Consider the following 128,338-nt stretch of genomic DNA (forward strand, 5'->3'; position numbering starts at 1 on the left):
TGTGTAACGGTCAAATCTCCGAATCCAGTTGGGAAATACTACATTTCAGGGAACCAACAAGACTCGCTCGATTCCAGTAAAGTGTGGAATCTCTGGTTGCCAGGAGTCCCCATTCAGCCAATCACAGCTGAGTGTTTCGGGCATGTGTATAGCTGGCCAATCAAAAGCCACCTTCGTCCCTCCATTCCTGTGGCAGTTTTTTTTATAATAACTTGTGAGGGGTAGATGGAACAGCCGTGGGAGCAGTAGCCAATCGAACAGAGCGATTGAAGGGGCGCAGGATGATCCCACCCTCCGAAAGCTGGGATCAAGCTGGTTGCAGTGGGAACAACAATGGCCCGACCTAGGTCAGTACCCTTCTCAGGGAACTGAGTCGAACCTTTTTACTCATGTCTTGGAATCGCCCTCTGAGAGTGTGTGTGTGAGGGAACAGAACACTACCAGCAATTCTGTCACCTTTAGAATGTTCAGACAGCTTCCCAGAATTCCATTCTGCTCTTGCTGCTTCATGCAAAGCAAGGCTGGAAATCCCATAACCGACACAGAGATCAGTTCCCTGGGAGAAAATGGCGCTTTGAAGTTGGCCTTTAATCTAGCCTCTGTCATTATAATTACTGAAGTCTCTCCTGCAAGCCCCACTCCTCAGGCTCCACCCCAAAGAACCCCAGGTATTTGCCAACCCTAGAGCTAGCAACCCTAACGCAATAGCGTTTCAGTATGAATCCTTTGCAATAAAGAAAGCAATCCATATCCCGGTAGGGCAGAGGTTCTGTGGCAGTCACGTAGGTTGCCAGTCTCCAGATGGAGGCTGGAGATCTACTGGAATTACAGCTGATCTCTACTCCAGAGGTGGGTCCCCTGGAAAAAATGGCTACTTTGGAGAGTGGGCTCTGCAGCATCCCTGCTGGGCACCCTTCCCAAATTCCACCTTCCCCAACCTCCCCCCCCCCCACACACACACACACACATTTCCAGGCATTTCCCAACTCATCAGAACGTAATAATATTGGAAGATCTGTGCTGGATCAGACTAGTGAGGGTCCATCTAGTCCAGCATCCTCTCTCATAGTGGCCAGCCAGTTCTCTGGAGCAGGGGTCTGCAACCTGTGTCCAGATATTCATGGACTACAAATCCCATCAGCTCCTGCCAGCAAGGCCGCTGGCAGGGGCTGATGGGAATTGTAGTCCATGAATATCTGGAGAGCCACCAGGTTGCAGGCCCCTGGGAGGGCAGAAAACAGGGCATAGGAACCGAGACCTTCCTCTGATGTTGCCCCTGGAACTGGGACTCTGTATGCTGTCACCCAGAGAGATTTTCCAAACCTTAAAAGCAGACTTTTAGAACAGGAATACCATACTTTGTTGGGGCAAGCAAATAAATCATGCTTGCCTCTCTGTTGGAATAATACCGGAAAGAAGAGGGGCATAGCCAAATATCTTGAATTATTAACTGAACCCCAACAGAGATGGATTATCACAAGGGCCAGATCCAATACTTTCCCATCAACCATTACAAAGGGTCGTTACTTATCCATCCCTCTCCAGGATCAGGTTTGTCCACACTGTAAAACCAAGTGGAGACTCTTGCTCACATTTGACTTGACTGTCCGAGATATGTGGGCATTAGGAATTTCTCTCCCAGGATGGCCCTAGACAAATCTGAAGGAGACTCTGTTGTGCAGCTTTGTTAAATAATGCAGATAATGGGTAGCTCTTGGAAAAAGTAGCAAAATTTCTTTTACAAGTGACAGAACTCTCTAAATAATGTATACTGCTATATACAGTCTTCCTGTCTGCATTTTGAATGTACTCTTGATTTGTACTTTATAAATGTCTGGTAACTCTCTAGAGCCTATTCCAATTCCAAAGCCTTTATTGGCATTATAAATTACAAAATTAGTAAAAGGGCTTTGTTGACTAAAACATTAAAACATTAAAATAAATTAAAATCTACATTAAACATTCGCAACCAAGCCTTGTAAACCGCACACATAGAAAAAAATTAGCCATTACTACTTTGTAGGCAATGATTGCGCCTGACCAGATAGTGCCTCAAAAAACATACAAAATCACAGGAACTGTTGAGTAGAAAGTTCATAACAGATGGTAGCCGGACAGCGTTTGAGCTCTCTATCAATGGATAAATGTACATAGAGCGTAATGATTTGTATGTAGGGCATTCCAAGAGTACATGTTGAACAGTCTCAACAACGGCCATATTACATTGACATAACCAGTGGTGGCGAACCTTTGGCACTCCAGATGTTATGGACTACAATCCCCATCAGCCCCTGCCAGTATGGCCAATTGACCATGCTGGCAAGGGTTGATGGTAATTGTAGTCCATAACATCTGGAGTGCCAAAGGTTCGCCACCACGGACATAACCTGATCTCGTATGGAGTGTTATTATACCTGCCAACAGTCATAGCATTAGGCAGAGCGTTAAAACGAGCCAAAGTGTACGCTCTAGAGCCGTGGTGGCGAACCTTTGGCACTCCAGATGTTATGGACTACAATTCCCATCAGCCCTGCCAGCATGGCCATGCTGGCAGGGCTGATGGGAATTGTAGTCCATAACATCTGGAGTGCCAAAGGTTCGCCACCACTGCTCTAGAGCCTATTTTAAATGCCTAATAAAGGTTGTTGTGTTGAGAACTGGGATTCAGAGGCTGACTCTAAATGTGGAGGCTCCCTTTAGTCCCCATGGCTAGTAGCCACGGGCAGGCCTGCTCTCCATCGACCTTTCTAATTCTCTGTGAAAACTGCTATCTGGGGCTCCCATCCCGGCTCTCTCACCTGCCACTCGAAGTTCCGTAGCTGGAGGATGAAAGAGCGACTCCTCTCATACAGCTTCTGCAGAGGTCCCGCGGCGCATCCCTGCCGCAGCTCCTCTTGGGCTGCTGCGGTGCCATCTACCAATTTTTCCACGTCAAGGAGGACTTCCTGTCCTTTGGCCCGATTCTGGGAGGAAAAGAAAGACAGTGAACGGAAGAAGAGGAGGAAGAGGAGGAGGAGGAGGAGGAGGAGGAGGAGTTTGGATTTGTATCCCCCTTTCTCTCCAGTAGGAGACTCAAAGGGGCTTACAACCTCCTTGCCCTTCCCCCCTCACAACAAACACCCTGTGATGTGGGTGGGGCTGAGAGCGCTCCAAAAACCTGTGACTAGTCCAAGGTCACCCAGCTGGCGTGTGTGGGAGTGCACAGGCTAATCTGAATTGCCCAGATAAGCCTCCACAGCTCAGGCGGCAAAGCGGGGAATCAAATCCGGTTCCTCCAGATTAGAATGCACCTGCTCTTAACCACTAGGCCCAGAGATGGGATCCAACAGGTTCTCACAGGTTCCCGAGAGTACGTTGTGTGTGCCAAGGGGGGGGTTACTAATTGGTGATTTTGCCTTCGTTACGCCCCTCCTCTCAGCAGTAGAGCGCAGAACTTGAAGCAGTCTAGCAGGAGGTGCACCGCCATGCGTGGCAGCCTGCGCCTGTGTGCATTTGTTTCCTGCCCAAGAACCAGCGCAGCGGCTGCGTCCTTGCCACAGCCCCGCCCAGGAATGCCCCGCCCCTGGAATGCCCGGCCACGCCCCCGTCGTGCCCCGCCCAGCCCCATTGGCGCCACGCCACAGTTTGAATCCCACCACCATGGGAACCTGTTACTAAAATGTTTGGATCACACCACTGACTACGCCACTTTCTTGCCAATTTCTAATCGGTGCCAATTCCTAATCAAACTTGCCCATTCCTAATCAATTTGGGAGGGCCAACGACTGCGCACTCTAGCTGGAAATGACGTCCTCAATACCCTTCTTTCTCCAGATGTTTTGGTGATAGCAATGGCTACAACACATGTGCTTTTAGGTCATTGGCCCGCAAATAATGAACATACAGCCCGAATCCTTACTCACGGTCTTCCTTGTCCAGTCTCTGAGAGCAAAGCCCACCAAGGGAAGGTGTACGGGTGTCGTGAGCCAAGGAAGCCTTTCGCATTGTCTCTGTGGAGGTAGAAGGCCAAAAGGACAGAGAGAAAAGACCTGCATGAATGACTTGACACCCCAACCCAGGGGTGGGCAATTATTTTTTCCATGGGGCCGCATAAGAAACAGAAAATATTGTGGAGGGCCGGGCCAAAAGGCAGGAGGGCGAGGAGCTTTTGAAAGCCCCACAGAAGCCGGCAGCCAAGGCAACCGGCTTCTGCGGGGTTTTCAAAGACGCCTCGCTCCCCAGCACAGCAGGGGGGCCAGTCAGGGTCATCCGGTGGCCCGGATGTGGCCCGCGGGCCGTATAATGCCCAGGTCTGCCCCAACCCATTGATATACTATATAAAACCAAGACTTAAGTCCAGTAAAGCCGTCGAGACCGACAAGATTTTGGGGGAGTCTCGGAACCTGCCGCCTCAAAAACCTTGCTGCTCTCCAAAATGTTCTACTCCAGACGCCCACGGCGACCCTCCTAGAAATGTATCAAGTGTGAATGCAGCTCAGAAGCCACTAATGCAAGACCAGAGGTGCGCAAAATTCCTGGAGGTTTCGAGAGGAGCCTGGGTAAAGCAGGGTTCAGAGAGAGGAGAGAGCTCAGCGGAGTACGGTGCCGTCGGATCCGCCCTCTGGAGCAGCCGTGTTCTGCAGACGAACTGATCTTATGGAATCATGGAATCATAGAGTTGGACGAGACCCCGAGGGCCATCAAGTCCAACCCACTGCCATGCAGGAACACCCCGGCGCAGTTCCCCCTCGCTCCACCCCTGCTTCTGTGTGTGGTTGACTTGGAAGACAGGAAGGGGAATACATTATCTGCGGCAGGGGCGTAATGCCCATTGGGCAAGGTGGGCAGCTGCCCGGGGCATCACCTTGTGGGGGGCACCAAAAATGCAGGGTTCGTTTTTGGGTATTTTTAGTGGTTTTCCGTTTTTGGCCTGCAGGGGGGCGCAGTTTTTAGGCTAGCGGCACCAAAATTTCAGCGTATCATCAGGAGACTGTCCTTATGCTACCCTCCAAGTTTGGTGAGGTTTGGTTGAGGGAGTCCAAAGTTATGGACTCTCAAAGGGGGTGCCCCCATCCCCCATTGTTTCCAATGGGAGCTAATAGGAGATGGGGACTATTTATTTATTTATTTATTTATTTATTTATTTATTTATTTTTATTTAATTAGACTTTTATACCGCCCCATCCCCGAAGGGCTCTGGGCGGTGTGCAGCCTATAAAAATAGTAATAAAAAACAAACAACATGTAGGCAGCGATAAAAGCTAAAAATTTCGATTCTATAATACGTCACAGTGAAGGCGTAGTTGGCGTCCAATATTCCAAATTCCAAACTACACCTTTGAGGGTCCATAACTTTGTCCCCCCTGAACCAAACTGCACCAAACTTGGGGGGTAGCATGAGGACAGTCTCCTGATGATACGCTGAAATGTTGGTGGCAATATGTCTAAAAATGCACCCCCTGCAGGCACCAATGTCCTGGTGCAAAAAAAATTGGTTGTGGTAGGGTGCGGGGGCATCCAACTCAGGTTTTGCCCAGGGCTCCAGTTTGCCTTGTTACCCCCCTGACCTGCGGTGCATGCCTAGGCACATTTATCTGGGAGTAAGTCCCCAAGACATGTAGTAGAATTTACACACTGAAATTGGGCACAGGAAAGTCAGGGCTGGCAACCCTCCCACGGCGGCCCCTTCCGCACATGCAGAATAATGCACTTTCAATCCACTTGCAAGCTGGATTTTACTGTGCAGATTAGCAAAATCCACTTTCAAACAATTGTGAAAGCGGATCGAATGTGCTTTCTTCTGCATGTGCGGAAGGGGCCAAAGAAAAGAATAACAGACTTTCTTGGCAGCAGGAAGGACTATCTGAATGCTACCTGATACCTGAATGAAGTGAGTGGATGTTCCTTACTAAGTCCCAGACTTACCAGTTGCTCCTCCATGTCCGCGGCTTCGGTGACGTATTTCTGGATTAGCCGCCTGTCGCATATCAGCCGTGCGGGACTCATCTTAGACAATCTGACGTGGAGGAAGAATGAGGTGAAGAGCAGCAGCCCTGAGGCAGAGGAAGAAGGGAGATGGCTCACTTTCCGGCCCCCACCAGAACAACTGTGAAGTCTGGCTTATTTAGTGCCCACTTCCCCAGGGTACGCTGAGTAGGAAGGGGCCCGAGCCCAAGAGAGATAATCCTGAGGTTCAGATCTTGAGATGTAAAAGGGGGTGGGGTCTAGGATCTGAAGGGCGGTGCCTAGCAAAATAAGGGGTGGGCTAGAGGGAAGGCAGGGTGCCCTCTGGTAGGGGGAACACACAGCTGACCATTTGGGTCCAAGAATATTTTGCTCCTTGAAACTGTAAGATCCAAGAAGGCCAGGGCGCTGAAGCTTTCGTTTGGACCCTGAGACTTGACAAGATTCTCATGAATCCCGAATCCACTCATCTGGGCTTGGGTGGGAAAGAAATAGGGCCAGAAAAAAAGTTAAATACTTGGGGGGGGGGGTGAATGTCCAGCTTTATCGTTGCTTTTCTGGATTCTCTCCAGGCATCATCTAAATATGTTTTCCAAGCTTCTTCCTGTCGCTCGATTGCGCTGTTAAATGCATGACTTTTAATTGCTCAATCGCTTGTGTGAATCTGCAGATGAATAAAAATAGTTCTGAAGAGACTGGCTGAGTTTGGTTCTCGGACAGTGTTACCAATTCTGGGTTGGGAATTTCCGAGATATTTGGGGGCGGGGCCTGGAAGGGGGTGGGGCCTTAGCAACGTGTCACGCCACGGAGTCCACCCTCCAAAGCAGCCCTACCCCGGTCATGAGATAGTTTAACTCTCAGAGACTTCCAGGCCCCGCCTGGAGGTTGGTGACCCTGTTCTCAGATAATGGCACACAAAGTCTCATCCTAAAAAGCAACATCCCTTCCTCTCTGGGCAACCTGGGAAATGCCAACCTCCAGGTGGGGACCAAGTGATTCAAGCAAGTGATCAAATCAGTGGTGGTGAACCTGTGGCACGGATGCCAGAGGTGGCACTCAGAGCCCTCTCTGTGGGCACGTGCAAACAGAGTCCCCCCCCACACACACACACACATACACATCTAGGCTGGCCTGGGCCACTGGGCTCGATTATTAGCATTAAACCTAAGACCTAGTTTTGGGGAAGCAGTGGAGGTAACCCTGTTAAGCGCTGTTAAACCCCACTGATTTTCATGCGAAGAACTAAAGCGCGATCCTTTACCTGGGAGTAAGCTCGGTTGCTGGCAAGGGGGTTTGCTTCTGAGTAAACCCTCCTAGGGTCGTGATTCACCCGTTGGAAGAGTTGCACGGTTGCTTCAAAGCAAAGCCAACAACTACCACCAAGCTTACTCCCGAGTAACCCACGCCTTGGAGCCAACCGTTTTTTCTAAACGAAAACCTCAGTATTCAGATTAAATTGCCGTGTTGACACTTTGCGATAAATAAGTGGGTTTGGGGTTGCAATTTGGGCACTCGGTCTTGAAAAAGGTTCGCCATCACTGGATTAAATGATCAAGTGTCATACATTTAATAGCTTAATTGGGTGACAACAAGGCACATGGAAAAGAAGATTTAGATGATGCCTGAATGGAATCCAGTTTGGAGCATCAGGGACATTCCAGAGAAGCAATGATAAAGCGGACATTTTTTTTCTAGAATTTAACTCCTTTGCTAGCCTCCGAAAGGACAAGCTCTGGTCACTCAGTGGGGCAGGAAATACACTTTGTACATGCTCAGAGGCCGTTTTAATGTACCCTGCTGAGGTGCCTAACCTGGATGTCCAATAATTTTTCTAGCTAGAGTTGGCAAGGCTAACATGAAGAAGAAGAGTTGGATTGATATCCCCCTGTTCTCTCCTGTAAGGAGACTCAAAGGGGCTTACATTCTCCTTTCCCTTCCCCCCTCACAACAAACACCCTGTGAGGGGGGTGGGGCTGAGAGAGCTCCGAAGAACTGTGACTACCCCAAAGTCACCCAGCTGGCATGTGTTGGAGTGCACAAGCTAATCTGGTTCGCCAGATAAGCCTCCACAGCTCAAGTGGCAGAGCGGGGAATCAAACCTGGTTCTCCAGATTAGAGTGCACCTGCTCTTAACCACTACACCACGCTGGCTCTCAATTAGGTCCTTCACTGGTCCCAGATGGCCATTTTTCCCTCTGTCCCCAGTCAGCCATCTGATTTTGGGGACCAGGGGGTGGAGGAGCTGCCGGGAAGGGCGGGGGGGTTCCAGGCAGTGCTCATTTGAGCCCCCAAGAAGCCCTACCTCCCTTTCCCCAAATTAGAAAAAGAAGAAGAGTTTGGATTTATGTCCCCCCCCCTTTCTCTCCTGCAGGAGACTCAAAGGGGCTGACAATCTCCTTGCCCTTCCCCCCCTCACAACAAACACCCTGTGAGGTAGGTGGGGCTGAGAGAGCTCCAAGAAGCTGTGACTAGCCCAAGGTCACCCAGCTGGCGTGTGTGGGAGTGCCCAGGCTAATCTGAATTCCCCAGATAAGCCTCCACAGCTCAGGCGGCAGAGCTGGGAATCAAACCCAATTCCTTCAGATTAGATACACGAGCTCTGAACCTCCTACGCCACAGTTGCCAACCTCCCGCTGGAAGCTAGAGATCTGGTATTAGACCTCCAGACAACAGAGATCCGTTCCCCGGAGAAAATAGTGGTTTTAGAAGGTGGGTTCTATAACATTATAACTCTCTGAGTTCCTCCCTTCCCCGGCTTCACCTCCCACTCCCAATATCCAGGTATTTCCCAACCCAGACCTGATACCCTTGCCCAGACCCCCTGGGCCTTTGGGGGCACCTCCTGCCACCCAGCACTCACGGTTCAACTCCATGCCAAGTGGGCTGTCTGCTCACACCATCTTTCCGCCCAGGGAAGGCCGCTGCTCCCCAGCTCCCGTCCGGCTTCCATTGACGGCGTCTTGACCACTGGCCCGGCCAGGAGGACCAGTGAGGGGAGCGAAAGGCTGCGGTGTTCCCAGCAGGGCCGTCTGCGCAGTTCCCGGCCGTGGCAGCGAAGCAACAGCGCTCGGCTTCCTGTTGTGCTGCCGCTGCTGCTGACCTCCGGGCCACGACACTGAAGGAGCGTGGAGCAGGATGAACTTTTCAGGAAGGCTTCCGACTTCCAGAGTTTCCTCCTCGGCTGACAGCTGAGGGATGATTCAGGCAACAGATTTGCCGTGGCCTGATTGGTGGAGGGTCGGTCCAACACCACCAGGCCACCGTCTCTTGGCACCCTGGGCACGGTGCCACGCTCCTGTCCCTTGGCCTTAGGGTTGCTGGGTTCTACTTGGCAACCAGGAGGGGGTGGGGGTAGGGGGGCCAATTGGCCATGCTGGCAGGGGCTGATGGGAATTGGAGTCTATGGACATCTGGAGCACCATAGGTTGGCCCCCCCTGGCTTAGAAGGACTGGAATTCAGCCATGAAGCTCCCCAGGCCAGTCACGTGACTCCCAGGGATGCCAACCTCCAGGTAGGACCTGGGGAATCCTCCAGAATTACAGCTCATCTCCAGACTACGGAGGCCAATTCCCCTGGAGAATGTGGATGCTTTGCGGGGCAGACATTGTGACCCAGTGAGGTTCTTGTCCCCACAGGCACCCCCCCCCCCCAAATCTCCAGGAATTTCCCAGCCACCAATCTTGAAGGTGCCCAGAGCGTCTGACCTGAGATCCAGAAGAAGAAGAGTTTGGATTTATATCCCCCCTTTCTCTCCTGCAGGAGACTCAAAGGGGCTTACAATCTCCTTGCCCTTCCCCCCTCACAACAAACACCCTGTGAGGTGGGTGGGGCTGAGAGAGCTCCAAGAAGCTGTGACTAGCCCAAGGTCACCCAGCTGGCATGTGTGGGAGGTGAGTAGTCAGGCCATAGGCTAGCAGGAATCCCAGACTCCAGATGTTAGGTCTACTCCCCATCAGCCCCTGCCAATTGGCCATGCTGGCAGGGGCTGATGGGAATTGTAGTCCATAACATCTGGAGTGCCAAAGGTTCGCCACCACGGGCATAGGCTAATCTGAATTCCCCAGATAAGCCTCCACAACTCAAGCGGCAGAGCTGGGAATCAAACCCGGTTCCTCCAGATCAGAGTGCACCTGCTCTTAACCACTACGCCACTGCTGCTCCCTAGCTTGGTTAGGCCAGCTTTCATGGAGACCTTTAAGATCCCTGTTTGAATTCAGAGGTTCCTACGATAGGGTTTTCAGCTCTGGTTTGGAAAATACCTGGCGATTTGGTAGATCTTGTCCCTAACATTTCGCCTGCATCTGTGGCCGGCCACAGATACACCTCTGAAGATGCTGGCCACACATGCAGGTGAAACGTTAGGAACAAGATCTACACAAAAACCCAGGACATCCAACAAACGGTAATTGTTGAAGCGCTCCAGGCCCCACCTGGAAATTGGCAACCTACCCTGTGACCATCTGCTGTGTCCCTCGGCCTGTGTCACCTGGTCCCGAGCACAGCTGCTGTTTCCCGGCAGAATCCCTCCCCTTCCAGCAGCCGGCTGTTTGCCAGAGTAAGCAAATAAAAGCTTCCGTCTATCTCTGCCCTTCGGCGTATCCCGATGTGCCGCCCTCCACGTTTCTTCCCGCCTTACCTCTGAGCCTAAGCAAAGCACCTACCTGGGGAGTCGAAGGAGGCCCACCTGTCCCCGTGTCTCCCACAAATGGCTCGGGGACCGGGAGAGAAAGCCGGGCCGGTGCCTGCATCAAGCCAGTAATGGGTGGAGAGAGATAACAGAGGTCAGCCACCTCAGCCCGCCGGGTCCACATGGTGCGGCTCTGCCTTCTGCGGAACGTGACTGTTTGCACATCTCCCAGAGGTCGGAGTGGCATCGAACCAATGGCGGGGCCTTGCGCAGCACATGAGGGGGGCCTGTGGTGGCCAACCTCCAGGTAGGGCCTGGAGTTCCAGAACTGCAAACTCTATGCTGATAATAAAACTGCAAGGATTGTCATGCCCTTGTATAAAGCCGTGGTGCGACCACACTTGGAGTACTGTGTTCAGTTCTGGTCGCCCCATCTCAAAAAGGATAAAACTGCAAAGATTGTCATGCCCTTATATAAAGCCGTGGTGCGACCGCGCTTGGAGTACTGTGTTCATTTCTGGTTGCCCCATCTCAAAAAGGATAAAACTGCAAAGATTGTCATGCCCTTATATAAAACCGTGGTGCAACCGCGCTTGGAGTACTGTGTTCAGTTCTGGTTGCCACATCTCAAAAAGGATATCGTAAAGATGGAAAAAGTGCAGAGAAGGGCAACAAGGATGATTGAGGGACTGGAGCACCTTCCCTATGAGGAGAGGCTGCAGCGTTTGGGGCTCTTTAGTTTGGAGAGGAGACGTCTGAGGGGGGATATGATTGCAGTCTATACAATTATGCATGGGGTAGAAAATGTTGACAGAGAGAAATTTTTCTCTCTTTCTCACAATACTAGAACCAGGGGGCATTCATTGAAAATGCTGGGGGGAGGAATTAGGACTAATAAAAGAAAACACCTCTTCACACAGTGTAAGTGATTGGTGCTTTGGAATATGCCACACAGGAGGTGGCTATGGCCACTTAACCCGGATAGCTTCTAAAAGGGCTTGGACAGATTTCATGGAGGAGAAGTTGATCTATGGCTACCAATCTTGATCCTCCTTGATCTAAGGTTGCAAATGCCTTAGCAGACCAGGTGCTCAGGAGCAGCAGCCGCAGAAGGCCATTGCTTTCACCTCCTGCATGTGAGCTCCCAAAGGCTGGACTAGATGGACTCTGATCTGATCCAGCAGGCTCATTCTTATGTTCTTAATCAGCTGTGTCTCCTTTTAATTATTAGACTGGATTATATTTCTGATGCCAATAAAGGTCTAGGTATGTATGCACATATGTATGCATGCATGAAATGACAAATAATAATTATAAAAATGACTCAAATGTAGGGAGAGTAGTTGTTGGGTGTTGGTGTACGCTGACGTGTCCCCCAAAGCATCGTGGTGAGCCACCACGGACAAACTGTGTCACAGGTTCGCCATTCCTGATCTACACAAATGTATGTATTACCTTTCCATCCATGCTTAGTTTGGAGGTGGTTTCACTGCACAAGACGGCCACCAGATGGCAGCAGATGGCGGTCCCTGAAACTTTGGAAAGGGACGATGCTTTGATAAGCATAAGCATTTTTATTGTCATTTTGCACGCACAACGAAATTTACAGCAGCATCCTTCGATGCACACAATTTCAGATTCATGACCCATCCTCACTTTCCCCTTCCTCCACCCATCCCTACACAGCCCCAAACACATCAACACGAAGCCGCGGAGTTCAGCATCGCCACAGCTCTAGAGTAGAAGCTGTCTCTAAGACTCTTTGTCCTAGTTTTGATAGACCTGTATCGTCTGCCGGATGGTAACAGTTCAAAAAGAGAGTGTGCTGGATGAGACGGGTCTCTCAGAATATTTTGGGCTTTCTTTAGGCTTTGGGAATTATAGAGTTCTTCCAAGGAGGGAGAGGGTGTTTCGATAACTCCCTCTGTGCAGTAGTGATCACCCTTTGAGCCGCAGCTTCCTTCCATTCGCCATACTGTGCAACTGGAGAACCATGCACAGATGCAGTAGGTTAAGACACTCTCTATAGCACAGCGGTAAAAGGACACCAGGAGTTTTCCATTCAGTTGTTGTTTCCTTAAAAGTCTCAGATAGTACAGTCTTTGCTGGGCCTTCTTAACCACCGCGGCAGTCTGTACGCCCCAGGTCAAGTCCTCTTTAATCATGACGCCCAGAAATTTAAATTGATGCAGGGAACGAGAAGATTATACATGATATTTGACCGATATCTAAATTCCTGGCATTTGGAAGCGAGAACTGAAACACGATCCTTTGAACGTTTCGCTCCGTCATTTCAGATCGCCGCACAAGACCCGTTTAAGAATGGATAATATACAGGCGGCCAAGACCTGAGCACGTTTCAGTTCCAGCTGGGTCTTGAACATTTGCCAGGAAGACTCCCTTGGTATTTCGATTGCCAAATGATGGGGGGGGGGGGTTTGCAGATAGTCTTGGGTCATCAACAGCCGCTGCAAAACTTTTTTCAGGGACAAAGGTAGCCGTGATCACCCTCTAAACGTTTACGCACCAGGTTGCTGATGTGGCGAAAATGTGGGCGACACGAATGGGTATTATTCAAAGCCCTTAGGCCTGGTGGAAAAGAGAAAGGCACCTGCAAACGATTTGGGTGGGGTTTTCTAGCTCTGATTTGCCAAAATGCAAAGGGGAGGTTATTGGCTGATCGGAATTCTCATTCATAAGCCTAAGCATTTTTATTGTCATTGTGCACGCACAACAAAATTTACAGCAGCATTCCTCGATGCACACAATTTCAGACTCATACCCCATCCTCACTTTCCCCTTCCTCCACCCATCCCTACACAGCCCCAAACACATCAACACGAAGCCGCGGAGTTCAGCATCGCCACAGCTCTAGAGTAGAAGCTGTCTCTAAGCCTCTTTGTCCTAGTTTTGATAGACCTGTATCGTCTGCCGGATGGTAACAGTTCAAAAAGAGAGTGTGCCGGATGAGACGGGTCTCTCGGAATATTTTGGGCTTTCTTTAGGCTTTGGGAATTGTAGAGTTCTTCCAGGGAGGGGAGAGGGCAGCCGATAATCCTCTGTGCAGTAGTGATCACCCTTTCATTTATGGTTCTTAGATTGCTGGTTAGATATTTCCAAAAAAAAAAACCACCAACCCTGCAGGAATACCTACTGATCAAGTTACCCAATCAACATTTATTGAATATCGAGCTTTGTGATGGAGAGTTGGCCTAAAATGGAGCGTAGCTGTTCATGTCTCCTTCTGCCTGTCTTTGGACACGGCCTTAAGCCAAAAATACTTACAGCCTGCAAGCTGGTTGGATTTACATTTCAGTAAAAGCCCTGTACGAGCTCAGTGACGCCGAGTAGTAGGCTACGGCGCCGCAGTTAAAGTTCTACTGCTCACAACCTGAGTTCGATCCTTAGGGAGATCAGTATCAAGTCCCAAGCTCATGGCTGACTCAGCCTTCCATCCTTCCGAGGTCAGTGAAATGAGTGCCCAGCTTGCTGGGGGTAAAAGGGAAGGAAAAGGCAAACCATCCCATAAACGAAGTCTGCACAGTAAATGTTGTGATGTAACGTCACCCCATGGGTCAGTAATGGTCGGGTGCTTGCAGAGGTGGAATCCAGCAGGTTCTCACCAGTTCCCGAGAGTGGGTTACTAATTATTTGTGTGTGCCGAGAGGGGGTTACTAATTGGGTCCGCTTTTCCGTTAGAAATTCCATTAGGTCCAAAAATCATAAAGTCCTGTTGTTTCCTATGTGGCTGGTTAGCGAAGGTGGAAAACGGGATAATTCTCCCTGTTGGGCTGTTTTAAAACATGTTTTAGAAATACAGTAAAGTTCCTTGTTTAAGGAAAGTATCCTTCTTTTGATTTCTAGAAACAAAATTAACTATTTGAAAGTATTAAATTTGCAGCTTAGAAGAAGAAGACTTTATTTACAGTCAATGACCAGATGTATTACAAAGACTCCAAAATATCTACAAACAAACAAAACAAGAATACAGAACAAAACAAGAATACAGATGAAAGTATTAAGTATTTGACAGGCAGTCAATTAGAGGAGAAGTAGTTGTTTCTGTTGGCAGTAGACAATAAGACTTGCTGTAATGAGTTTAAATTATGGACACAGGGGCGTAACGAGGCAGCCCTGGGCAAACTGCAGCCCTGGGCAAAACCTGAGTTGGATGCCCCCCCCCCCCCCCATGGGCAGCCACTCCACCACGACCAATTTTTTTGCACCAGGACATTGGTGCCCACAGGGTGTGCATTTTTAGACATATCAGCACCAAAATTTCAGTATATCACCAGGAGACTGTCCCAGTTATAAGCACCCCTCAGCAGGTTTGAGTTTCAGGGAGTCTCAGGTTATGGATTCCTTGGGCAGCAGCTCTCTGTCTCTCATTGTTTCAATGGAAGTTACATTGAGGAGATGGGGCTATTGCACTGGAGGGTCTGATAATCTTGCCCCCCCCTGAACCAAACTGCACCAAACCTGGGGTATCATCAGGGACAGTCTTCTCTGATGAGAGCCCCGAAAGTTTTGAGACTGTGCCTTCAGAAATGTGTTTTCTCAGCCTTCGCAACCCCCATGGACAGCAATACAGAAAACTCAGTGCAGAACACTAAGATTTTCAATTTTCGAGGCTCTGGGGCGCATTTTGCTTCATCGTCACCAAAATTTTAGGGTATTATCTGGAAACTGTCCTTATGGTACCCTTCGAAAGTTTGGTGCAGTTTGTTTAGGGAGTCCAAAGTTATGGACCCTCAAAGCTGGGGTGCCCCATCCCCCATTCCTTTGCTAAGGAGATGGGGCTACCCTTTGAGGGGTCCATAACTCTTTGGCCCCCCCCGAACCAAACTGCACCAAACTTGGGGTGCCATCATCTCCAGATGATACCTCTGGAAATTTTGCAGTGCTGATACATCCAAAAAAATGCACCCCCTGCAAGGGAACATCCTAGAAATTCTGCCTCAAGAATCTTTTGTTCTGCATACTGAGTTTTCTTGCATTTCGGTCAATGGGGGTTGCAGGCTGTGGGGGGCACTATTCCCTCGAAGGCACAGTCTCAAACTTTCAGTGGTCTCATCAGGAGACTGCCCTAATGATACCCCCCAGGTTTGGTGCAGTTTGGTTCAGGGGGGGTGCAAAGTTATGGACCCTTAAAACTGTAGCCCCCCATCTCCTATTAGCTCCTAATTGGAAACAATGGGGATAGGGCATCCCCTTTGGGAGTCCATAACTTTGGACTCCCCTGAACCAAACCCTCACCAAACCTGGGGTAGTATAAGGACACTCCCCTGAGGATTACGCTTGAAATTTTGGTGCCGCTAGCAATTAAAACACTGCGCCCCCTGCAGGCCAAAAATGGAAAACCACTAAAATACCCAAAAACGAACCCAGTATTTTGATGCCCCCCACAAGGTGATGCCCTGGGCAGCTGCCCACCTTGCCCAATGGGCATTACGCCAGTGTATGGACAGAAAGATACCAGCTGGAAATTAGGAACTTTTTTTCACAGTAAGAGTTTTTTACAGTAACAGAGAAATTATTAATGCCCCGACCCCGGAATGCCCGGCCACGCCCCCGTCATGCCCCACCCAGTCCCATTGGCGCTACGCCACTGTTTGAATCCCACCACTATGGGAACCTGTAACTAAAATTTTTGGATCCCACCACTGGACTTGAGACTCCTTACAGTTGAGAAAAGCAAGGTATAAATCCAAATTCTTCTTAAAGGACTCTCAACTCTCGGAGGAGGAGAGGAGGAGAAGGAGAAGGAGGAGGAGAAGTTTGGATATTCAGCCCACCTTACTCTCCTGTAAGGAGACTCAAGGCGGCTTACAAACTCCGTTCCCTTCCTCTTCCCGCAACAGTCACCTTGTGAGGCAGGTGGGGCTGAGAGAGTTCCAAAGAACTGTGACTAGCCCAAGGTCCCCCAACAGGCTTTATGTGGAGGAGCCTTCCTCCACATCCACTTCACCAGATAAAAGTCCCCTGCTCATGTGGAGGAGTGAGGAATCAAACCCGGCTCCCCAGGTTAGAGTCCACCTGCTCTTAACCACTATAGCACAAAAGCCACTGCTAGGCAGCAGAGTGGACAATTGCAGGCCCCGCCCTGGCAGTGAGGTTGCTTAGCCTGTTTGCCCTCAATCCTCTCTCCCTCAGCGGCCATTTGCACCTGGTGATGGCTGTTGATTGGTTCTTGCACCCAGCTGGAAGCTGTTCGCACTCCATTTCCATGGAGCTAAATGATCCTGACCAGGTGCAAAGAGGGCGAGACAGAAGGTGGGAAGGGATGGAGGAGGGGAAGGAAACTGGTCCCTCTAGACCTGCCAGACTCAAAGCGGGCAATCTACAAACGAGGGTCAAAACTTTGGAGGGGGAAACGAGGAATTGGAGGTGGGGGAGGATTATTTATTTGGATTAGCCCTCAAGTCACAACCACTCTCCATTAAATCAGCTGATAGTTGAAGGTAAAGGATGCGTGTCTCAATACCTTCGATATTTGATTGTCCCTAGATTGAGACGTGCCCTTACCATGGCAAAGTTTAATGTCCCTCCTCCTCCTTCTCCTGTCTTCTTCTTCTCCTGTCTTCTTCTTCTTCTTCTTCTTCTTCTTCTTCTTCTTCTTCTTCTTCTTCTTCTCCTTCTCCTTCTCCTTCTCCTTCTCCTTCTGCTCCTTTTCCTCCTCCTCCTCCTCCTCCTCCTCCTTCTCCTCCTTCTTCTCCTTCTTCTTCCCTGTTTGCCACAACTTCTTTCAATTGGTTGATGTTCATGCCCATGTCCCTCTTAATGGTTTCCAACCAACAAGTCATTGGCTTACCCCGTTTCCATTTACCACTGACCATCCTGAGTAGCATCTCTTTTTCCAGTGAATTTGCCCTCATCACATGTCTGAAGTAGGTCAGAGATGCCCTCCAGGGACTCCACCTGTCCACGGGATTCATAAAAGTCTTCTCCAACACCACAGCTCAAACACCACATCCACTTTTCTTCTATCTGTTTTTGTTAAGTTACCTAATGCCTTGTTAGTTGGCAGATACCAAAGAGTTCCCAAATCTGAAAGGTTCTGTCCTTGTAAAACTGGGCAAATAGAAACGGTAGTACATGTGTTGTTCTACTGCGCAAGGAAGGAGCACATAAAGGCAAAATATTGGGCACACCTCCTTGAGCAATGCCCCTGCCATGCCCCGCCCAGTCCCATTGGTGCTACGCCACTGTTTGAATCCCACCACCATGGGAACCTGTTACTAAAATTTTTGGATCCCACCACTGCCAAGTACTAACCAAGTTGGCCTTGCTTAGCTTACAAGCTCTGGCAAGATCAGACTAGCCTAGGGGAAGGAACTTGGCCAGGATGTGACATCACCGAGTCCATCCACCAGTGCTGTCATTTCCTCCAGGGGAACCGAGCTCTGGAAACCAGCTCTCATTCCAGCAGATCTCCAGGCCCCGCCTGGAGGTTGGCAACACCGCAGGGGGCAAATCTGCTGTACACGCCAAGCGATGCAAAACGTAGCAAGAAGAAGAAGAAGAAGAAGAGTTTGGATTTATATCCCCCCTTTCTCTCCTGCAGGAGACTCAAAGGGGCTGACAATCTCCTTGTCCTTCCCCCCTCACAACAAACACCCTGTGAGGTAGGTGGGGCTGAGAGAGCTCCAAAGAACTGTGTCTAGCCCAAGGTCACCCAGCTGGCGTGTGTGGGAGTGTACAGGCTAATCTGAATTCCCCAGATAAGCCTCCACAGCTCAGGCTGCAGAGCTGGGGTTCAAACCCGGTTCCTCCAATTAGATACACGAGCTCTTAACCTCCTACGCCACTGCTGCTCTAACCAGCAAGCGCTTGGGCCTTCTTTGCATTTCCCGCTAGGCGAGACTCCTGCGGATCCACACTCCGGCTTGGCTCCTCGGCAACCAAGAAACGCCCCAGCCCAGCCCTGCCCACCCGCTGTTCCTGCTCGGACCTTCTCATATTGGCATTAAAACTGTCTTGTTGGCTTTATCCGCAGGGGAGCAGGATGCAGGAGAACGAAAGGCGGTGTCCGGGGGCGGGGAGATCTTTGAAGCCCCTTTGAGTGATATAAAGCCCCCGTGAAAGCCGGACAAAGTGGGGCAAACAAAAGGAAGCCGGGGGTGGGGTGGGGTGGGGGGGCTAATCTTTCAACTGAGCAAATAGCCTGTCCTGCAGAGCGCCCGTTATGGGGAGGGGGTTGAGACCCTGACGGTGTGTCCAGAACAGTTGTCACGGACATGCTCCCGGACAGTCGCTCTCTGTCACAGTTATGGCTCTAACCAGCAAGCGCTCGGGGCTTCTTTGCATTTCCCGCTAACTTGATTTAGCAACCTGAATAACCCATTTCGGCATGAACTGGTCGGGCTCTGGGATGCCAGCATTTGAGTGGGGCCTGGGAAATCCCCCAGAATTACAGCTCCAGGTCTCAATTCCCCTGAAGAAAACAATACGAAGAATAAGGAGGAGAAGGAGAAGAAGGAGGAGTTGGATTTATATCTTCTCTTTCTTTCCTGGAGGGAGACAACAAACAGCCTGTGAGGTGGGTGGGGCTGGAGAGCTCCGAAGAACTGTGACTAGCCCAAGGTCACCCAGCTGGCATGTGCTGGAGTCAGTGGTGGGATCCAAAAATTTTAGAAACAGGTTCCCATGGGGGTGGGATTCAAACTGTGGCGTAGCGCCAATGGGGCTGGGCAGGGCACGACCGGGGCATGGCCAGGCATTCCGGGGGTGGGGCATTCCTGAGCTGGGCTGTGGCAAGGACGCAGCTGCTGCTGCCCCGGTCCTTGGGCGGGAAACGAATGCACGCAGGCGCAGGCTGCCACGCACGCCGGTGCACCTCCTGCTAGACTGCTTCAAGTTATACGTGCTACTGCGGAGAGGAGGGCGTAACTAAAGCAAAAATCACGTGGCCAAATCACCCATTAGTAACCCCCTCTCGGCACACACAAATAATTAGTAACCTACCTGTGAGAACCTGCTGGATCCCACCTCTGTTTGGAGTGCACAAGCTAATCTAGTTCACCAGATAAGCCTCCACAACTCAAGTGGCAGAGCGGGGAATCAAACCCGGTTCTTAACCACTTACACCACGCTGGCTCCGGTCACTTTGGAGGGTGGACTCAGTAGCAGTGTACCCTGCAGAGGTACATTTGCATGGTTCGAATTATAATGAAAGGCCAACGATTAGCTAAAGAACTGGCAAATGTGATATCGAACAAAATGTAATAACAATGAAAGGGATTTCATCCTCCAGGTGGGATCTGGCCATCCCCTGGAATCTCAACTCCAGACTACAGAGACCAGTTCTTCTGGAGAAAACAGATGTTTTTGGAGGGTGGACATTATGACATCATACCTCAACGAGGTCCCTGTCTTCACCAGTCTGCACCCCCAAATCCCCTGGAGTTTTCCAACCTGGATCTGGCCCGCTTGCCCCCCACCCCCTGCTGGTGACTGGGAGTTGGTGTAAGGTTGTAGTTCGACCTTGGAGAGGTTCTCGCCGGAGGTTTTGGCTTCACGCCCAGAAAGGGGAATTTTACTGTTTTGGTTGTCTTTCACTTGATTGCTTGCTTGCCTGATGTGAAACTCTGTGTGAAAATCTGTCCTATTTATGCTCTTTTGGCGGGAACCTATCCGATGCCCTGTATAAGTGGTGGCTTGAGATCTGGGTGTCAGTTCTCGCATTGCCTGTCACAGACTAAGAACGCCAGCTCAATAAAGAACTTAACACGGTTGCTTTTGACTGGACTTTACTGGTTCGTTACATTTGGGGGCTGGCAAGTTTAATTAGGAGCCATCCGCTGTGCTCCCTCCCCCCACGGCTCTCGTTCTCGCCTGGCCAGAAGCAAAATGCTGCTTTTGACCCCCTCGGCAACCGTTTCCAGATGGGGCACAAACCGAAAGCGGCCACCTGCTTATCTTGAACCATCTCCCAGACCAACTGCGGTGTTGATTCCCATAATGACTAATCGTTTGCTTGCAAATGCCAAAGCAGAATGGGTGTTGGGAGCTACCAGAAGCTTGTATTCTATGCCTACGTTTGCCAGCACCCTGGAGACAGATACATCTTGCACAGACGCATAAGGCGTGGTAGATTTTCAGAACGGGCAGGGAGAGCGCAACTCCTGAGCACTTTTTGAAAAAGACAAGACATGTTTCCTCCCGGTTGTTGGCAACTCCGCCTGATCAACTGATGAGCCGAGAGTCGGCGTAGTGTAGTGGTTAAGAGCAGGTAGACTCTAATCAGTGACTAGCCCAAGGTCACCCGGCTGGCATGTGTTGGAGTGCACAAGCTAATCTGGTTCACCAGAGAAGCCTCCACCGCTCAAGTGGCAGAGCGGGGAATTAAACCCGGTTCTCCAGATTAGAGTGCACCTGCTCTTAACCACTATGCCATGCTTAGACCAAGAGGACTCCTTTCTTTCCTATCCCCTGACATGCTGTGTGCTATTGTAACCCCCATGCTCAGAATGGGTTGACCCAGTAAGGGGTGGAGACTCAAAGCAGCAAGAGGCTGCAGACCTCATGTAGTTTGGAGGAGACAAGGCTACCAGACTTGGACCTTGATTTGGATAAGCCCTTAACACCTTGTTAAGGGTTTCTTTTTTATGTTTGTAATGGGTGAGAGTTCTCCTGGAAACCTTCATCGGGTTGAATCCTGTTCACCAAGCCCTTGGAGTCTTCAGGAGCCAACCCACTTGCAAAGAAGAATTGGACTTGGCAGTATCAGTAGACTGTAAATATAAGGACTTGAAAATGCAACCTGAACAGGACCTTGAAGTGTGATGTTAAATGTTGATGTTATATGTTAAGAAAGTAAACCATTTTGTTTTTTAAATTTATTGTTGCAAACTCATTCCAAGTTTTGCCCCACAGAACCCACAATCTGATGTTACACTCTGTCCACAGCTGCGCATGAAAAAACAACACAGAACATCCTCCATAGGGTTTATTTTATTTATTTTATCGCATTCCTTTGTACCTGCTTTTATCCCGATCAAGGACCCGAAACCGCTCACGCCATTCTCCTCTTCTCGACTGTTTCCTCACAACAACCCTGTACAAACAAAACTCCTTTCCTCCCACTACAGGCTAATGGGGTTGAGAAAGTTCCCAGAGAACTGTCATTTGTTCAAGGTCACCAGTAGGTTTCATGCAGAGGAGTGCGGAATCAAACCTGGTTCTCCAGTGTAAAGTCTGCCACTATATACTAGTAACCACTATACCCACTGACTGTGGAACAGATGGGTGGAAATGATAAATAACATCCGCTGGTAAATAGCATCCCATAAAATTGCTATCAAAGCAGCATTGCATCTCTCTACCCGCTGCTGCCCTGGTTATGTGGCAACCAAGTACTGAATGAAGAACTTAGATTCTTGAAGAAGAAGAAGAAGAAGAAGAAGAAGAAGAAGAAGAAGAAGAAGAAGAAGAAGAAGAAGAAGAAGAAGAAGAAGAAGAAGAAGAAGAAGAGAAAAGAAAAGAAAAGAAAAAAGAAAAAGAAAGAAAAAGAAAGAAAAAGACAAGACAAGAAAAGAAAAGAAAAAAAAGGAAAAAGAAGAAAAAGAAAAAGAAAAAAGAACAAGAAAAGAACAAGAAAAAAGAAGAAGAAGAAGAGGAGGAGGAGGAGGAGGAGGAGGAGTTTGGATTTATATCCCCCCTTTCTCTCCTGCAGGAGACTCAAAGGGGCTGACAATCTCCTTGCCCTTCCCCCCTCACAACAAACACCCTGTGAGGTAGGTGGGGCTGAGAGAGCTCCAAAGAAGCTGTGACTAGCCCAAGGTCACCCAGCTGGCGTGTGTGGCAGTGCCCAGGCTAATCTGAATTCCCCAGAGAAGCCTCCACAGCTCAGGCGGCAGAGCCGGGAATCAAACCCGGTTCCTCCAGATTAGATACACGAGCTCTTCACCTCCTACGCCACTGCTGCTCCTTTACTTTAAGGCTTGCAGCTTTTTGCCAAAAAAAAGAAGCAAGCTTCTAGTCCTCGGAAGGGTAAAGTCCTCCTTCACAGCGTGTGGGCAGAGATCTGAGAAGCCAGAAAGGTGGCTGGACCAAATTTCCAGTTTCTGGGAACATGGCTCCAGCCAACCTCTTGCTGTTCCTTGCAATAAGCGGAACGAAATTAGGCAAAAGAAAATATAATTTATACCAGCTGCCGAACGCAGCCTCTTTCCTTTGGCACGGTTATTGAAGCGCAGTGTTTTGTGCTTGTTTTATGAGCGCAGAGCATACACGGAGCTTGGATCGTGTCCTGTGACCTTCTGTAGAGAAAACCAATGGGCTTGTTTGGTGTCAAGAGTGCGGGGCGCTTGTTGAAAGGTAGCCAGCCAGCCACATGACGAGGGTCTGGTCTTGTGATCATTTATTCTGAGTAAGACTGTGTGACTTTTGAGTAAAAGGAAGCACAAGATTCCAGAGAGTGTCATAAAAGCTCTGTTTATTTAAACATGGGATTGTAGCCGCTGAGCTGTCCTTGACAAAGATTTTGGAAATGCAAACTTTCAAACGAGACATTTCCCTTAAAGTCCCAGCAACCTAGTTTGATGATAGGGTCATTTAAAGAACTGTTTACTTCTCTCTTGAGCGCCTTCAACCCACGCAAGAGAGGTCGCTATCTATAAAGAAGAGTGGGACCTTTTTGGTGATGGCTCCTCATTTATAGAACTGTCTTCCTTTGTCAGTTGACGGCGTGGTGCCATCAGCACAGGGTCAGATTCAGACCTTTAGAAGCCCTAAGCATTGAAAAGATTATGGTAACACCCCCCCCCCCCATAGACTGTATATGTAATTCAAAATAAAAACAATAGTCAACCATAGAAAATATATATTCTAATCAGTGGTGGGATCCAAAAATTTTAGTAACAGGTTCCCATGGTGGTGGGATTCAAACTGTGGCGTAGCGCCAATGGGGCTGGGCAGGGCACAATGGGGGCATGGCCGGGCATTCCAGGGGCAGGGCATTCCTGGGCGGGGCTGTGGCAAGGACGCAGTCGCTGCGCCGGTCCTTGGGCGGGAAACGAATGCACGCAGGCGCAGGCTGCCATGCACGCCGGTGCACCTCCTGCTAGACTGCTTCAAGTTTTGCGCGCTACTGCTGAGAGGAGGGGCGTAACCAAGGCAAAAATCACGGGGCAAAATCACCAATTAGTAACCCCTCTCGGCACACACAAAACCTACTCTCGGGAACCTGTGAGAGAACCTGCTAGATCCCACCTCTGATTCTAATGAATAAATATAATTATTTGTATAAAACAGAACTGCTTCAAAACTGAGCAGAGATAAGGAGAGAAAAAACCTCTATGGGGCCCTCTTTACTTGAGGCCCTGAGCACGTGTTTCTTTTGCTGACCGGGCCCTGCGGGACCTTGGTGAATTCCCCAGGGCCTGTAAGACGGAGCTATTCCACCGGGCTTTTGGAGGGGCTGGCCGCGGCTCTATTGCCCCCGATTGAAACCGGAACTAAGCTGCCTTTTCCATCCTGGTAGGGCCCTGATTCCATCCTGGGCCCTGCCTCTCCTCCCTTCTCCTTTGGCCCTTTAGACCGGGCGCCTGTGTGTGTGTTTTTACACAACCTTGTTGTTTAATCTGTATTTATTGTTTTAATTGCTGCTGAATTTTAATGAGTTAGATTTTATGTTATATTGATTTCTACTCAGTTCTGGGAAACAGTTATAGGTTGTGAGTCGCTTCGTGCCCTCTCGGGATGAGGCGGCCTATAAATTTAATAAATAAATAAAAATAAATAAATAAATAAATCCAGGGCTGCATTAGTAGCTTTCAGCCACCAGGAAAAAATGCCATTTTTTTCCTGGCCCTTATAGACATTGATGGTTCCCACCGATTGATATGGTTTTAAACGCACCAGGTCTTTGCAAAAATTTAACATTTCTTTTTGGCCCGATGCAGCCACGAGAGCTGCGATAGAAAGGTAGGGCAACTCTTAACAGAGAGCCAGCGAGTAATGGGAGTCATGTAAATAAAAGATTAATTGAGAAATGGACTGGTGCAAAAAAGAGAGATGAATAGGCATAATTCTGATTTTAGCACATATGTATCTGTGTAACTTTAATTTCAGATATACCCATTAGAAGCCTCAAAGACCTGTTGAAAGTTGATTGAACATACTGACATACTGAGGAAGACGCACGAAAGACGTTCTATACGTGCGAGACGTTTTTATGTAGAACCTACAGAATTGGAATGTGGACTATATGGAACTGAAGCTTTGTTTCTGAACAAAGAATTGAACGGACTAAGTGATTATTTATGTTTAGTTATAAGAGTTGGAAGACTTATGTTGTATCTTTAAGAACTTTGTCAGAGAAATAAAGAAATGTAAATACAAATAGAAGTGTTAAGTTGTTTAATTATATGTAAGATCAGTATATAGGATTGGACACAGCCAGAGTGCAACGTGTGTATTTTTGAGTTTATTTAGGCTAACGTTGACATTGCACTCTTAAAGATAGTGGTGATAGAAAGGTAGGGTAGCAATGTTTAAATGAATGGCATTCATCCCAGCGTTGGATTGCCTTGCAGATGGATAGTTCAGTCAGATTGGAATTTGTTTATATATATGGTGCTATATTTTATATTCTGCTTGTCTTGTGGAACTAAATGTATTGTTGTAACGTATTGCACTGCTGTTTATGAGCAGCTTATCTACATTTTTCTGCGTGAGGTGGGGTGGTGGTGGCTGTTACAGCCCTTGAAAAGTCCAATGCCAGGATGAGAGACTTTCACCCGCTATTGTGAGACTTTTGTCCAGGAGCCCAGCCGTAGCAGCAGAGGTGGGATCCAGCAGGTTCCTCGCTATGTTCCCTTTAGTAAGCCACCACCATTAAAGCCGAGAGGGGGGCATTACTCATTGGTGATTTTAAGCCAAGTGATTTTTGCTCTTTAGTGACGCCTCCTTCCTGTCAGCAGTAGCGCGCAGGAACTTTGAAGTAGTCTAGCAGGAGGTAACTGGCGTCCGTGGCAGCGTTCGGGCGCTCAGCGTGCAATTCGCTTCCCTACCGCGATTCCGGCGCAGCGGCAGCGCCCTTTGCCATTGCAGCCCCGCCTCTTAGGACGCCCTGCTCCCCGAATGCTCCAAGCACGCCTCCATCGCGCCCCGCCCAGCCCCATTGGCTTACGCCACAGTTTGAATCCCACCACCATGGGAACCTGTTACTAAAATTTTTGGATCCCACCACTGCGTAGCAGCATTTTTAAATGGCTTCAAAATGGCAGCCGGGTCCACAAGTTGGATCCACAGCCGCTGCCGTGTCTAGTTTGGTCCGAGGAGCATCAAAACAAATGGAGACTTGATGCCCTTTGAATGCATTTGTTTTCAAAGCAAACGCAAACCAATCGAATAAAAAGAAATCGCGCGCGTTACAAGAATCCGTCGTGGACGTCTGGATGTCGAGCAAACTTCCACTCGTGGAAAACATTGGACAAGTTTGGGATTTCCAAAACCGCTAGAAAACATGGGAGATCTGGTTTCTAAGTCAAAGTGTCTGTTTTCAGAGCGGGGTGGGGGGAGCTGAAAGGGATGGTATTTGTTTAGCTGGAAGAGAGGAGAGAATGGAAGGTCTTTTGCACCCTTTTAACAGCTCTGATGGTCTTCTGTTAGCAGCCCCTCCCAATCTATCAAGTCCCGCTCACCCCCTGCAATCCACTCCTACCCATAACCAAGGGCAACTCCGGAGATTAGTTTGCTTATGATGATCTCAGTAAACAGGAAATGTATTTTTAATTAGCCTTAGAGAAGAGAATCTGGATAGTATAACAAAAGTTTGTCATTGTCAGGAAGGGGGAAGGAGAGAGAGGGGGAGGGAGGGAACGAAGGAAAGAAGGAATTCAACTGTTCCTAAACCAGCAAACTGCAGAGGCTTTGGAGGATAGAACGCTGGGATTGTAGTAAATCCTACCTGCCTTACATCTTTCCCCCAAGGGCTGTGCAGCTCTCCCTTCCTAACGGCCACAGATCCATTTCCCTGACCTGTGAGAAATTATCCTCCGACAAACATAAGAAAAGCCACACTGGGTCAGACCAAAGACACATCATATTGATGCCAGTGTTGCGCTAGAAGTGTTTTAAGTAATCCTCACACGACAGCTGCTTCAGTCCCGGATCTTTTTGTTTGCTCTCCAGCGTCTTTTCGAACTCTACGATATCCTTTTCTTTTTAGGTCCGGGGATCCTCGTAAACGTCACTGCTTTAAAAGCATTTTTGGAACATCTGGGGAGTTTTGCAACTTGCGTCTGTCATCCCAGCCGTTCTTACATCAACCCTGTAAGGATGGACGGCATTACTCTCTCTGCTTTGCAGTTTAGCACAAGAAAGCACTTTCACAATTGTTTGCAAGTGGATTTTGCTATCCCGCCCAGTAAAAATCCAGCTGCAAAGTGCATTGAAAGTGGATTGAAAGTGCATTATTCTGCATGTGCGGAAGGGGATTCAAATAATTTAACAATTGCTTGATTACAAGCACCATTTTAACAACCGGTTCTGCCGAAGTGGTGCGAACCTGCTGAATCCCACCACTGGGCCTAAGATACAACACTGGAAGGCAGTTTCTGACCTGATGGCTCAGAGCAGCTTAAAACTTAGCAATCACCACTCTATGGGATGGTGTGCATTCATCACTTGGTGGCACCAGCGTCCCAGGAAGCGTGGATGGGCTCTCGGAGATTTCAAACTGATAGCTGAACTCTTCTATCGCTCTTCTGTGACCTGAAGTTACACACTTTTCCATGGAATCCACTCGCATGTCCAAGTTATTTGTCTTCAGGTGCAGAGATGTTGGTGGAATAGCCAGCCTCCAGGTGGTCGCTGGAGATCTCCTGTTATTACAAATGATCTCCCAGTGACAGAGGCCCCTTCCGCACACGCAGAATAATGCACTTTCAATCCACTTCCAATGCACTTTGCAGCTGTGCGGAAGAGCAAAATCCACTTGCAAACAATTGTGAAAGTGGATTGAAAGTCATTTCAAGTGGATTGAAAGTCATCTGGAGAGCCGCAGGTTGCAGAGCCCTGCTCTAGCCAGTCAGTCAGAGCAAGGTACCAAGGGTAGCTGGAGACTGTAATATTAGTGGCGTATATGGTGGTCCATAGTAGTTTATGGTGATATATAGAGAACCAGTCGAGGTTAACAGCAATTAGAACCAGACAAAGACTAAAAGAACTAAAAGGAAGCAAGACACAGTGGACTTTCTTGTGAAAGTGGATTGAAAGTGGATTGAAAGTCATAATGACTTTTAATCCACTTTCACAATTGTTTGCAATTATCTGCACGTGCAGAAGGGGCCAGAGATTGAAAGGGGATTGAAAGGGGCCAGAGATCAGTTCACCTGGAGAAAATGGTTGCTTTTGAAGGTGGATTCTATGGCACTCTACGCCATTGAAGTCCCACCCCTCCTCAAACCTCGCCGTTCTTATGCTCCACCCCAAAAATCTCCAGGTATTTCCAAACCAAGAGCTGGTAAATTGATATCATATCGGGTTGGAGCCAGGCTAAATTTTCCATCAACAAAAAGCAAGCTCCCTGCCTCCCCATCCCATTGATCTCCATGAAATGCTTTTTTTGCAAGTTAGGAGTGCCAGAGCTCAGATATTCCCAATCTGGAGGAACTGGCTTTGATTCCCAGCCCCACGGCTGAGCTGTGGAGGCTTTCCGGGGGAATTCAGATCAGCCTGTGCACTCTAACACATGCTAGCTGGGTGACCTTTATTAGTCACAGTTCTTCTGAGCTCTCTCAGCCCCACCCACCTCACAGGGTGTTTGTTGTGATGGGGGAAGGGCAAGGAGATTGTAAGCCCCTTTGAGTCTCCTGCAGGAGAGAAAGGAGGGATATAAATCCAAACTCCTCCTCCTCCTCCTCCTCCTCCTCCTCTTCTTCTTCTTCTTCTTCTTCTTCTCCTTCTTCTACATGGCTACAGAAAGCAGCCATTTTTTCCAGGGAAACTATCTTTGTTGTCCAGGGATCAATTGTCATTCTGGAAGATCTCCAGGTTCTGCCTGGAAGTTGGTAAGCATTGGTGGGCAGCTCCATTTTGGCAGCTTCCTGGGGATTTGGGTGTGGAGCATGGGGAGGGCGGGGTTTGGGGACGGGGGGGATCCCTGTGGGGTACGACACCATAGAGTCCTCCCTCCAAAGCAGCCCTTTTCGCAACTGATTCCTGTAGTCTGGAGATCCATTATAATTCCAGGTGATCTCCAGGTCTCACCTGGAATTGTTTGCCCCTGAATCTTTAATCTTTGTGCAATTGGGGGACAGAATCAAAACTGGAATGGTGGCTGCCTTTCCCAGTTTGGAGAACAGATAGATGAGGCCTCTCGTCCAATTCATGTGTCTCTGGCAAAAGGGACCCTCCCCGATCCGTAGCCCTCTGGAGAGATCAAAGGAAACCAGCTGTCCCCCTTTTCCTGTGTCTTTTCAGCCGCCTATGGGGTTCCCCTGCACCCGTAGCCAGGGAGGGGAGGAGGGGGCTTGTTTGGCATGAGGATTATGGGATGCATTAGAAAGGGAAGATTTAATGACACAGGGGATGCCGAGGGAATTGTGTTTGCCAGGCGATAGATCTCAGCCCTCGCCTCCCCGGGAGGCAGCCTTGCCACACAAGGAGGCCCGGGAGATGCAGGCAAATATTTGTGCCCGGGTTTCACAAGACAGTGAGAAGGAATTCCATTTCTGTGCCCAGCTACTTCCCCCACCCCACCCCACGACCCTACACACACACAGCCAAGGGATTAACTCTTCCTTGCCCTGAAGTACACGGGCCCCCAAAATGGCCAAACTGTTGGCAGGGTGAAAAGAAACGTAGGAACCAAGACGATGCCCTGTGTATATAACACCCTCACTGTCCAGGGATGGCGAACCTTTCGAGCTTGGCATGTCGAAAATTCGGGAAATGCCTAACTTTTCGGGAAATGCCTAACTGGCGAACCTTTTCGAGGCCGAGTGCCCAAACTGCAACCCAAAACCCACTTATTTCTCGCAAAGTGCCAACACGGCAATTTAACCTGAATACTGAGGTTTTAGTTTAGAAAAAATGGTTGACTTCAAGGCGCGCATTACTCGGGAGTAAGTTTGGTGGTAGTCAGTGGCTTTGCTTTGAAGCAACCATGCAACTCTTCGAATGGGTGAATCACGACCCTAGGAGGGTTTCCTCAGAAGCAAGCCCCATTGCCAGCAACCGAGCTTACTCTCAGGTAAAGGATTGCGCTTTAGTCTCCGCCTCTATGAAAATCTGTGGGGCTAGTAATGTTGCACTTCTAACAGGGCTACGGCAGATCGTCCCCAGCTGCCCAGGCTAGCCCGGGATGTGTGTGTGGCCGATTTTCTCCCCATAATGAACTCTGTGCATGAGTGCCCACAGAGAGGGCTCTGAGTGCCACCTCTGGCACCCGTGCCATAGGTTCGCCACCACTGGCCTAACTTGACTCTGCCAGCATGTCACACACGTATCCACGCAACGAAAGAGACACAATTCTTTACATATGAGTTTATTTTTTAAAAATACATTCCAATTGTGTGGGGAGCTATATATTATTTGGCCCTCGCTCCAGCCTGGTGGAACTCTCTATCAGCTGACAGCATGCTGTTCAGGATTCCGGTCACTTCCGCACGGCGTCAAGATGGAGACGTTCCACTGGGTCTTTGGCTGAGGCAGCTATAGTTCTCTTTCCTGTTCGGTGGCCTCCCAATCTGCTCCTCTTGTCCTCCCCAAGTTAGAATCATAGAATCACAGAGTTGGAGGAGACCCCAAGGGCCATCCAGTCCAACCCCCTGCCATGCAGGAACACACAATCAAAGCAGTCCTGACAGATGGCCGTCCAGCCTCTCTTTAGAAACCTCCAAAGAAGGAGACTCCACCACCCTCTGAGGCAGCGTATTCCACTATTGAACAGCCCTGACCATCAAAAAGTTCTTCCTAATGTCTAGGAGCAGCAGTGGCGTAGGAGCAGCAGTGGCATAGGAGGTTAAGAGCTCGTGTATCTAATCTGGAGGAACCGGGTTTGATTCCCAGCTCTGCTGCCTGAGCTGTGGAGGCTTATCTGGGGAATTCAGATTAGTCTGTGCACTCCTACACACATCAGCTGGGTGACCTTGGGCTAGTCACAGCTTCTCGGAGCTCTCTCAGCCCCACCCACCTCACAGGGTGTTTGTTGTGAGGGGGGAAGGGCAAGGAGATTGTAAGTCCCTTTGAGTCTCCTGCAGGAGAGAAAGGGGGGATATAAATCCAAACTCCTCCTCCTCCTCCTCTTCTTCTTCTTCTTCTTCATCATCATCATCATCATTATCTTCTTCTTCTAGGTGGAAGCTCTTTCCCTGCCGTTGTTTAAATTGTATTGTGATATGGTGGGAGAAGACATTTTCAGGCTCTATTGGGGCCTTGAACAGTACCCTGAAAATGAGTTAATTTGTTAACTGCCATCTTCAGAAATTGTATCGATTGTGTTGTTGCGATATTTATGAGCTTTTAGTATTTATGCTTCTTATCTTGGAATGTGTGTATTGTATGATTATGTGTGTTAGCCACCCTGAGCTCGGCTCGTGTGTATGTGTTTCACTTCCACTCGAGTTACTGCCTATGTACTGGGGAAGGGCGGGATCGCAAATCCAATAAAATAAAAAAATAAACATAAAATAAAGAACCATCAAATAATTACAGTAATGTCTCAAATAGGGAGAATAATTGTTGGGCACTGGTGATCACTGGTGTGTTACCCAAAGCATCTTGGTAGGTCACCTTTGACATGCAGATTATAGGTTCGCCGTCTGTAGAGGACTTTGAAGAAGAAGAGTTTTGGATTTATAACCCAACTTTCTCTCCCGTAAGGAGACTCAAGGTGGCTTACAATCTCCTTTCCCTTCCTCCCCCCAAAACAAACACCCTGTGAAGTGGGTGGGGCTGAGAGCGCTACAAAGAGCTGTGACAAGCCCAAGGTCACCCAGCTGGCATGTGTTGGAGTGCACAAGCTAATCTAGTTCCCTAGATAAGCCTCCACAGCTCAAGTGGCAGAGCGGGGAATCAAAGCCAGTTCCTCCAGATTACAGTGCACCTGCTCTTAACCACTACACCACTGCTGCTCCTACAACAGCCAGTTGATTCCGACCATGAAAGACTTTGACAATACACTGGAGGACCATGTTCTCCCCACTTGCTGGCAATCTTACTGGGATTTGTGGGCCCTACACCCCTTTTTCTCTTTAAACTCTGATTCTCACTCAGCCTAGCCTACCTCACAGGGCTGGTGAAATGGCACAGAGGAGTGCTCTTCCCCGGAGCTCCTTGGGGAAAGGGTGGGATAAAAATGAAATAATAGGTGCCAGAACTGGAAACAACGAACAGCAATGGGAAAGAAGCACAATCCAATCTGGAGGACGAGTGCAGTACAGTGGCTAGTACAAGAGCCAGCGTGGCGTAGTGTTTAAGAGCAGGTGCATTCTAATCTGGAGAGCTGGGTTTGATTCCCTGCTCTGCCACTTGAGCTGTGGAGGCTTATCTGGGGAACCAGATGAGTTAGTGCACTCCAACACATGCCAGCTGGATGACCTTGGGCTAGTCACAGTTCTTCGGAGCTCTCTCAGCCCCACCCGCCTCACAGGGTGTTTGTTGGGAGGGGGGAAGGGAAAGGTTCCCCTTTGTGTCTCCTTACAGGAGATAAAGTGGGGATATAAATCCAAACTACTACTCTTACCCATGGTGGCGAACCTTTGGCACTCCAGATGTTATGGACTACAATTCCCATCATGGGGGGGGGGTGGGGGGGGGGGGGGGTGGGGGGGGGGGGGGGTGGGGGGGGGGGGGGGTGGGGGGGGGGGGGGGTGGGGGGGGGGGGGGGTGGGGGGGGGGGGGGGTGGGGGGGGGGGGGGGTGGGGGGGGGGGGGGGTGGGGGGGGGGGGGGGTGGGGGGGGGGGGGGGTGGGGGGGGGGGGGGGTGGGGGGGGGGGGGGGTGGGGGGGGGGGGGGGTGGGGGGGGGGGGGGGTGGGGGGGGGGGGGGGTGGGGGGGGGGGGGGGTGGGGGGGGGGGGGGGTGGGGGGGGGGGGGGGTGGGGGGGGGGGGGGGTGGGGGGGGGGGGGGGTGGGGGGGGGGGGGGGTGGGGGGGGGGGGGGGTGGGGGGGGGGGGGGGTGGGGGGGGGGGGGGGTGGGGGGGGGGGGGGGTGGGGGGGGGGGGGGGTGGGGGGGGGGGGGGGTGGGGGGGGGGGGGGGTGGGGGGGGGGGGGGGTGGGGGGGGGGGGGGGTGGGGGGGGGGGGGGGTGGGGGGGGGGGGGGGTGGGGGGGGGGGGGGGTGGGGGGGGGGGGGGGTGGGGGGGGGGGGGGGTGGGGGGGGGGGGGGGTGGGGGGGGGGGGGGGTGGGGGGGGGGGGGGGTGGGGGGGGGGGGGGGTGGGGGGGGGGGGGGGTGGGGGGGGGGGGGGGTGGGGGGGGGGGGGGGTGGGGGGGGGGGGGGGTGGGGGGGGGGGGGGGTGGGGGGGGGGGGGGGTGGGGGGGGGGGGGGGTGGGGGGGGGGGGGGGTGGGGGGGGGGGGGGGTGGGGGGGGGGGGGGGTGGGGGGGGGGGGGGGTGGGGGGGGGGGGGGGTGGGGGGGGGGGGGGGTGGGGGGGGGGGGGGGTGGGGGGGGGGGGGGGTGGGGGGGGGGGGGGGTGGGGGGGGGGGGGGGTGGGGGGGGGGGGGGGTGGGGGGGGGGGGGGGTGGGGGGGGGGGGGGGTGGGGGGGGGGGGGGGTGGGGGGGGGGGGGGGTGGGGGGGGGGGGGGGTGGGGGGGGGGGGGGGTGGGGGGGGGGGGGGGTGGGGGGGGGGGGGGGTGGGGGGGGGGGGGGGTGGGGGGGGGGGGGGGTGGGGGGGGGGGGGGGTGGGGGGGGGGGGGGGTGGGGGGGGGGGGGGGTGGGGGGGGGGGGGGGTGGGGGGGGGGGGGGGTGGGGGGGGGGGGGGGTGGGGGGGGGGGGGGGTGGGGGGGGGGGGGGGTGGGGGGGGGGGGGGGTGGGGGGGGGGGGGGGTGGGGGGGGGGGGGGGTGGGGGGGGGGGGGGGTGGGGGGGGGGGGGGGTGGGGGGGGGGGGGGGTGGGGGGGGGGGGGGGTGGGGGGGGGGGGGGGTGGGGGGGGGGGGGGGTGGGGGGGGGGGGGGGTGGGGGGGGGGGGGGGTGGGGGGGGGGGGGGGTGGGGGGGGGGGGGGGTGGGGGGGGGGGGGGGTGGGGGGGGGGGGGGGTGGGGGGGGGGGGGGGTGGGGGGGGGGGGGGGTGGGGGGGGGGGGGGGTGGGGGGGGGGGGGGGTGGGGGGGGGGGGGGGTGGGGGGGGGGGGGGGTGGGGGGGGGGGGGGGTGGGGGGGGGGGGGGGTGGGGGGGGGGGGGGGTGGGGGGGGGGGGGGGTGGGGGGGGGGGGGGGTGGGGGGGGGGGGGGGTGGGGGGGGGGGGGGGTGGGGGGGGGGGGGGGTGGGGGGGGGGGGGGGTGGGGGGGGGGGGGGGTGGGGGGGGGGGGGGGTGGGGGGGGGGGGGGGTGGGGGGGGGGGGGGGTGGGGGGGGGGGGGGGTGGGGGGGGGGGGGGGTGGGGGGGGGGGGGGGTGGGGGGGGGGGGGGGTGGGGGGGGGGGGGGGTGGGGGGGGGGGGGGGTGGGGGGGGGGGGGGGTGGGGGGGGGGGGGGGTGGGGGGGGGGGGGGGTGGGGGGGGGGGGGGGTGGGGGGGGGGGGGGGTGGGGGGGGGGGGGGGTGGGGGGGGGGGGGGGTGGGGGGGGGGGGGGGTGGGGGGGGGGGGGGGTGGGGGGGGGGGGGGGTGGGGGGGGGGGGGGGTGGGGGGGGGGGGGGGTGGGGGGGGGGGGGGGTGGGGGGGGGGGGGGGTGGGGGGGGGGGGGGGTGGGGGGGGGGGGGGGTGGGGGGGGGGGGGGGTGGGGGGGGGGGGGGGTGGGGGGGGGGGGGGGTGGGGGGGGGGGGGGGTGGGGGGGGGGGGGGGTGGGGGGGGGGGGGGGTGGGGGGGGGGGGGGGTGGGGGGGGGGGGGGGTGGGGGGGGGGGGGGGTGGGGGGGGGGGGGGGTGGGGGGGGGGGGGGGTGGGGGGGGGGGGGGGTGGGGGGGGGGGGGGGTGGGGGGGGGGGGGGGTGGGGGGGGGGGGGGGTGGGGGGGGGGGGGGGTGGGGGGGGGGGGGGGTGGGGGGGGGGGGGGGTGGGGGGGGGGGGGGGTGGGGGGGGGGGGGGGTGGGGGGGGGGGGGGGTGGGGGGGGGGGGGGGTGGGGGGGGGGGGGGGTGGGGGGGGGGGGGGGTGGGGGGGGGGGGGGGTGGGGGGGGGGGGGGGTGGGGGGGGGGGGGGGTGGGGGGGGGGGGGGGTGGGGGGGGGGGGGGGTGGGGGGGGGGGGGGGTGGGGGGGGGGGGGGGTGGGGGGGGGGGGGGGTGGGGGGGGGGGGGGGTGGGGGGGGGGGGGGGTGGGGGGGGGGGGGGGTGGGGGGGGGGGGGGGTGGGGGGGGGGGGGGGTGGGGGGGGGGGGGGGTGGGGGGGGGGGGGGGTGGGGGGGGGGGGGGGTGGGGGGGGGGGGGGGTGGGGGGGGGGGGGGGTGGGGGGGGGGGGGGGTGGGGGGGGGGGGGGGTGGGGGGGGGGGGGGGTGGGGGGGGGGGGGGGTGGGGGGGGGGGGGGGTGGGGGGGGGGGGGGGTGGGGGGGGGGGGGGGTGGGGGGGGGGGGGGGTGGGGGGGGGGGGGGGTGGGGGGGGGGGGGGGTGGGGGGGGGGGGGGGTGGGGGGGGGGGGGGGTGGGGGGGGGGGGGGGTGGGGGGGGGGGGGGGTGGGGGGGGGGGGGGGTGGGGGGGGGGGGGGGTGGGGGGGGGGGGGGGTGGGGGGGGGGGGGGGTGGGGGGGGGGGGGGGTGGGGGGGGGGGGGGGTGGGGGGGGGGGGGGGTGGGGGGGGGGGGGGGTGGGGGGGGGGGGGGGTGGGGGGGGGGGGGGGTGGGGGGGGGGGGGGGTGGGGGGGGGGGGGGGTGGGGGGGGGGGGGGGTGGGGGGGGGGGGGGGTGGGGGGGGGGGGGGGTGGGGGGGGGGGGGGGTGGGGGGGGGGGGGGGTGGGGGGGGGGGGGGGTGGGGGGGGGGGGGGGTGGGGGGGGGGGGGGGTGGGGGGGGGGGGGGGTGGGGGGGGGGGGGGGTGGGGGGGGGGGGGGGTGGGGGGGGGGGGGGGTGGGGGGGGGGGGGGGTGGGGGGGGGGGGGGGTGGGGGGGGGGGGGGGTGGGGGGGGGGGGGGGTGGGGGGGGGGGGGGGTGGGGGGGGGGGGGGGTGGGGGGGGGGGGGGGTGGGGGGGGGGGGGGGTGGGGGGGGGGGGGGGTGGGGGGGGGGGGGGGTGGGGGGGGGGGGGGGTGGGGGGGGGGGGGGGTGGGGGGGGGGGGGGGTGGGGGGGGGGGGGGGTGGGGGGGGGGGGGGGTGGGGGGGGGGGGGGGTGGGGGGGGGGGGGGGTGGGGGGGGGGGGGGGTGGGGGGGGGGGGGGGTGGGGGGGGGGGGGGGTGGGGGGGGGGGGGGGTGGGGGGGGGGGGGGGTGGGGGGGGGGGGGGGTGGGGGGGGGGGGGGGTGGGGGGGGGGGGGGGTGGGGGGGGGGGGGGGTGGGGGGGGGGGGGGGTGGGGGGGGGGGGGGGTGGGGGGGGGGGGGGGTGGGGGGGGGGGGGGGTGGGGGGGGGGGGGGGTGGGGGGGGGGGGGGGTGGGGGGGGGGGGGGGTGGGGGGGGGGGGGGGTGGGGGGGGGGGGGGGTGGGGGGGGGGGGGGGTGGGGGGGGGGGGGGGTGGGGGGGGGGGGGGGTGGGGGGGGGGGGGGGTGGGGGGGGGGGGGGGTGGGGGGGGGGGGGGGTGGGGGGGGGGGGGGGTGGGGGGGGGGGGGGGTGGGGGGGGGGGGGGGTGGGGGGGGGGGGGGGTGGGGGGGGGGGGGGGTGGGGGGGGGGGGGGGTGGGGGGGGGGGGGGGTGGGGGGGGGGGGGGGTGGGGGGGGGGGGGGGTGGGGGGGGGGGGGGGTGGGGGGGGGGGGGGGTGGGGGGGGGGGGGGGTGGGGGGGGGGGGGGGTGGGGGGGGGGGGGGGTGGGGGGGGGGGGGGGTGGGGGGGGGGGGGGGTGGGGGGGGGGGGGGGTGGGGGGGGGGGGGGGTGGGGGGGGGGGGGGGTGGGGGGGGGGGGGGGTGGGGGGGGGGGGGGGTGGGGGGGGGGGGGGGTGGGGGGGGGGGGGGGTGGGGGGGGGGGGGGGTGGGGGGGGGGGGGGGTGGGGGGGGGGGGGGGTGGGGGGGGGGGGGGGTGGGGGGGGGGGGGGGTGGGGGGGGGGGGGGGTGGGGGGGGGGGGGGGTGGGGGGGGGGGGGGGTGGGGGGGGGGGGGGGTGGGGGGGGGGGGGGGTGGGGGGGGGGGGGGGTGGGGGGGGGGGGGGGTGGGGGGGGGGGGGGGTGGGGGGGGGGGGGGGTGGGGGGGGGGGGGGGTGGGGGGGGGGGGGGGTGGGGGGGGGGGGGGGTGGGGGGGGGGGGGGGTGGGGGGGGGGGGGGGTGGGGGGGGGGGGGGGTGGGGGGGGGGGGGGGTGGGGGGGGTCGGGGACTGGGTGGGGGGGGGGGGGGGTGGGGGGGGGGGGGGGGGGAGGGGGGGGGGGGTGGGGCGGGGGGGGGGGGTGGTAGGTGGCAGGGGAGGGGGGGGGGGGGGGAGGGGGGGGGGGGCGGGTGGGGGGCGGGGGGAGCGGGGGGGGCTGGGGGGGTGGGGGCGGGGGGGGGGTGGGGCTTGGGGGGGGGGGTGGGGGGGGGGGGGGGTGGGGGGGGGGGGGGGTGGGGGGGGGGGGGGGTGGGGGGGGGGGGGCTTTGTTCTGCATTGAGTTTTCTGTATTGCTGTCCATGGGGGTTGCTGGCTGGGGGGGGACATTTCTGAAGGCACAGTCTCAAAACTGGTGCAGTTTGGTTCAGGGTCTCATCAGGAGACTGCCCTAATGATACTCCCCAGGTTTGGTGCAGTTTGGTTCAGGGGGGCCAAAGTTATGGACCCTCAAAACTGTAGCCCCCATCTCCTATTAGCTCCCATTGGAAACAATGGGGGATGGGGCACCCCCTTTGGGAGTCCATAACTTTGGACTCCCTGAACCAAACCACACCAAACATGGGGAGTAGCATAAGGACAGTCTCCTGATTATATGCGACCCTGAAATTTTGGTGCCGCTAGCCTAAAAACTGTGCCCCCTGCAGGCCAAAAATGGAAAACCACTAAAATACCCAAAAATGAACCCAGCATTTTGATGCCCCCCCACAAGGTGATGCCCTGGGCAGCTGCCCACCTTGCCCAATGGGCATTACGCCAGTGGGTTTTGGGCTGCAATTTGGGCACTCGGTCTCGAAAAGGTTTGCTATCACTGTCCTACTCAATGGAAGCAAAAGATAAGCCTAGATTTCTACTTTGGGGAAGAGGGAGTAGGTGTCAAGAAATGCCTTCGGCCCCGCGCCCTGCCACAGTGCCGCCCCTCCCCACCCGGAACGCCTCGCCCCTCCGTGGCCTGGCCACACATGCGCTGCTTCTCCACTCAGGGTGTCGCGCTCCACCCGGCCCTGTTGGCGCTACGCCACCAGCGCCACCTGCATGGTGATTTACAATAGCATTTTCCATCTTGTGGATCCCGTTCGCAAGGTTGGGAAATAGGTGGTTTTGGGCATTAACAAATAAATGGATTTGTGGTGGGGTGCGGCGGACCTTCTGCCAACTATTCACTGGTGAAACCACAAGAGTGCCTTTCAAATGAAGGCTACCATATCTGGATAAGTGTGGCCTTGGTGTGTATTTTGCTCAAAGTCTTCTGTCCTGATATTTAAGAAGCTCCGTCATGTTTTAAGTGACCTTTAATTGCCACAGTGCCGCTTTATACGGGGCAAGCAAACCTACTTTTGGATTTATACCCTGCTTTTCTCAACCACGAAAAGTCTCCAAGCAGCTTACAAGGTCCTTCCTCTTACTGTCATCACAACAAACATCTTGTGACACAGGTGGGACTGCGAGAGTCCAGAGAGAACTGTGACTAGCCCAGAGTCACCCAGCAGGCTTCATGTGGAGAAGTGGGGAACCGAACCCGGGTCACCAGATTAGAGCCCACTGCTCTTAATCAGTACATGCTGGCATGCAGACGGGGTTTCAGATGGCTGAAACGAACGGGTAGTTACTGCTGCTTCTACGAACAGCCCCGATTATCTTTCCCCTGCTTTGCTCATGGCTTAGGAGCCCCTAGTGCCGCTTTGAGGGCTTGGTCCGCCCTGCATTTCTGCTCCTGGCCAGCAGGAGGTGTGCTGGAGCTCTTGCGTCTCCCTTGGGGTATTTCAGTGCCCTTGAAAGTGCTCCAATGGGCCGGCTGCTAGGCAGCCCCAGGAGCTGATTCGCTGCAAGATTCTCGCCACAAGTCCTGGAAAAGGAAGCGCAGCTTTCCACGCAAGAGCTGGGCGTACGTCTGGAAGATCTTCCTCGGGTTTCTTTCAAGAGTGACGGGGGAAGCTCCTTCGGGTTGTTCGCTGCCAGCTTGTTCCTGGAGAGAAGAAAAGGAGCCCGCTTAGGTGTCAATCAAGACCCACAGCAAATCTCAAACCCAAGATCAGAGGGAGATTTGTAGGATTGCCAAACTCCAGGTGCTGACTGGAGATCACCTAGGATCACAACAGGTATATTTGGTATATATAATCCTGTCAAGCAAAGTTCCGAGTGGAAACGTGGATTGTGCGGCACATCAAATTAGAATAGTTATCTGTCAAAAGACCAGCCGTTTTTACCTCAGAAGTTCATAAAAACATAAGCAGAACTTTACTTGAGCTGAGAGAAAACACACAGTATATACATTAACAAAGTATCACAAATACTGGTTACATGCACGGCTCATGGTTTGTTACAGTTTGGTTGTGCTACAATATCTTATTAGTTATAGTCAGAGCACTTTCTATATATCATTTGGTTTGCAGCAGTATACAGAGCACAGAGCACATCTTTTCTCTTAGTCAGGCAGTCTCTGGTCGATTCCGCACTTGCATTATCGACCTAAGTTCGAGCTGCGTTCGACCTAAGTGCTCCGCACAACCACTGGGATCGACGTGGTTTTGTACCAGCTTCGCCCTGTGTAACGGTCAAATTTCCGACTCCAGTTGGGAACTACTACTTTTTCAGGGAACCACGCTCGAACTCCGCTCGATTCCAGTAAAGTGTGGAATCTCTGGTGCCAGGAGTCCCCCATTCAGCCAATCACAGCTGAGTGTTTCGGGCATGTGTATAGCTGGCCAATCAAAAAACGCCACCTTCGTCCCTCCATTCCTGTGGCAGTTTTTTTATAACTTGTGGGGGTAGATGGAACATGGCCGTAGAACAGTAGCCAATCGGAACAGAGCGGTGAAGAGGCACAGGATGATCCCACCCTCCGAGCTGGGATCAAGCTGGTTGCAGTGGGGAACAACAATGGCTTCGACCTAGGTCAGTACCCTTCTCAGGGAACTGAGTCGAACCTTTTTTTACTCATGTGCGGAATCGCCCTCTGAGAGTGTGTGTGAGGGAACAGAACACTACCAACAGATTCTGTCACCTTTAGAATGTTCAGACAGCTTCCCAGAATTCCATTCTGCTCTTGCTGCTTCATGCAAAGCAAGGCTGGAAATCCCAACGCTTCGGGCGACAGAGATCAGTTCCCTGGGAGAAAATGGCCGCTTTCGGAAGTTGGCCTTTTAATCTAGCCTCTGTCATTATACCCCACTGAAGTCTCTCCCTGCAAACCCCACTCTCCTCAGGCTCCACCCCAAAGAACCCCAGGTATTTGCCAACCCAGAGCTAGCAACCCTAACCCACTGTGCGTTTCAGTATGAATCCTTTGCAATAAAGAAAGCAATCCATATCGGTAGGGCAGAGGTTCTGTGGCAGTCACGTGGTTGCCAGTCTCCAGATGGAGGCTGGAGATCTACTGGAATTACAGCTGATCTCCCTACTCCAGAGGTCGGTCCCCCTGGAAAAAATGGCTACTTTGGAGAGTGGGCTCTGCAGCATCCCTGCTGGGCACCCTTCCCAAATTCCACCTTCCCCAACCCCCCCCCCCCCCCACACACACACACACACATTTCCAGGCATTTCCCAACTCATCAGAACGTAATAATATTGGAAGATCTGTGCTGGATCAGACTAGTGAGGGTCCATCTAGTCCAGCATCCTCTCTCATAGTGGCCAGCCAGTTCTCTGGAGCAGGGGGTCTGCAACCTGTGGCTGTCCAGATATTCATGGACTACAAATCCCATCAGCTCCTGCCAGCAAGGCCGCTGGCAGGGGCTGATGGGAATTGTAGTCCATGAATATCTGGAGAGCCGCAGGTTGCAGGCCCCTGCTCTGGAGGGCAGAAAACAGGGCATAGGAACCGAGACCTTCCTCTGATGTTGCCCCCTGGAACTGGGACTCTGTATGCTGTCACCCAGAGAGATTTTCCAAACCTTAAAAAGCAGACTTTTAGAACAGGAATACCATACTTTGTTGGGGCAAGCAAATAAATCATGCTTGCCCCTCTCTGTTGGAATAATACCGGAAGAGGGGCACATAGCCAAATATCTTGAATTATTAACTGAACCCCAACAGAGATGGATTATCACAAGGGCCAGATCCAATACTTTCCCATCAACCATTACAAAGGGTCGTTACTTATCCATCCCTCTCCAGGATCAGGTTTGTCCACACTGTAAAAACCAAGTGGAGACTCTTGCTCACATTTGACTTCACTGTCCGAGATATGTGGGCATTAGGAATTTCTCTCCCAGGCTGACCCTAGACAAATCTGAAGGAGACTCTGTTGTGCAGCTTTTGTTAAATAATGCAGATGTCGTGCTCTTGGAAAAAGTAGCAAAATTTCTTTTACAAGTGACAGAACTCTCTAAATAATGTATACTGCTATATACAGTCTTCCTGTCTGCATTTTGAATGTACTCTTGATTTGTACTTTATAAATGTCTGGTAACTCTCTAGAGCCTATTCCAATTCCAAAGCCTTTATTGGCATTATAAATTACAAAATTAGTAAAAAGGGCGTTTGTTGACTAAAACATTAAAACATTAAAATAAATTAAAATCTACATTAAACATTCGCAACCAAGCCTTGTAAACCGCACACATAGAAAAAAATTAGCCATTACTACTTTGTAGGCAATGATTGCGCCTGACCAGATAGTGCCTCAAAAAACATACAAAATCACAGGAACTGTTGAGTAGAAAGTTCATAACAGATGGTAGCCGGACAGCGTTTGAGCTCTCTATCAATGGATAAATGTACATAGAGCGTAATGATTTGTATGTAGGGCATTCCAAGAGTACATGTTGAACAGTCTCAACAACGGCCATATTACATTGACATAACCAGTGGTGGCGAACCTTTGGCACTCCAGATGTTATGGACTACAATTACCATCAACCCTTGCCAGCATGGTCAATTGGCCATACTGGCAGGGGCTGATGGGGATTGTAGTCCTGCTTATCTGGAGTGCCAAAGGACCACCTGCAACTATGGGGTCAACCAAGGTCAGCTGCGATTTGATGCCCCAAAAATATTACCATACATTTCGTTCTTCATTCCCTCCCCCCGCCGCCCGTCCCAAAATATAACCCCCTGTTGACTTTAGCAGTCTACTTTTCCTCATTATCTTGATCTATTCTGTCTGACTCTCTCCGTTGTTTTCCGTTGACGGGTAGTTCACTCTCCGGGGAAACCATTCACCGTCTGACAGTCTGAAGACCTCTCTCCAACTGCCCCGGCTCCCCTGCAGGTGTTCAGCCTCCGGGGTTCTCCGCACGCCCCCTGCCGGAGGATGCTCCCTCTCTGATTTCACCTTTGCCTCAGTGATGGGTTGGCTCCTGGGCTCCATACAGCGGCTGGGACCCTCCTGGGACAGCAAAACATGAGGGGACCGCTTTAGCATGCAGGAGAGGGGTATGCGGTGTTAATCTGACCGATGTCAAATGTAGTTGGGGGGGATAGTAGCACGAAGCGCTGGCCTGTTGCATAACAATGGGAAAGAAGAGGAGTTCGGATTTATAACCCCACCCTTCTCTCCGAGCAGCAGTGGCGTAGGAGGTTAAGAGCAGGTGTACTCTAATCTGGAGGAACCGGGTTTGATTCTCCGCTCTGCCGCCTGAGCTGTGGAGGCTTATCTGGGGAATTCAGATTGGCCATGCTGACAGAGGCTGATGGGAATTGTAGTTCCTGAACATCTGGAGAGCCGCAGGTTCCCTACCCCTGGCCTGTGCACTCCCACACACGCCAGCTGGGTGACCTTGGGCTAGTCACAGTTTTCCGGAGATCTCTCAGCCCCACCTACCTCACAGGGTGTTTGTTGTGAGGGGGGAAGGGCAAGGAGATTGTGAGCTCCTTTGAGTCTCCTGCAGGAGAGAAAGGGGGGATATAAATCCAAACTCTGTTTTGAGGCAGTGTGGTGTAGTGGTTAAGAGCAGGTGCACTCTAGTTTGGAGAACCGGGATTGATTCCCCACCCTTCCACCTGATTGGCAGACTCTTATCTGGTGAACCGGATTTGTTTCTGCATCCTACTTTCCTGCTGGGTGACTTTGGGCTAGTCACAGTTCTTCAGAACTCATGTGGAGTAGTGAGGAATCGAACCCGATTCTCCAGATTAGTTTCTGTTTCTCTTAACCACGGCGCCACGCTGGCTCTCTGGATAGGCTCGTTCCGCTTCTGCACCGTAGTAAACCCACCCCTCCTCCCCCACACATTAATGGCCCCTTCCGCACACGCAAAATAATGCGTTTTCAAACCACTTTCACAACTGTTTGCAAGTGGATTTTGCCATTCCGCAACAGCTTCAAAGAGCACTGAAAGCAGTTTGAAAGTGCATTATTCTGCATGTGCGGAAGGAGCCATTGTGTTGCCCCAAAGCTTTATGAACCCTAACTAGAAGATTGGGGCAGGCAATGGGACTTTAGGATGGGGTTGGCAGTGGATGGATTTCCCATAGTGGGTGAGAGGGTGGAAGGGTGAAGACTGAAGCCATATCTGGGTGCTGGGTGCTCTCCGGGGTCTTAGCCATAGAATGGAGACGTACAGGGAGGGGAGGGGTTGCTCTGAAGCCCCCAGAGAAAGAGATTGGGGTAAACCATACCTTGGAAAGGGCGGGCAGGTCTGGCAGACTCTGGCAGAGGGACAGCTGCGAGGGCACGTCACGTGGGAATGGTGGCGAAGGGTTGCTGGCTAGCAGGGCACACGTGTACTGTCAAACACGGGAGTCGGCTGGGGGGGGCACGTGGGAACGCTCCAACTCGGCAGCCTGCTGCCAGAACCCGGGTTTGGGGGGGCTTTCGGAGCCGCTCGGCTGCGGGGGGGCGGGAGGGGGAGGCCGCTCTAGGCGTCCCCCCGGAGAGGCGTCCTTGGCCACCGGGGCCTTGCGCGGGGAGGCCCGCCGGGGGCGGAGAACCGGGGCGCCGGCATGCCGGGCCAAGCCGAGCCTCACCCCTCCCGGCAGCCGCCCCGGGCGGAGCTTCCCCCGCCGCGCCTCTGCTTGCTCGGGAGCCGTCGCGCAAGCGGCCCCGTCCGGCCGTGCCCGGGGGAGCGCCGCCCGCCCGCCTTCCCCACCCCCCGCTGGGGCTGTCCGGCGGCGGCGGCCCTTTGTTCGCCGGAGGAGAAGATGCCCCCCCCCCCGCTGCGCCAGGCCCATAAAACCCGCCGGCTGGCGCAGAGCGGAGCGTGACTCTTGCAGGGTGCCACCATGAGCCTCCTCCCGGGCACGCCGCCGCTGCTGCTGCTGCTGCTGCTGCTGACCCTCGCCGGGCCGGGCCGGGCCGCGGCGCCCCCTCGCCCCTCCAAGCCCCTCTTGCCCCTCCAGCCCGAGTCGGACCCCCTCCCCTCCAAGGGGGTGGCAGGTAGGTGGGCGGCGGCGGGAGGGGGGCGCTTCTGGACCGTGAGGAACCCCCCCCCCCTTCCCCGCCTTTTGGCGCGGCTGCCGAGCTTGGCACGGCTGCCAAGCGGGCAGCGGCGCGTCCGCATCTGGTTCCCATTGACGGCGCCGTCTGCCGGGCGCTCCGCTTGGCCGGGGCTCAGCGCATGGGCCGGGTCGGGGGGGGGGGGAGCTGGAGACCCCCTCGCTGCGGCTCCCCTCCCTTGCCCCCCTGGCATCGCGCTGCTCAGAGAACCCCCGGGTGCCAACTGGGGGAACCGGTGGGGGCGGGTTGGGCTGGGTGGGTGTGGGCGATGCCAGCCAGCCATCTGGCACGGGAAAGGACAGATGGCAGGGAAGGGCACGCAGGGAGCCAAGAAAGTTTCTAGGCTGCGGCATTTCAGGCATTTGTGCCATCTGCGCCCGGTTAGGGTTGTTGAAGGATGTTGTGCCAGATGCAGAGGGGGCTGGGGGTGGGTGGGTGGGCTCCCCAGCAGTGGCGTAGGGTATCTAATCTGGAGGAACCGGGTTTGATTCCCAGCTCTGCCGCCTGAGCTGTGGAGGCTGATCTGGGGAATTCAGATTAGCCTGTACACTCCCACACACGCCAGCTGGGTGACCTTGGGCTAGTCACAGCTTCTCGGAGCTCTCTCAGCCCCACCTCACAGGGTGTTTGTTGTGAGGGGGGAAGGGCAAGGAGATTGTAAGCCCCTTTGAGTCTCCTACAGGAGAGAAAGGGGGGATATCTCTTCTTCTTCTTCTTCTTCTTCTTCTTCTTCTTCTTCTTCTTCTTCTTCTTCTTCTTCTTCTTCTTCTTCTTCACTGTTTTTATCCTAAGAAGAACTTGCCTCTCTGCGTGTGTGTGTGTTTTTCCCCTTCCCTTGCACCTCAACCTTGCCAGGTAGGCTAGACTCTAACACCACCCTCTCAGCTTTGGGCGGGGATTTGAACCTGTGGCTTTGGGCATGACCCCTCCTGCATCCCAAGGGCTCAGCCCATCTGTCCTCTTTATCACCTTTTTATCCACATCTGTCCTTCTCTCCATTTTATCCTCACACAGCAATCTTGTGAGGGAGGCAGGCGGATGGACGGATGGAAACGAGGCCATTTAGCGAGTCTTATGACAGAGTGGGGAATCCGAATTCGGTATCTCCCCCGCTGCGCTTTTACCACTGCGCAGCACTGCCCTGGTGTTGGGAATATTTGAAGAAGGGGAAAATAAGTGATCTCTGAGCTCCTCTTTTCTTTGTGATTGACAAAGCAGCTCTGAGAACATTTTGGGTCTTCCTGGGTGGTCTCCCCTCCAAGTACTAACCTCGGTTGACCCTGTTTTGCTTCTGAGATCGGACAAGACAAACGCAGGTTATCCTGGGCCAACCAGGTCAGGGCCCCGGCTATATTTGCACTTAGAACAGCGGTCTGAGTAATAGAGTCTAATTTGGAGAACTGAGTTCGAGTCTCCGGTCGCCTGCATGAAGCCTTCTGGGCAGTGGTGGGATCCAAAAATTTTAGTAACAGGTTCCCATGGTGGTGGGATTCAAACTGTGGTGTAGTGCCAATGGGGCTGGGCGAGGCACGATGGGGGCGTGGCCGGGCATTCCAGGGGCGGGGCGTTCCTGGGCGGGGGACTGTAGCAGGGCGGCGGCAGCATGCACCAGTCGCTTAGGCGGAGAAACAAATGCACGCGAAGCGCAGGCTGCCGCCGAGGCACCTCCTGCTAGACTGCTTCAAGTTCTGCGCGCTACTGCTGAGAGGAGGGGCGTAACTAAGGCAAAAATCACGTGGCAAAATCACCACTTAGTAACCCCCTCTCGGCACACACCAATAATTAGTAACCTACTCTCGGGAACCTGTGAGAACCTGCTGGATCCCACCTCTGCTTCTGGGTGACCCTGGGCCAGTCACAGTTTTCCAAGCCCGCACAGAGGACGCTGGTGGCAAATCACCTCTGGGCCACTTTTGCCTAGAGGATGGCAACTTGGTGCCACTTTCCACCATTGTAAGGACTGTACAGCAAGGAAACACATTCTCAGTATATGGCCGTGGTGGCGAACCTTTGGCACTCCAGATGTTATGGACTACAATTCCCATCAGCCCCTGCCAGCATGGCCAATTGTAGGGGCTGATGGGAATTGTAGTCCATGACATCTGGAGTGCCAAAGGTTTGCCACCACTGGGATATGGGATGGGCTGGCTTGAAAAAGAAGAGTTTGGATTGATATCCCCCCTTGGAGACTCAAAGGGGCTTACAATCTCCTTTCCCTTCCCACCCTCCCACCCCCTGTGAGGTGGGAGGGTTGAGTGGGGGGGGGGGCTGAGAGAGCTCTGAAAAACTGTGACTAGCCCACGGTCACCCAACTGGCATGCGTTGGAGTGCACAGGCTAATCTGGTTCCCCAGATAAGCCTCCACAGCTCAAGCGGCAGAGCGGGGAATCAAACCCGGTTCCCCAGATTAGAGTGCACCTGCTCTTAACCACTGCACCACAATGGCTCTCTGGGTTATAGGAAGGAACTTATATGGTGTGTTTGGGAGGCAGGTAAAACCTAATTGGGGCCAAAGAAGAAAAGCTGAAGGAAAAAGGTACCGTGGGGGGACGGGGTCTGCAGGGAATCCTGTAGGGGAGAGTGCCTAGAGCTGGAGGGGTCCTAGAGGGGTGCCAATTTCCAGGTGGGACCTGGAAATCTCCCAAAACTAAAACTGATTTCTAGAGGGCAAGGTTTCCGTGGAGAACATGGCTGGTTTGGAGACAGGACCCTATGGCATGACATCCCGGGCCCATCGCTGCCTAGCCAAGCACCTGCCTCGCACCCGAGATGTTTCCCATCACAGACCTCCAGTAAAAATTCGGTCTGTTAGTTGGCATCTGGGGGAAAATCTGGTGGTCAGAGAGGCCTCCTGTGTCTGTAGCATAAGCATAAGCATTTTATTGTCATTGTGCATTGTGCATTGTGCATTATTGTCATTGTGCATTGTGCATTGTGCCCTTAGGCCTGGTGGAAAAGAGAAAGGCACCTGCAAACGATTTGGGTGGGGTTTTCTAGCTCCGATTTGCCAAAATGCAAAGGGGAGGTTATTGGCTGATCGGAATTCTCATTCATAAGCCTAAGCATTTTATTGTCATTGTGCACGCACAACGAAATTTACAGCAGCATTCCTCGATGCACACAATTTCAGACTCATACCCCATCTTCACTTTCCCCTTCCTCCACCCATCCCTACACAACACATCAACACGCAGCCGCAGAGTTCAGCATCGCCACAGCTCTAGAGTAGAAGCTGTCTCTAAGCCTCTTTGTCCTAGTTTTGATGGACCTGTATCGTCTCCCGGATGGTAACAGTTCAAAAAGAGAGTGTGCCAGATGAGACGGGCCTCTCAGAATATTTTGGGCTTTCTTTAGGCTTCGGGAATGATAGAGTTCTTCCAAGGAGGGGAGAGGGCAGCCGATAATCCTCTGTGCAGGAATGATCACCTGTAGGATCTTTTAACGAAGTGATCACCTGTAGGATCTTTTAACGAAGACTGACGGCTCTTTCCCCTGTTTCAGGTTGTTCATTCGGGGGCAGGTTCTATGCCCTGGAGGATACTTGGCATCCGGACCTGGGCGAGCCCTTCGGCGTGATGCACTGCGTCGTGTGCTACTGCGAACCGGTAAGCAGAGGCGTATCGAGGGGAAATGTAGTGCAGTGCAAAATCTGGGTTTCCTGCAGTATGGGTGGTCGCTCTCCCGCACCACGGCCAAACAACTTTTTTGCACCAGGTCTTGAAGTCAGTACATGGACCCGGGGGAAAGGAGGAGGGGTGTGGGGAACTATTTTCCGCCCCCCACGTGCCTAAATGACCGCAGCCATCTGACCCCATATGGTCCCCCCCCCTGGCTTTGACCTTCTTCCCAAACACACCTTATAACAGTGGTGGCGAACCTCTGGCACGGGTGCCAGAGGTGGCACTCAGAGCCTTCTCTGTGGGCACATGCGCACAGAGTTCATCATGGGGGAGGGGCGGAAAATCACACACACACACACACACACACATCTAGGCTGGCCTGGGCCGCTGGGGACAATCTGTAGGTAACCCTGTTAAGTGCTGTTAAACCCCACAGATTTTCATGGGCAGAACTAAAGCGCAATCCGTTTCTTGGGAGCAAGTTCGGTTGCTGGCAACGGGGCTTGCTTCTAAACCCTCCTAGGCTGTGATTCACCCATTCAAAGAGTTGCACGGTTGCTCCAAAGCAAAGCCACCGACTACCACCAAACTTACTCCCGAGTAACGCGCGCCTCGGAGTCAACCGTTTTTTCTAAACTAAAACCTCAGTATTCAGGTTAAATGGCCGGGTTGGCCCTTTGCGATAAATAAGTGGGTTTGGGGTTGCAGTTTGGGCACTCGGTCTCGAAAAGGTTCACCATCACTGCCATATAGGTTCCTTCCTATAACCCCATACGTGCCCCGGCCAGTAAGTAACACGTTGCCCTGGCGGGGTGTGTAGAGACCACTGCAGTATTCCTGAACTGCCACTTTGTTGACCATCCAAGTGCTAACCTTCGCTCACCCTGCTTAGCTTCTGAGATCTCTTCAAGGTCCCCAAACACTTCTCTGGAATGCCTGGAGCGGGTGGCAGATTGTACCCATTTTTTGCCTCGAGAAAGATGGGGGGGGGTCATAATGTACCACCCGCAGGCATGGCTGATATCTGAAACCTCCCAAAGGCACCTGTGTGAGATTGATGTGAACGCTGCTTCCAGTGCACTCATAGGTGTCAAACTCGTGGCCCTCCAGATGCTATGGACTACAGTTCCCATCATCCCCTGCCAGCATCATGTTGGCAGGGGGTGATGGGAACTGTAGTCCATGACATCTGGAGGGGCGCGAGTTTGACACCTGTACAGTACAGTGTGGATCTCCTGGATCTTGCTCATTCCACCCTTTGAGCGAGCGCAGCAATGTGCGCTGCGGATCAGAGTTGAATTCGTGCGCCCGCACACGCCTCCCCACCTCCTGCCTTTTCACATGTATCGCTGCCCAAAGCATGCTCCCAGTCTGGGAGGCGGCGAACATTGGAAAGTAGCGACACCAGATGCGTATGACTCATGCAGAGAGGCAACAGACAGCCTCTTCTGAGCACATGATATCCTATTGCTTTGTTGCTATGAGGGCTGTTAGGATGCTGTCAGGATGTTACAGGGACTAGGATGGCAGAATTGTTATCCTTCCAGGCGGGTCTGATTCGAAACCCAGAGCAGTAAATCATACAGGCAGGCAGACTCCATTGTGGGAAGGTATTGCAGGTTTACGTCTTTCTCTTTGTATGTGAAAAGTACCATTAAGTCACGGCTGACTTGGCAATCCAGCAGAGACATTCAAAGGTAGTTTGCTGTTGCTCTTCAAAGCAGCCCGCGGACTTCCTTGGGGGTCTCCCAGTGCAGGGATAAAGTGGGGTACAAATCCAATCAATCAATCAATCAATCAATCAATCAATCTGGGGTGCTGTGTGGTTTCTGGGCTGTATGGCCGTGTTTTAGCAGTAGACGTTTCACCTGCATCTATGGCTGGCATCTTCAGAGGATCTCTTCTGAAGATGCCAGCCACAGATGCAGGCGAAACGTCTGCTGTTAGAACACGGCCATACAGCCCGTAAACCACACAGCACCCCAGTGATTCCGGCCATGAAAGCCTTCGACAATACAAAATCAATCAATCAATCAATCGAAGTGCTAATCCTGCTTAACTTCTGAGATCTGACAAGTTCAAACTAACCTGGGTCACCCAGGTCAGGGAATTATGGGTTAATAAAATATTTAATTAATTTATTAAGAAACTTCAGTAGTTATCCTGTGGCACACAGACTAAACTGTGGGGATAGCAGATAAAATTTATGTCTGAGCTTTCCCATCCTCCACCTCACTGTAAGAGGTTATAGAAGGCCTCTCTCTAGTCCCATTTATTTGGTCTAATGGTCAGGGAATCCACCATTACGAAGCAATTCCCCCTATATTACACCAACATTCCCACCACTGCTTATGTTCACAGCAGGAGAAACTTAGGGAGAAGAAGAAGAAGAAGAGTTTGGATTTATATCCCCCTTTCTCTCCTGCAGGAGACTCAAAGGGGCTTACAATCTCCTTGCCCTTCCTCCCTCACAACAAACACCCTGTGAGGTAGGTGGGGCTGAGAGAGCTCTGAGAAGCTGTGACCAGCCCAAGGTCACCCAGCTGGCGTGTGTGGGAGTGCACAGGCTAATCTGAATTCCCCAGATAAGCCTCCACAGCTCAGGCCGCAGAGCTGGGAATCAAACCCGGTTCCTCCAGATTAGATACATGAGCTCTTAATCTCCTACGCCACTGCTGCTCTGCTTACAAGTTACATGGTACGTGACTTGTAAGCGACATAACTTTCAGAATATACTCTACCAATTCCCTTTGATCTCTATTGTTTTTACCATAGTGACTTGGGGGGGGGGTGTCCTAGACAGTCATCTGGACACCGTGTCACTCCCAGGTCAGATGTTGTAACGATATGAACGACAGCTTCTGTGAAGTCCCAGATTTCATTTTCTGAAAGAGCAAAATTTCTAGCCGCTTTCGCTGCGAAGATATAAGGGGAAAGGCATATGTCTGTCACGAAAGGGGCTAGGGATCTCCTTTTAAAAGTTCCCTTCGTCAGACACCTTTGAGCCTTGAAAACCTACACCAGTGGTGGCGCACCTATGGCACGGGTGCCAGAGGTGGCACTCAGAGCCCTCTCTGTGGGCACACGCAAACAGAGTGCCCCCCCCCACGCACACACACATCTAGGCTGGCCTGGGCCACTGGGCTCAATTATTAGCATTAAACCTAAGACCTAGTTTTGGGGAAGCAATGTAGGTAACCCTGTTAAGCACTGTTAAATCCCAATGATTTCCATGCGAAGAACTAAAGCGCGATCCTTTACCTGGGAGTAAGCTCGGTTGCTGGCAATGGCGCTTGCTTCTGAGTAAGCCCTCCTAGGGTCGTGGTTCACCCATTGCAAGAGTTGCACAGTTGCTTCAAAGCAAAGCCACCGACTACCACCAAGCTTACTCCCAAGTAACGCACGCCTCGGAGCCAACCATTTTTTTCTAAACTAAAACCTCAGTATTCAGGTTAAGTGGCCGTGTTGGCACTTTGCGATAAATAAGTGGGTTTTGGGTTGCGATTTGGGCACTCGCTCTCGAAAAGGTTCGCCATCACTGACCTACACCCTAGAAAGCTTGTCTTTCACTAAGGTTCTGCTAGACTGGAATCTTGCTCTTCCTGTCGCCCACCTGCAACTACCTTTGTAAACAAAAGAGGGGGCGGGGTTCTTCTTTGAACTGCACAGATTCTAGGGTGCCCAGCAGACTCCATAATTCTGCCCTTCCTTCCCCAGCAGAGGAATCGCCGTGGGAAGCCGACGGGCAAAGTCAGCTGCAAGAACATTAAGCATGACTGTCCCACCCCACCGTGTGTGGATACTATCTTGCTGCCAGGACACTGTTGCAGAACTTGTCCAAAGGGTAAGGAGCCAGGGGTAGGGGTGGTGAAGGCAAGCCAAGTCCCGCATTGGGTCAGTGTCAATTAAAAGTCGATCTAAGACAGACTAATTCCCCCCACCCTCAATATTGTCGGTGTTGCTCGCTTTCATTTCAGGACCCCTATTAGCCCCCCCCCCCCCCAGTTTCATTGAGTTTATTTGGTTTTATTTCTTCCTCGTCGTCCGTTCATTCTTTTGGGTAGGTCGGTGCGGGTTGTAATTTCTTGCCGTTTCTCAAAGAATGACCCTGCCAGATTTCTCCAGCCTGTCACGCTGGAAATTTGCATCCAAACGGTGTTAAATTTTCGGGCCTCGTGTTATTTTTTCCGGTGGATCAGGCGTGCCAAATTGCGGAGTGGCACAATCGGAAACGTCTCCTTTGGGGGTAATTAAATCTCTGCTTTTTGCGTGCTGATGTTTGTAATTTCTTTGTGTTTGTATTGACATTATGTTACGCTGCCAAAACACCAGGGGTGCCAAAATCTCTGAGACGGGAAAGAATGTGGTTGTTCGAGAGGCAGTTTAAGAGCACACATCCCATAAATTGCCCCCCCCTGCCTTTCCAATGGATTTCGAGGAAAGACTCAAAGGTAGAGTCTGTTATCTGTAAAATGGGAGTGTTGTTAATTCACCACGCCTCCACAATTCGGGGACGGTTAACCTCTGAATCCCAAATGCTAGGAGGCCATATCAAGAAGAAGAAGAAGAAGAAGAAGAAGAAGAGTTTGGATGTATATCCCCCCTTTCTCTCCTGTAGGAGACTCAAAGGGGCTTACAATCTCCTTGCCCTTCCCCCCTCACAACAAACACCCTGTGAGGTAGGTGGGGCTGAGAGAGCTCAGAAGAACTGTGACTAGCCCAAGGTCACCCAGCTGGCGTGTGTGGGAGTGTACAGGCTAATCTGAATTCCCCAGATAAGCCTCCACAGCTCAGGCAGCAGAGCTGGGAATCAAACCCGGTTCCTCCAGATTAGATACACGAGCCCTTAACCTCCTATGCCACTGCTGCTCCTATCAGGGGAAGCCCTTGTGCCCTGTTGTTGGCCCTCCAGATGAACTGGTTGGCCACTGTATGAGATTGGATGCTAGACAAGACTCACCCCATATCACACCCAGCAGGGATCTTCTGATGTTCTTTTGAATCTACCAGAATAACCGTAAGAGGCATTTCTGTCCATTTGTAAACGAACGGCTGTTAATAATGATAGCTCAGCGGAGCCTCCATTTTCAGACGCAGTATACCTGATTCCAAAGTGTTGCAACTCCAACGAACCTTTTTTGTGGATAATCAATTTCTGCCCATGGGGCATGACTTCCTCGCCTCCCCTTTCCCAAAACAACCCAAAACGTGTCCTGAAATTTTGTTCCTGGGGATATAATCCCCCCTCCCTGAAATAGTATTTCAGGAGGTGTTTTGAACTTCACTGTGGTGTCTGTGGACGTAGTGGCTAAGAGCAGTGGCTAAGAGCAGGTGCACTCTGATCTGGGGGAACCGGGTTTGATTCCCAGCTCTGCCGCTTGAGTTGTGGAGGCTTATCTGAGGAATTCAGATTAGCCCGTGCACTCCCACACACACCAGCTGGGTGACCTTGGGCTAGTCACAGCTTCTCGGAGCTCTCTCAGCCCCACCTACCTCACAGGGTGTTTGTTGTGAGGGGGGAAGGGCAAGGAGATTGTCAGCCCCTTTGAGTCTCCTACAGGAGAGAAAGGGGGGATATACATCCAAACTCTTCTTCTTCAAATCCAAACCAAGCCAGAATCTCCTGCGTGTTGCGTTCAGAGATAGGCTGCCTCTATATGTGGAGGCTCTGTTGAGCGGATGTGGCGAGGCACCGTTGAAGCAGCTGGTCAAATAAAAGCTCGACCCAAAGTCGATAGTTCTCCCCTGTTGTTGACTTTTGTACCAAGTGGACAGCTTGATTTGGTTTTGGGCATGTAAGCAATGGCTTTTTAATGTATTTGCACAGTCCGTGTAACTCAATGGAAAATCTTCAGAAAAAGAAAACAGATGAAGTTGCTGATCTGTTTTTTTCATTCCTTAGTTTCTGCTGTGTTTTTTTTTTAAGCTGTTTGAAATTACTTTAAATGTATAATTTACGTTTTCTCTCTGAGGATTACAAGCTTTCTTGTTGGGGAGGGCGAGAAAAGAAGAAAGAACCGGGATTGTCATTATCCCTATAAGCCCACGTTGTGTACCCAAATTCCTTGGCAGGGTTTGCGCGTTGCTGCCGCCCTACAGTCCTTCTTTTCAACCTTGGTGGCTGGCAGCTCCCCTGATGCGCAAGATTGTCGCGGTTATTGCTGCCCATTTGGGGAAGTGGCCGTGTCCAGCTACATCTTCGCTGTGCAGCGCACTCCAAATATCGCGCTTAACTCCAGTGTGGTGTGTGGTGATTGAGAGCACTCTAGTCTGGAGAACCAAGTTTGATTCCCCACTCTGCCACTTGAGCTGTGGAGGGTTATGTGGGGAAACCAGATTATCTTGTGCACTCCAACACATGCCAGCTGGGTGACCTTGGGCCAGTCACAGTTCTTCGGAGCTCTCTCAGCCCCACCTACTGCAGGGGGTGTTTGCTGTGGCGGGGGGGAGGGAACGGAGATTGTTAGCCTGTGCACTCCCACAACTGCCAGCTGGGTGACCTTGGGCTAGTCACAGCTTCTCGGAGCCTCTCTGGCTCCCACCTACCTCACAGGGTGTTTGTTGTGAGGGGGAAGGGCAAGGAAGATTGTCAACCTTTTGAGTCTCCTGCAGGAAAGAAAGGGGGATATAAATCCAAGAAACTCTTCTTCTTCTTCTTACCCTCACAGGGTGTTTGTTTGTGAGGGGCAAAGGGCAAGAGATTGTCAGCCTTGGAGTCTCCTGCGGGAGAGAAAGGGGGATATAAAGCTAAACTCTTCTTTCTTTCTCTCTTCTTCTTCTTTCTTCTTCTTTCTTCTTCTTCTCTTCTTCTTCTTCTTCTTCTTCTTTCTTCTTCTTCTTCTCTTTCTTCTTCTCTTTCTTCTTTCTTCTTTCTTCTTCTTCTTCCTTTTGAGTCTCCCCTTTACAGGAGAGAAAGGGGATATAAATCCAAACCTTTCTTTCTTCTTCTTCTAATTCCTCACAGGGTGTTTGTTGTGAGGGGGGAAGGGCAAGGAGATTGTCAGCCCCTTTGAGTCTCCTGCAGGAGAGAAAGGGGGGATATAAATCCAAACTCTTCTTCTTCTTGTTCTTCTTCTTCTTCTTCTTCTTCTTCTTCTTCTTCTTCTTCTTCTTCTTCTTCTTCTTCTTCTTCTCTTCTTCTTCTTCTTCTTCTTCTTCTTCTTCCTCTTTTGAGTCTCCTTACAGGAGAGAAAGCAGATATAAATCCAAACTCTTCTTTCTTCTTCTAACCTCACAGGGTAAGTTTGTTGTGAGGGGGAAGGGCAAAGATTATCAGCTCCCTTGTAAGGTCTCCTGCGGGAGAGAAAGGGGATATAAATCAAGCTCTCTCTTCTTCTTCTTCTTCTTCTTCTTCTTCTTCTTCTTCTTCTTCTTCTTCTTCTTCTTCTTCTTCTTCTTCTTCTTAACCTTCTTCTTCTTCTTCCCTTTTTGGAGTCTCCCTCTTACGGGAGTAGGGCATATAAATCCAAACTCTTTCTTTCTTCTTCTACCTTCACGGGGTGTTTGTTTGTGGGGAGGGCAAAGGAGATTGTCAGCCCTTTGGAGTCTCCCTCTGCAGGAGAGAAAGGGGATATAAACCCAAACTCTTCTTCTTCTTTCTTCTTCTTCCTTCTTTCTTCTTCTTCTTCTTTCTTCTTCTTTCTTCTTCTTTCTTCTTCTTCCTTCTTCCTTCTTCCTTCTTCCTTCTTCCTTCTTCTTCTTCCTTCCTTTTGAGTCTCCCTTACAGGAGGAAGGGGATTATAATCAAAACTCTTCTTTCTTCTTCTACCTCACAGGTGGGTGTTTTGTTGTGAGGGGGAAGGGCAAGGAAGATTATCAGCTAAACCTTGGAGTCTCCCCTGCAGGAGAGAAAGGGGGATATCAATCAAACTCTTTCTTCTTCTTCTACTTCTAATCTCACAGGGTGTTTGTTGTGAGGGGAAGGGCAAGGAGATTGTCAGCCCCTTGAGTCTCCCTGCCTGGGAGAAAGGGGGGGATATAAATCCAAACTCTTCTTCTTCTTCTTCTTCTTCTTCTTCTTCTTCTTCTTCTTCTTCTTCTTCTTCTTCTTCTTCTTCTTCTTCTTCTTCTTCTTCTTCTTCTTCTTCTTCTTCTTCTTCTTCTTCTTCTTCTTCTTCCCTTTTGAGTCTCCTTACAGGAGAGAAAGGGGGGATATACATCCAACTCTTCTCCTTCTCCTTTCAGAGGGCAGACAGGAGAGAAGGGAATCTGAAAAACAGACAGGTGTGGCCGCCTTGTGGATTTGCCGTGTTGATTTTGTGCACTGGACGGTGTCCGCTTCCTCTGCACGGCTTCCCTGTATAGTCTGCTTCCTCGTTTGTTTGGGTCTGTTGCAGCAGCCCAGGACAGAGGTGGCTGCCCGCAGCCACCTTGAACACACCTGCTCTGGTCTGATCTCAGAGGCTAAGTGGGGCGGATCCTGGTTTGTACTAAGATGGGAGGCCACCAGGGGATGCCAGAGGCTACAGGCGTCCTACGAAGGGAATGGGCATACCAGTAGGCGCACTTGTAATTTATGGGAGCCTGAGTCCAAATAATCTGCAACAGATCTTTAGAGCAGTGGTTCTCAACCTGGGGGTTGGGACCCCTTTGGGGGTCGAACGACCCTTTCACAGGGGTCGCCCAAGCCTCTGTGCAGCAGTGTTCTCCATCTGTAAAATGGATAAATGCTAGGGTTGGGGGCAGTGGTGGGATCCAAAAATTTTAGTAACAGTGTATTGTCGAAGGCTTTCACGGCTGGAATCACTTGGGTGCTGTGTGGTTTCCGGGCTGTATGGCCGTGTGCTAGCAGCATTCTCTCCTGACGTTTCGCCTGCATCTGTGGCTGGCATCTTCAGAGGATCCTCTGAAGATGCCAGCCACTCTGATGCAGGCTACAACAACCAGAGAGAATGCTGCTAGGCACACGCCATACAGCTCGTGGAAACCACTAATAGCACCCAAATTTTAGTAACAGGTTCCCATGGTGGTGGGATTCAAACTGTGGCATAAGCGTACCATTGGGCTTGGTAGGGCACAGCGAGCGTCGACAGGCATTTTCGGTAGGGCGTTCCTGGAGGCTGGCAATGACGCAGCTGCCGCGCTTGGTCCTTGGGTGGGAAGCGAATGCCGCGCGGGACGCAGAGCATGCACGCATACGCCAGTGCACCTCCTGCTAGACTGCTTCAAAGTTCTTTTCGCGCTACTGCTGGGAGGAGGGGCCGTGAACTCAAGGCAAAAATCAGGTGGCAAAGTCACCAATTAGTAACCCCCTCTCGGCACACACAAATAATGAGTAACCTATTCTCGGGAACTTGTGAGAACCTGCTGGATCCCACCTCTGGTTGGGGGTCATCACAATATGAGGAACTTTATTAAAGGGTCGTGGCATTAGGAAGGTTGAGAACCACTGCTTTAGAGGCTAGGACTGTTTGTGGCTTTCTGGGAGAAATCTTACCTGCCGATTTTGGGCGGGAATGCTAAGCTGAGGAAAACTGTGCAGCGATCCACTCTTGAGAACTGAATGGAGCCTCCTTGTACAGAGGCAGTTTACCTGTGAATCCTCGTTGCGCAGGGCAACTCTGGGGAACGGTGCAATGCAGGATGCTGGACAAGATGTATAGAATATAAGATTATAGACGTGGTTCTGAGATTACTTCTGCCAGTTCTTTTAATATCCTGGGGACCGATTAGAACTGTTAGGCGAGTGGAATTCACTGCTCCTGGGGAGTTCTAATAGAGTCTGCTTCTTTGGAGGTTTTTAAACAGAGTCTGGATGGACATATGTCGGGAGTTCTTTGACTGTGAGTTCCTGCATTGCAGGGGGATGGACTTGATGGCCTTTGGGGTCTCTTCCAACTCTGATTCTGTGATCAGGGGCAGGGTTTTGTTTCCATTTTAGCACAACAGAAATCTGGATGCAACGATGGGTTCCCTGCAATAGGATCGCAGTGTGGGGTGTGTGTGTGGCGGGTTGTTTGCTTGCTTGCTTTTGCCATCCTAGGCCAGGGTAGATTGCCAACTCTGGCCTGGGGAAATTCCTGGAGCTTTGGGGGTGATGCCTATGGAGGGATGGAGATTCCAGGGAGGGGAGCAGCAGTGGCGTAGGAGGTTAAGAGTTCATGTATCTAATCTGGAGGAACCGGGTTTGACTCCCAGCTCTGCCGCCTGAGCTGTGGAGGCTTATCTGGGGGATTCAGTTTAGCCTGTGCACTCCCACACACGCCAGCTGGGTGACCTTGGGCTAGTCACAGCTTCTCAGAGCTCTCTCAGCCCCACCTACCTCACAGGGTGTTTGTTGTGAGTGGGGGGAGGGCAAGGAGATTGTCAGCCCCTTTGAGTCTCCTGCAGGAGAGAAAGGGGGGATATAAATCCAAACTCCTCCTCTTCTTCTTCTTCTTCTTCTTCTTCTTCTTCTTCTTCTTCTTCTTCTTCTTCTTCTTCTTCTTCTTCTTCTTCTTCTTCTTCTTCTTCTTCTTCTTCTTCTTCTTCTTCTTCTTCTTCTATACCATAGAGTCTGTCTTCTGAACCTGCCATTTTCTACAGGGAAACTGATCTGTAGTCCGGGAATGACTTACGATTCCCAAAATGGTCCAAGCCCAGGATTGCTGGCTCTGGGTTGGAAAATCCCAGCAGATTTTGGTGGGATGGCGTGGTTTGCAGAGAGGCAGGATATAATGCCGTATAGCTCACCCTCCAACCCAGCTATTTTCTCATCTCTGTAGCCTGGGGATCAGCTGTAATTTGGATCAATCGCCAGCCGTCTCCTGCAGGTTGCAGGAGGGGCCGAGCATGTCTCCAAATCCCTCTGCTCGACCCAGGATATGGGACACACCCTCCTTTCCGTGGGCAGCTGGACCATCTTGCAAGCAGCGCGGACCCGGCCGCAAACCACGTCGACTCGGGCAGTCGCTTCCCCCCCCCCCTCACCGCCAGCCCCGCTCGCTGTTGTTACTTGGTTCCTAAGTAATTTTTGCACAAACACAATTAACTTTGTCCCACTAAGGATTACATAAGGGCTGTTGCGTAGTAAATCTTTTCCAAGCAGCATGCAGACGGGGGCCCGGCCAAAACCGCGTTCCAGCTGGGCCGGCTGAGCTAAGGTGGAACGCTTGGAGCCGAGCCAAGGTTATCCCATTGATTTCAGCGAGACTACTCTGGCTCGAGGCAGCGCGGCGAGATGAGCTATTTTGTCGATCAGGTTGGGAAAGGCGAAAAGGAAGATCTTGTGAGTCAGGGATCTTTTTTCTGAGGCAGTCGCTGAGGGCAATGTACTGTAGATTGAATATTGCAAAGGGAAAAGGAGAAATTGATACCCATAAGAACATAAGAAAAGCCCTGTTGGATCTGCCCACCGGTCCATCGCATCCTGCAACCTGTCTCACACAGACCATCTCTGATGGGAGGGGGGAGGTAATTGTGCAGGGAATTGGACTAGATGGGCTAGAAGGGACTAGGACTAGAATCTAGTCCTCTAGGTGACCTTGCGTCCTCCTTCCAACTCTGTGTTTCTGTCTCTTAGAACATTATTGCTGTCCCCCTTTCCCCCACTGTCTTGTTTGAACGCTAAATGTTTGCCTTAGGCCCCTTCCGCACAAGCAGAATAATGCACTTTCAATCCACTTTCACAATTGTTTGCAAGTGGAATTTGCTATTCCGCACAGTAAAATCCAGCTGCAAAGTGCATTGAAAGTGGATTGAAAGTGCATTATTCTGCATGTGCGGAAGGGGTCTTAGAGCAGCTGTTACCACCCTTTTTTCACCCGCATACCCCCTGGCAACCCGTTTCCCTAAAATTGTACGCCCGTATTAGCAAACCCGTTATGTAATTATTATTATTTTTTGCAGAATCCTAAACACTCTGGTGTGTACCCCTGGAGGCATATGTACCCCAGGTTGGGAACCACTGCCATAGAGCATTTGAGGGAAGAATTAGGACTAATAAAAAGAAACACTTCTTCACACAATGTGTGATTGATGTTTGGAATATGCTGCCACATGAGGTGGTGATGGCCACTAACTTGGATAGCTTTAAAAGGGGCTTGGACAAATTTATGGAGGAGAAGTCGATCTCTGGCTACCAATCTTGATCCTCCTTGATCTCAGATTGCAAATGCCTTAGCAGACCAGGTGCTCTAGAGCAGCAGCAGCAGAAGGCCATTGCTTTCACCTCCTGCACGTGAGCTTCCAAAGGCACCTGGTGGGCCACTGCGAGTAGCAGAGTGCTGGACTGGATGGACTCTGGTCTGATCCAGCAGGCTAGTTCCTATGTTCTTATGTTATTATGATCGTCAGATTACCCTGACAAATGTCAAATTCATGCGGTATTTTCTTTGATTACCCAGAAAGAAATCTCAGCAAAAGACAACACTTGTTGTCTTTTGCAACTTATATGCAACTTATCCCTGAAATCAGGCTCCATCCCTGAAGACTGGAAGATGGCCAATGTCACACCAATCTTTAAGAAAGGATCTAGGGGGGACCCGGGAAATTACAGGCCAGTCAGTTTGACATCTGTTCCTGGTAAATTAGTAGAATCTATCATTAAAGATAAAATTATAAAACATGTAGAAAAGCAAGACCTGCTGAGGAAGAGTCAGCATGGCTTTTGCAGAGGCAAATCCTGTCTTACAAACTTACTAGAGTTCTTTGAGGGTGTAAACAGGCATGTGGACAGAGTGAACCGGTGGACATTGTCTCACTTGGATTTCAAAAGGCTTTGGACAAAGTTCCTCACACCAGAGACTGTTGAGAAAAACTCAATAATGAAGGGAAGGAATAAGAGGGGAAGATCCTCCTATGGATTAAAAACTGGTTGAGAAACAGGAAACAAAAGAGTGGGTGTAAATGGGAAGTTCTCACAATGGAGAGATGTCGGGAGTGGTGTCCCCAAGGATCCGTTTTGGGACCAGTGCTCTTTAACCTATTCATAAATGACCTGGAAGTAGGGGTGGGTAGCGTGGTGGCCAAGTTTGCAGATGATACCAAATTATGTAGGGTGGTGAGAACCACAAAGGATTGGCGAAGAGCTCCAAGCGGACCTTGATAAATTAGGGTGAGTGGGCTCTCAGAAATGGCAAATGCAGTTCAATGTAGCTAAATGTAAAGTGATGCACATAGGGGCAAAAAAATCCAAAACTTCACGCCCTATTGCCACTTGCTACAGGGGTCAAGTGCTATCAGCTCACAGACCAGGAAAGGGATTTTAAGGCATCTTAGTTGATAGTTCCATGGGAATGTCAACTCAATGCATGGCAGCTGTGAAAAAGGCAAACTCTATGCTGGGGATCATTAGAAAAGGAATTGATAATAAACTGCAAAGATTGTCATGCCCTTACTTATATAAGCGGTGGTGCGAGCCAAGCACTTGGAGTACCTGTGTCCAGTTCTGAATTAGCACTTTGCATCTCAAAAAAAAGGATATTGAGGAGATAGAAAAGAGTGTACAGAGAAGGGCAACAAGGATGATTGAGGGACTGGAGCACCTTCCCTATGAGGAGAGGGCTGCAGCGTTTGGGACTCTTTAGTTTGGAGAGGAGACTGCTGAGGGGGGATATGATTGAAGTCTACAAAATTATGCATGGGGTAGAAAATGTTGACAGAAAGAAATTTTTCTCTCTTTCTCACAATACTAGAACCAGGGGGCATTCATTGAAAATGCTGGGGGGAGGAATTAGGACTAATAAAGGGAAACACTTCTTCACGCAACGTGTGATTGGTGTTTGGAATATGCTGCCACAGGAGGTGGTGATGGCCACTAACCTGGATAGCTTTAAAAGGGGCTTGGACAGATTTATGGAGGAGAAGTCGATTTATGGCTACCAATCTTGGATCCTCTTTGATCTGAGATTGCAAATGCCTTAACAGACCAGGTGATCGGGAGCAACAGCCGCAGAAGGCCATTGCGTTCACATCCTACATGTGAGCTCCCAAAGGCACCTGGTGGGCCACTGCGAGTAGCAGAGAGCTGGACTAGATGGACTTTGGTCTGATCCAGCTGGCTTGTTCTTATGTTCTTATGTTCTTATGTTCTTTCTAGGACTCTTTTGGGCTGGGGATGATGGAGACTGTGGGCACTGTGGTCTAGCAGCATGGTATACGAAAATGTTGATAAAACACCTGGCAGATACGCACTTTCTCAAATTCAGCCCTGTTCATCTGCAGCAAAACAGATTCAAGTCTAGTTGGACCTCATAGACCAGTGGTGGCGAACCTATGGCACAGGTGCCAGAGGTGGCACTCAGAGCCCTCTCTGTGGGCACACATGCACAGAGCTCGTCATGTGATAATAGTGCAATTATTTCAGGGAGATTATTATACTAAACATAAGACCTAGTTTTGGGGAAGCAGTGTAGGTAACCCTGTTAAGCGCTGTTAAACCCTACTGATTTTCATGGGAAGAACTAAAGCATGATCCTTTACCTGGGAGTAAGCTCAGTTGCTGGCAATGGGGTTAAGAACATAAGAACATAAGAACTAGCCTGCTGGATCAGACGAGAGTCCATCTAGTCCAGCACTCTGCTACTCGCAGTGGCCCACCAGGTGCCGTTGGGAGCTCATATGCAGGAGGTAAAAGCAATGGCCTTCTGCTGCTGCTGCTGCTGCTCCTGAGCACCTGGTCTGCTAAGGCATTTGCAATCTCAGATCAAGGAGGATCAAGATTGGTAGCCATAGATCGACTTCTCCTCCATGAATCTGTCCAAGCCCTTTTTAAAGCTATCCAGGTTAGTGGCCATCACCACCTCCTGTGGCAGCATATTCCAAATACCAATCACACGTTGCGTGAAGAAGTGTTTCCTTTTATTAGTCCTAATTCTTCCCCCCAGCATGTTCAATGAATGCCCCCTGGTTCTAGTATTGTGAGAAAGAGAGAAAAATTTCTTTCTGTCAACATTTTCTACCCCATGCAGAATTTTATAGACTTCAATCATATCCCTTTGCTTCTGAGTAAACCCTCCTAGGGTCGTGATTCACCCATTCAAAGCGTTGCACAGTTGCCACCGACTACCACCAAGCTTACTCCCGAGTAACACGCACCTTAGAGTCAACCATTTTTTCTGTACTAAAACCTCAGTATTCAGGTTAAATTGCCATGTTGGCACTTTGCAATAAATAAGTGGGTTTTGGGTTGCAGTTTGGGCACTTGGTCTTGAAAAGGTTCGCCATCACTGTTATAGACCAACAAGATACTTGGGCTGTGAGCTTTCAAGAGTCAAATCTCCCTTTGGTGTCCAACGTAAGGGAGTTTTGACTCTTGGAAGCTTCCACCCCCAAAAACCTTTTCCTTAAAACACCCAGAAAAGACATTTGGAGACCATCAGCGTTTGCAATGTGGAGGTCATAAATTTTTTCACGCGGCTGTCACCCAGCTTCTTCCTCCTAACCGAGGACTGGCGCACTCAGAATTAGGAAAAATTCCACATATACTAGTAATCCGGCGGGATCAGTTTCCGAGCGTTTTGCCAGGGACGTTTGGCAAACCTCAATATTCGCTACATGCAAAAGGCCAAATTGGAAATGTCAAAAACAGCCATTTCCACGTCGGCCCTGATCATATTTTACACAGGTGACTGCGGGGACCGAGTGTGAAAATAGTGCCCGGAATTGAGCGGAGCAGCCCCTGCTCTCTTCCTGACGTATGACCTCACAATCTTTCACTTCTGGCTCTTCTCTTTCCAGCTAAGCTTCCCGATTAACATACCCGAACTGGTAGAAAGGATCTTTCCATCTCAGAATGAAAGGAGTTGGCAGGGTTCTGCCACTCTCGCCCGGACATCCTTCCCATGTAAAAATTAGACCTCCCCGCTAACTTTTAGACAGGAATGGAGCAAATATTTATTTAGTTGTTTGTTTGTTCATTCCTTTTTTATCCCGCCAATTTCCAAAGGGCTCAAGGCGGCTTACAAAATAATTAAAACATAATACAATAGTTTAAAAAAACAATACAAAAATATAAGAACATAAGAACAAGCCAGCTGGATCAGACCAGAGTCCATCTAGTCCAGCATTCTGCTACTCGCAGTGGCCCACCAGGTGCCTTGGGGAGCTCACATGCAGGAAGTGAAAGCAATGGCCTTCTGGGGCTGTTGCTCCCGAGCACCTGGTCTGTTAAGGCATTTGCAATCTCAGATCAAGGAGGATCAAGATTGGGACCCATAAATCGACTTCTCCTCCATAAATCTGTCCAAGCCCCTTTGAAAGCTATCCAGGTTAGGGACTATCACCACCTCCTGTGGCAGCATATTCCAAACACCAATCACACGTTGCGTGAAGAAGCGTTTCCTTTTATTAGTCCTAATTCTTCCCCCCAGCATTTTCAATGGATGCCCCCTGGTTCTAGTCTTGTGAGATAGAGAGAAAAATTTCTTTCTGTCAACATTTTCTACCCCATGCATAATTGTATAGACTTCAATCATATCCCCCCTCAGACGTCTCCTCTCCAAACTAAAGAGTCCCAATATAAAATATATAAATATGCCAGTAGCAAACATGGCATGGTGTCGTGGTCAAGAGCAGGTGCACTCTAATCTGGAGAACCGGGTTTAAATCCCTGCTCTGCCACTTGAGCTGTGGAGGCTTATCTGGGGAACCAGATTAGCTTGTGCACTCCAACACATGCCAGCTAGGTGACCTTGGGCTAGTCACAGTTCTTTGGAACTCTCTCAGTCCCATTCACCTCACAGGATTTTTGTTGTGGGGGCGGGGAAGGGAAAGGAGATTGTAAGCCCCTTTGAGTCTCCTTACAGGAGAGAAATGGGGGATATAAATCCAAACCCTTCTTCCCCACTGAAACGAAACAGAAATCAGTGACACCTTAAAGACCACTAGAATGTATTCAAGCATGAGATTTTGTGGGGCAGAACTCACCTCATTTTATGCCTGAAGTGTTCAACTGGAAGGCGGCCATATTAATTCGTTTACATAAAACATCTCTAGGCCCCCTTCCACACAAATACGTCCCCTAAGCTGGTGAACGTCAAACCCTTCCACATTAAAAACAGATCTATACAATAATTCAGTAAAGTTATTGGGGGCCAGGGTGGTATAACGATGAAGAGTGTCAGACCAGCATTTGGAAGATTGTGCCGTGGAACCTCACTGACTGACCCTGGGCCAATCACATTCTCCTGGCCAAGCCTACCTTACAGGGTTGTTGTGCAGATAAAAGGGAAGAGAGGCGAATGATGTGGGCTGTGTTGGGCCCCCATTGGGGAGAAAGGGGGAGTATAAATGAACTGAATGAATGAATAATAAAACAATAATTCAATTTGTAAAATGCGGGGGAAACATGCAAATACATATAACACCAAAATTCAGGGAGGAGGCAGTGGCGGGATCCAAAAATTTTAGTAACAGGTTCCCATGGTGGGTGGGATTCAAACTGTGGCGTAGCGCCAATGGGGCTGGGTGGGGCACGACGGGGGCCGCTGCGTCAGTCCTTGGGCGGGAAACGAATGCACACAGGCGCAGGCTGCCACGCACGCCAGTGCACCTCCTGCTAGACTGCTTCAAGTTCTGCGCGCTACTGCTGAGAGGAGGGGCGTAACTAAGGCAAAAATCACGCGGCAAAATCACCAATGAGTAACCCCCTCTCGGCACACCCAAATAATTAGTAACCTACTCTCGGGAACCTGTGAGAACCTGCTGGACCCCACCTCTGGAGGAGACCCGTAACAGTTAATGTGGGCATCCCAAGAACAAAAAAGTCTTCCCCCGCTGGCACTTTAGAGAGGGGGGGAGGGGGGGCGTTCCAAAGTTTAGGGGCCACACCGTCGTGTCCGTGGACCTCCCAATAAAAAGACTCAGTGGAGACAAAATAGATTTATCGACTGGAGTTCAAACAGGCTAGATTTCAGATATCTGCCAAAACGAAAGCTTTTGCATCTGGCCGTCGCAAACCCTCCCTTTGCTCCGCTGTTCGGCAACTCCCACCACCAGTTCCCAAGCCTGCATTTCTCCAAGGCCACGCTCCGAGATAAAGACCAGGTACTCCCCTGCCTTGGAGAGGTGTTTCCATTAAGCCCAGGCATTCCTATGAGGCCTAACTCAAGCTACAAGCAGTGACGGCCAGGGCGCCCCAACTTCCTGTCCACCCCTGGAGACATAACAAGACCAATGTTTTATTAATTGAATATATATTGTGTAGTGCTGCTGTTATTGTTATTAACTAATTGTTAGGCTTGGGGTGTTTAAAAGAGGAAGAGTTGAATTTATATCCACCAGGGGCATAAGGAGGCAAACTGTAGCCCTGGGCAAAACCTGAGTTGGATGCCCCCATTCTTAGCAAAGAATGGGTGATGGGACACCCCACTTGAGGGTCCATAACTTTGGACCCACTGCACCAAAGTGCACCAAACTTCGGGGGTCCCATCAGGATAGACTCCAGATGATATTCTGAAATTTTGGTGCCGATACATCCAAAAATGCGCCCCCTGCAGGAACATCCCAGAAATTTGCCCAAGAATCTTTGTTCTGCATTGAGTTTTCTGCATTGCTGTCAATGGGGGTTGCAGGATGGGGGGGCACATTTCTGAAGGCACAGTCTCAAAACTTTCAGGGTCTCATCAGAAGACGGCCCTCATGATATCCCCTAGGTTTGGTGCCGTTTGGTTCAGGGGGGCCAAAGTTATGGACCCTCAAAACTGTAGCCCCCATCTCCTATTAGCTCCCATTGGAAACAATGGGGGATGGAAGCACCCCCTTTGGGAGTCCATAACTTTGGACTCCCTGAACCAAACCTCACCAAACTTGGGGGGTCGCATAAGGACAGTCTCCTGATGAGACCCTGAAATGTTGGTGTCACTAGCCTAAAAACTGCACCCCCTGCAGGCCACAAATGGAAAACAACTAAAAATACCCAAAAACGAACCCTGCATTTTGATGCCCCCCACAAAGTGGTGCCCTGAGCAGCTGCCGACCTTGCCCAATGGGCATTACGCCCCTGATATCCACCCTTCCTCTCCTGCAAGGAGACTCAAAGGGGCTTACAAGCTCCTTTCCCTTCCCCCTCACAACAAACACCTTGTGCGGTAGGTGGGGCTGAGAGAGCTCAGAAGAACTGTGACTAGCCCAAAGGCACCCAGCTGGTGTGTGTGGGAATGCACAGGCTAATCTGAATTCCCCAGATAAGGCTCCACAGCTTAGGCGGCAGAGCAAGGAATCAAAGCTGGTTCCCCAGATTAGAGAGCACCTGCTGTTAACCACTACGCCTGCTGCTCTTTAAGTCGCCATCAGAAATGTCATACTTATTATGTAGTTTTCATGTATGTTATTAGCAGTGGTGGGATTCAGCCGGTTCGCACCACTTTGGCAGAACCGGTTGTTGAAATGGTGCTTGCAAACAACCAGTTGTTACCCTGTTTCCCAGAAAATAAGACATCCCCTAAAAATAAGATGCAGTAGAGGTTTTGCTGAAGTGCTAAATATAAAGCATCCCCCAAAAGTAAGACGTAGCAAAGTTTCTGTTTGGAAGCATGCCCGTCGAACAGAACACCAGAGCATGCAGCCGTGGAGTGGAAAAATAAGACATCCCCTGAAAATAAGACATAGCGCATCTTTGGGAGCAAAAATTAATATAAGACACTGCCTTATTTTCGGGGAAACACGGTAAATTATTTGAATCCCACCACCAGAACCAATTGTTAAATTAGTTAAAACCCACCATTGATTATTAGTATTTACTGTGTTGCAATGTATATTGTTTTATATGTCGTTCGCCGCTATGAGCCCTTCGGGAACAGAGCGGAGTATAAGTCAATTTCCAAAATGGAAATGTTTTAAGGGTCTTGAGACATGGCTGAGAAGACCCTTTCTTGTGTGGCCACCCAACTCTCCTGATACGGCAACAGTGCCAAAGGTGAAGATAACAAAAATGTGTCCGGGAAGGGGGCGGGGTGTTATAGCAAGAGGCTAGACCCCTTGCTTTGCTAGCCCAGGACGGTCTGTTCTCATTGGCAGAAACTGTCCGCGGGCAAAGCAACAACTTTTCCAACATCAATCTATGCCGAGTTTCTTCTCTCCTTTTCGCCAACAGCTGTCAGCCCCGCCGCTTCGAGCAGGCCCCCCTATCGCGTTTGTTTTCCTTCGCTTTGCAAGTTTTAATAACGTGGAGCATTTTACGACTTGTTATTCCGGGCGGTTTTGTTCCGCCTCTCTGTAGTACTTGTAGTACTGGGTCAGGAAGGCATGTTACCAATTAATAAATACGAACCTCTGGCAGAGCGGAGTGGCATGTTCTCCCGAAAAGGACAGACAATGCTCACATTTCTTTTCATGTGTTGAGTTGCAGTATTTCCTATACGGGTGTTCCGTCTTCAGTGCCAAAGTATCTTCGGCTGGCAGTCTGTCCGCAGCCCTTTCACACCAAACCCCGCTGTGTGCGGAGGAACGGGTTCGTCCCGTTCTGTGTATTTACTTGAATTGTGCCTAAATTCTGTACTTCCCCTTGGAGCCAAGTTCCTTCTGACTTTGTGGCTAGAAAGTGGCTCGGGTTGCCAACTCCAGGTTAGGAAATTTCTGGAGATTTGGGGGTGGAGTCTGTAAACAGCAGGGTTTGGGGAGGGGAAGGTCCACGGCTGGATAATAACGACAGGGAGCCCAAGCAGCCATTTTCTCCAGGGGAACAAGGGTTGCCAACTCCAGTTGGGAACGAACTAGAGATTTGCAGGGTTGGGAGGCAGGATTTAGGGTGTGAGGTAGGCTGACCAGCCATCCCGCTTTTGGCGGGACCATCACGCCTTTAAACAATTTGTCCCGCGTCCCGCAGGTTCTGCAAATTGTCCCGATTTTTTGGGAGGCTGCTGCACTGCCTTCTGGGGCGCAAGGCAGTGCAGCAGCCTCCTGTGCACCCAGCCGCAGGAGCGCATGGCCTTCTGGGGCTTGCTGTTTGCCGCTCTGTGACAGGGCGGCAAACGGCAAGCCCCAGAAGGCCGTGTGCTTCTGCGGCTGCGCGCGTGCGTGCGCACAGCTGCTTCCCCCCATCCCGGATCACAAAGGTGACCATATGGACACCATTAAAGTTGCACTGCTAGCAATCTTGGGCGCCCTGCAGTTTGAGAGCACTGTGGTGTTTCCTCTTGCTGTGGGATTTCTCTTCTTCCAGGTTGCTGCAGTCAAAAGGCCAAATGATGGGTGCCTGTTTTGTTTCTTTAACATCCGTTAGTGGTAATATCGATACTGTTTATATCAATATTGTCGAGGCTTATTTTCATTGCTTTTGCGTTTTTCAGGAAAAGCCAGCCATGATTCCCTGAGAGGAGGGGGGGGCAGTCTCTCAAGGAATCTGTGACTGACTTTTTCGTAAAAAGACACAAGCAATGAAAAGCCAGTGTGGTGTAGTGGTTGAGAGCAGGTGGGTTTTAATGTGGAGAACCAAGTTTGATTCCCCACTCCTCCACCTGAGTGGTAGAGGCTTATCTGGTGAACCAGATTTGTTTCCACACTCCTACATACCTTGGGCCAGTCACAGCTCGCTCAGAACTCTCTAAGCCCCACCTGCCTCACAAGGTGTCTGTTGTGGGGAGAGGAAGGGAAAGGAGCTTGTAAACCACCTTGAGTCTTCTTACAGGAGAGAAAGGTGGGGTATACATCCAAACTCTTCTTCATCATCATCTATAAATAAGCTGTAGTAGTAGGAGATCCCCAGCTACTACCTGGAGGTAGGAAACCCTAAGGCATAGGTGTCAAACTCGCGGCCCTCCAGATGTTATGGACTACAGTTCCCATCATCCCCTGCCAGCATGATGCATGATGCTGGCAGGGGATGATGGGAACTGTAGTCCATAACATCTGGAGGGCCACGAGTTTGACACCTGTGCCCTAAGGGGAACTGGTCTCTGTTGTCGCAGTTGTAATTCTGGGCGATTTCTAGGCTGCCCTCAGAGGTTGACCATGCTACTTGGGGTGGGGAGGTTGATATTGGAGGAATGGGAGACCTACTCTTGACCTTTGGTTCTGCAATCCCCCAAAACCTTCTTTCCTGATTTCCGTCCTGCAGCTGCCCTTGGCATCCCAGAAAAGAGACCCGCTGAGCCTCTTTTTGACAACTTCGAGTATTTCCAGGATAAAGAGGATGATTTGCACAGGAACTACAATGACCGGGCTTATCTCAGCTCTGAAGACTTGGCGCGGGACGACAGCCGCACAGGTATGGGCGGGACCGCACGCGTGCTGCCAGCAGGGAGGAAAGAACCGGGTTTGATTCTCCACTCCTCCACAGGAGCAGCTGACTCTTATCTCATGAACTGTATTTGCTTCCCCTCTCCTGTACATTCCTGCAGGGTGACTTTGGGCTAGTCCCAGTTCTCTCAGAACTCTCTCAGCTCCACTTGCCTACAATGTGTCTGTTGTGGGGAGAGGAAGGGAAAGGAGCTTGTAAGCCACCTTGAATCTCCTTACAGGAGAGAAAGGGGGGATATCAATCCAAACTCTTGTTCTTTTTCTTTATGGATACATGGCAATGTCCTTGCCAACTGGAGTAAAGGTCACATTTTGAATTTGTGGATCTATGTCAGGGGTCTTCAAACTATGACCCTCCAGATGTTCATAGACTACCATTCCCATGAGCCCTACTAGTTGGCCATGCTGGCAGGGACTGATGGGAATTGTAGTCCATGAACATCTGGAGGGTCATCGTTTGAAGAACCCTGATCTATGTCGATGCATAGGTTATAGGACAAGAATCCCCCACGTGACGCCCGGGGATTTCATGACAACCGCCAAAACCTTTCCTGGCACTGATTATTTTCAGTGGGACCAGGTGGGTTCCTGCCCGGTTGAATTGCCCAATTTCGAAAGACAGGCTATTATTTCGACGGCGCTTTCTCTCGTATGCCATCTTCCACTCCTTCAATCGAGTTCCACCCGCATGGCTTGATTCCTTTCCCTGCCCCCTGAACTGTCGGCTGGGATTCTTGGATCGGGATCACCAGAATTACTCTTTTTGCTGCTCAGATTTTGTGGCCCTGCTGACCAGTGGCTCGGAGCCATGGGTACCTGCGAGCAGCGCGGTGGCGAAAGCCCGGTTCTCTCTCGTCCGCTCTTCCCTGCTCTTCTCCATCAACTACGAGAGGTGGGTTCCCTCCCCTCCCTGCCTCACCCCAAAGGCTGAAAGGCAGTTGACAAGTTCAGATAAAGTTTCATGTACCGATTACCTGGGGATGATGCCCTTTCAGAATATATGTGTGTTGTGTGGGAGGGCAACTGGCGCAGCGTTCTGGGGGACGTAGAATCAGAGAATCATAGAGTTGGAAGAGACCTCAAGGGCCATCAAGTCCAACCCCCTGCAATGCAGCAACACACCATCAAAGCACCTGGCTGTGCCTCCTAGCTGAGGAAGGGGGACCAGCCAGAGGTGGGATCCAGCAGGTTCTCACAGGTTCCCGAGAGTAGGTTACTAATTATTTGTGTGTGCCGAGAGGGGGTTACGAATTGGTGATTTTGCCACGTGATTTTTGCCTTAGTTACACCCCTCCTCTCAGCAGTAGCGCGCAGAACTTGAAGCAGTCTAGCAGGAGGTGCACCGGCGTGCATGGCAGCCTGCGCCTGCGTGCATCTGCTTCCTCGCCTGCGATCAGCGCTGCGGCTGCGTCCTTGCCACAGCCCCGCTTCCAGGAATGCCCCCGGTTTGCTAAAACGCCTCGCCACACCTCCGCCGCGTCTCCGCTTCCAGCCCCATTGGCGCTATGCCACTGTTTGAATCCCACCACCATGGGAACCTGTTACTAAAATTTTTGGATCCCACCACTGGGGCCAGCCGGCTGCCAATTGGGCTGCTTGCCTCTGGGCCCCCTGCCTGCAGCCTGGCACCAGTAGGCCTCTGGCCTCCCCTGAAGGCTACGGAGCCTGGCAGACACGCGGCCTGATCTGTGATCAGTCAGGTCCGCCGATAGAGCCACACGTCTCTGGGCTGGCGGTGCGGCCCCATTGCTCCCTCTCCCAGGGGAGGGGAAGAGAGGGGCTTAACAGCTGGTTCGGCCTAATCAGGCCAAACCGGCTGAATCCCACCACTGCGTAAATGACAAGCAGAGAGCCAGCATGGCGTAGTGGGGTAAGAGCAGTGGACTCTGACCTGTAGAGCCATGTTCAATTCCCCACCCCTCCACATGAGCAGGGGATTCTGATCTGGTAAACTGGATTTGGTTCCCCTCTCCTACGCATGAAGCCTGCCGGGTGACCTTGGGCCAAAGAGGCCGGCAATGGCAAACCACCTCTGAATTAGGAAGAATTAGGACTAATAAAAGGAAACACTTCTTCACGCACCGTGTGATTGGTGTTTGGAATATGCTGCCACAGGAGGTGGTGATGGCCACTAACCTGGATAGCTTTAAAAGGGGCTTGGACAGATTGATGGAGGAGAAGTCGATCTATGGCTACCAATCTTGATCCTCCTTGATCTGAGGTTGCAAATGCCTTAACAGACCAGGTGATCTGGAGCAACAGTTTAGCGTCATTGCTTTAATATCCTCTGTTACGTGAGTTTCCCCAAAGGCACCTGGTGGGCCACTACGAGTAGCAGAGAGCTGGACTAGATGGACTTTGGTCTGATCCAGCTGGCTTGTTCTTATGTTCTTATGTTCTTATGAATGTCTCTTGCCTTAAAAGTCCTATGGGGACGGCACTTTTCACCACTAAATGGCAGGCCTGAGGGGGCAGGCAGCATTAAGAACATAAGAACATAAGAACTAGCCTGCTGGATCAGACCAGAGTCCATCTAGTCCAGCACTCTGCTACTTGCAGTGGCCCACCAGGTGCCTTTGGGAGCTCCCATGCAGGATGTGAAAGCAATGGCCTGCTGCTGCTGCTGCTCCCGAGCACCTGGTCTGCTAAGGCATTTGCAACCTCAGATGAAGGAGGATCAAGATTGGTAGCCATAGATCGACTTCTCCTCCATAAATCTGTCCAAGCCCCTTTGAAAGCTATCCAGGTTAGTGGCCGACACCACCTCCTGTGGCAGCATATTCCAAACACCAATCACACGTTGCGTGAAGAAGTGTTTCCTTTTATTAGTCCTAATTCTTCCCCCCAGCATTTTCAATGGATGCCCCCTGGTTCTAGTATGGTGAGAAAAAGAGAAAAATTTCTCTCTGTGGTTGGGACATCCCAGTGTTGGGATGATGGAAAACGGGACAGAATCCTCTCCGTTGCCTCGAGCTCCGTGGAAAACGGGCTGGCTAAAAATAGAGAAAGAGATGTAAAGATAATATGGTGGAGACAGTTCCTAAAGCAGAGAAGTGTTGGTGCCAAAATCCCTTTCTTGGGGTCCAGATCTGGGCTTCGCTCCTCTCCTCCTCTCCCCCCCCCCCCCCTTATTATTGTCTTTCTAAATTTGCCATTCATCCCACTGATGGGCTGTTAGTGTTTCTCTAAGGTGCTGATGGCTGCTTGTTTGAGATCGCACCAAATCTATCCCAGGCGAAAAATCAGCTCCTGTCCATGCTTTTGTGTTTGTTTGATTAGTAAAGCAGCAGTGGCGTAGGAGGTTAAGAGCTTGTGTATCTAATCTGGAGGAACCGGGTTTGATTCCCAGCTCTGCCGCCTGAGCTGTGGAGGCTTATCTGGGGAATTCAGATTAGCCTGTACACTCCCACACACGCCAGCTGGGTGACCTTGGGCTAGTCACAGCTTCTCGGAGCTCTCTCAGCCCCACCCACCTCACAGGGTGTATGTTGTGAGGGGGGAAGGGCAAGGAGATTGTCAGCCCCTTTGAGTCTCCTGCAGGAGAGAAAGGGGGGATATAAATCCAAACTCCTCCTCCTCCTCCTCCTCCTCCTCCTCCTCCTCCTCCTCCTCCTCCTCCTCTTCTTCTTCTTCTTCTTCTTCTTCTTCTTCTTCTTCTTCTTCTTCTTCTTCTTCTTCTTCTTCTTCTTCTTCTTCTTCTTCTAAAAAAACTAATTTGGGAGGGAAAGGGGAAGCGGTCCAATAAACAATCTCAGCCTCCGCATGTTCCTTGACCCCAGTCGTCTCTGCTGGCGGGAGCTGGCTGGTGGGGGGGGGGGTCCTTCTGTTTCGGCCTTGGCTGGGGGTGTGGAGCAGCAATCGCTCTCCCCTCTGATTGCTCAAGCGGCCTTCCCTTTGGCCTGCTCTGCTGGGAAAGAGCAGCGCTCGGCTCCTCAGAAGCACCGGGCCCTCCTGCCTCTGCCAGGCCTTTGCGTAGCCAAGCGGTGACTAATTTCCAAATCTGTCTGTCAATCCAAGAAGCAGGCTTCCAAGGTGATTGTTATCCCTGGCCAGGCCAAGCACAGCCGGGCCGCTCAGGCCTGACGAAGAGAAATTGCACACCAGAGTGTCAAGAGCGCTTTTCACTGGCTCAAGTTGCCAACCTGAGATTACAACAAGAGATCAGTTCACCTGTAGAAAATGACTGCTTTGGAAAGTGGATTATACCTCGCTGACGTTCCCCCTGTCTCCAAACCCTGCCTTCCAAAGTATCTTTCTCATATCCAGAGGTGGGATCCATCAGGTTCTCACAGGTTCCTGAGAGTAGGTTACTAATTATTTCTGTGTGCCGAGAGGGGTTACTAATTGGTGATTTTGCCACGTGATTTTGGCCTTAGTTACGCCCCTCCTCTCAGCAGCAACGCGCAGAACTTGAAACAGTCTAGCAGGAAGTGCACCGGCGTGCGTGGCAGCCTGCGCCTGCGTGCATTCGTTTCCCGCCCAAGGACCGGCGCAGCGGATGTGTCCTTGCCACAGCCCCGCCCAGGAATGCCCCGCCCCTGGAATGCCATACCCCCATCGTGCCCCGCCCAGCCCCATTGGCGCTACGCCACAGTTTGAATCCCACCACCATGGGAACCTGTTACTAAAATTTTTGGATCCCACCACTGCTCATATCTCCAGAAATTTCCCAACCCAGAACTGGGAACCTTAACCGGGTGTGACACTCACTCTTGCCCACTGGCCCACTGAGGGTGGGCGGTTCAATGTTTTTTTTTAAGTAGATCATGTACCATTTCTGACAAATACCCAGAAGTGATGTATCACCAGTCGGCACGACGCTCTAGGATTTGAACCAAACGTCAGGGTTTTACCATAGAGTTTTGTCCAAATCCTAGAGTGTCATGCTGTCAAAGTGACTTCTTTTCTGGGTATTCGCAGGGTGTTTCCCCCCTATCTTGCTGACAGTTTTAATTAGATTAGAAATAATTCTCACCCCCCTGTTCCTCTGTGCATTTGTGGGGGCCAGTCATACCACTAAGTCCTGGGTATCCAGTTTCTGTGCCTGAGTCCAGCCTTGTTCAGGCAGATGTAATTAACAACTCCAGTTTGTGAAATTCTTGGAGATTTGGAAGTAGTACCTGAGGAGACAGCAATCTGGGGAGGGATTTCACCTAGAACAGGGGTCTGCAACCTGCGGCTCTCCAGATGTTCATGGACTACAATTTGGGGTGGGGGGGGGGGGGGGTGGGGGGGGGGGGGGGTGGGGGGGGGGGGGGGTGGGGGGGGGGGGGGGTGGGGGGGGGGGGGGGTGGGGGGGGGGGGGGGTGGGGGGGGGGGGGGGTGGGGGGGGGGGGGGGTGGGGGGGGGGGGGGGTGGGGGGGGGGGGGGGTGGGGGGGGGGGGGGGTGGGGGGGGGGGGGGGTGGGGGGGGGGGGGGGTGGGGGGGGGGGGGGGTGGGGGGGGGGGGGGGTGGGGGGGGGGGGGGGTGGGGGGGGGGGGGGGTGGGGGGGGGGGGGGGTGGGGGGGGGGGGGGGTGGGGGGGGGGGGGGGTGGGGGGGGGGGGGGGTGGGGGGGGGGGGGGGTGGGGGGGGGGGGGGGTGGGGGGGGGGGGGGGTGGGGGGGGGGGGGGGTGGGGGGGGGGGGGGGTGGGGGGGGGGGGGGGTGGGGGGGGGGGGGGGTGGGGGGGGGGGGGGGTGGGGGGGGGGGGGGGTGGGGGGGGGGGGGGGTGGGGGGGGGGGGGGGTGGGGGGGGGGGGGGGTGGGGGGGGGGGGGGGTGGGGGGGGGGGGGGGTGGGGGGGGGGGGGGGTGGGGGGGGGGGGGGGTGGGGGGGGGGGGGGGTGGGGGGGGGGGGGGGTGGGGGGGGGGGGGGGTGGGGGGGGGGGGGGGTGGGGGGGGGGGGGGGTGGGGGGGGGGGGGGGTGGGGGGGGGGGGGGGTGGGGGGGGGGGGGGGTGGGGGGGGGGGGGGGTGGGGGGGGGGGGGGGTGGGGGGGGGGGGGGGTGGGGGGGGGGGGGGGTGGGGGGGGGGGGGGGTGGGGGGGGGGGGGGGTGGGGGGGGGGGGGGGTGGGGGGGGGGGGGGGTGGGGGGGGGGGGGGGTGGGGGGGGGGGGGGGTGGGGGGGGGGGGGGGTGGGGGGGGGGGGGGGTGGGGGGGGGGGGGGGTGGGGGGGGGGGGGGGTGGGGGGGGGGGGGGGTGGGGGGGGGGGGGGGTGGGGGGGGGGGGGGGTGGGGGGGGGGGGGGGTGGGGGGGGGGGGGGGTGGGGGGGGGGGGGGGTGGGGGGGGGGGGGGGTGGGGGGGGGGGGGGGTGGGGGGGGGGGGGGGTGGGGGGGGGGGGGGGTGGGGGGGGGGGGGGGTGGGGGGGGGGGGGGGTGGGGGGGGGGGGGGGTGGGGGGGGGGGGGGGTGGGGGGGGGGGGGGGTGGGGGGGGGGGGGGGTGGGGGGGGGGGGGGGTGGGGGGGGGGGGGGGTGGGGGGGGGGGGGGGTGGGGGGGGGGGGGGGTGGGGGGGGGGGGGGGTGGGGGGGGGGGGGGGTGGGGGGGGGGGGGGGTGGGGGGGGGGGGGGGTGGGGGGGGGGGGGGGTGGGGGGGGGGGGGGGTGGGGGGGGGGGGGGGTGGGGGGGGGGGGGGGTGGGGGGGGGGGGGGGTGGGGGGGGGGGGGGGTGGGGGGGGGGGGGGGTGGGGGGGGGGGGGGGTGGGGGGGGGGGGGGGTGGGGGGGGGGGGGGGTGGGGGGGGGGGGGGGTGGGGGGGGGGGGGGGTGGGGGGGGGGGGGGGTGGGGGGGGGGGGGGGTGGGGGGGGGGGGGGGTGGGGGGGGGGGGGGGTGGGGGGGGGGGGGGGTGGGGGGGGGGGGGGGTGGGGGGGGGGGGGGGTGGGGGGGGGGGGGGGTGGGGGGGGGGGGGGGTGGGGGGGGGGGGGGGTGGGGGGGGGGGGGGGTGGGGGGGGGGGGGGGTGGGGGGGGGGGGGGGTGGGGGGGGGGGGGGGTGGGGGGGGGGGGGGGTGGGGGGGGGGGGGGGTGGGGGGGGGGGGGGGTGGGGGGGGGGGGGGGTGGGGGGGGGGGGGGGTGGGGGGGGGGGGGGGTGGGGGGGGGGGGGGGTGGGGGGGGGGGGGGGTGGGGGGGGGGGGGGGTGGGGGGGGGGGGGGGTGGGGGGGGGGGGGGGTGGGGGGGGGGGGGGGTGGGGGGGGGGGGGGGTGGGGGGGGGGGGGGGTGGGGGGGGGGGGGGGTGGGGGGGGGGGGGGGTGGGGGGGGGGGGGGGTGGGGGGGGGGGGGGGTGGGGGGGGGGGGGGGTGGGGGGGGGGGGGGGTGGGGGGGGGGGGGGGTGGGGGGGGGGGGGGGTGGGGGGGGGGGGGGGTGGGGGGGGGGGGGGGTGGGGGGGGGGGGGGGTGGGGGGGGGGGGGGGTGGGGGGGGGGGGGGGTGGGGGGGGGGGGGGGTGGGGGGGGGGGGGGGTGGGGGGGGGGGGGGGTGGGGGGGGGGGGGGGTGGGGGGGGGGGGGGGTGGGGGGGGGGGGGGGTGGGGGGGGGGGGGGGTGGGGGGGGGGGGGGGTGGGGGGGGGGGGGGGTGGGGGGGGGGGGGGGTGGGGGGGGGGGGGGGTGGGGGGGGGGGGGGGTGGGGGGGGGGGGGGGTGGGGGGGGGGGGGGGTGGGGGGGGGGGGGGGTGGGGGGGGGGGGGGGTGGGGGGGGGGGGGGGTGGGGGGGGGGGGGGGTGGGGGGGGGGGGGGGTGGGGGGGGGGGGGGGTGGGGGGGGGGGGGGGTGGGGGGGGGGGGGGGTGGGGGGGGGGGGGGGTGGGGGGGGGGGGGGGTGGGGGGGGGGGGGGGTGGGGGGGGGGGGGGGTGGGGGGGGGGGGGGGTGGGGGGGGGGGGGGGTGGGGGGGGGGGGGGGTGGGGGGGGGGGGGGGTGGGGGGGGGGGGGGGTGGGGGGGGGGGGGGGTGGGGGGGGGGGGGGGTGGGGGGGGGGGGGGGTGGGGGGGGGGGGGGGTGGGGGGGGGGGGGGGTGGGGGGGGGGGGGGGTGGGGGGGGGGGGGGGTGGGGGGGGGGGGGGGTGGGGGGGGGGGGGGGTGGGGGGGGGGGGGGGTGGGGGGGGGGGGGGGTGGGGGGGGGGGGGGGTGGGGGGGGGGGGGGGTGGGGGGGGGGGGGGGTGGGGGGGGGGGGGGGTGGGGGGGGGGGGGGGTGGGGGGGGGGGGGGGTGGGGGGGGGGGGGGGTGGGGGGGGGGGGGGGTGGGGGGGGGGGGGGGTGGGGGGGGGGGGGGGTGGGGGGGGGGGGGGGTGGGGGGGGGGGGGGGTGGGGGGGGGGGGGGGTGGGGGGGGGGGGGGGTGGGGGGGGGGGGGGGTGGGGGGGGGGGGGGGTGGGGGGGGGGGGGGGTGGGGGGGGGGGGGGGTGGGGGGGGGGGGGGGTGGGGGGGGGGGGGGGTGGGGGGGGGGGGGGGTGGGGGGGGGGGGGGGTGGGGGGGGGGGGGGGTGGGGGGGGGGGGGGGTGGGGGGGGGGGGGGGTGGGGGGGGGGGGGGGTGGGGGGGGGGGGGGGTGGGGGGGGGGGGGGGTGGGGGGGGGGGGGGGTGGGGGGGGGGGGGGGTGGGGGGGGGGGGGGGTGGGGGGGGGGGGGGGTGGGGGGGGGGGGGGGTGGGGGGGGGGGGGGGTGGGGGGGGGGGGGGGTGGGGGGGGGGGGGGGTGGGGGGGGGGGGGGGTGGGGGGGGGGGGGGGTGGGGGGGGGGGGGGGTGGGGGGGGGGGGGGGTGGGGGGGGGGGGGGGTGGGGGGGGGGGGGGGTGGGGGGGGGGGGGGGTGGGGGGGGGGGGGGGTGGGGGGGGGGGGGGGTGGGGGGGGGGGGGGGTGGGGGGGGGGGGGGGTGGGGGGGGGGGGGGGTGGGGGGGGGGGGGGGTGGGGGGGGGGGGGGGTGGGGGGGGGGGGGGGTGGGGGGGGGGGGGGGTGGGGGGGGGGGGGGGTGGGGGGGGGGGGGGGTGGGGGGGGGGGGGGGTGGGGGGGGGGGGGGGTGGGGGGGGGGGGGGGTGGGGGGGGGGGGGGGTGGGGGGGGGGGGGGGTGGGGGGGGGGGGGGGTGGGGGGGGGGGGGGGTGGGGGGGGGGGGGGGTGGGGGGGGGGGGGGGTGGGGGGGGGGGGGGGTGGGGGGGGGGGGGGGTGGGGGGGGGGGGGGGTGGGGGGGGGGGGGGGTGGGGGGGGGGGGGGGTGGGGGGGGGGGGGGGTGGGGGGGGGGGGGGGTGGGGGGGGGGGGGGGTGGGGGGGGGGGGGGGTGGGGGGGGGGGGGGGTGGGGGGGGGGGGGGGTGGGGGGGGGGGGGGGTGGGGGGGGGGGGGGGTGGGGGGGGGGGGGGGTGGGGGGGGGGGGGGGTGGGGGGGGGGGGGGGTGGGGGGGGGGGGGGGTGGGGGGGGGGGGGGGTGGGGGGGGGGGGGGGTGGGGGGGGGGGGGGGTGGGGGGGGGGGGGGGTGGGGGGGGGGGGGGGTGGGGGGGGGGGGGGGTGGGGGGGGGGGGGGGTGGGGGGGGGGGGGGGTGGGGGGGGGGGGGGGTGGGGGGGGGGGGGGGTGGGGGGGGGGGGGGGTGGGGGGGGGGGGGGGTGGGGGGGGGGGGGGGTGGGGGGGGGGGGGGGTGGGGGGGGGGGGGGGTGGGGGGGGGGGGGGGTGGGGGGGGGGGGGGGTGGGGGGGGGGGGGGGTGGGGGGGGGGGGGGGTGGGGGGGGGGGGGGGTGGGGGGGGGGGGGGGTGGGGGGGGGGGGGGGTGGGGGGGGGGGGGGGTGGGGGGGGGGGGGGGTGGGGGGGGGGGGGGGTGGGGGGGGGGGGGGGTGGGGGGGGGGGGGGGTGGGGGGGGGGGGGGGTGGGGGGGGGGGGGGGTGGGGGGGGGGGGGGGTGGGGGGGGGGGGGGGTGGGGGGGGGGGGGGGTGGGGGGGGGGGGGGGTGGGGGGGGGGGGGGGTGGGGGGGGGGGGGGGTGGGGGGGGGGGGGGGTGGGGGGGGGGGGGGGTGGGGGGGGGGGGGGGTGGGGGGGGGGGGGGGTGGGGGGGGGGGGGGGTGGGGGGGGGGGGGGGTGGGGGGGGGGGGGGGTGGGGGGGGGGGGGGGTGGGGGGGGGGGGGGGTGGGGGGGGGGGGGGGTGGGGGGGGGGGGGGGTGGGGGGGGGGGGGGGTGGGGGGGGGGGGGGGTGGGGGGGGGGGGGGGTGGGGGGGGGGGGGGGTGGGGGGGGGGGGGGGTGGGGGGGGGGGGGGGTGGGGGGGGGGGGGGGTGGGGGGGGGGGGGGGTGGGGGGGGGGGGGGGTGGGGGGGGGGGGGGGTGGGGGGGGGGGGGGGTGGGGGGGGGGGGGGGTGGGGGGGGGGGGGGGTGGGGGGGGGGGGGGGTGGGGGGGGGGGGGGGTGGGGGGGGGGGGGGGTGGGGGGGGGGGGGGGTGGGGGGGGGGGGGGGTGGGGGGGGGGGGGGGTGGGGGGGGGGGGGGGTGGGGGGGGGGGGGGGTGGGGGGGGGGGGGGGTGGGGGGGGGGGGGGGTGGGGGGGGGGGGGGGTGGGGGGGGGGGGGGGTGGGGGGGGGGGGGGGTGGGGGGGGGGGGGGGTGGGGGGGGGGGGGGGTGGGGGGGGGGGGGGGTGGGGGGGGGGGGGGGTGGGGGGGGGGGGGGGTGGGGGGGGGGGGGGGTGGGGGGGGGGGGGGGTGGGGGGGGGGGGGGGTGGGGGGGGGGGGGGGTGGGGGGGGGGGGGGGTGGGGGGGGGGGGGGGTGGGGGGGGGGGGGGGTGGGGGGGGGGGGGGGTGGGGGGGGGGGGGGGTGGGGGGGGGGGGGGGTGGGGGGGGGGGGGGGTGGGGGGGGGGGGGGGTGGGGGGGGGGGGGGGTGGGGGGGGGGGGGGGTGGGGGGGGGGGGGGGTGGGGGGGGGGGGGGGTGGGGGGGGGGGGGGGTGGGGGGGGGGGGGGGTGGGGGGGGGGGGGGGTGGGGGGGGGGGGGGGTGGGGGGGGGGGGGGGTGGGGGGGGGGGGGGGTGGGGGGGGGGGGGGGTGGGGGGGGGGGGGGGTGGGGGGGGGGGGGGGTGGGGGGGGGGGGGGGTGGGGGGGGGGGGGGGTGGGGGGGGGGGGGGGTGGGGGGGGGGGGGGGTGGGGGGGGGGGGGGGTGGGGGGGGGGGGGGGTGGGGGGGGGGGGGGGTGGGGGGGGGGGGGGGTGGGGGGGGGGGGGGGTGGGGGGGGGGGGGGGTGGGGGGGGGGGGGGGTGGGGGGGGGGGGGGGTGGGGGGGGGGGGGGGTGGGGGGGGGGGGGGGTGGGGGGGGGGGGGGGTGGGGGGGGGGGGGGGTGGGGGGGGGGGGGGGTGGGGGGGGGGGGGGGTGGGGGGGGGGGGGGGTGGGGGGGGGGGGGGGTGGGGGGGGGGGGGGGTGGGGGGGGGGGGGGGTGGGGGGGGGGGGGGGTGGGGGGGGGGGGGGGTGGGGGGGGGGGGGGGTGGGGGGGGGGGGGGGTGGGGGGGGGGGGGGGTGGGGGGGGGGGGGGGTGGGGGGGGGGGGGGGTGGGGGGGGGGGGGGGTGGGGGGGGGGGGGGGTGGGGGGGGGGGGGGGTGGGGGGGGGGGGGGGTGGGGGGGGGGGGGGGTGGGGGGGGGGGGGGGTGGGGGGGGGGGGGGGTGGGGGGGGGGGGGGGTGGGGGGGGGGGGGGGTGGGGGGGGGGGGGGGTGGGGGGGGGGGGGGGTGGGGGGGGGGGGGGGTGGGGGGGGGGGGGGGTGGGGGGGGGGGGGGGTGGGGGGGGGGGGGGGTGGGGGGGGGGGGGGGTGGGGGGGGGGGGGGGTGGGGGGGGGGGGGGGTGGGGGGGGGGGGGGGTGGGGGGGGGGGGGGGTGGGGGGGGGGGGGGGTGGGGGGGGGGGGGGGTGGGGGGGGGGGGGGGTGGGGGGGGGGGGGGGTGGGGGGGGGGGGGGGTGGGGGGGGGGGGGGGTGGGGGGGGGGGGGGGTGGGGGGGGGGGGGGGTGGGGGGGGGGGGGGGTGGGGGGGGGGGGGGGTGGGGGGGGGGGGGGGTGGGGGGGGGGGGGGGTGGGGGGGGGGGGGGGTGGGGGGGGGGGGGGGTGGGGGGGGGGGGGGGTGGGGGGGGGGGGGGGTGGGGGGGGGGGGGGGTGGGGGGGGGGGGGGGTGGGGGGGGGGGGGGGTGGGGGGGGGGGGGGGTGGGGGGGGGGGGGGGTGGGGGGGGGGGGGGGTGGGGGGGGGGGGGGGTGGGGGGGGGGGGGGGTGGGGGGGGGGGGGGGTGGGGGGGGGGGGGGGTGGGGGGGGGGGGGGGTGGGGGGGGGGGGGGGTGGGGGGGGGGGGGGGTGGGGGGGGGGGGGGGTGGGGGGGGGGGGGGGTGGGGGGGGGGGGGGGTGGGGGGGGGGGGGGGTGGGGGGGGGGGGGGGTGGGGGGGGGGGGGGGTGGGGGGGGGGGGGGGTGGGGGGGGGGGGGGGTGGGGGGGGGGGGGGGTGGGGGGGGGGGGGGGTGGGGGGGGGGGGGGGTGGGGGGGGGGGGGGGTGGGGGGGGGGGGGGGTGGGGGGGGGGGGGGGTGGGGGGGGGGGGGGGTGGGGGGGGGGGGGGGTGGGGGGGGGGGGGGGTGGGGGGGGGGGGGGGTGGGGGGGGGGGGGGGTGGGGGGGGGGGGGGGTGGGGGGGGGGGGGGGTGGGGGGGGGGGGGGGTGGGGGGGGGGGGGGGTGGGGGGGGGGGGGGGTGGGGGGGGGGGGGGGTGGGGGGGGGGGGGGGTGGGGGGGGGGGGGGGTGGGGGGGGGGGGGGGTGGGGGGGGGGGGGGGTGGGGGGGGGGGGGGGTGGGGGGGGGGGGGGGTGGGGGGGGGGGGGGGTGGGGGGGGGGGGGGGTGGGGGGGGGGGGGGGTGGGGGGGGGGGGGGGTGGGGGGGGGGGGGGGTGGGGGGGGGGGGGGGTGGGGGGGGGGGGGGGTGGGGGGGGGGGGGGGTGGGGGGGGGGGGGGGTGGGGGGGGGGGGGGGTGGGGGGGGGGGGGGGTGGGGGGGGGGGGGGGTGGGGGGGGGGGGGGGTGGGGGGGGGGGGGGGTGGGGGGGGGGGGGGGTGGGGGGGGGGGGGGGTGGGGGGGGGGGGGGGTGGGGGGGGGGGGGGGTGGGGGGGGGGGGGGGTGGGGGGGGGGGGGGGTGGGGGGGGGGGGGGGTGGGGGGGGGGGGGGGTGGGGGGGGGGGGGGGTGGGGGGGGGGGGGGGTGGGGGGGGGGGGGGGTGGGGGGGGGGGGGGGTGGGGGGGGGGGGGGGTGGGGGGGGGGGGGGGTGGGGGGGGGGGGGGGTGGGGGGGGGGGGGGGTGGGGGGGGGGGGGGGTGGGGGGGGGGGGGGGTGGGGGGGGGGGGGGGTGGGGGGGGGGGGGGGTGGGGGGGGGGGGGGGTGGGGGGGGGGGGGGGTGGGGGGGGGGGGGGGTGGGGGGGGGGGGGGGTGGGGGGGGGGGGGGGTGGGGGGGGGGGGGGGTGGGGGGGGGGGGGGGTGGGGGGGGGGGGGGGTGGGGGGGGGGGGGGGTGGGGGGGGGGGGGGGTGGGGGGGGGGGGGGGTGGGGGGGGGGGGGGGTGGGGGGGGGGGGGGGTGGGGGGGGGGGGGGGTGGGGGGGGGGGGGGGTGGGGGGGGGGGGGGGTGGGGGGGGGGGGGGGTGGGGGGGGGGGGGGGTGGGGGGGGGGGGGGGTGGGGGGGGGGGGGGGTGGGGGGGGGGGGGGGTGGGGGGGGGGGGGGGTGGGGGGGGGGGGGGGTGGGGGGGGGGGGGGGTGGGGGGGGGGGGGGGTGGGGGGGGGGGGGGGTGGGGGGGGGGGGGGGTGGGGGGGGGGGGGGGTGGGGGGGGGGGGGGGTGGGGGGGGGGGGGGGTGGGGGGGGGGGGGGGTGGGGGGGGGGGGGGGTGGGGGGGGGGGGGGGTGGGGGGGGGGGGGGGTGGGGGGGGGGGGGGGTGGGGGGGGGGGGGGGTGGGGGGGGGGGGGGGTGGGGGGGGGGGGGGGTGGGGGGGGGGGGGGGTGGGGGGGGGGGGGGGTGGGGGGGGGGGGGGGTGGGGGGGGGGGGGGGTGGGGGGGGGGGGGGGTGGGGGGGGGGGGGGGTGGGGGGGGGGGGGGGTGGGGGGGGGGGGGGGTGGGGGGGGGGGGGGGTGGGGGGGGGGGGGGGTGGGGGGGGGGGGGGGTGGGGGGGGGGGGGGGTGGGGGGGGGGGGGGGTGGGGGGGGGGGGGGGTGGGGGGGGGGGGGGGTGGGGGGGGGGGGGGGTGGGGGGGGGGGGGGGTGGGGGGGGGGGGGGGTGGGGGGGGGGGGGGGTGGGGGGGGGGGGGGGTGGGGGGGGGGGGGGGTGGGGGGGGGGGGGGGTGGGGGGGGGGGGGGGTGGGGGGGGGGGGGGGTGGGGGGGGGGGGGGGTGGGGGGGGGGGGGGGTGGGGGGGGGGGGGGGTGGGGGGGGGGGGGGGTGGGGGGGGGGGGGGGTGGGGGGGGGGGGGGGTGGGGGGGGGGGGGGGTGGGGGGGGGGGGGGGTGGGGGGGGGGGGGGGTGGGGGGGGGGGGGGGTGGGGGGGGGGGGGGGTGGGGGGGGGGGGGGGTGGGGGGGGGGGGGGGTGGGGGGGGGGGGGGGTGGGGGGGGGGGGGGGTGGGGGGGGGGGGGGGTGGGGGGGGGGGGGGGTGGGGGGGGGGGGGGGTGGGGGGGGGGGGGGGTGGGGGGGGGGGGGGGTGGGGGGGGGGGGGGGTGGGGGGGGGGGGGGGTGGGGGGGGGGGGGGGTGGGGGGGGGGGGGGGTGGGGGGGGGGGGGGGTGGGGGGGGGGGGGGGTGGGGGGGGGGGGGGGTGGGGGGGGGGGGGGGTGGGGGGGGGGGGGGGTGGGGGGGGGGGGGGGTGGGGGGGGGGGGGGGTGGGGGGGGGGGGGGGTGGGGGGGGGGGGGGGTGGGGGGGGGGGGGGGTGGGGGGGGGGGGGGGTGGGGGGGGGGGGGGGTGGGGGGGGGGGGGGGTGGGGGGGGGGGGGGGTGGGGGGGGGGGGGGGTGGGGGGGGGGGGGGGTGGGGGGGGGGGGGGGTGGGGGGGGGGGGGGGTGGGGGGGGGGGGGGGTGGGGGGGGGGGGGGGTGGGGGGGGGGGGGGGTGGGGGGGGGGGGGGGTGGGGGGGGGGGGGGGTGGGGGGGGGGGGGGGTGGGGGGGGGGGGGGGTGGGGGGGGGGGGGGGTGGGGGGGGGGGGGGGTGGGGGGGGGGGGGGGTGGGGGGGGGGGGGGGTGGGGGGGGGGGGGGGTGGGGGGGGGGGGGGGTGGGGGGGGGGGGGGGTGGGGGGGGGGGGGGGTGGGGGGGGGGGGGGGTGGGGGGGGGGGGGGGTGGGGGGGGGGGGGGGTGGGGGGGGGGGGGGGTGGGGGGGGGGGGGGGTGGGGGGGGGGGGGGGTGGGGGGGGGGGGGGGTGGGGGGGGGGGGGGGTGGGGGGGGGGGGGGGTGGGGGGGGGGGGGGGTGGGGGGGGGGGGGGGTGGGGGGGGGGGGGGGTGGGGGGGGGGGGGGGTGGGGGGGGGGGGGGGTGGGGGGGGGGGGGGGTGGGGGGGGGGGGGGGTGGGGGGGGGGGGGGGTGGGGGGGGGGGGGGGTGGGGGGGGGGGGGGGTGGGGGGGGGGGGGGGTGGGGGGGGGGGGGGGTGGGGGGGGGGGGGGGTGGGGGGGGGGGGGGGTGGGGGGGGGGGGGGGTGGGGGGGGGGGGGGGTGGGGGGGGGGGGGGGTGGGGGGGGGGGGGGGTGGGGGGGGGGGGGGGTGGGGGGGGGGGGGGGTGGGGGGGGGGGGGGGTGGGGGGGGGGGGGGGTGGGGGGGGGGGGGGGTGGGGGGGGGGGGGGGTGGGGGGGGGGGGGGGTGGGGGGGGGGGGGGGTGGGGGGGGGGGGGGGTGGGGGGGGGGGGGGGTGGGGGGGGGGGGGGGTGGGGGGGGGGGGGGGTGGGGGGGGGGGGGGGTGGGGGGGGGGGGGGGTGGGGGGGGGGGGGGGTGGGGGGGGGGGGGGGTGGGGGGGGGGGGGGGTGGGGGGGGGGGGGGGTGGGGGGGGGGGGGGGTGGGGGGGGGGGGGGGTGGGGGGGGGGGGGGGTGGGGGGGGGGGGGGGTGGGGGGGGGGGGGGGTGGGGGGGGGGGGGGGTGGGGGGGGGGGGGGGTGGGGGGGGGGGGGGGTGGGGGGGGGGGGGGGTGGGGGGGGGGGGGGGTGGGGGGGGGGGGGGGTGGGGGGGGGGGGGGGTGGGGGGGGGGGGGGGTGGGGGGGGGGGGGGGTGGGGGGGGGGGGGGGTGGGGGGGGGGGGGGGTGGGGGGGGGGGGGGGTGGGGGGGGGGGGGGGTGGGGGGGGGGGGGGGTGGGGGGGGGGGGGGGTGGGGGGGGGGGGGGGTGGGGGGGGGGGGGGGTGGGGGGGGGGGGGGGTGGGGGGGGGGGGGGGTGGGGGGGGGGGGGGGTGGGGGGGGGGGGGGGTGGGGGGGGGGGGGGGTGGGGGGGGGGGGGGGTGGGGGGGGGGGGGGGTGGGGGGGGGGGGGGGTGGGGGGGGGGGGGGGTGGGGGGGGGGGGGGGTGGGGGGGGGGGGGGGTGGGGGGGGGGGGGGGTGGGGGGGGGGGGGGGTGGGGGGGGGGGGGGGTGGGGGGGGGGGGGGGTGGGGGGGGGGGGGGGTGGGGGGGGGGGGGGGTGGGGGGGGGGGGGGGTGGGGGGGGGGGGGGGTGGGGGGGGGGGGGGGTGGGGGGGGGGGGGGGTGGGGGGGGGGGGGGGTGGGGGGGGGGGGGGGTGGGGGGGGGGGGGGGTGGGGGGGGGGGGGGGTGGGGGGGGGGGGGGGTGGGGGGGGGGGGGGGTGGGGGGGGGGGGGGGTGGGGGGGGGGGGGGGTGGGGGGGGGGGGGGGTGGGGGGGGGGGGGGGTGGGGGGGGGGGGGGGTGGGGGGGGGGGGGGGTGGGGGGGGGGGGGGGTGGGGGGGGGGGGGGGTGGGGGGGGGGGGGGGTGGGGGGGGGGGGGGGTGGGGGGGGGGGGGGGTGGGGGGGGGGGGGGGTGGGGGGGGGGGGGGGTGGGGGGGGGGGGGGGTGGGGGGGGGGGGGGGTGGGGGGGGGGGGGGGTGGGGGGGGGGGGGGGTGGGGGGGGGGGGGGGTGGGGGGGGGGGGGGGTGGGGGGGGGGGGGGGTGGGGGGGGGGGGGGGTGGGGGGGGGGGGGGGTGGGGGGGGGGGGGGGTGGGGGGGGGGGGGGGTGGGGGGGGGGGGGGGTGGGGGGGGGGGGGGGTGGGGGGGGGGGGGGGTGGGGGGGGGGGGGGGTGGGGGGGGGGGGGGGTGGGGGGGGGGGGGGGTGGGGGGGGGGGGGGGTGGGGGGGGGGGGGGGTGGGGGGGGGGGGGGGTGGGGGGGGGGGGGGGTGGGGGGGGGGGGGGGTGGGGGGGGGGGGGGGTGGGGGGGGGGGGGGGTGGGGGGGGGGGGGGGTGGGGGGGGGGGGGGGTGGGGGGGGGGGGGGGTGGGGGGGGGGGGGGGTGGGGGGGGGGGGGGGTGGGGGGGGGGGGGGGTGGGGGGGGGGGGGGGTGGGGGGGGGGGGGGGTGGGGGGGGGGGGGGGTGGGGGGGGGGGGGGGTGGGGGGGGGGGGGGGTGGGGGGGGGGGGGGGTGGGGGGGGGGGGGGGTGGGGGGGGGGGGGGGTGGGGGGGGGGGGGGGTGGGGGGGGGGGGGGGTGGGGGGGGGGGGGGGTGGGGGGGGGGGGGGGTGGGGGGGGGGGGGGGTGGGGGGGGGGGGGGGTGGGGGGGGGGGGGGGTGGGGGGGGGGGGGGGTGGGGGGGGGGGGGGGTGGGGGGGGGGGGGGGTGGGGGGGGGGGGGGGTGGGGGGGGGGGGGGGTGGGGGGGGGGGGGGGTGGGGGGGGGGGGGGGTGGGGGGGGGGGGGGGTGGGGGGGGGGGGGGGTGGGGGGGGGGGGGGGTGGGGGGGGGGGGGGGTGGGGGGGGGGGGGGGTGGGGGGGGGGGGGGGTGGGGGGGGGGGGGGGTGGGGGGGGGGGGGGGTGGGGGGGGGGGGGGGTGGGGGGGGGGGGGGGTGGGGGGGGGGGGGGGTGGGGGGGGGGGGGGGTGGGGGGGGGGGGGGGTGGGGGGGGGGGGGGGTGGGGGGGGGGGGGGGTGGGGGGGGGGGGGGGTGGGGGGGGGGGGGGGTGGGGGGGGGGGGGGGTGGGGGGGGGGGGGGGTGGGGGGGGGGGGGGGTGGGGGGGGGGGGGGGTGGGGGGGGGGGGGGGTGGGGGGGGGGGGGGGTGGGGGGGGGGGGGGGTGGGGGGGGGGGGGGGTGGGGGGGGGGGGGGGTGGGGGGGGGGGGGGGTGGGGGGGGGGGGGGGTGGGGGGGGGGGGGGGTGGGGGGGGGGGGGGGTGGGGGGGGGGGGGGGTGGGGGGGGGGGGGGGTGGGGGGGGGGGGGGGTGGGGGGGGGGGGGGGTGGGGGGGGGGGGGGGTGGGGGGGGGGGGGGGTGGGGGGGGGGGGGGGTGGGGGGGGGGGGGGGTGGGGGGGGGGGGGGGTGGGGGGGGGGGGGGGTGGGGGGGGGGGGGGGTGGGGGGGGGGGGGGGTGGGGGGGGGGGGGGGTGGGGGGGGGGGGGGGTGGGGGGGGGGGGGGGTGGGGGGGGGGGGGGGTGGGGGGGGGGGGGGGTGGGGGGGGGGGGGGGTGGGGGGGGGGGGGGGTGGGGGGGGGGGGGGGTGGGGGGGGGGGGGGGTGGGGGGGGGGGGGGGTGGGGGGGGGGGGGGGTGGGGGGGGGGGGGGGTGGGGGGGGGGGGGGGTGGGGGGGGGGGGGGGTGGGGGGGGGGGGGGGTGGGGGGGGGGGGGGGTGGGGGGGGGGGGGGGTGGGGGGGGGGGGGGGTGGGGGGGGGGGGGGGTGGGGGGGGGGGGGGGTGGGGGGGGGGGGGGGTGGGGGGGGGGGGGGGTGGGGGGGGGGGGGGGTGGGGGGGGGGGGGGGTGGGGGGGGGGGGGGGTGGGGGGGGGGGGGGGTGGGGGGGGGGGGGGGTGGGGGGGGGGGGGGGTGGGGGGGGGGGGGGGTGGGGGGGGGGGGGGGTGGGGGGGGGGGGGGGTGGGGGGGGGGGGGGGTGGGGGGGGGGGGGGGTGGGGGGGGGGGGGGGTGGGGGGGGGGGGGGGTGGGGGGGGGGGGGGGTGGGGGGGGGGGGGGGTGGGGGGGGGGGGGGGTGGGGGGGGGGGGGGGTGGGGGGGGGGGGGGGTGGGGGGGGGGGGGGGTGGGGGGGGGGGGGGGTGGGGGGGGGGGGGGGTGGGGGGGGGGGGGGGTGGGGGGGGGGGGGGGTGGGGGGGGGGGGGGGTGGGGGGGGGGGGGGGTGGGGGGGGGGGGGGGTGGGGGGGGGGGGGGGTGGGGGGGGGGGGGGGTGGGGGGGGGGGGGGGTGGGGGGGGGGGGGGGTGGGGGGGGGGGGGGGTGGGGGGGGGGGGGGGTGGGGGGGGGGGGGGGTGGGGGGGGGGGGGGGTGGGGGGGGGGGGGGGTGGGGGGGGGGGGGGGTGGGGGGGGGGGGGGGTGGGGGGGGGGGGGGGTGGGGGGGGGGGGGGGTGGGGGGGGGGGGGGGTGGGGGGGGGGGGGGGTGGGGGGGGGGGGGGGTGGGGGGGGGGGGGGGTGGGGGGGGGGGGGGGTGGGGGGGGGGGGGGGTGGGGGGGGGGGGGGGTGGGGGGGGGGGGGGGTGGGGGGGGGGGGGGGTGGGGGGGGGGGGGGGTGGGGGGGGGGGGGGGTGGGGGGGGGGGGGGGTGGGGGGGGGGGGGGGTGGGGGGGGGGGGGGGTGGGGGGGGGGGGGGGTGGGGGGGGGGGGGGGTGGGGGGGGGGGGGGGTGGGGGGGGGGGGGGGTGGGGGGGGGGGGGGGTGGGGGGGGGGGGGGGTGGGGGGGGGGGGGGGTGGGGGGGGGGGGGGGTGGGGGGGGGGGGGGGTGGGGGGGGGGGGGGGTGGGGGGGGGGGGGGGTGGGGGGGGGGGGGGGTGGGGGGGGGGGGGGGTGGGGGGGGGGGGGGGTGGGGGGGGGGGGGGGTGGGGGGGGGGGGGGGTGGGGGGGGGGGGGGGTGGGGGGGGGGGGGGGTGGGGGGGGGGGGGGGTGGGGGGGGGGGGGGGTGGGGGGGGGGGGGGGTGGGGGGGGGGGGGGGTGGGGGGGGGGGGGGGTGGGGGGGGGGGGGGGTGGGGGGGGGGGGGGGTGGGGGGGGGGGGGGGTGGGGGGGGGGGGGGGTGGGGGGGGGGGGGGGTGGGGGGGGGGGGGGGTGGGGGGGGGGGGGGGTGGGGGGGGGGGGGGGTGGGGGGGGGGGGGGGTGGGGGGGGGGGGGGGTGGGGGGGGGGGGGGGTGGGGGGGGGGGGGGGTGGGGGGGGGGGGGGGTGGGGGGGGGGGGGGGTGGGGGGGGGGGGGGGTGGGGGGGGGGGGGGGTGGGGGGGGGGGGGGGTGGGGGGGGGGGGGGGTGGGGGGGGGGGGGGGTGGGGGGGGGGGGGGGTGGGGGGGGGGGGGGGTGGGGGGGGGGGGGGGTGGGGGGGGGGGGGGGTGGGGGGGGGGGGGGGTGGGGGGGGGGGGGGGTGGGGGGGGGGGGGGGTGGGGGGGGGGGGGGGTGGGGGGGGGGGGGGGTGGGGGGGGGGGGGGGTGGGGGGGGGGGGGGGTGGGGGGGGGGGGGGGTGGGGGGGGGGGGGGGTGGGGGGGGGGGGGGGTGGGGGGGGGGGGGGGTGGGGGGGGGGGGGGGTGGGGGGGGGGGGGGGTGGGGGGGGGGGGGGGTGGGGGGGGGGGGGGGTGGGGGGGGGGGGGGGTGGGGGGGGGGGGGGGTGGGGGGGGGGGGGGGTGGGGGGGGGGGGGGGTGGGGGGGGGGGGGGGTGGGGGGGGGGGGGGGTGGGGGGGGGGGGGGGTGGGGGGGGGGGGGGGTGGGGGGGGGGGGGGGTGGGGGGGGGGGGGGGTGGGGGGGGGGGGGGGTGGGGGGGGGGGGGGGTGGGGGGGGGGGGGGGTGGGGGGGGGGGGGGGTGGGGGGGGGGGGGGGTGGGGGGGGGGGGGGGTGGGGGGGGGGGGGGGTGGGGGGGGGGGGGGGTGGGGGGGGGGGGGGGTGGGGGGGGGGGGGGGTGGGGGGGGGGGGGGGTGGGGGGGGGGGGGGGTGGGGGGGGGGGGGGGTGGGGGGGGGGGGGGGTGGGGGGGGGGGGGGGTGGGGGGGGGGGGGGGTGGGGGGGGGGGGGGGTGGGGGGGGGGGGGGGTGGGGGGGGGGGGGGGTGGGGGGGGGGGGGGGTGGGGGGGGGGGGGGGTGGGGGGGGGGGGGGGTGGGGGGGGGGGGGGGTGGGGGGGGGGGGGGGTGGGGGGGGGGGGGGGTGGGGGGGGGGGGGGGTGGGGGGGGGGGGGGGTGGGGGGGGGGGGGGGTGGGGGGGGGGGGGGGTGGGGGGGGGGGGGGGTGGGGGGGGGGGGGGGTGGGGGGGGGGGGGGGTGGGGGGGGGGGGGGGTGGGGGGGGGGGGGGGTGGGGGGGGGGGGGGGTGGGGGGGGGGGGGGGTGGGGGGGGGGGGGGGTGGGGGGGGGGGGGGGTGGGGGGGGGGGGGGGTGGGGGGGGGGGGGGGTGGGGGGGGGGGGGGGTGGGGGGGGGGGGGGGTGGGGGGGGGGGGGGGTGGGGGGGGGGGGGGGTGGGGGGGGGGGGGGGTGGGGGGGGGGGGGGGTGGGGGGGGGGGGGGGTGGGGGGGGGGGGGGGTGGGGGGGGGGGGGGGTGGGGGGGGGGGGGGGTGGGGGGGGGGGGGGGTGGGGGGGGGGGGGGGTGGGGGGGGGGGGGGGTGGGGGGGGGGGGGGGTGGGGGGGGGGGGGGGTGGGGGGGGGGGGGGGTGGGGGGGGGGGGGGGTGGGGGGGGGGGGGGGTGGGGGGGGGGGGGGGTGGGGGGGGGGGGGGGTGGGGGGGGGGGGGGGTGGGGGGGGGGGGGGGTGGGGGGGGGGGGGGGTGGGGGGGGGGGGGGGTGGGGGGGGGGGGGGGTGGGGGGGGGGGGGGGTGGGGGGGGGGGGGGGTGGGGGGGGGGGGGGGTGGGGGGGGGGGGGGGTGGGGGGGGGGGGGGGTGGGGGGGGGGGGGGGTGGGGGGGGGGGGGGGTGGGGGGGGGGGGGGGTGGGGGGGGGGGGGGGTGGGGGGGGGGGGGGGTGGGGGGGGGGGGGGGTGGGGGGGGGGGGGGGTGGGGGGGGGGGGGGGTGGGGGGGGGGGGGGGTGGGGGGGGGGGGGGGTGGGGGGGGGGGGGGGTGGGGGGGGGGGGGGGTGGGGGGGGGGGGGGGTGGGGGGGGGGGGGGGTGGGGGGGGGGGGGGGTGGGGGGGGGGGGGGGTGGGGGGGGGGGGGGGTGGGGGGGGGGGGGGGTGGGGGGGGGGGGGGGTGGGGGGGGGGGGGGGTGGGGGGGGGGGGGGGTGGGGGGGGGGGGGGGTGGGGGGGGGGGGGGGTGGGGGGGGGGGGGGGTGGGGGGGGGGGGGGGTGGGGGGGGGGGGGGGTGGGGGGGGGGGGGGGTGGGGGGGGGGGGGGGTGGGGGGGGGGGGGGGTGGGGGGGGGGGGGGGTGGGGGGGGGGGGGGGTGGGGGGGGGGGGGGGTGGGGGGGGGGGGGGGTGGGGGGGGGGGGGGGTGGGGGGGGGGGGGGGTGGGGGGGGGGGGGGGTGGGGGGGGGGGGGGGTGGGGGGGGGGGGGGGTGGGGGGGGGGGGGGGTGGGGGGGGGGGGGGGTGGGGGGGGGGGGGGGTGGGGGGGGGGGGGGGTGGGGGGGGGGGGGGGTGGGGGGGGGGGGGGGTGGGGGGGGGGGGGGGTGGGGGGGGGGGGGGGTGGGGGGGGGGGGGGGTGGGGGGGGGGGGGGGTGGGGGGGGGGGGGGGTGGGGGGGGGGGGGGGTGGGGGGGGGGGGGGGTGGGGGGGGGGGGGGGTGGGGGGGGGGGGGGGTGGGGGGGGGGGGGGGTGGGGGGGGGGGGGGGTGGGGGGGGGGGGGGGTGGGGGGGGGGGGGGGTGGGGGGGGGGGGGGGTGGGGGGGGGGGGGGGTGGGGGGGGGGGGGGGTGGGGGGGGGGGGGGGTGGGGGGGGGGGGGGGTGGGGGGGGGGGGGGGTGGGGGGGGGGGGGGGTGGGGGGGGGGGGGGGTGGGGGGGGGGGGGGGTGGGGGGGGGGGGGGGTGGGGGGGGGGGGGGGTGGGGGGGGGGGGGGGTGGGGGGGGGGGGGGGTGGGGGGGGGGGGGGGTGGGGGGGGGGGGGGGTGGGGGGGGGGGGGGGTGGGGGGGGGGGGGGGTGGGGGGGGGGGGGGGTGGGGGGGGGGGGGGGTGGGGGGGGGGGGGGGTGGGGGGGGGGGGGGGTGGGGGGGGGGGGGGGTGGGGGGGGGGGGGGGTGGGGGGGGGGGGGGGTGGGGGGGGGGGGGGGTGGGGGGGGGGGGGGGTGGGGGGGGGGGGGGGTGGGGGGGGGGGGGGGTGGGGGGGGGGGGGGGTGGGGGGGGGGGGGGGTGGGGGGGGGGGGGGGTGGGGGGGGGGGGGGGTGGGGGGGGGGGGGGGTGGGGGGGGGGGGGGGTGGGGGGGGGGGGGGGTGGGGGGGGGGGGGGGTGGGGGGGGGGGGGGGTGGGGGGGGGGGGGGGTGGGGGGGGGGGGGGGTGGGGGGGGGGGGGGGTGGGGGGGGGGGGGGGTGGGGGGGGGGGGGGGTGGGGGGGGGGGGGGGTGGGGGGGGGGGGGGGTGGGGGGGGGGGGGGGTGGGGGGGGGGGGGGGTGGGGGGGGGGGGGGGTGGGGGGGGGGGGGGGTGGGGGGGGGGGGGGGTGGGGGGGGGGGGGGGTGGGGGGGGGGGGGGGTGGGGGGGGGGGGGGGTGGGGGGGGGGGGGGGTGGGGGGGGGGGGGGGTGGGGGGGGGGGGGGGTGGGGGGGGGGGGGGGTGGGGGGGGGGGGGGGTGGGGGGGGGGGGGGGTGGGGGGGGGGGGGGGTGGGGGGGGGGGGGGGTGGGGGGGGGGGGGGGTGGGGGGGGGGGGGGGTGGGGGGGGGGGGGGGTGGGGGGGGGGGGGGGTGGGGGGGGGGGGGGGTGGGGGGGGGGGGGGGTGGGGGGGGGGGGGGGTGGGGGGGGGGGGGGGTGGGGGGGGGGGGGGGTGGGGGGGGGGGGGGGTGGGGGGGGGGGGGGGTGGGGGGGGGGGGGGGTGGGGGGGGGGGGGGGTGGGGGGGGGGGGGGGTGGGGGGGGGGGGGGGTGGGGGGGGGGGGGGGTGGGGGGGGGGGGGGGTGGGGGGGGGGGGGGGTGGGGGGGGGGGGGGGTGGGGGGGGGGGGGGGTGGGGGGGGGGGGGGGTGGGGGGGGGGGGGGGTGGGGGGGGGGGGGGGTGGGGGGGGGGGGGGGTGGGGGGGGGGGGGGGTGGGGGGGGGGGGGGGTGGGGGGGGGGGGGGGTGGGGGGGGGGGGGGGTGGGGGGGGGGGGGGGTGGGGGGGGGGGGGGGTGGGGGGGGGGGGGGGTGGGGGGGGGGGGGGGTGGGGGGGGGGGGGGGTGGGGGGGGGGGGGGGTGGGGGGGGGGGGGGGTGGGGGGGGGGGGGGGTGGGGGGGGGGGGGGGTGGGGGGGGGGGGGGGTGGGGGGGGGGGGGGGTGGGGGGGGGGGGGGGTGGGGGGGGGGGGGGGTGGGGGGGGGGGGGGGTGGGGGGGGGGGGGGGTGGGGGGGGGGGGGGGTGGGGGGGGGGGGGGGTGGGGGGGGGGGGGGGTGGGGGGGGGGGGGGGTGGGGGGGGGGGGGGGTGGGGGGGGGGGGGGGTGGGGGGGGGGGGGGGTGGGGGGGGGGGGGGGTGGGGGGGGGGGGGGGTGGGGGGGGGGGGGGGTGGGGGGGGGGGGGGGTGGGGGGGGGGGGGGGTGGGGGGGGGGGGGGGTGGGGGGGGGGGGGGGTGGGGGGGGGGGGGGGTGGGGGGGGGGGGGGGTGGGGGGGGGGGGGGGTGGGGGGGGGGGGGGGTGGGGGGGGGGGGGGGTGGGGGGGGGGGGGGGTGGGGGGGGGGGGGGGTGGGGGGGGGGGGGGGTGGGGGGGGGGGGGGGTGGGGGGGGGGGGGGGTGGGGGGGGGGGGGGGTGGGGGGGGGGGGGGGTGGGGGGGGGGGGGGGTGGGGGGGGGGGGGGGTGGGGGGGGGGGGGGGTGGGGGGGGGGGGGGGTGGGGGGGGGGGGGGGTGGGGGGGGGGGGGGGTGGGGGGGGGGGGGGGTGGGGGGGGGGGGGGGTGGGGGGGGGGGGGGGTGGGGGGGGGGGGGGGTGGGGGGGGGGGGGGGTGGGGGGGGGGGGGGGTGGGGGGGGGGGGGGGTGGGGGGGGGGGGGGGTGGGGGGGGGGGGGGGTGGGGGGGGGGGGGGGTGGGGGGGGGGGGGGGTGGGGGGGGGGGGGGGTGGGGGGGGGGGGGGGTGGGGGGGGGGGGGGGTGGGGGGGGGGGGGGGTGGGGGGGGGGGGGGGTGGGGGGGGGGGGGGGTGGGGGGGGGGGGGGGTGGGGGGGGGGGGGGGTGGGGGGGGGGGGGGGTGGGGGGGGGGGGGGGTGGGGGGGGGGGGGGGTGGGGGGGGGGGGGGGTGGGGGGGGGGGGGGGTGGGGGGGGGGGGGGGTGGGGGGGGGGGGGGGTGGGGGGGGGGGGGGGTGGGGGGGGGGGGGGGTGGGGGGGGGGGGGGGTGGGGGGGGGGGGGGGTGGGGGGGGGGGGGGGTGGGGGGGGGGGGGGGTGGGGGGGGGGGGGGGTGGGGGGGGGGGGGGGTGGGGGGGGGGGGGGGTGGGGGGGGGGGGGGGTGGGGGGGGGGGGGGGTGGGGGGGGGGGGGGGTGGGGGGGGGGGGGGGTGGGGGGGGGGGGGGGTGGGGGGGGGGGGGGGTGGGGGGGGGGGGGGGTGGGGGGGGGGGGGGGTGGGGGGGGGGGGGGGTGGGGGGGGGGGGGGGTGGGGGGGGGGGGGGGTGGGGGGGGGGGGGGGTGGGGGGGGGGGGGGGTGGGGGGGGGGGGGGGTGGGGGGGGGGGGGGGTGGGGGGGGGGGGGGGTGGGGGGGGGGGGGGGTGGGGGGGGGGGGGGGTGGGGGGGGGGGGGGGTGGGGGGGGGGGGGGGTGGGGGGGGGGGGGGGTGGGGGGGGGGGGGGGTGGGGGGGGGGGGGGGTGGGGGGGGGGGGGGGTGGGGGGGGGGGGGGGTGGGGGGGGGGGGGGGTGGGGGGGGGGGGGGGTGGGGGGGGGGGGGGGTGGGGGGGGGGGGGGGTGGGGGGGGGGGGGGGTGGGGGGGGGGGGGGGTGGGGGGGGGGGGGGGTGGGGGGGGGGGGGGGTGGGGGGGGGGGGGGGTGGGGGGGGGGGGGGGTGGGGGGGGGGGGGGGTGGGGGGGGGGGGGGGTGGGGGGGGGGGGGGGTGGGGGGGGGGGGGGGTGGGGGGGGGGGGGGGTGGGGGGGGGGGGGGGTGGGGGGGGGGGGGGGTGGGGGGGGGGGGGGGTGGGGGGGGGGGGGGGTGGGGGGGGGGGGGGGTGGGGGGGGGGGGGGGTGGGGGGGGGGGGGGGTGGGGGGGGGGGGGGGTGGGGGGGGGGGGGGGTGGGGGGGGGGGGGGGTGGGGGGGGGGGGGGGTGGGGGGGGGGGGGGGTGGGGGGGGGGGGGGGTGGGGGGGGGGGGGGGTGGGGGGGGGGGGGGGTGGGGGGGGGGGGGGGTGGGGGGGGGGGGGGGTGGGGGGGGGGGGGGGTGGGGGGGGGGGGGGGTGGGGGGGGGGGGGGGTGGGGGGGGGGGGGGGTGGGGGGGGGGGGGGGTGGGGGGGGGGGGGGGTGGGGGGGGGGGGGGGTGGGGGGGGGGGGGGGTGGGGGGGGGGGGGGGTGGGGGGGGGGGGGGGTGGGGGGGGGGGGGGGTGGGGGGGGGGGGGGGTGGGGGGGGGGGGGGGTGGGGGGGGGGGGGGGTGGGGGGGGGGGGGGGTGGGGGGGGGGGGGGGTGGGGGGGGGGGGGGGTGGGGGGGGGGGGGGGTGGGGGGGGGGGGGGGTGGGGGGGGGGGGGGGTGGGGGGGGGGGGGGGTGGGGGGGGGGGGGGGTGGGGGGGGGGGGGGGTGGGGGGGGGGGGGGGTGGGGGGGGGGGGGGGTGGGGGGGGGGGGGGGTGGGGGGGGGGGGGGGTGGGGGGGGGGGGGGGTGGGGGGGGGGGGGGGTGGGGGGGGGGGGGGGTGGGGGGGGGGGGGGGTGGGGGGGGGGGGGGGTGGGGGGGGGGGGGGGTGGGGGGGGGGGGGGGTGGGGGGGGGGGGGGGTGGGGGGGGGGGGGGGTGGGGGGGGGGGGGGGTGGGGGGGGGGGGGGGTGGGGGGGGGGGGGGGTGGGGGGGGGGGGGGGTGGGGGGGGGGGGGGGTGGGGGGGGGGGGGGGTGGGGGGGGGGGGGGGTGGGGGGGGGGGGGGGTGGGGGGGGGGGGGGGTGGGGGGGGGGGGGGGTGGGGGGGGGGGGGGGTGGGGGGGGGGGGGGGTGGGGGGGGGGGGGGGTGGGGGGGGGGGGGGGTGGGGGGGGGGGGGGGTGGGGGGGGGGGGGGGTGGGGGGGGGGGGGGGTGGGGGGGGGGGGGGGTGGGGGGGGGGGGGGGTGGGGGGGGGGGGGGGTGGGGGGGGGGGGGGGTGGGGGGGGGGGGGGGTGGGGGGGGGGGGGGGTGGGGGGGGGGGGGGGTGGGGGGGGGGGGGGGTGGGGGGGGGGGGGGGTGGGGGGGGGGGGGGGTGGGGGGGGGGGGGGGTGGGGGGGGGGGGGGGTGGGGGGGGGGGGGGGTGGGGGGGGGGGGGGGTGGGGGGGGGGGGGGGTGGGGGGGGGGGGGGGTGGGGGGGGGGGGGGGTGGGGGGGGGGGGGGGTGGGGGGGGGGGGGGGTGGGGGGGGGGGGGGGTGGGGGGGGGGGGGGGTGGGGGGGGGGGGGGGTGGGGGGGGGGGGGGGTGGGGGGGGGGGGGGGTGGGGGGGGGGGGGGGTGGGGGGGGGGGGGGGTGGGGGGGGGGGGGGGTGGGGGGGGGGGGGGGTGGGGGGGGGGGGGGGTGGGGGGGGGGGGGGGTGGGGGGGGGGGGGGGTGGGGGGGGGGGGGGGTGGGGGGGGGGGGGGGTGGGGGGGGGGGGGGGTGGGGGGGGGGGGGGGTGGGGGGGGGGGGGGGTGGGGGGGGGGGGGGGTGGGGGGGGGGGGGGGTGGGGGGGGGGGGGGGTGGGGGGGGGGGGGGGTGGGGGGGGGGGGGGGTGGGGGGGGGGGGGGGTGGGGGGGGGGGGGGGTGGGGGGGGGGGGGGGTGGGGGGGGGGGGGGGTGGGGGGGGGGGGGGGTGGGGGGGGGGGGGGGTGGGGGGGGGGGGGGGTGGGGGGGGGGGGGGGTGGGGGGGGGGGGGGGTGGGGGGGGGGGGGGGTGGGGGGGGGGGGGGGTGGGGGGGGGGGGGGGTGGGGGGGGGGGGGGGTGGGGGGGGGGGGGGGTGGGGGGGGGGGGGGGTGGGGGGGGGGGGGGGTGGGGGGGGGGGGGGGTGGGGGGGGGGGGGGGTGGGGGGGGGGGGGGGTGGGGGGGGGGGGGGGTGGGGGGGGGGGGGGGTGGGGGGGGGGGGGGGTGGGGGGGGGGGGGGGTGGGGGGGGGGGGGGGTGGGGGGGGGGGGGGGTGGGGGGGGGGGGGGGTGGGGGGGGGGGGGGGTGGGGGGGGGGGGGGGTGGGGGGGGGGGGGGGTGGGGGGGGGGGGGGGTGGGGGGGGGGGGGGGTGGGGGGGGGGGGGGGTGGGGGGGGGGGGGGGTGGGGGGGGGGGGGGGTGGGGGGGGGGGGGGGTGGGGGGGGGGGGGGGTGGGGGGGGGGGGGGGTGGGGGGGGGGGGGGGTGGGGGGGGGGGGGGGTGGGGGGGGGGGGGGGTGGGGGGGGGGGGGGGTGGGGGGGGGGGGGGGTGGGGGGGGGGGGGGGTGGGGGGGGGGGGGGGTGGGGGGGGGGGGGGGTGGGGGGGGGGGGGGGTGGGGGGGGGGGGGGGTGGGGGGGGGGGGGGGTGGGGGGGGGGGGGGGTGGGGGGGGGGGGGGGTGGGGGGGGGGGGGGGTGGGGGGGGGGGGGGGTGGGGGGGGGGGGGGGTGGGGGGGGGGGGGGGTGGGGGGGGGGGGGGGTGGGGGGGGGGGGGGGTGGGGGGGGGGGGGGGTGGGGGGGGGGGGGGGTGGGGGGGGGGGGGGGTGGGGGGGGGGGGGGGTGGGGGGGGGGGGGGGTGGGGGGGGGGGGGGGTGGGGGGGGGGGGGGGTGGGGGGGGGGGGGGGTGGGGGGGGGGGGGGGTGGGGGGGGGGGGGGGTGGGGGGGGGGGGGGGTGGGGGGGGGGGGGGGTGGGGGGGGGGGGGGGTGGGGGGGGGGGGGGGTGGGGGGGGGGGGGGGTGGGGGGGGGGGGGGGTGGGGGGGGGGGGGGGTGGGGGGGGGGGGGGGTGGGGGGGGGGGGGGGTGGGGGGGGGGGGGGGTGGGGGGGGGGGGGGGTGGGGGGGGGGGGGGGTGGGGGGGGGGGGGGGTGGGGGGGGGGGGGGGTGGGGGGGGGGGGGGGTGGGGGGGGGGGGGGGTGGGGGGGGGGGGGGGTGGGGGGGGGGGGGGGTGGGGGGGGGGGGGGGTGGGGGGGGGGGGGGGTGGGGGGGGGGGGGGGTGGGGGGGGGGGGGGGTGGGGGGGGGGGGGGGTGGGGGGGGGGGGGGGTGGGGGGGGGGGGGGGTGGGGGGGGGGGGGGGTGGGGGGGGGGGGGGGTGGGGGGGGGGGGGGGTGGGGGGGGGGGGGGGTGGGGGGGGGGGGGGGTGGGGGGGGGGGGGGGTGGGGGGGGGGGGGGGTGGGGGGGGGGGGGGGTGGGGGGGGGGGGGGGTGGGGGGGGGGGGGGGTGGGGGGGGGGGGGGGTGGGGGGGGGGGGGGGTGGGGGGGGGGGGGGGTGGGGGGGGGGGGGGGTGGGGGGGGGGGGGGGTGGGGGGGGGGGGGGGTGGGGGGGGGGGGGGGTGGGGGGGGGGGGGGGTGGGGGGGGGGGGGGGTGGGGGGGGGGGGGGGTGGGGGGGGGGGGGGGTGGGGGGGGGGGGGGGTGGGGGGGGGGGGGGGTGGGGGGGGGGGGGGGTGGGGGGGGGGGGGGGTGGGGGGGGGGGGGGGTGGGGGGGGGGGGGGGTGGGGGGGGGGGGGGGTGGGGGGGGGGGGGGGTGGGGGGGGGGGGGGGTGGGGGGGGGGGGGGGTGGGGGGGGGGGGGGGTGGGGGGGGGGGGGGGTGGGGGGGGGGGGGGGTGGGGGGGGGGGGGGGTGGGGGGGGGGGGGGGTGGGGGGGGGGGGGGGTGGGGGGGGGGGGGGGTGGGGGGGGGGGGGGGTGGGGGGGGGGGGGGGTGGGGGGGGGGGGGGGTGGGGGGGGGGGGGGGTGGGGGGGGGGGGGGGTGGGGGGGGGGGGGGGTGGGGGGGGGGGGGGGTGGGGGGGGGGGGGGGTGGGGGGGGGGGGGGGTGGGGGGGGGGGGGGGTGGGGGGGGGGGGGGGTGGGGGGGGGGGGGGGTGGGGGGGGGGGGGGGTGGGGGGGGGGGGGGGTGGGGGGGGGGGGGGGTGGGGGGGGGGGGGGGTGGGGGGGGGGGGGGGTGGGGGGGGGGGGGGGTGGGGGGGGGGGGGGGTGGGGGGGGGGGGGGGTGGGGGGGGGGGGGGGTGGGGGGGGGGGGGGGTGGGGGGGGGGGGGGGTGGGGGGGGGGGGGGGTGGGGGGGGGGGGGGGTGGGGGGGGGGGGGGGTGGGGGGGGGGGGGGGTGGGGGGGGGGGGGGGTGGGGGGGGGGGGGGGTGGGGGGGGGGGGGGGTGGGGGGGGGGGGGGGTGGGGGGGGGGGGGGGTGGGGGGGGGGGGGGGTGGGGGGGGGGGGGGGTGGGGGGGGGGGGGGGTGGGGGGGGGGGGGGGTGGGGGGGGGGGGGGGTGGGGGGGGGGGGGGGTGGGGGGGGGGGGGGGTGGGGGGGGGGGGGGGTGGGGGGGGGGGGGGGTGGGGGGGGGGGGGGGTGGGGGGGGGGGGGGGTGGGGGGGGGGGGGGGTGGGGGGGGGGGGGGGTGGGGGGGGGGGGGGGTGGGGGGGGGGGGGGGTGGGGGGGGGGGGGGGTGGGGGGGGGGGGGGGTGGGGGGGGGGGGGGGTGGGGGGGGGGGGGGGTGGGGGGGGGGGGGGGTGGGGGGGGGGGGGGGTGGGGGGGGGGGGGGGTGGGGGGGGGGGGGGGTGGGGGGGGGGGGGGGTGGGGGGGGGGGGGGGTGGGGGGGGGGGGGGGTGGGGGGGGGGGGGGGTGGGGGGGGGGGGGGGTGGGGGGGGGGGGGGGTGGGGGGGGGGGGGGGTGGGGGGGGGGGGGGGTGGGGGGGGGGGGGGGTGGGGGGGGGGGGGGGTGGGGGGGGGGGGGGGTGGGGGGGGGGGGGGGTGGGGGGGGGGGGGGGTGGGGGGGGGGGGGGGTGGGGGGGGGGGGGGGTGGGGGGGGGGGGGGGTGGGGGGGGGGGGGGGTGGGGGGGGGGGGGGGTGGGGGGGGGGGGGGGTGGGGGGGGGGGGGGGTGGGGGGGGGGGGGGGTGGGGGGGGGGGGGGGTGGGGGGGGGGGGGGGTGGGGGGGGGGGGGGGTGGGGGGGGGGGGGGGTGGGGGGGGGGGGGGGTGGGGGGGGGGGGGGGTGGGGGGGGGGGGGGGTGGGGGGGGGGGGGGGTGGGGGGGGGGGGGGGTGGGGGGGGGGGGGGGTGGGGGGGGGGGGGGGTGGGGGGGGGGGGGGGTGGGGGGGGGGGGGGGTGGGGGGGGGGGGGGGTGGGGGGGGGGGGGGGTGGGGGGGGGGGGGGGTGGGGGGGGGGGGGGGTGGGGGGGGGGGGGGGTGGGGGGGGGGGGGGGTGGGGGGGGGGGGGGGTGGGGGGGGGGGGGGGTGGGGGGGGGGGGGGGTGGGGGGGGGGGGGGGTGGGGGGGGGGGGGGGTGGGGGGGGGGGGGGGTGGGGGGGGGGGGGGGTGGGGGGGGGGGGGGGTGGGGGGGGGGGGGGGTGGGGGGGGGGGGGGGTGGGGGGGGGGGGGGGTGGGGGGGGGGGGGGGTGGGGGGGGGGGGGGGTGGGGGGGGGGGGGGGTGGGGGGGGGGGGGGGTGGGGGGGGGGGGGGGTGGGGGGGGGGGGGGGTGGGGGGGGGGGGGGGTGGGGGGGGGGGGGGGTGGGGGGGGGGGGGGGTGGGGGGGGGGGGGGGTGGGGGGGGGGGGGGGTGGGGGGGGGGGGGGGTGGGGGGGGGGGGGGGTGGGGGGGGGGGGGGGTGGGGGGGGGGGGGGGTGGGGGGGGGGGGGGGTGGGGGGGGGGGGGGGTGGGGGGGGGGGGGGGTGGGGGGGGGGGGGGGTGGGGGGGGGGGGGGGTGGGGGGGGGGGGGGGTGGGGGGGGGGGGGGGTGGGGGGGGGGGGGGGTGGGGGGGGGGGGGGGTGGGGGGGGGGGGGGGTGGGGGGGGGGGGGGGTGGGGGGGGGGGGGGGTGGGGGGGGGGGGGGGTGGGGGGGGGGGGGGGTGGGGGGGGGGGGGGGTGGGGGGGGGGGGGGGTGGGGGGGGGGGGGGGTGGGGGGGGGGGGGGGTGGGGGGGGGGGGGGGTGGGGGGGGGGGGGGGTGGGGGGGGGGGGGGGTGGGGGGGGGGGGGGGTGGGGGGGGGGGGGGGTGGGGGGGGGGGGGGGTGGGGGGGGGGGGGGGTGGGGGGGGGGGGGGGTGGGGGGGGGGGGGGGTGGGGGGGGGGGGGGGTGGGGGGGGGGGGGGGTGGGGGGGGGGGGGGGTGGGGGGGGGGGGGGGTGGGGGGGGGGGGGGGTGGGGGGGGGGGGGGGTGGGGGGGGGGGGGGGTGGGGGGGGGGGGGGGTGGGGGGGGGGGGGGGTGGGGGGGGGGGGGGGTGGGGGGGGGGGGGGGTGGGGGGGGGGGGGGGTGGGGGGGGGGGGGGGTGGGGGGGGGGGGGGGTGGGGGGGGGGGGGGGTGGGGGGGGGGGGGGGTGGGGGGGGGGGGGGGTGGGGGGGGGGGGGGGTGGGGGGGGGGGGGGGTGGGGGGGGGGGGGGGTGGGGGGGGGGGGGGGTGGGGGGGGGGGGGGGTGGGGGGGGGGGGGGGTGGGGGGGGGGGGGGGTGGGGGGGGGGGGGGGTGGGGGGGGGGGGGGGTGGGGGGGGGGGGGGGTGGGGGGGGGGGGGGGTGGGGGGGGGGGGGGGTGGGGGGGGGGGGGGGTGGGGGGGGGGGGGGGTGGGGGGGGGGGGGGGTGGGGGGGGGGGGGGGTGGGGGGGGGGGGGGGTGGGGGGGGGGGGGGGTGGGGGGGGGGGGGGGTGGGGGGGGGGGGGGGTGGGGGGGGGGGGGGGTGGGGGGGGGGGGGGGTGGGGGGGGGGGGGGGTGGGGGGGGGGGGGGGTGGGGGGGGGGGGGGGTGGGGGGGGGGGGGGGTGGGGGGGGGGGGGGGTGGGGGGGGGGGGGGGTGGGGGGGGGGGGGGGTGGGGGGGGGGGGGGGTGGGGGGGGGGGGGGGTGGGGGGGGGGGGGGGTGGGGGGGGGGGGGGGTGGGGGGGGGGGGGGGTGGGGGGGGGGGGGGGTGGGGGGGGGGGGGGGTGGGGGGGGGGGGGGGTGGGGGGGGGGGGGGGTGGGGGGGGGGGGGGGTGGGGGGGGGGGGGGGTGGGGGGGGGGGGGGGTGGGGGGGGGGGGGGGTGGGGGGGGGGGGGGGTGGGGGGGGGGGGGGGTGGGGGGGGGGGGGGGTGGGGGGGGGGGGGGGTGGGGGGGGGGGGGGGTGGGGGGGGGGGGGGGTGGGGGGGGGGGGGGGTGGGGGGGGGGGGGGGTGGGGGGGGGGGGGGGTGGGGGGGGGGGGGGGTGGGGGGGGGGGGGGGTGGGGGGGGGGGGGGGTGGGGGGGGGGGGGGGTGGGGGGGGGGGGGGGTGGGGGGGGGGGGGGGTGGGGGGGGGGGGGGGTGGGGGGGGGGGGGGGTGGGGGGGGGGGGGGGTGGGGGGGGGGGGGGGTGGGGGGGGGGGGGGGTGGGGGGGGGGGGGGGTGGGGGGGGGGGGGGGTGGGGGGGGGGGGGGGTGGGGGGGGGGGGGGGTGGGGGGGGGGGGGGGTGGGGGGGGGGGGGGGTGGGGGGGGGGGGGGGTGGGGGGGGGGGGGGGTGGGGGGGGGGGGGGGTGGGGGGGGGGGGGGGTGGGGGGGGGGGGGGGTGGGGGGGGGGGGGGGTGGGGGGGGGGGGGGGTGGGGGGGGGGGGGGGTGGGGGGGGGGGGGGGTGGGGGGGGGGGGGGGTGGGGGGGGGGGGGGGTGGGGGGGGGGGGGGGTGGGGGGGGGGGGGGGTGGGGGGGGGGGGGGGTGGGGGGGGGGGGGGGTGGGGGGGGGGGGGGGTGGGGGGGGGGGGGGGTGGGGGGGGGGGGGGGTGGGGGGGGGGGGGGGTGGGGGGGGGGGGGGGTGGGGGGGGGGGGGGGTGGGGGGGGGGGGGGGTGGGGGGGGGGGGGGGTGGGGGGGGGGGGGGGTGGGGGGGGGGGGGGGTGGGGGGGGGGGGGGGTGGGGGGGGGGGGGGGTGGGGGGGGGGGGGGGTGGGGGGGGGGGGGGGTGGGGGGGGGGGGGGGTGGGGGGGGGGGGGGGTGGGGGGGGGGGGGGGTGGGGGGGGGGGGGGGTGGGGGGGGGGGGGGGTGGGGGGGGGGGGGGGTGGGGGGGGGGGGGGGTGGGGGGGGGGGGGGGTGGGGGGGGGGGGGGGTGGGGGGGGGGGGGGGTGGGGGGGGGGGGGGGTGGGGGGGGGGGGGGGTGGGGGGGGGGGGGGGTGGGGGGGGGGGGGGGTGGGGGGGGGGGGGGGTGGGGGGGGGGGGGGGTGGGGGGGGGGGGGGGTGGGGGGGGGGGGGGGTGGGGGGGGGGGGGGGTGGGGGGGGGGGGGGGTGGGGGGGGGGGGGGGTGGGGGGGGGGGGGGGTGGGGGGGGGGGGGGGTGGGGGGGGGGGGGGGTGGGGGGGGGGGGGGGTGGGGGGGGGGGGGGGTGGGGGGGGGGGGGGGTGGGGGGGGGGGGGGGTGGGGGGGGGGGGGGGTGGGGGGGGGGGGGGGTGGGGGGGGGGGGGGGTGGGGGGGGGGGGGGGTGGGGGGGGGGGGGGGTGGGGGGGGGGGGGGGTGGGGGGGGGGGGGGGTGGGGGGGGGGGGGGGTGGGGGGGGGGGGGGGTGGGGGGGGGGGGGGGTGGGGGGGGGGGGGGGTGGGGGGGGGGGGGGGTGGGGGGGGGGGGGGGTGGGGGGGGGGGGGGGTGGGGGGGGGGGGGGGTGGGGGGGGGGGGGGGTGGGGGGGGGGGGGGGTGGGGGGGGGGGGGGGTGGGGGGGGGGGGGGGTGGGGGGGGGGGGGGGTGGGGGGGGGGGGGGGTGGGGGGGGGGGGGGGTGGGGGGGGGGGGGGGTGGGGGGGGGGGGGGGTGGGGGGGGGGGGGGGTGGGGGGGGGGGGGGGTGGGGGGGGGGGGGGGTGGGGGGGGGGGGGGGTGGGGGGGGGGGGGGGTGGGGGGGGGGGGGGGTGGGGGGGGGGGGGGGTGGGGGGGGGGGGGGGTGGGGGGGGGGGGGGGCGGGGGCCGGGGGGCGGGTGGGGGGGGGGGGGGGTGGGGGTGGGGGGGTGGGGGGGGGGGGGAGGGGGGGGGGGGTGGGGGGGGGGAACAGGCAGGATGTGAAAGCAATGGCCTTAAGAACATAAGAAAGAGCCTGCTGGATCAGACCAGAGTCCATCTAGTCCAGCACTCTGCTACTCGCAGTGGCCCACCAGGTGCCTTTGGGAGCTCACAGGCAGGATGTGAAAGCAATGGCCTTAAGAACATAAGAAAGAGCCTGCTGGATCAGACCAGAGTCCATCTAGTCCAGCTCTCTGCTACTCGCAGTGGCCCACCAGGTGCCTTTGGAAGCTCACAGGCAGGATGTAAAAGCAATGGCCTTAAGAACATAAGAAAGAGCCTGCTGGATCAGACCAGAGTCCATCTAGTCCAGCTCTCTGCTACTCGCAGTGGCCCACCAGGTGCCTTTGGGAGCTCACATGCAGGAGGTGAAAGCAATGGCCTTCTGCTGCTGCTGCTCCTGAGCACCTGGTCTGCTAAGGCATTTGCAATCTCAGATCAAGGAGGATCAAGATTGGTAGCCAGAGATCGACTTCTCCTCCATAAATCTGTCCAAGCCCTTTTTAAAGCTATCCTGGTTAGTGGCCATCACCACCTCCTGTGGCAGCATATTCCAAACACCAATAAACGAGGCTTCTGTTAGCAAAGTATTGGTCCCTGTTATTCGAGCAAGACTAGGAACGGGACGGTGACGCGCTGCCTCTCGCTGGCAGTCTTCAAGCAGCAGGTGTGCAAACAATGGTCGGGGATGCGCTAATTTAAGCTGATCCTGCATTGAGCGAAGGATTGGACTAGGTGGCCTGTCTGGCCCCCCCAACTCTATGATTCTTGACTGTGAGAAAAGTGAAAAACTATTGGGAAGATTCACGTAGCCCCAGGCCTGCTCAGGAAAGGGGCAGATAAATGTTCAGGAGCCTTGGTCATTATGGGTTACAGAGGTGGGATCCAGCAGGTTCTGACCAGTTCCCGAGAGTGGGTTACTAATTATCTGTGTGTGCCAAGAGGGGGTTACTAATTGGGTCTGCTTTTCTGTTAGAAATTCCATTAGGTCCAAAAACCATAAAGTCCTGTTGTTTCCTATGTGGCTGGTTAGCAAAGGTAGAAAACGGGGTAATTCTCCCTGTCGGGCTGTTTTGAAAACATGTTTTAGAAATATGGTAAAGTTCCTTGTTTAAGGAAAGTATCCTTCTTTTGATTTCTAGAAACAAATTTAAGTATTATTAAGTATTTGACAGGCAGTCAGTTAGAGGAGAAGTAGTTGTTTCTGTTGGCAGTAGACGATAGGACTTGCTATAATGAGTTTAAATTATGGACAGAAAGATACCAGCTGGAAATTAGGAACTTTTTTTATAGTAGGAGTTTTTTTACAAGAACAGAGACATTATTAATGCCCCGCCCCCAGAATGCCTGGCCACGCCCCTGTCATGCCCCGCCCAGCCCCATTGGCGCTACACCACTGTTTGAATCCCACCCCCATGGGAACCTGTTACTAAAATTTTTGGATCCCACCACTGGTTACAAATACAGGGTTGTCATAAGCTAGCTGAGACTTGATGGTGCTTTCCACTACCATGATGGATCTTGAATACATCTGTGGTGCCCCTGATCCCATGGGCAAAATGCTTTCCTGCCCCTCACATCTAAACGCCTCCGGTCTTTCAGGTACACATTCCAAACCGCTGTGAGGCGGGGGGCCTCCGGTTGGCCCCTGAAGATGCGCAGGAGGAGAGGCCAAGTGAGCCCGTCACCAAGAGCCCTGAAGAGTTGAAGAAAGACCCCAATGCCTGCTTCTTTGAAGGACAGTATCGCGCTCACGGCTCCCGCTGGGCCCCAGACTACGACAGGAAATGCTCCGTTTGCAGTTGCCAGGTGGGTACGATAAAAGGCAGGGTGTGCTCGAAGCAGGGCCGGAGCTAGGGGGAACTGCGCCTGGGGCACGGATGCACCCTGCGCCCCGCACACCCCCACCCGCCAAGCCCCCGGAACTGCCCCGCACCGGCACGCACCCGGTGCATCATGCCCCCCCGTCCCCTTGGTGCTACACCACTGGCTCGAAGCACAAATGTAAAGACTGCTGTTGCTCCTGAGATCCCACTGCAGGGTGTATGGGTTTCCAGACCAAACCAGAGTACTGCCAGTTAAGATCCTTTCCTGAAGTCCAGGTCTGTGTGCTTGCAGAGAGGAGGCAGGTAGCAACTAGAGGCAAGGCCTTAACGGTGGTAGCCTTTGGAATGCCTTCCCCTGGAGGAACCGGGTTTCATTCTCAGCTCTGCCGCCTGAGCGGTGGAAGTTTATCTGGGGAATTCAGATTAGCCTGTTCACTCCCACACACGCCAGCAGGGTGACCTTGGACTAGTCACAGCTTCTCGGAGCTCTCTCAGCCCCACCTACCTCACAGGGGGGAAGGGCAAGGAGATTGTAAGCCCCTTTGAGTCTCCTACCGGAGAGAAAGGGAGGATATAAATCCAAACTATTATTATTATTATTTGGCTCCTACCCTCCTGTACTGTCTTTTAGCAGTCAGCCAAGCCCTTTCTCTCTGCCCAGGCTTTTAACTTTGGGCTCTGAAGCCTCCGCCTTTTTTTTAGCTGCTTATGACCCACTCTTTGCCTGGAGACTATATTACTAACATCATTTGAGACTGTCGTACGTTGTTATGCTCTATTTTGTTTCTGTTGACTTGTTTTTATTTATTTTATCGTCTTGACTTGTTTTTATTGGCTTGGCTTTATTGCTGTGATCTGTTTTGGTTTTTATTTATTTATTTATTTATAATTGGTCTTGTATACCGCCTTTCCCCCGAAGGGCTCTGGGCGGGGAACAACATGATAAAAACAATAATTACAATAAACCCCCATTAAAACAGATGAATAACAATGCATTGCAGTGGCGTCCAACATAAACCCAGACTTCATAAATCCACCCTGGAAAAACAAAACAGAGAAGTGAAGAACCCAGGAAGTAAAGGGGGAAGGGAGAAAGGAAGGGGCGGGGCGGGGCGGGGCGGGGCGGGGCGGGGCGGGGCGCACCTCAGCGGCCGGCCTCCCCAAACGCCCGGTGGAACAATTCGGTCTTACAGGCTGCTGAACTCTCCAAGGTCCCGCAGGGCCCGAATAGCTGGTGGTAAGGTGTTCCACCAGGCAGGGGCCAGGGACCACCAGCAAATTGGCCTCTGACGAACGTAGAGGCCGTGTAGGGACGTATGGGATAAGACGGTCCCGAAGGTACAAAGGTCCCAGGCCGCGTAAGGCCTTAAAGGTAAGCACCCATACCTTATGAATGATTCGGAACTCAACTGGAAGCCAATGCACAGGTTGGATGTGTTCTCTGAAAGCACCACTGGTGAGAACACGTGCCGCCGCATGCTGGACCAGCTTCATTTTTATGTAAAACAATACCACTATACACTCCCACATCTACAATTACATGAAAACAAAATAAAAAGAAGAAATCCAAAAAAGAACATAGGAAAAAATAAAACACACATTTTACAGTATCTTAACGCAACCTATTATAACTAACTAAACTAAACACCATAAAAACCATATAATGACTTCCGGCTATCTTATTGCTGAATTCTAATCCATCCTAGGTTTGTGCATTTATTTAAAATGAAACAATTCATCAATGAATTCATCAATTCATCAAGGAGCAGCAGTGGCGTAGGAGGTTAAGAGCTCGTGTATCTAATCTGGAGGAATCGGGTTTGATTCCCAGCTCTGCCGCCTGAACTGTGGAGGCTTCTCTGGGGAATTCAGATTAGCCTGTACACTCCCACACACGCCAGCTGGGTGACCTTGGGCTAGTCACAGCTTCTCGGAGCTCTCTCAGCCCCACCTACCTCACAGGGTGTTTGTTGTGAGGGGGGAAGGGCAAGGAGATTGTAAGCTCCTTTGAGTCTCCTGCAGGAGAGAAAGGGGGGATATAAATCCAAACTCTTCTTCTTCTTCTTCTTCTTCTTCTTACACACTATATCATTACTAATATTCTAATTCATTCTGCTCTTTTCTTTTCGATCTCAAATCCTGCAATTATTTCTCTACTACCTTCTGTGTTTTACTTTCTCTTCATGAAATTGTTAACTTTGCTATTTCCAAGTATTCTGTGACTTTCAATATTCAGCCTTCCTTTGTCGGTATTTTATTATCTCTCCATTTTTGTGCACGCAGTGTCCTTGCAGCAGTAGACAGATACATGAAAAGCAGTCTGTATTGATTTGGTTTATCACCTCCCAACAGAAAAACTTCAGAGTTAGGGTTGGTTGGTTGGTTGGTTGTGTTCTATTGTTTTTGTTGCAAGGCATGTCTGGAGTGACAGCATACACATTTTATGAATGAATAAGTGAGTGAATGAAGGAACAGACGGACAGACAAACCAGTTACCCATAAGGGAACAAACCAATCGGATCCTCTGTTAGTCCTCCCAGAAGGGGAGTTGTTCGCTCAGAAAAAAAAGAGACAGGAAAACACTGTTGTTCTAGTTCAGGGGTGTCCAACTCTGGCGCTTCAGATGTTCATAGACTACAATTCCCAGGGGCTGATGGGAATTGTAGTCCATGAACATCTGAAGCACCAGAGTTGGACACCTCTGTACTAATGGCTACTATGAACAATACTGAAGACCAAATTCAGCAGATCAAATTCAGATGAGCCACATAAAAAGCTTTTCAGGTCTTCTCTCGCAGCTGGAGTGCCCCTATGGGAGGGGACGGAGTTTGCAACAGCTGTCTAAATCATTTGAGGGCCAGGCAGCGCAGCTGGAAGAACCAATATTGTGGCTTGGCAGAAGGCAGTTTGTTACTCGGTTTATTGCCGATCCTGCGTGATGTTGAGGATCTGTGACCGAATTCCCCTAAGCCCCTAATCCGGGAACGAGTTGACTTGCTGCCACACTGCAGGAGCCCGAAAGTTAAGTTTTAAAAGTTTCTCAGAGGCCCAGACATGGAACTCTCAGCACCCCCCCCCCTTTGACACCTCAGATTCCTCTGTACTCAGCTTTTGTATCCGCCATCCCATGAATGACTGACCCTCCCCTTCCTGCATGTCTCCGCCTTGGCAGAAGCGCACCGTCATCTGTGACCCGGTCCTGTGCCAGCCCCTCAACTGCTCCCAGCCAGTTCACCTGGAGGACCAATGCTGCCCTGTGTGTGAAGGTGAGAAAGATGGGTCACAACAGGGTGATGTTTTTTAAAGGTTGTCTCCTTGAGATCCAGCGTGGCGTAGGAGGTTAAGAGCTCGTGTATCTAATCTGGAGGAACCGGGTTTGATTCCCAGCTCTGCCGCCTGAGCTGTGGAGGCTTCTCTGGGGAATTCAGATTAGCCTGATCACTCCCACACACGCCAGCTGGGTGACCTTGGGCTAGTCACAGCTTCTCGGAGCTCTCTCAGCCCCACCCACCTCACAGGGTGTTTGTTGTTATGGGGGGAAGGACAAGGAGATTGTAAGCCCCTTTGAGTCTCCTGCAGGAGAGAAGGGGGGGATATAAATCCAAACTCCTCCTCCTCCTCTTCTTCTTCTTCTTCTTCTTCTTCTTCTTCTTCTTCTTCTTCTTCTTCTTCTTCTTCTTCTTCTTCTTCTTCTTCTTCTTCTTCTTCTTCTTAAGAGCAGGTGGATTCTAATCTGGAGAACCGGGTTTGATTCCCCGCTCTTCCACCTGAGTGGTGGAGGCTGATCTGGCGATTCCTAGAGCCACCCTATGTCACTTCCAATTTTTTACCAGAAGCGATGTGATGCCAGCATTGTGCCCCCCCCCCATACTGCTACCCACAGCCCTCCCACCACTGTGGGGGATCAATGGTTCAAGTCAGGGCGTAGCAAGGGGGAACTGCGCCTGGAGCATGTGTGTCCTGCACCCCTGCCACACCCCCGTCTGCCACGCCATTCTCTGGAACACCCCCAGAAAGCCCACACCCCGCCTATGCATGGTGAATGCCACCCTGTCCCCTGGCAGCTACGCCACTGGTCCGAGCCCCAGCAGGAAGTGGGGAAGGAGCAGGTCCTCCGTGGTCCTAGAGGAGGTTTTATCAGACCCTGGCGTGATGGCCACTGATGTCTCTGTCTGTGATCATCCGACATTATTTCTTCTTGAACAGAGAAGAAGGAAATCCTAGAAGGGCAGAGAGCTGAGAAGGCCCGGGATAGCAGTGAAGGTAAGCGGGAGGATGGCGACTGAAAATGCATGAGCCTTTTGAGGGGCGGCGGAGGGCTGGTTTGTCTTTCCACAAAGGTAAATGCTCTGCGATCCCAACTCTACAATCCTTCACTGGGAAATCAGATTTGCAAATGACTTGCAGAAAGACCTTCTGTGTTGGTGCTGGAACCTCCTTAAAGGTACCTGTGCATTGCAGGGGGGGGCAGTCTTTTTGTAGCTTTGCACATTCCACGAAGAGTCAAAGGTCAAAACGCTTCATCGCTTCAGATGGCGGCCCTCTTGGGCTGCCCCTTTTGGAAAATTCTGGTCGCGGCACTCCAGGAGCAATACCCACTCTCGCCCCTAGGGGCAGGAGAAGCTCTCCGACTTCCTCCCTCCTTCTCACGCTGCAGGTTGTTACTTTGACGGTGACAAGACGTGGCGAGGGGCAGGCACCCGCTGGCACCCCGTGGTCCCCCCTTTCGGCCTCATCAAATGCGCCGTTTGCACGTGCAAGGTGAGATGGGCCGGCCCCAGGGCAAGGCTTGCGTCCGATGCATTTTTATCCCACCTTCCCTGCGAGGTGGGCGAGGCTGAGCCCAAGTCCCCCAAGGAGCAACTTGGAAGAGTGGGGATTCGAACCCAGGTCTCCCGGCTCCGACGAGAGTCAAGAGCATCTCTCAGAGTTGGCCCCTCAGGCACCAGAGTTCCCATTCTTACCCAGGGGCTGTTGTCTCCGCACAGGGAGCCACCGGGGAAGTTCACTGCGAGAAGGTGCAGTGCCCGCGCCTGACCTGCAGCAACCCCATCCGCGCCAGCCCGTCTGACTGCTGCAAGCAGTGCCCAGGTGAGCTGCGCGTGCCGGGCTGCGCTCTGCTTCCCTTCCACGGCTCCGCTACATCCCTGGGGCAGGCTGACCACTCCTGTGAGCTCCCGGCAGGACAGCTGTCACTTAAAGAAAGGGTCCGGTTACCAAATTCCTGCAGATTGGAGGGTGAAGTTTGGGGAGGATTCCAGCTGGGTATACTGCAGCCTTCCACAGCAGCCATTTTCTCCAGGAGAACAGATCTCTGTTGCCCCCACCTGTCACCCTAGGTAAGAAGCAGAATAATAATTGCCCGTCTGCTTGTTGAAACCCCCCCCCCTTTGGCAAAGTTTCATATCACTTTTCAAGGGTGTTTTTTAATACTTCGGTGCATCCCATATAGCAGCGATGGCGAACCTTTTCCAGACCGAGTGCCCAAACTGCAACCCAAAACCCACTTATGTATCGCAAAGTGCCCACGCGGCAATTTAACCTGAATACTGAGGTTTTAGTTTAGAAAAAATTGTTGACTTCAAGGCGCGCATTACTCGGGAGTAAGTTTGGTGGTTGTCGGTGGCTTTGCTTTGAAGCCACCGTGCAACTTTCCGAATTAGTGAATCACAACCTAGGAGGGTTTAGAAGCAAGCCCCATTGCCAGCAACCGAACTTACTCCCAAGAAAAGGATTGTGCTTTAGTTCTGCCCATGAAAATCTGTGGGGTTTAACAGCACTTAACAGGGTTACCTACAGATCGTTCCCAGCGGCCCAGGTGTGAGTGTGGGGGGGGGCGATTTTCCACCCACCCACCCCCACATGATGAACTCTGTGCGAGTGTGCCCACAGAGAGGGCTCTGAGTGCCACCTCTGGCACCCGTGCCAGAGGTTCGCCACCACTGTCCTAAACAAAAATCCAGGCACAATCTCCAAGCAGCCAAGGATTATTTTGGCTTCTGAGTTGGTACACAGTGTGTGGGCCGTTTGAGGGAATAGTTCAGCAAGGCTGTTTCTCACGGAAGGGGCATCTTGGTGTCCTCCCAGGCGCAGATGGCTGGCTCCCGGGAAGATAAGCAGACCAGAGCAAAGTTCACAGACTAGTTTATCCCTGGGTGAAACTATCAGAAGGCAGAGATCTGTAAAGCCACAGAGGAAGGTTGCCATCTTTGGGTTGGGGAATTCCTGGAGATTTCAGGGGTACCGCCTTGGGAGAGGAGGGGATCAATTTACACAATAACATATTAATTTACATTATTTGTCGTCTTTCTTATTCACTGGGACTTAAGGCGGATTACCCGGAATACGTCAAACACAGTCAACGGGATGGGACAGTCAATAAACAATTAAATATGATTTGGATTGCAGAACCAATCCGAAGTCCAAAAAAACAGAACCAAAACGAAGCATCGGTGTTAATGTGGACATTAAATGAGGCAGAATTACATAGTAGCATCCAACTGACACTAAACTATCGGCAGTAGCGTAAGCCACATTCCCTGATAATTTACCCAACTAACTGTGAATAATTTTGGGTAGGGTTGCCATATGGCCAGTGTGGAAAAGCCTTCTTGAATAATTTCGTTTTGCACGTGTAACCTCTATCTGTGGGTTCTGTGGGGCAGAACTTGGAAGGAGTTGCAAAGAACTAAATTTAAAACAAAATGCTTTACTTCCTGAACAAATAACACTTTTAACATGAACATTTCACATTAACAATTTACAGTCCTTTTAGGTTGCATTTCAAGTCCTTCTATTTACAATCTACTGATCATGCCAAGTCCAATTCTTCCTGCTGGTGGTTGGCTTATGAAGACTTCAGAGGCTTGGTGAACGGGATCCAAGATGATGAAGGTCCCCAAAAGAACTCCCATCAACTACATACACAGAAAGCCCTGAAACAATAAATTCTAACATTTACAATACAGCAAAAATAAACAACTCCCTTCCCACTAGTTCCCAACAACTTTGCAGTTACCTTAAACAAGGTGTTAAGAGCTTATACAGAAATAAATCAAGGCCCCAGCCTGGTAGCCTGAGAGCTTCCTCCAACTTCACCAGTTTTTGCAGCCTTCTGCTGCTTTGAGTCTCCACCCCTTTCTGGGTCAACCCATTCTGGACATAGGGGTTACACATGGTTTATAGAAAGCCAGGAGAGGGGACGCTTAAGAGACTACATGGCAGGGATTGGTCTAAGTCTAAATGCCACTGTTTGGGATCGTTTATGAGCAAGCCCTTGAGCTCTTTCAAATCTCTGGTCTTTTGCTGTGTTTGCCACCTCCTCTCTTCTTTCGACAGCCTCAGAGCAGAGTTCCGTCGCGCTGTCAGACATGATGCAGGCTGACGGACCCAGAGCTTGCCGGTTTGGGCGCCAGTGGTACATGCACAACGAGAGCTGGCACCCCACAGTGCCCCCTTTCGGGGAGATGAAATGCATCACCTGCTGGTGTGTGGTAAGTGAGCAGGTGCCACGAGGGGTCGTGGGTGCCGAGGGACAGCCCCTCTCTCCAGAAGTTGGAAAGCTCGGTTAGATATAGGGGGAAGAGCAAGAGAAGGAGAAGAGTTTGGAGTCTGAAGGTGGCGTGCAAGTTCCTTTCCCTTCCTCTCCCCCACAACAGACACCCTGTGAAGCAGGTGGGGCTGAGAGAATTCCAAAGAACTGTGACTAGCCCAAGGTCACCCGGCAGAAATGTAGGAGTGCGGGAACACATCTGGTTCGCCCAGAGGTGGAGTGAGGGGGCGCGGCCTGCACCCCTGCCACGGCACTGTCCGCCCATGCCACGCCCCCTCCGCTGCTCCGCCCAGGGCACCGCACCCCACCCTGTCCCGTTGGCGCTGCACCACTGGGGGGAGCTCACATCACAGATTGCCTGTTGCTCTCTTTTCCACTCCCAGCAGCAGATATAAAGAGGCTGACTTGAGATTCCACCATGAACTGGATGCCCGAGTGGGGGATTCAAACCCTCGTCTCCTTAGTCTTAGTTCAATAGCTACACTCTTGCAGAGTGAAGCTTGGTGTAGAACCCCGACTATTGAAGGGCACCCCTGTTTTCAGCTGGGAAAATGCTGCCCCAAATCTTGGCTCATGTCGTCTGACCAAACATATCGTCTGACCAAACTTCACATACACACTACAGGGGTCAGTGCTATCAGTCACAGACCAGGAAAGGGATTTGGGCGTCTTAGTTGAAGTTCCATGGGAATGTCAACTCAATGCAAGGCAGCTGTGAAAAAGGCAAACTCTATGCTGGGGATAATTAGGAAGGGAGTTGATAATAAAACTGCAAGGATTGTCATGCCCTTATATAAAGCTGTGGTGGCACACGCATCTTGGGAGTATCACTGTGTCTTCAGGGTTCTGGTCGCCACATCTCAAAAAGGATATCGAAGAGATAGAAAAAGTGCAGAGAAGGGCAATGAGGATGATTGAGGGATTGAAGCACCTTCCTTATGAGGAGAGGCTGCAGCGTTTGGGACTCTTTAGTTTGGAGAGGAGACGTCTGAGGGGGGATATGATCGAAGTCTATAAAATTATGCATGGGGTAGAAAATGTTGACAGAGAGAAATTTTTCTCTCTTTCTCACAATACTAGAACCAGGGGGCATTCATTGAAAATGCTGGGGGGGAGAATTAGGACTAATAAAAGGAAACACTTCTTCACGCAACGTGTGATTGGTGTTTGGAGTAGGCTGCCACAGGAGGTGGTGATGGCCACTAACCTGGATAGCTTTAAAAGGGGCTTGGACAGATTTATGGAGGAGAAGTCAATTTGTGGCTACCAATCTTGATCCTCTTTGATCTGAGATTGCAAATGCCTTAACAGTCCAGGTGCTCGGGAGCAACAGCCGCAGAAGGCCATTGCATTCACATCCTACATGTGAGCTCCCAAAGGCACCTGGTGCGCCACTGCGAGTGGCAGAGAGCTGGACTAGATGGACTCTGCTTTGATCCAGCAGGCTAGTTCTTATGTTCTTATGACCCTCTCTATCCCTTTCTCCTTTCCAGTCTGGGGAAACGCACTGCCAGCGCCAGGAATGCTCCCCGGCCTCTTGCTCCAGAGAAGGAAGAACAGAGGACGCCTGCTGCTCTAAGTGCCAAGGTCAGGGACCCAGCCTACTCTTGTCATGCATCCCCTTCCCACAAGGGGGGCGCCTTTTGGCAACATTGGACTCCTGGCTAAGAGCATAGAGGCTGAGGCCTTCCCCTGAGGATTCAAAAGGGAGAGTTGCTGCAAGGGGATCTAGCGAGAGTCACAGGCATAGATGGCTCTAAAAGAGGGCTAAGTATATCACAATAGAAGCACCCCAGACATAAATCAAAATGGTTGTGGTGGGTTTTCCGGGCTGTGTGGCCGTGGTCTGGTGGATATTGTTCCTAACTGTTTCGCCTGCATCTGAAGATGCCAGCCTGCATCTGTGGCTGGCATCTTCAGGAGGAGCACGAAAGACACTATCGGCTTAACCATCCTGAAAAATCTGCAGTAGCAGAACATGTCCTAAACAAAACTGGACCTAACATTTTATTTGAAAACACTGAAATTCTGGACAATTTGGAAGGTTACTATGTCAGATTGCACGGGGAGGCCATTGACATTCGCAAACACCAAGACAACTTCAACAGGAAAGAAGAGACTCTGAGAATTAACAAAGCTTGGCTACCAGCACTTAAAAACACCAGAATCAAAGGCCAAGGGCATGCTAAGTTCATGGACAATGGACTCCACCCAGACACTGGATTTGCATTCACCAATACTGCTGCTGCTGCAGGGAATGCAAATGTAAATGGACTGATAACCCCACCCACAATACAGTGTACTCAACCACATCTTTGCATAGCAAGTTCTACCCAAACACTCTTATCACTGATTATCTCCTCTACCCTGGGACATGGACAATATATACCCCAAACATTCCCTTTTCTCTGGACACAGTGTGTAACAGACTTCCCTCTGTGATACACCTCTGAAGATGCCAGCCACAGATGCAGGTGAAATGTTAGGAACAAGATCCACCAGACCACGGCCACACAGCCCGGAAAACCCACCACAACCAGCTGAATCCAGCTGTGAAAGCCTTCGAAAATGCATAAATCAAAATATTGGCTTATCTTTGTTATATGTTTGTGGTGCTTCTATTGTGATATATTTAGTTTATGCACCGGTCCCAGTTACTTGTATTTTTTTAAAAAAAGGGGAATAGATTATGGAGGAAAGTTCTGTCAGTGGCTGGTTGGCCATTGTGGGAGATAGGATGCTGGACTAGATGGACCACTGGTCTGATCCAGCAAGGGTCTTCATATGTTCTTATGAAGGTCTCGGCCTCTGTGCCCTGTTCTTGGACCTCCAGAGGAACAGGTTGGCCACTGTGCGAGACAGGATGGTGGACTAGGTGGACCATTGGTCTGATCCAACAAGGGTCTTCTTATGTTCTTATGAAGGTCTCGGCCTCTGTGCCCTGTTCTTGGACCTCCAGAGGAACAGGTTGGTCACTGTGTGTGACAGGATGCTGGACTAGATGGACCACTGGTTTGATCCAACAAGGGTCTTCTTATGTTCTTATGAAGGTCTTGGCCTCTGTGCCCTGTTCTTGGACCTCCAGAGGAACAGGTTGGCCACTGTGGGAGATAGGATGCTGGACTAGGTGGACCATTGGTCTGATCCAGCAAGGGTCTTCTTATGTTCTTATGAAGGTCTTGGCCTCTGTGCCCTGTTCTTGGACCTCCAGAGGAACAGGTTGGCCACTGTGTGAGACAGGATGCTGGACTAGATGGACCCTCACTGGTCTGACCCAGCAGGGTTCTTCTGATGTTCCCCATTTTCCGAAGAGAAAAGAGGGTGGGACTCTCCTTTCCAGGACCATAAAATACAATATGGGGGTGGGGCCAGTGATGACTGTTGGAACCAGAGGCTGGTGCCCCATGGCTATGGCCGTGGTCCTCTCAAAACTGATGAGAAGCTCTGGACACAGATCTCTTCGAAATCTAAGCAGCAACAGGCTCAGAGTTCATTACTAGATGCGCCAGGAGGAATAGCTTTCCCGTCCTGGGATTTTGCTCTCATGCTGACCTTTCCCTGACCTTTGCCCTGCAGTGCCAGAAGACCTTCCCAAAGAAGCTCCAGAGATACTCCAAGAAGAGGCTGAGAATTCCTGGAGACGCTAGCTGGCCGGCTGGAGCCGGGAAGCCGGCGTGGCACCGCCAAGGCACCCAAAGAGCCGGAAGCCAGGACCCTTTGCGGCCGGCACCGGGCAGGGCTTTCCCAAAGCTGCCCGTGTTTTGTTGGCTTGTTAAGGACAACAGGAGGGTGCCTTCTGATACCGCTCTAGAGTGGCAGTCCCAGCTACTCTATCATATCTGCATCTGTCAGCATAGAAGCAGCAGGAGGACTCAGCCAGACGACGGTTTCCCTGGATTCGGGAGGCGCTCTTGGAGTCTGCGGATTGGCTCCCTGCGTGTTGCTAGTGGGGGACACGTAGCCCAGTTTGGCGCAGAGCAATAAACCCCTCGAAGGGGTCCGATCTTGGACACTGCCGGACCCAGCGGTGTAGACGTGTGCAGTATAAATACAAGCTAAGCGTACAAATATCCCCACCCCCATTCCATCCCACCCGAAGTGGCTCAGTCATCTTCACCTCTTCTGGGACAATTGCACCGCTGTGCCTTTCGCTTGCCGGATGCCCCGCCCCCCAAGAAATGGGCAATGCCCCCCCGACTAGGCTGTATATAATGTAAAATTGCCCTTCGCTAGCAACATTTCCGGGGGTTGGGGGTTGTCTTGTTTGTTTCGGTAAGGAGCTAGTTGTTCTTGTTTGTACTTTGTCCGGGTTGGTTGTGTAATTTATGGTTCTGGAGAGCAAGGTCCGTTTCCCCTGCTCTTCTCCAAGCGGAAGGATTAAGAACGGGAGATGCTGTATTTATTTTTTAAAAGCCGTTGAAGAAAAACGAAACAGCGTGGCCAAGCGTGGTTTTTTTTCTGTTTTGTGTGCCGGAGAATGGTCATGTGCAGACATTCCGGGGTTGCCCATTATAAGGGGAGCTATCCACCAAGAGAGCAAGTCCAACCCACTGGGGGTGGCCAGATATGGTTGCCAACCGTGGCCTGGGAAATTCCTGGATATTATGCCACTATGGGAAGGAGCAACACGGGAAGGGATTTCACCTACAATCTATGGTTTATTTTTTAAAGAAAAAATTTAATTGTATCATTTGAATTTTACAGTTTATAGTAATTTTCTTCTTCATACATTTTCAAACAATACTTCCCCCCCTTTTCTCCCTCCCCCCATTACTTCTTCTTCATAGTTTTGTCACACCAACAGCAGTAAGTTCATTCTCTGTAGCCTCTTCTCCCATACCTCTTTCTCGTTCCTTGAGCTTCTTTTCATCCAGTCCACGATATTTTATCCATATCTTCAAAATGTCATTCTGTTTATCTTCACACGCCTTAGTTTTGGTTAGTATATCGAAAATATCAAGTGTCACTTGTTCCCAGATATATTCTTAACCATCTCTGAAGTGTCCATTTTTTCTTTTCTTTCCAGCCCAAGGCTATTGTTGCATGGGCTGCTTTGATCATTATTTTATACATATAACTGTATTGTTTGTCCACCCTTCCGACCTACAATCTATGGCATACCATAGAATCTAGCCTCCACAGCAGCTATTCTCCAGAGCAGGGGTCTTCAAACTATGGCCCTCCAGATGTTCATGAACTACAATTCCCATCAGCCCCTGCTAGCATGGCTAAGTGGCAGGGCTGATGGGAATTGTAGTTCATGAACATCTGGGGGGGCCATAGTTTGAATACCCCTGCTCCAGAGCATAGGTGCCAAACTTGCGCCCCTCCAGATGTTATGGACTACAGTTCCCATCATCCCCTGCCAGCATGATGGGAACTGTAGTCCATAACATCTGGAGGGCTGCGAGTTTGACACCTGTGCTCCAGAGGAACTGATCTGTGCATATCCCCCCTTTTCTCTCCTGTAAGGACACCCTAGCTCTTTCACAATTGTTGGCAAGTGGATTTGGCTCTTCCGCACAGTAAAATCCAGCTGCAAAGTGCATTGAAAGTGGATTGAAAGTGCGTTATTCTGCACGTGCGGAAGGGGCCTCTGTGACAGAGCATTCCGAAACACTCTCCAATGGCCAGCGTGGTTATGCTGTTAATTATAATGTTATATAATGTGCCACAAAGTGATACAGATCTGCCAACTCACAAACAAGCCAAGAACCCAAACCCTTCTTATATATATATTACATTATACATGGAGCCTCGCCTGTTACAATGATCACCTAAGCACTGTTAAACACTATTAGAAACACAGACTTTAAAGAGTCACTTTTTCCTCAGTAGGGGTGAACACTCCTATTCAGTGGTGGGATCCAAAAATTTTAGTAACAGGTTCCCTCACCAGCCCCCCCTCAGCAAAGGGGGCAGAGGCGTACCTAGGCAAACCTGAGCCCTGGGCAAAACCTGAGTTGGATGCCCCCCCCCATGGGCAGCCACCCCACCACGACCCCCAAAAATTTTTTTGCACCAGGTCATTTCTAAATCATCATCACATTATAGAAAATGCCCCAACTCACAAATCTGACCACAGCAATGGTGAGATAAAAGGTACGAAAGGCTGAGAATCAATGAATTGCAGTACCTGAAAGGGATTAACCCAGTTCAGGGAGTGACATTATTAGTCGCAATTGCTATATGGAACCTTCACGTTCAAAGGCAGGATGCCTCTCGGGGAGGCAAGGGCGTGGAGATGGAAAAGCGGACCCAATTCGTAACCCCCTCTCGGCACACACCAATAATTAGTAACCCACTCTCTGGAACTGGTGAGAACCTGCTGGATCCCACCTCTGCTCCTATTCCACAATTTGTTTCCGACCACTCAAAAGCATAGCTTTTAAAAGGGCTTGGACAGATGTATGGAGGAGAAGTCGATGTATGGCTACCAATCTCGAGCCTCCTTGATCTGAGATTGCAAATGCCTTAGCAGACCAGGTGCTCTGGTGCAGCAGCAGCAGCAGCAGAAGGCCATTGCTTTCACATCCTGCATGTGAGCTCCCAAAGGCACCTGGTGGGCCACTGTGAGTAGCAGAGTGTTGAACTAGATGGACTCTGGTCTGATCCAGCAGGCTCTTTCTTATGTCCTTATTGCGCTGTACAAAGCCATCTGTTTTTACTTGCCTGCTATAAAGTCTGTTCTGATCCTCTCAGAAGGCAGCATTCACTTGTGGCAAACGTATCAACCGGGGAAGGCCGACCTGCCGCAAACAGGGTTGCCAAATAGGAATTACAAAAGATATCCAGAAGAGAGGTAGCAGTGCCCCTGGAGAAAGATGGCTCCTTTGGAAGGCCAACTGTGAGGCCCCTCCCCACGTCCCCCCACGCCAGCCCCCACATCTGCAGGAACCCCCCAAACTGGAGTGGGCCACCCTATTCTGAAACACTAACTAAATTCGAAATCTGGCTCTGTGCGAAACGGACAGCAGGTCCCCTCCTGACAAACGGGCATCGTGCCACTGAAGGGCAACTCATTCAACCCCCCACCCCATCCCTGCACTAGTGTTCCTGTCTGCTGCCAAGCCTCCAGCTGCGCCCATTGGCAAAAGCTCCCCCATTGAGGCCGGCAGCTGGGCAAGGAAGTCTCCGGTCAATTATTCAGCTCGCTGGGAAGCACCGAGTGCAAAGAGTCTGGCTGAGGCTCCAGCGAAGCGACCTGCATTGGTTCCAAGTGGAGTTGCCAACTTCCAGGCCGCGCCTGGAGATCTCCCACTGTTATTATTTAACTCCAGACAGCCAAGATCAGCTCCACTGGAGGAAAATGGCTGCTGTGGAAGGTGGAACTATACTTTGCTGAGATTCCGCTCCTCTCCAAACCCCGCCCGCCTTAGGCTCCAAATCTGCCAGTATTTCCCAACCCAGAGTTGGCAACCCCACCTCTCTCTGAAGGGAAGGCTTCCCCTGACATCCTATCTTTTCCCATCTGAGAGCCAGCGTGGCGCAGCGGTTAAGAGCAGGTGCACTCTGATCTGGAGAACCAGGTTTGATTCCCCGCTCTGCCACCTGAGCTGTGGAGGCTTATTTGGCGAACTAGATTAGTTTGTGCACTCTCAACACATGTCAGCTGGGTGACCTTCATCGCAGTTCTTTGGAGCTCTCTCAGCCCCGCCCACCTCACAGGGTGTTTGTTGTGGGCGGGGGAGGGCAAGGAGGTTGTCAGCCCCTTTGAGTCTCCTTACAGGAGAGAAAGGGGGGATATAAATCCAAATTCTTCTTCTTCCTCCTTCTCACCACAAGAGGGAGCCAAACACCCGCGAATGGAGCAGATGCTCCAATAGACGCTTCCTCCTAGGTATAATTTTGTGCTCTGCCACTTGAGCTATGAAGGCTTATCCGGTGAACTAGATTAGTTTGTGCGCTCCAACCCATGCCAGCTGGGTGACCTTAGTCACAGTCCTTTGGAGCTCTCTCAGCCCCGCCCACCTCACAGGGTGTTTGTTGTGGGCGGGAGAGGGCAAGGAGATTGTAAGCCCCTTTGAGTCTCCTTACAGGAGAGAAAGGGGGGATATAAATCCAAACTCTTCTTCTTCCTCCTTCTCACCACAAGAGGGAGCCAAACACCCACGAATGGAGCAGATGCTCCAAGAGATGTTTCCTCCTAGGTACAATTTTGCGCATAGGTAAGGGACGTTCTCCTCCAATTCTTTTTCTCTCTCCCCCTTTCCAGGGTTGCCCAGTTTTTAAAGTGCCCTCATTTTTGAGCCTGGTGCATCGACAGACATTAGGGAGACAAAGAGGGACACCTCTGCAGAAACCCCCAGAGAAGAGCTCAAAAGGAGTATTAAGAAAGCACGTCAGTTCAGGAAAGGGACGTGAGAAGGACAGTGATTTCCCAGGAACGGGGGGCTGGAAAATGGGGCTCTGAGGGAAACCCAGGTCGTTTTGCTTAACGCCCCCCCCCTCCCCGACACACACACAAACGCACACTGAAGCCTCTGTATGACCGTTGGCTTCCTTTCATAGAATCCTAGGGTTGGAAGAGACCCTAAGGGCCATCCAGTCCAACCCCCTGCCATTCAGGAATACACAGTCAAAGCACTCTTGACAGATGGCTACCCAGCCTCTGTTTAAAAACCTCCCAAGAAGGAGACTCCACCACACTCCGAGGTTGTGCAGTCCACTTTCCCTTCCTCTCCCCACAACAGACACCTTGTGAGGTGGGTGGGGCTGAGAGAGCTCTGAAGAGCTGTGACTAGCCCAAGGTCACCCAGCAGGAATGCAGGAGTGCAGAAACACATCTGGTTCCCCAGATAAGCCTCCACCACTCAGATGGAGGAGGAGCGGGGAATCAAACCCGGTTCTCCAGATTAGAATCCACCTTTTCTTAGCCACTACGCCACGCTGGCTCTCAGAAGTTAAGCCCAGTAGCACTTTAGAGACCAAGCAGACTTTTGGAAGGTGAGCTTTTGAGAATCGAAGCGCTCTTTGTCAGGTGTGTCAGAGAGGGATGCTATCTTCATACGTATCAGGTTATGCTGATGAAAGTGCGACCGCACTTGGAGTACTGTGTTCAGTTCTGGTCGCCACATCTCAAAAAGGATATTGAAGAGATAGAAAAAGTGCCGAGAAGGGCAACGAGGATGATTGAGGGACTGGAGCACCTTCCCTATGAGGAGAGGCTGCAGCGTTTGGGACTCTTTAGTTTGGAGAGGAGGCGGCTGAGGGGGGATATGATTGAAGTCTATAAAATTAGGCATGGGGTAGAAAATGTGGACAGAGAGAAATTGTTCTCTCTTTCTCACAATACTAGAACCAGGGGGCATCCATTGAAAATGCTTGGGGGGAAGAATTAGGACTAATAAAAGGAAACCTTCACGCAACATGTGATTGGTGTTTGGAATATGCTGCCACAGGAGGTGGTGATGGCCACTAACCTGGATAGCTTTAAAAGGGGCTTGGACAGATTGATGGAGGAGAAGTCGATTTATGGCTACCGATCTTGATCCTCTTTGATCTGAGATTGCAAATGCCTTAGCAGACCAGGTGCTCAGGAGCAGCAGCAGCAGCAGAAGGCCATTGCTTTCACATCCTGCATGTGATCTCCCAAAGGCACCTGGTGGGCCACTGCGAGTAGCAGAGAGCTGGACTAGATGGACTTTGGTCTGATCCAGCTGGCTTGTTCTTATGTTCTTAATATTAGGGGCAGCGGAAGCCAGCTCATCATGCATTGGTGGTTTCTCCTTTTCCCCGACCCAAAATGCCAGCCACGTTTGAACAAAAGACGGTCACCTCTATCAGTCTTAGCCAAATAGTTCCCCTTCTGTTCAATCCCAGGAATAGGTGTGACTTGCCTGAGAAATGCCAGGTATGTTCTGCTGCCTTTCTGGGGGCCGCGGCTGAGACCAATTGTGAGCATCAGGCTGTAGCTGGTTGGGCAGGATCCAGCTCAGATTCACCCCAGCGCCTGGGAAGTCCAGCCGGGCCCCTGGGAGAGAGGAGGAGGAGGGCCATCAATCCGCTTTGCGTGACAGAACAAGTAGGCCTCTCGAAGGGCTCACCTGGGCCCAGCCCACATTCTCCCCAGCCCACTTCCCGAATCTGGGAGTCCGGCTCATGAATTTCAAGGCAAATTATGGCTGATTAGGCATGGCAAGGTTCCCACGACTTCAAAGAGGATTGGCCGCAGCGTTTTTGTTTCGGGGCATGTTTGGCATGGAGGAGGAGGAGGAGGAGGAGGAGGAGGAGGCGGCGGCGGCGACGACGACGACGACGACGACGACGACGACGACGAAGAAGAAGAAGAAGAAGAAGAAGAAGAAGAAGAAGAAGAAGAAGAAGAAGACGAAGACGAAGACGAAGACGAAGACGAAGACGAAGAGGAGGAGGAGGAGGAGGAGGAGGAGGAGGAGGAGGAGGATTTAAACCCCACCTTTCTCTCCTGTAGAAGGTGGCTTTCAAGCTCCTTTCCCTTCCTCTCCCCACAACAGACACCTTGTGAGGTAGGTGGGGCTGAGAGAGTTCTGAAAAACTGACTAGCCCAAGGTCACCCAGCAGGAAAGTAGGATGCAGAAACAAATCCAGTTCACCAGATAAGAGTCTGCCACTCAGGTGGAAGGGTGGGGAATCAAACCCGGTTCTCCAAACTAGAGTGCACCTGCTCTTAACCACTACACCACACTGGCTCAAAACAGCCCATTGGTTCCTTGCCAACAGGGGAAGATTAGCCATTGAATGGACAGGTAATTTCCTGGCGGACCACCCTCCAAGAGGAAAGAAAAGAACCACCACCACCACCACAAGGAGTAGTTTGAATTTATATCGCCCCTTTGTCTCCTGTGGGAGACTCAAAGGGGCTTACAATCTCCTTTCGCTTCCCTCCCCCCAAAAAACCCTGTGAGGTAAGTGGGGCTGAGAGACCTCCAAAGAGCTGTAACAAGCCCAAGTCACCCAGCTGGCATGTGTTGGTGTGCACCAGCTAATCTGGTTCACCAGATAAGCCTCCACAGCTCAAGTGGAAGGGGATCAAACCCGGTTCTCCAGATTAGAGTGCACCTGCTCTTAACCACTACTAAGCACCCCCACTTAGCTCTGAAAGAACAATGCATTGTGGAGCAATAGTACTAACAGAGATGTGTCCAGAGAGAAGAGGGGGGCTTCTCATAGGGGAAAAGGGACCCTGAGGGGTATGCAGAGTGCTCCTTAATCTTCCAGACAAAGGTAAAGACCTCCACCTTAATGATCGGGTCATTGGGGTAATGGGTTGAGACATCAGCTTGATGCTCCAAGCTTGAGCGTGCCTCCAGAAGGGGAAATTAGGTGATGAAATTACAGCTGTAAAACGATGACCATGTAAATGAGGTAGTCATTAAAGGTATAGTCAGAGGAAGAAACATTTGGTTAGCGCAACATTGAGGGCAAGCATGTTAACACATTCATTGTCTTCACCAGGGTATACCGTCCAGGTTTAGAGATGGGAACTCTCTCCAGGGCAAGGTCTTTTGTGATCACTTAATCCTGTCAGAGAGGGTGTGAGAGAAGCATTAGGCAAGGCTGGTTTGGAGGGAGACAAGCAGAGGTGGGATCCAGCAGGTTCTCACAGGTTCCCGAGAGTAGGTTACTAATTATTTGTGTGTGCCGGGAGGGGGTTGCTAATTGGTGATTTTGCCATGTGATTTTTGCCTTAGTTACGCCCCTCCTCTCAGCAGTAGCGCGCAGAACTTGAAGCAGTCTAGCAGGAGGTGCACCGGCGTGCGTGGCAGCCTGCGCCTGCGTGCATTCGTTTCCCGCCCAAGGACCGGCGCAGCGGCTGCGTCCTTGCCACAGCCCCGCCCAGCAATGCCCCGCCCCAGTATCCCTGGTCACGCCCCCGTCGTGCCCCGCCCAGCCCCATTGGCGCTACGCCACAGTTTGAATCCCACCACCATGGGAACCTGTTACTAAAATGTTTGGATCCCACCACTGGAGACAAGTCCAGACATAATTCTTTCTCTTTGTGGGCTCCTCCATTTTGAGACTGCATGGCTAGGCACCCCAAGTGTTAGCTGAGGGGGGTAGAGACGCCACTGCCCTTCCAAACAGGGTCCCCCTTGGTCCACCATAGTTCAGTCTGGCAACGGAGTGGAACTTGTGAAGAGTGAGGTTTGGGCAGGGGAGGGGAGGGGAGGGCCTCAATGGGGAGAGCCAGCGTGGTGTAGTAGTTAAGAGCAGGTGCTCTCTAATCTGGAGAACCGGGTTTGATTCCCCGCTCTGCCACTTGAGCTGTGGAGGCTTATCCGGGGAACTAGATTAGCTTGTGCACTCCAGCACATGCCAGCTGGGTGCACTCCAGCACATGCCAGCTGGGTGACCAGAGGATGCATATGCTCTGAAAGTGTGTCATCACCAAGGGACTGGGTTGCAATGGGGCACTAGGAGATTGGAGGCCCCAACAAATAAAGGACAGGCTCATGTATTGGCACTCGAACCTGGATGGCTTAGCTTACCCAATCTCAACAGGTATTGACTGCTAAGCAGCTCAGTCGTAGTGGTTGTGCAGTGGTGTAGTGGTTAAGAGCAGGTGCATTCTAATCTGGAGGAACCGGGTTTGATTCCCCGTTCTGCCACTTGAGTTGTGGAGGCTTATCTGGGGAATTCAGATTAGCCTGTGTGCTCCCACACACGCCAGCTGGGTGACCTTGGGCTAGTCACAGCTTCTCGGAGCTCTCTCAGCCCCACCCACCTCACAGGGTGTTTGTTTGGGGGCGGGGAAGGGAAAGGGGCTTTTGGATCCCACCACTGGGGGGGATATAAATCCAAACTCTTCTTCTTCTTCTATACTGCCATAGGATCCACTCTCCAAAGCTGCCATTTTCTCCAGGGCAAGTGATCCCGCTCCTCTGGAGATCGATTGTAATCCCAGGAGATCTCCACCCCCCCCTCCCTGTGCATTCTAGCCTTGTGAAGGAATGCTTCCTCTTCAGCCATTAACACTTTTGGGTCAGGCTTTGGTGCCCCTATATATAACAGGCCTTAGGACAAGCCCTTCCCTGGCCCAGTGGTGGGATCCAAAACTTTTAGTAACTGGTTCCCACGGTGGTGGGATTCAAACTGTGGCGTAGCACCAATGGGGCTGGGCAAGGCACCACTTAGGCTGGGTCAGGCACTTCTGGGGCAAGGCATTACTGGGCTGGGCTGTAATGTAAGGACGCAGTTGCCAGCGCCGGTCCCTGGGCTGAAATCTATCGCACGCAGGCGCAGGCTGCCACACACGCCGGTGCACTTCCTGCTAGACTGCTTCAAGTTCTGCGCGCTACTGCTGAGAGGAGGGGCGTAACGAAGGCCAAAATCACGTGGCAAAATCACCCATTAGTAACCCCCTCTCGGCACACACAAATAATTAGTAACCTACTCTCGGGAACCTGCGAGAACCGGCTGGATCCCGCCTCTGTCCCTGACCCGTATGCCCGAGCGGCTGAAGTCAGCACCCTTCCAAAGGGAGAAGCAAGCGGGCTTTTTTTGTGGCTTTTGAGGCCTACGCCGGAGCATAAATCTTCCTCTTGT

At 61.9% G+C, this 128,338-nt stretch overlaps 2 protein-coding genes across 2 annotated transcripts in view; one reads left to right on the forward strand and one right to left on the reverse strand.

Moving 5' to 3' along the window:
• The window catches only part of THPO (thrombopoietin), a 9,785-nt gene extending 875 nt beyond the window's left edge, over nt 1–8,910 (reverse strand). Inside the window, exons 1-4 of the mRNA XM_048506943.1 lie at nt 8,804–8,910; nt 5,905–6,032; nt 3,903–3,989; nt 2,799–2,963 (exon numbers count right to left, since the gene is read on the reverse strand). Coding sequence (XP_048362900.1) covers nt 2,799–2,963; nt 3,903–3,989; nt 5,905–6,032; nt 8,804–8,816 — 393 coding nt within the window. The 5' untranslated portion in view covers nt 8,817–8,910. The remainder of the gene's footprint in view (nt 1–2,798; nt 2,964–3,902; nt 3,990–5,904; nt 6,033–8,803) is intronic.
• Nucleotides 8,911–44,097: 35,187 nt separating this feature from the next.
• On the forward strand, nt 44,098–119,245 carry CHRD (chordin). The gene is made up of 14 exons (XM_048506944.1): nt 44,098–44,384; nt 47,946–48,049; nt 51,782–51,908; nt 70,038–70,187; nt 70,994–71,111; nt 106,043–106,100; nt 107,036–107,242; nt 110,432–110,525; nt 111,466–111,522; nt 111,917–112,020; nt 112,248–112,350; nt 114,598–114,752; nt 116,305–116,398; nt 118,388–119,245. Exons 1-14 carry the CDS (start codon nt 44,231–44,233, stop codon nt 118,456–118,458), a joined length of 1,596 nt encoding a protein of 531 aa, XP_048362901.1. The 5' UTR covers nt 44,098–44,230; the 3' UTR covers nt 118,459–119,245.
• The last annotated feature ends 9,093 nt before the right edge of the window (nt 119,246–128,338 follow it).

This window comes from Sphaerodactylus townsendi, linkage group LG08 (assembly GCF_021028975.2).
Source record: "Sphaerodactylus townsendi isolate TG3544 linkage group LG08, MPM_Stown_v2.3, whole genome shotgun sequence".
Lineage (NCBI taxonomy): Eukaryota > Metazoa > Chordata > Lepidosauria > Squamata > Sphaerodactylidae > Sphaerodactylus > Sphaerodactylus townsendi.

Coding starts and splice junctions, on each gene's coding strand:
- CHRD (XM_048506944.1), top strand. CDS start 44,231: ATGAGCCTCCTCCCGGGCACGCCGCCGCTGCTGCTGCTGCTGCTGCTG. Junction 111,523..111,916: donor GGCCCGGGATAGCAGTGAAG/GTAAGCGGGAGG, acceptor CTCACGCTGCAG/GTTGTTACTTTGACGGTGAC. Junction 116,399..118,387: donor CTGCTGCTCTAAGTGCCAAG/GTCAGGGACCCA, acceptor TTTGCCCTGCAG/TGCCAGAAGACCTTCCCAAA.